Source organism: Thermobia domestica, chromosome 11, assembly GCF_964235325.1.
Source record: "Thermobia domestica chromosome 11, izTheDome1.hap1.1, whole genome shotgun sequence".
NCBI classification, from domain to species: domain Eukaryota; kingdom Metazoa; phylum Arthropoda; class Insecta; order Zygentoma; family Lepismatidae; genus Thermobia; species Thermobia domestica.
The window spans coordinates 3,902,712-4,029,623 of NC_137464.1; the positions used below are offsets into that span (position 1 = coordinate 3,902,712).

General features: G+C 36.6%; 2 protein-coding genes across 8 annotated transcripts; one reads left to right on the forward strand and one right to left on the reverse strand.

The window, feature by feature from the left end:
* Positions 1–29,998: 29,998 nt before the first annotated feature.
* LOC145663830 (neuron-specific calcium-binding protein hippocalcin-like) lies at positions 29,999–88,349 on the reverse strand. Of its 2 annotated transcripts, none has more exons than XM_081729932.1 (5): positions 88,083–88,349; positions 81,741–81,844; positions 73,432–73,550; positions 57,364–57,552; positions 29,999–30,323 (listed from the first exon to the last, which is right to left on the reverse strand). In XM_081729932.1, the coding sequence occupies exons 2-5, from the start codon at positions 81,808–81,810 to the stop codon at positions 30,129–30,131; spliced, it is 573 nt and encodes a 190-aa protein (XP_081586058.1). In that variant the 5' UTR covers positions 81,811–81,844; positions 88,083–88,349; the 3' UTR covers positions 29,999–30,128. The 2 variants fall into 2 exon arrangements, with proteins under 2 accessions (XP_081586058.1, XP_081586059.1); XM_081729933.1 differs by having other exon boundaries at positions 30,208–30,323; positions 57,368–57,552.
* LOC145663829 (neurocalcin homolog) lies at positions 88,195–118,420 on the forward strand. 6 transcript variants are annotated; one of them, XR_014127278.1, is made up of 7 exons: positions 88,195–88,328; positions 93,002–93,124; positions 96,644–96,762; positions 98,982–99,170; positions 103,233–103,440; positions 115,921–116,029; positions 117,975–118,420. XR_014127278.1 is itself a non-coding variant. In XM_081729926.1 (6 exons), the coding sequence occupies exons 2-5, from the start codon at positions 93,058–93,060 to the stop codon at positions 103,428–103,430; spliced, it is 573 nt and encodes a 190-aa protein (XP_081586052.1). In that variant the 5' UTR covers positions 88,195–88,328; positions 93,002–93,057; the 3' UTR covers positions 103,431–103,440; positions 117,975–118,420. The 6 variants fall into 6 exon arrangements, 5 of the variants coding, with proteins under 5 accessions (XP_081586052.1, XP_081586053.1, XP_081586054.1 ...); XM_081729926.1 differs by lacking the exon at positions 115,921–116,029; XM_081729927.1 differs by lacking the exon at positions 115,921–116,029 and having other exon boundaries at positions 88,204–88,333.
* The last annotated feature ends 8,492 nt before the right edge of the window (positions 118,421–126,912 follow it).

Consider the following 126,912-nt stretch of genomic DNA (forward strand, 5'->3'; position numbering starts at 1 on the left):
ATATGCAGTGTGCCCTTGCTCACGTTTCTGAGGACGCATTCAATAATCTTCACTGGGAGGCTTTGAAAATGTGTGCTTTTTTAGAAAATGGATGTGGCTATTTTTTGGTATAACTTGCATTGCATTGTTACCAATTGGTGGAAATTATTGAGGGGAATGTAGGGGTGAAAATTTACAAAAAAAAAAAAAAAATCCCTAACCGAACTTCAATTTTTTTTGTATCTAGCACCACTGCTGCCATATGGGTTCAAGTCACCTAAAAAAATTATTTGGTATGTTGACAAGACAGTGAAATCCTGAAGTCGCTGGCTTTCATTCAATAGGGAAAGAAAAAATCTCTATCATCATACACATGAAATTTTGACACTTTTTACGCCTGAGAAGCAAAAATCAACAGATATGCCGGGGCTACAGCTTCTCTTATTATCCTATTGAATTTATGGTACGTTCTGTAGGCCAAAGAGGAAGGTTTCAGGTAGTGGTACGTTCGTTTCAATGTAGCCAGCAAGAGGGTAATAATAGAGGGGAAAGGGAAATTTTCCGAAATTTTCACCTAAAGTCGGGAATTAATTTGTTTTGGCTGGAAACACTACCATCAGACAGACGAAAACTATCTGAAAATAAACCTTGGTACCCCAAGAATATATCCTACAAGTATCGTGGCGATATATAACAAAGTAAGCATGAAATTAAAAAAAAAAATCTCATTCTGCCTCAGAAATTCACCATTTTCTCACCATTTACAGAACATGGTTTATTATAAATCTCAACGGTACTTCCCCTAATTATTCTAGTGAAACTTTTTATGATGTGCTGTGTAGGCTAAGGACGAGGCTTTTAGAAACTTGTACGTTTGTTTGAATGTAGCCAACAAGAGGGAAATAATAGAAAGAAAAAAGGGATTTTTTAAATTTCCCCTAAAATCTGGAATTAAAATTTTCAGTGACTGGCAACACTACTATCAGACACACAAAATCTTAATATAAGCTTTGGTATCCCTCTAATATATCCTACACGTATTGTGACGGTATGTATTAAAGTAAACATGTAAATAAAAAATATCTCATTCTACCTAAAAAAAAAAAAAAATCACAGTTGTCTTTCTAATTACAGAACAAGGTCTACTGTAAACCTCAAGTGTACTTCCCCTAATTATCTTATTAAAACTTTCTATATTGTGTTGTGTAGAACAAAGACGAGACTTTCAGATACTGGTACGTTTGTTCCGACGTAGCCAACAAGAGGGAAATAATAGGGACAAAACAGGTAATTTTCCCAAATTTCTCCCTAAAATCTGGAATTAAAATTTTCTGTAGCTAGCAACAGTGTTACCAGACAGACGCAAACTATCTTAAATTAAACATTGGTACACCACTAATATATCCTACAAGTATCATGGCGATATTTAAGGAACAAAGCTTCTAATTACCAAAAATATATTACGGTAAACAGGAAAGTAGGGAAAAACTAGAAAAATGAAGAGTTAGAACCTAAATACGAATTTTTCGCACGCCCCCTAATTACCCCATTGTAACGATCTGTACCCGCGTTTGTTAAGTAAGGACAAATGTTCGACTGGCGTAAGTTGACTGGCACTCGGACTTATAGGTACGGATTTATAAACAAAAATTTCGAATTTTTTGCCCAAATTTAGGGAAATTTTAATTTCCCTAATTGGTAACACTGCGCGCAGGCCCGTCCAGTTGATGTCAACAATTAGGTATCCATCCGAGGTATAATATCTACCTGGCAAGTCTTAAGGAGGTCTCTCTCTACAACGAAGGAAGCTACAAGGAAAAATAAGTAAATTCGAAAATTCTCGAAGTTTTAGAAAAATACTATTAGGCAAATTAGTAATAGTTTTTACCTTTAGACAAGTTATTTGAATTTTATACTGTTCGTGAAATTATTTTCATACTTATTAAAGGCCTGCTTTCACGAAAAAACAAAATTTCATTTCTACTTTTATTTCTTAGTTTATACTAGCAGCGTTCACCCCGCTTCGCTGCGGTCACCCCGGAACGCAATAAACCTTGTTAATTAGATAATTTTTACTTTTTCGCTTTCAAGTGATATGATAAAAACCATAGTAGATTCCAGTAAATGTTAACATTATATCGCCTGTCATTTATGTTAACCCGCCGAGTCACATGGTCATGCGGGTTGCATATAAATACGTTTATTTTTACCTATGATGAACTAATAACAAAGGATTTGTACGTATGGACACTTGAATGGTCAATTATCTCAAGACACTGGTAATTAAAAATTAAAGTGATATGATAAAAACCATCTAGGGTCCAAATCCTAATAACCCCCCAAAAATGAAAGAAATTGGTTCAGCCGTATTAGCGTGATGAGTTCACAAAGGATTTGTGCGTTCTCTTTTATATATATAGATTGATGAAAACTGCTGAAACCCGAATTGTTAATAGGTATGGTATTCATGTAAATTGTAAAATATTTGTAGCGTATCAGTATCTAGCGTTTAATTTATATTGCATTTTACGATGATTACACGTATATAAAAATATTTCATACTTAAATAGATCTATTTAAGTCGACTTAAGATGCATTGCAAATGACTATTTGAAAAAAAAAAAAACGAAACAGAAAAAAAAACGAGAGGCAATTTTTTTTTCTAATAAAACGTACATTTCTTTTAAAATACGAACTTTTTTTCTATTTACGAAACTAATTATTACACTTCTAAGCGTGAGCAGAGGCATCCTATGACATCCATAATCTTCAAGAGTCCAAACAATTAAGAGGTCCTCTATTCAGTATGAGTCGAGTATCCATTGTCTTGTATTATAAGACATAATAATACTAAAACAAATCAATAAAATTTATTCCATACCTAAGTTGTCCAGCAAAACTTCTTTACATGGGTTTCCAAGCGAACATCGAAATACGACTCCTGGCTCATAACTCGAACTTAAGGTTGAGTTTCCTCGAGTTGCACTCACTTGAATCCTACAACAACAGAAATAAACAAGCATAAAACAACTTGCAATCAAATAAACAACTTACATTCTGTGAATGTTATTATCATTGTATTATTAGTACCCTTAATAATTTTAGTAAAAGCGTCATCCATTGGTTGCTACAGAGGTGGAGCATTACCTGTATATTTCAGTAAGAATTTCTACTCACGCGCCTGCTTCTTAAAATCAAACTTAAAGTTCAAGGAATTCTCCAACTCTTGAGCATATCAATGTTTGCTGCGTAGTGTGTTAAGTCCCAAAAGGGGCAAAATGAGTTATCACTGTAGTCAGATTGAAAATTCAAAGAGCTACATTAGGGTAAGCAGGCACATAGCCAAGGGGGGGGGTCGGGGGTCCGGACCCCCCCCTTCGAGACCAGAAATGAAAAAAAAATTAAGGAAGGGTGAAACAAAATGGAATTAGAAAAAGAGGGATCAGCGTTAAAAATAAACTACAGGAAGCTTTTGGTTACTCTTTATTATGAGAAGATTTGTATTACTTGTAATACATAGTGGCGAGGTGAGCAAGATAATCCTGGAAGAGTCAGGGAATTTCTAGAAAAGTTACGGAATTGTCAGAATTTCTGCTACTAGTCAGGGAGATTTCAAGCTTCCGAAAGCATAGTGCCGTAATGTAACTGCGTGGACATTTTTTAAAATTTTTCATCGCATCCATGCAGAATCAAACATGTTATTTCAAAAACAATTTTCTACTGCTCTTTTGACCTGTCATTTGGAACAAACAGTAGTTGACGGAATAATAAAAACAAAAATGTATGTGGAAAGAAAGCTCTGTTAACATTTGATTCAACAGAGAAAGGAACGCAGATATTGTAAAATACTTTACAAGACATTATAGAGTATGTACTGTTTATAATTGTGAATATGTACTTTTTTATAATAGTTGAGGTCATAATGAAAGAAAAATTGTTATATTTGAATAAACAGAGGAAGGACGTAAATAGTTTATCGTATAATCTTTTTCAAAACGTTTTTCTATTATTTTACTCGAGATTTCTTCATAGTTTGTTATTAAAATACTTAGCAACATATCCTCATTTTATTGTCCTAACAAACCAATATATGTTGATAGTAAAGTAGTTTAGATTGATCGAGCTCCTGGGCCTTCAGAATTTCATGTCACGCTCCCCTCCCTCCCCCCCCGTTACGAAATCCTTGCTAAACGAACCAGTATATGTTCCAGTAAAACAGATTAGAATGATCGAGCCGCTGGTGTGATGACCACAGTATTTCATATCACGGACGCCCCCCCCCCTTCACGAAATCCTGGCTACGTGCCTGGGTAAGTCACATTCCATAGCATTGGGTCCCCAGGTGTTGAGAAAATATAAGTTCTTAGTCTGTAGTGTAAAATGTGTTAAGTCCTTCATTGGTACTTATTCCGCTGTACATGAACTTCTTTGAATTCCAAGACGGCAGGGTAGAGTGTATTAAGATACATTTTTGTGATTTACAGGGGGTAAAAATGCGGGAGAACGTGGGGAGACGCCGTTTCCCACTTTAAAAATATTTGTGGCGTCCCCCACTTTCTATAAAGTTACTATGGACAAATATAGGCACGGGAGACGGCGAGACGTCATGCGTCCCCCTACCTTTTCAAACCCACTTTTACCCCTGTTGATAATTAATACTTTTTACCACAAAGATGGCAATTGTGTTTTTGTAAAGGTATTTTTAACTCTGATCCGTATTGTAATTTAAAGCCAAGACCATTACTTTCAAACAACACCGATCTTTTATTGTTCTTTTGAATAGAAACGGAAATGTTCCAAAATAAGTTTGAAGTAAGGTTTAGCTGTAACTCACATTATTATAGTCTGCAATATTTTTTATACGATTTCAACAGCACAGCACAGTTGCTCTAACATGTAAGTCGTCTGCACGAGCGATCTGCAGCACCACGAAGAATATTTAGATAGAATCCTCTCGTTTGGAAAGAAGTGAAGTGGGTTCAGTACAGGAAAGCAGAGCCTAGTTGATATACGTAAAACATCACTGCGTGAAGAGGAACCATTCAGAATTGTCAATTTTAAAATAAGAGGAAAGAATGGTGAATGTTTGTATCCACAATTAAGGTAGAAAGAACGTAATCCGATTTCAGCTAAGAAGATGGCTGATCTCCTAGATCTCCTTCAATTTCATCTCAGCTCTTTTTACCAATTCTATGAGAGTTTGGAAATGTCCCATTGTATATACCATGCGCGTACTTAATTTAAATTTTAATAATCAAATTAACTATCCAAAAGAACGCATATCAAAATGCAAATTATATATTGACTTTGACTTCGAGTTTAACGTCCCGTTCAGCAGGTGGCTATATGAGACGTGGACCTACTGATTGACGTGGTGACGTGGAACAATTTTTAAAATCCAATATTGTTCACGTCCCTATGACGTACCAATAAAGGTAAATTTGGACAAAAATTGGAAAATTTTTATGAAAAATATTTTTTGAGATTTTAGGTGCTGTAGAGTGGCCTCAAGTATGCGCCTCTAATACACATGAGAAACTATGTTGATAATACAGCTTAGGAGCTACGGTGTATTGGTAATGTTCCTATCAAATCGTTCTAATATATATATAATGTCGTCGTTAAAAAAAAAAAAAAGAAAAAAGAAATATTTCGCAATCGAAGAGTCTAGAAGAAAAACGATGAGGATCCATCTTTGGCAGCGTTTGGGAAAAGGCAAATAAACTTGTATGTATCCTATATTTACCATTGTAGACCTGTATCTTCTGTCGTGTTTATTGAAAATCTGTCATTGTTTTTGCCCTGTTAGTATATGATATAGCAAAAGTAAAAGGTTAAGCTACCACTTGGCATATCTAAAAAAAAAAAAAAAAAAAAAAAAAAAGTTGAACCCACATCGTTTTTCCTCTGAACATTTCGATTCTGTATAGAGTACATCATTTCACATTTTATAATGACTTTCTACTCATTAACGCTGACATCATTGACCACATTTTCGAAGTAGATCGCTCTATTCTGCCTTCTCCGTCAAAATGCTTCTCACATGGTTCACTTTTCAGATGAACGATGCTAGTAATCGTAAAATTGAAATTATCATCATCATCATAGGTATTCTGCCTTTATTGGCAGGTCACTTGCCGCAGCTGAGAAGCTTCCATGCTCCACGGTCCTCCGCTAACCTTTTCGTCTTCGCGTATGATCTTTCTGTTTTAATATCATCCATTAATTGTAGTCTCTTTCGCCCCCTCCCTCTCTTTCCCGCCACCATACCCTCTAGGACGTCCCTCATGATACAATCTCTTCTTAGGCAATGTCCCAACCAGTTTCTCTTCCTCTTCCTAATAATATCTAAAAGTGTTCTTTTCTCACCCACCATTTCTAACACTCTCTCATTCGTTTTCCGCTCGACCCAACTAACTCTTTCCATTCTTCTCCACACCCACATTTCGAAGGCTTCCAGTCGATTTTCGTCACCCTTACGCAATGTCCACGTTTCCGCCCCATACAGCACAACACTCCACACGAAGCATTTTATGAGTCTTTTTCTCAACTCTTTGTTCAAGGTCCCACAAAACAGACTTTTCTTTCTTTTAAAGGCTTCTTTCGCCATTCCTATCCTTGCTTTTATTTCACGTTCGCATTTCATGTCATTACTAAGAACACTACCCAGGTATCGAAAACTATTCACTTGTTCTATTTTCTCCCCTCCTATTTTTATATTTGACACAGACCCCTTCGTTCCAATCACCATGGCTTTTGTCTTCCTAACATTTATTTTCATCCCATATTCTTCAAAACCCCTTCTCATTTTTTCTAACATTTTATTGATTTTCTTTTCAGATTCTGCAACAAGGGCCATATCGTCTGCAAATCTTATGCATCTAACAAAATTGAAATAAATGTTTGTTAAAATGAAATAGAAAATTTATCTTCATTAAGAAAAAGCAATCAAAATGCCGCAAACACTGGTTTAAAAAATCATGTTGTTGTTGTTGTTGTTGTTGATTTTAGTTTAGCGTCCCTTTCAGCAGCGAGGCTATATGAGACGTGGACCTACTGATTAACGTGGAATCCGAACCACATGAGCTCCCGCCGGGAATCGAACCCGGGTCTCCCACGCCAAAGACGCGTATGCTAACCCCTTAGCCACGAAGGAGCTCTTAAAAAATCATATAAAGAACGATAAATACAAGTATGTCAATACAAGAAGGAACAGTAATCAAATAATTCAGTACATGAATGATCAATACAATGATTTTTCATTTTCTTCTTCGTTTGCAACAAGGCGGACAAGGACTGTCCTCTTCCAAATTTTCATGTGCTGTTTCGTTGCCTGCATCCAACCCCTCGTCCAGGGAAAGATCAAAAGTCAATCGGTCTTCGGTGTCGACATCCTCCTCGTAGGAATTGACGTCCAAATGGATATACTCGTCTTCAGATGAGGAATTGGTGCAAGTGTGTCTTTCGCACTCTGTGCAGATGACTGAGGATTTCGTCCCTGCTTTGCGGCAATAATAACTTTTCTGACAACCTTTTATATAAGTGCAAGAAATCTTATTCAGCAATTCTTGGGGTGCTGCTGGTTGGTCTCTCGTAATCGGAAGGAGACCATGTTTCATGTTTTCCAACCCCACTGTTCACAATTGAGGAAGTTGTTTCACCACACTTGCACCTGAAAATACACTTTTACAGAATGCTGTCGAGCAGCTGCCTTAGTTGGAGGCAAACATGTCAAATTGAAATCACTTTTTGATAATGTTTTATGGAAGAATTCAAGGCGGGTCTCATTTAGTGATTTGTTACTGCCACCAGTGTACACTGTCACAATAAACTTGGCTCCTGCCTCAGCAACTTGATCACGAATGGCGTTAGGATCCATGAACGCTGCAACTGTGTTTCTGTAGGCTGGTGTTTTTCTCAGACGTTTTGATGAATTTTATTTTTCCCTGTCTGAAAAATGCAGACGTGCTGTCGCAACCACTGAAGGCATGTAGGAATAAAACATTCTTCTTTGCTTCTTCAGACAACTTACAGTTACTAGGGTTATATATCACAGAGTCTTGGTGCCCTTTTCCAGGATTCAGTAAAAATATGTTGACGTAAAATTCTGGCTGCTCCTGAGCCGTCAGAAGAACCAATAGGTCAATATCCTACAAAACAATGAAAACAGTTCCACCCTGTTCAGCGAGATCAGTTGCGGTGCTGACAATCAATGGATCAGTATCTTCAATAGCTTGCCTAACATGCAAATGTTGAGCTGTCATTTTAACAATGAGCATTGATAACAAACGATTTTTATTCTGGTCATTTGATAGGAACTTTCCTTGAGACATCGTTACCGTCATAGTCTCTTCAAATATGACTGAAGCTGATGCCATCTTACAAGCTTTTCGCTTTCGTTCGGCTGATTTGATGCTTTTATGTGCCGGATCCTCAGGATAACCATCAAACATAATGGTAGCTTTGGATCCATAATTATTCTTTACGTAGTTCAGGTACTTGTGAATAATAGATGAAATTTACTCCTTAGTATGCCACAGAACTCGGTGTAAGAGGAATGCTCCATCAATTACGTAATCTACATTGCTTGTATCAGTCACGCTGATCGGAATGAACAATTATACAGAGCTGATTTAGGTGTTTTACGGATTCTACCGTCATCGAAAAGGGATAGTGGATAAGGAGCTAATTCAAATGCGAAATATGACATCAGCTGTTGTTGTGACTTGATATGGAAAGGAATTCTTCGGAAAATCATATCTGGATTTACTGAGATCTGTTCGTCGTGGATATTGACAGCATAGTTCATGCCTCGCAGTGGCATTACTCGGTTTTCTTTTGAACTTCAGTTCTTTGAAATTACTACCTGTAATGCTAATCATGTTAGATTTCCCAATTACGTAAGATTAGTGGCAGTTGATACTTTTATCCCCCAGCACTCCACTACTTATACACATAATAGTATTTAAATATATCCGAGAGGAAATAGATCATAAGCATGTAGCCAGTGAAAATTTCTGAACATTGGTGTCGTCTCTCACTCTTCTAGAACTTGTTGTATCACCTTGCTGATCTGTCGCGTTAAAAGCCACACCACAGAATTTCTCTATCTGATTTGATACATCTACAGCAGTTGGCATTGCTGAGATCTATCTTGCCAGAGTTCCGTCACTAATATTAGGATGTTCCAGTAAATTAGAAACATTTCCAGTTGTCCCCGAATTTTTCGAAACAAAAATCTTAATTTCACTGTTCTAAAATATTTTTCACAGAAATTTCCCGATTTTTATCCAAATTTCCCTTTATTGGTACGTCATAGGGACATGAACAATGTTGGATTTTAAAAATTGCATCATTCTAAAGAGAATAGCGTACTAACCATCAAATCTGTATGAATATTACTTGATCCAGAAATTTTAGATCCTCGTTATCTCTATAACTATTCTTATAGTTACTACTTTGAGAAAAAATTTGGAAATATTTTTCCCGGTTACTATATAAGATATTGGAGTGATATTTGGCAAAAAACATTACTAATATTTAAGAATATTTTTCAGACTATCTTAGGTTTTCATATTTTGATCCAGGGCCGGTCCAGAGGGCCCCAAACTTCGAAAAAGGGAAATTTGCAGAGAAATTTCCCATATTTTCTCCAATTTCTCTTTTTTACATGTGATACGGACCGACTCCATATTAGTTTTGAAAGCCTGCCTTATTCTGAAGAGAATGACGTACTAAAATGAAATTCGGACACATACTGTGGAAGCAGAAGTTATGTAAATAAAAATGCATATACTGAGCAGACAGCAACCCTCATGTTATCGCAGTTTCCCATTACCGTGTCGAACGCAGGTGGCCAAAGTGGCACACACGATTATCTCATTTCTTTAATCCGCACCTATGTGGACATTAATTAAGATACCGGGATATTTTTTGGACAAATATAGTTGGACCATAGTACATCATATTAGTTTCTTTTTCTTCTGGGTGTCGAATTTCCTTCTCAAATTTCAGCCCAAAATAAAAAAAACCGAGAATTTCCGAATTTCGTATTTTCTTTCTTCTCTGTAGCTTCCTTCATTGTGGAGAGATCTATATAAGACTTGTCAGGTAGATAGCTCTTGTGGATACCTAATTGTTCACATCAATTGGACCGGCCCGCGCGCAGTTTTGCCAATTAGGGAAATTAAAATTTCCCAACGTTTAGGCTAAAAATTCTAATTGTTTTTTGTTTATAAATCCGTACCTATAGGTCCGAGTTCAAGTAAGCTTACGCAAGTTGAACATTGGTAATTACTGAACGAAAGGGAGTACAGATCGTTACAATGGGGTAATTAGGGGGCACACGAAAAATTAGTATTTAGGTTCTAACCCTTAATTTTTCTACTTTTTCCCTACTTTTCTGTTTATCGTAATCTATGTTTTTTTTGTTTTTTTTTTGTAACTAGAAGCTTTGTTTCTTGCGATGTAGGATATATTAGCGGTGTACCAGTGTTTATTTTAAGATAGTTTTCGTCGGTCTGGTAGCAGTATTGCCAGCTACAAAATATTCTCGATTTTAGGGGGATTTTTTTTAAAATCCGCTTTTGTCTCTATTATTTTCCTCTAGTTGGCTACATTCGAACAAACGTACCAGTGTCCGAAAGCCTCGTCCTTAGCCTATACAACACACGATAAAAAGTTTCAGTAGGATAATTAGGGGAAGTACAGTTGAGGTTTATAATGAACCAATTTCTGTAAATGGTAAGAAAATGGTGATTTTCTGAGGTAGAATGAGTTTTTTTTTTTTAAATTTCATGCTTGCTTTGTTAGATATCGCCATAATACTTGTACGATATATTAGTGGGTACAAAGGATTATTTTCACATAGTTTGCGTCTGTCTGGTGGCAGTGTTTCCAGCCGTAAATTGATTCCCGATTTTAGTTGAAAAATTATGAATATTTCCGTTTTTTCCTCTATTATTTCTCTTTTGCGGGCTACATTGAAACAAACGTACCGCTATCTGAAAACCTCTTGCTAGGCCTACAGAACGCACCATAACAAGTTTCAATAGGATAATTAGGGAAGCTGTAGCCCCGGCATATCTGTTGATTTTTGCTTCTGAGGAGTAAAATGTGTCGAAGTTTCATGTGTATGATGGCAAATATTTTTTCTTTCATTCTATGGCAGCCAGCGACTTCAGGTTTTTACTGTAGCTTGTCAACACACCAAAACATTTTAAATGATTTGGACACACGTGGCAACAGTAGTGTCAGCTACAAACATTCTTGAAATTCGGTTAGGGATATTTGTAAATTTTCACCCCTACATTTCCTTCAATAATTTCCCTCTTGTTGGCAACACTGCAATATAACTTACACTACAATATAGCCACATCCATCTTCTAAAAATCAAGACCTTAACCATATCAATCGGGTAAATAGTTCTTGAGAAATAAGTCACTAACTGAAAATGTAGGAAAACGCCAAAAATGACCTGAATCTGAAAGGGATAATCAAGTTGGCCCTCGTATAAATGTGTGCTGTGCGATTCATTGTAATGTTCTGGTAAGCCCTGTGTTCCTATAGGGGAGATACACAGGTGAAATCGATCAAAATCTACTACAAGCAATACTGGAACCTTATTTGCACAACTTGCATCTCTCAAACCGCCAACATATTTACTCCCAACATGATGGTGCGCCACCACACTTCAGTGTCAATGTCGACCACGGTTGCATGCAGCAGTTTGTGGACATCGGATCGGGCTACAAGGTGTGGTGGAATAGGCACTGTTTTAACACTGCTTAATTTTTTTGTGTGGGGCCCCTTAAAAACCGTTCCTTACAGGTACCTCCCGCTGCTATACAACACAATGTTCGCGAGGCCAGTGCTGCTATTACCGCTGAGACTCTGCAACGGATTAGGGTCAGTTTGCGATATTCTATGGCAATTTGTGCACAACGAGGTGCATATCACTTCAAACATCTTCTAGGCCTAGCACAGTTGGAACATTGTTTTACCTGTTTCAGGATCCTCCAATAAGTAGATGACTTGAAGTGAGTGGGTTAGCTAAGGTGCGGTACTCCTTTTTTGAGTGTCATTCGTTTGTCAAAGGAAGAAGGATGATATGCCATTGTTGAACATCAGACGAATGCTTGGATGGTGTATCTCAAATAGCTGGCTTCTACATTTTTTAATCCCTTTAAAATGACATAAGTACAAATGCTCACGAGACCATTACATTCTCGTGTCTTGTTTCATTTCGAAAACTCATACACGACACAAGACAATCATTCAACGACATGAGATGAGTCAACAATTTTAACAGCCGAGAAGAGACCTGCAATGATGCTCACCAGCCGAAAAACTTTATTTATTTGTTCAAGGAAATGACACAAGGAGAGATTGAATCTGTACCACGAGGTCACATCGGCCTAAGGTACTGTCCGGCATGCACTCGGGGGAACTGACGAAAACCGGGAAAAACTTTCGTCAGGAGGGTTCGTGCCCACTTTTGGCATACCAAAATGCCGTGTGGCAGGCGGACACACTACGCCTAAACCAGCGACTGGGTACGAGATAATTAATCTGTCTCGTTTAAACTCGTCTGGAAACTGGCGCTTTTGTTTCTAGACGAGACAAGAATTGAATAATGAGGAAGGATCTAAGTGCCGGAATAAGTAGAATTGAATTGTATCGTTCAAAGTTGTGTTAGTACCAAGCAGAACACGTTTGTAAGGAGTTTATGGGTTACAAGTTGTTCCTTCTGTTTTAAAGCACTTACATGGTCGCAGTACCCGTTTAACTTGTATTGCGATAACTCATGTTTACCAACTTTTCTCTGGTTTTTGAGTTTTGGCACTTAGGCCCTTTCTAATTTTATTCAATTGTCCTCTTGTCTCATGTCCTTGACATTTCTAAACAAGTAATATCAGTTTGTCGTCAATAAATTCAGTTCAATTTGTTTTTGGTATCTGCCCCCTCCCCTTCTCATGGTGACGCCACTGAATTGGATTGACTTTGTGTGTCATCTTTCTTTATATCTTTCATTGTGGTCGTCCCTTCTACGTATTCTACTTTGCCCAGGATATTTCAAACCACACACACTTATCTTCATTTTTGTCCAACAAACGTGGCAACGTTGCATTTTTTTTTACCATTGGGCGCTATACCAATGTAGAGCCCAAACGGTTGGTCCAATTCCGAAAATTCCAACATTTTAGATTGAAAACACATACTTTCGAACAACATTGCTCTCTTATCGTTTTTTCATAGTTACCGAGATGGCGTATGTAAACGGACTTATTGAACAACCTGTATATATATATATATATATATATATATATATATATATATATATATATATATATATATATATATATATATATATATAGGGAGAGAGATAGAGAGAGAGAACTGGTTGTTTAGAAATTAGAATAGCACCTCTGTAAAGTACCATTCAACTTTGATAACTACTATCTTAGTGTTATTTTACTCGTGAAAGTTTAAAATACAGTGTTCTAAATGATTACGTAAGTTCACTCGATATTCTTTAAAATGCCCTACATCTGGTGCAAAGTAACCCTTAATAAGAATTAATATCATTATTTGTTCTACAAGCGCCAAGCACTGTGTGCCTGTCGCTATGCGTTTCTCTCGCTCTGTTCCTAGTGACGTAATATCACCAGCCGTTTAACGTCAAGTTTCCGGTGTGACGCAAACTTCCACAGACAGTTATCGTTTTGTTACAAATTACCTATTCGTAGATTCCCTTCAACTTGTGATTCTAACTTACGAATTAGAAGAAAAGGCACTGGCGTCTCTGGCATGTAAATTTTTGGGGGGCATAAAAAAAGCTATTTAAATGGTACTACCTAACACAAGCTATGTATTATCTTCGATTCCACTTGTTACTTTCACGGACCCCCTGAGAACTCTGAACTCTATTATAATTATTTCACAGCCTGAATATTATATTCCAAATACGGTCGTTAGTAAATAAATTAAATTGGAATAAAATATGGAATATTTTGTACTTCAAAATATTGGGGGGACGCGTCCCCCTCGTCCACCCCGCCAGAGACGTCCATGAGAAAAGGCAAAACGCCATGACGCACTGTCCCACCCACCACCAGCCTTGACCCACTCTGACCCACTACCCACCAAAAACCATCGTAATCAACTCTGACATATGATCCACGCCCTCGCCGTATTCTCCATTCACTAACGAGTTTACACTTGAAATAAAACTAGGTTGTGGAATTCTAACTAATCGGAGTTAGAGTTTCTACGGTCAATCACTTACAATACCGGTGCATATGACCTTTACAATATAAAATGGTAAAATGTTTATCATAAGCCATATTACGATTAATTTCAATTTAATTCTCATATATAATTACAGATTCCATTCAGTAGAAAGTAGAATGAAATTTGAAATCTCAAATCATGGTAGCCTAATGGAAAAAAAAATGTGTAAAATTTGATTGTGGCTTGAAAGCCAAGTAGTAAGTATTAGCTATTGCTATTGTTACAATTACAAATATCAATTTCCGAAAGTGTCTGAAGTTCTATTTTCACTTAAATATACTCATCTCAGCTAAGCAAATAGAAACAAATAAAAAGAAAGAAAAATAGAGGACTTGAAAGTAAAACGTACACAAATTCGCCAGTCTTTAGAAGATGGTGTCTACAATGCACTGAGCAGAAGGGATCAGTAGGTCCAAGTGAGTCGGTGGATGATTGTGGGTCATGCTGGATCGCAGTGGGTCACGTCCTGTTGACCCACGAGCCACTGGCTCACTTCATCTCTGAGATTTAGGTGTCGTAAGTGTAATAAGTCGCTTATAGGTACAATAAGTGGGCACATGCGACAAAAAATAGTAAAGATAAATAAATAAATAAATAAAATATAAAACAATAATTTGCATCCGCTATCTAATAGACTGAGGCACTTTGAATAAGTTTTTATTTTATTTATTTAATATTTTTTAGCTAACGCAAGTTATCTTGATAAAATATTGTTAATATTCAATAACAATATAAAATATTCATGCCAGGACCGTAACTTGTGAGGGCAAGGGGCAACTTCCCCAGTGAAGCTCCGCGCCGTTCGAGGGAGGCCCACTTTAAGACAAAATTTTCTTACTCCATATAGGATACAAACATGAAATTATAAATGAAGCATCAAACAAGTTTACTAGATTACATAAACAAAACAACACACAAAAGATAAATAAAACAAAAATGAGTCGTGGGCCCATTTCAGCAAAAAATGTGTACTATTAGGGACTTTAGAAATAATATTCATTCATATGGCTTTATGGCTTTGAGATTTGTCAATATTGTCCCCTTAATTAATTTGTCATGTAGCTATGGAACGGGGCCAGGGGCTTGAGGGAGAGCCCACAAAGAGTAAGAGAAAGATGGAAAGAAGGGGCCTATTTTCGAATTTTGCGGGATGGTCCAAAACAACTTTTTCTAGGGGCCCAAATATTAATGCTTGCCCCACCCCAGAAAAAATCTAAGTTATGGTGCTAGTTCATGCTCAATGAAAGTGTTATGCTTACGCCATTTTCTTGCGAATGCAGATGCTAACATGAAGTTTTGAATATGCTGCAGGTACAGAACATGCATATGCTATCTACAAACATTTCTCATAGAACATTTCGTCGGACCCTGGGCTGGGGGAGTTAGGGGTAAAGCGGTGAAACATTCTCAGTTTTCTCCCTGAGCGGGCTTTTGCAGCACTGATGTCTTCCATGACAAGTTCAACGTGTGTTTCTCTTTATTTATAGTGTTTTCAGTGTATTTTACGGACAAGATCTTTATATAGACCGACTGAACAAAGTGAAGTTACACGGGATTGTTCACAATTAATAAATGACAGAAGCTTCTAAGTCTTTCGGTTTTACACATTCCATGATTATACCGAACAGGCTAGAGGAGACAGTGATAATGACCAAAATGAATGAAACAGTGGAATGAAGAAAGTGGCAGGAAACGGGAGAACCCCAAGAAAACACACGCATACGGTGTTTGTCCACCACAAAGTTCACTTGGCGGGAGCTAGGATTGAACCAAGGACCCTATGGACCAGAAGTGAATGCTCTACCACTGAGCCACCGCAGTTAATATTTAGTTGATTGGAGTTTAGAATTTCTTTTCAGGTAAATCTGGCAAACGGTTGAACTCTGAGGAAAACCATGTCTATCACAAAGCTTATCTGGTGCGATCTGGGTTCGAACAGCGGACATCAGGTACCAGAGGTGAACGCTCTACCTCTGAGCCAGCGGGGCTCCGAAATGAAAGTAGAGATTTATATCACATCTAAAAGGTATCACGGTAAAAGGTATCACGGTATGTCGCGAAATTTTAGAATTCAAAAATCATGAAGAATGTAATAATAATTAGTTAAAGTCAACTTTAAAACAGGCTGTACCAGTCAACGTCTCCAGCGGTAGCAATAGTACACACTACTACGCTTAATGATTATATTATAAAAATTTATAGAGTTACACTATTATTATTATTATTATTATTATTATTATTATTATTATTATTATTATTATTATTATTATTATTATTATTATTATTATTATAAAAATATCAAACAAGGTGTCGTGATGTCCTACACGTTTAGTAAACTGTGTCGCCAGCCAAAAAAGGTTGCGAACCACTGGGTTAGATACAGTGCTCCCTTTCTCTGAAGAAGAGATGAGCATTTCTGATGGCACAGTCCATTCACAAATAAATATAACGCATTGAAGTATATTTTCCTTTGTGAGGTTTTAACTACTTCTTTACGAAGTCATTTCTATTTATTGACGTAATTTATGTTTTAAATTAATCTGCGTGTGGAAAGAAAAGTGTCATCAGGTATTCTTCAATCTTAGTTTTGTTTTAATAGGTTGCTTGCTTTTCATCATCAACTTTCAGGTTTACAAAATAATTCGTTTCTCTCGAAAACTACGCATGAGTTTTACACTGACGCAGATCATTTTGTTCTACTCACTGAGATCTATCGATTTGTATAAAGTTGATCCTGGAACATTTTTTTCGTTAAATGCTAATAGAATAACATTGTAGAGTTAATCTTGTAACGGTAATATGTATAAATATGTCAATGTTGTTATGGACAATGGTCCGGCACCGAAGATATCGTTTTCTTTTGTGGCCAGACCCGTACATTTACGTTGTTAAGTGTTATGGCCAGACAGACTTCTAGGCAGTTAAGATATAATATATGAGGAAGCCATTGTGAATGGATGTAGATGCAATTTATAAAGAAGAAATTTTGTAAAGTAAATGATAAAAAGTATTAGAAAATACTTGTAGGCCTACATAAGTTTAAATCTATTTTATTCTGTGAGTTATCATTGAACATTCATGGAGTAAATTATGTCATAAGCAGTTCATTAATCCTATTTTGACGAACTTAGGGCAAATATGTAACTAACCATCCAGAATAGTTGAAGTTAGTAATAAACTTATCAATGTTACAAACTCATATATACAACCACTAACTGTAAAAAACGCTTTTTCAGGCCAGCCACCGTGAATGAGGTTCTCCTGGGTTTTTCTGATTTATACCAGCAAATGACGGGGTGGTACCTAACTTACAGGTCCCAGGCCGCTTCCTTCCTTCCGTTTCCCCGGATAGTATGCTCGCCGAGGGACATCATCCCTCAAACGTGACGGGCTAAATGGCCTTAGATGCCGAGAGCCCAGAAGTTTGAAATCGTAAATCCTAAAGAATGTGTTTGATTTGATTTTAAGTTTAGCGTCCCGTTCAGGAGCGAGGCTATATGAAACGTGGATCTACAGTTTAACGTGGGATCCCAACCACATGAGCTGCCGCCGGAACAAACAAGAATGGCAAAGCAGCTTCTAATTTAAAGGTAACATCCCGGATTCGCTTCCTGCACTTAAGCGAGAACCTTGCAATAACTTGAGTCGAAAAGATCGGCCACTAGATTCAAACCCCACACGCGTGATTACGTAACAAGAACGCTCTGCACATACCTATGCCTGCTCGCCAAATAAATATATTAGTAATAATAATAATAATAATAATAATAATAATAATAATAATAATAATAATAATAATAATAATAATAATAATAATAATAATTTGTTTTGAAATTTAAATTTGTCACCCCAGCATAATTGCATTTGGACGTGCGTTGTTTTAGCCCAAATTAAAAAGCAGTAAAAAATTGATTATTGACTTACCATGGCAACGAGGATGAGGATCCTGCGTCAAGGATGACGCTGTATCCGAAGTAGCTGGGTCTTTGTTGCGTCTCTTTGAGGGGGTTTTCATAAATCACGGGGTGGTTGGTGTCAATGTTAAACCCCAAACATAAAGCAATGAAAAACCAATAGAAAACCAGTAACGAACACATCCTCCTCTTTCAATGACTTTGGCTCACACTACTTCTAGTCCAGAATGAAGAAGGAAATGGCTGCGGTTTTCACTTCCTTCCCTTCGTTGAAATTGGAAACACAAAATGTGGCAACGAATTACATACATAACTCACTTCCACTGGAAACAGGATAAAACATTTTGCTTTTGCAATCGGCAAGAGGTGTTGACATAGTAGTATTTCTTATAGGCCCCGAGTTCCAACTAAACTACAGTAACACTGGAACAGTGGCGGCTCTTGAGGAAATTCACATTGGTAAATAATGATAATTTAGTAGTTACAAGATAACGTACTAAAGCTCTCTAAACCTGTTACAAGCTTCCCTTAGCTTGTATCGGTATTAGGGATGGCCAAAATTTTTTCGAATTCCGGAACTTTTCCGAAATCCGGAAATTTTCCGAATTACGGATTTTTTCTGAATTCCGGAATTTATCCGAAATCCAGATTTTTTCCGAATTCCGGATTTTTTCCGAACTCCGGAATTTTCCGATTTTACTTTCCGGATTCCGAAAAGTAAAAATTCCGGAATTGACCATTCCTAATCGGTATATACATTGGAGTGTGACTTACCTGAAGACCCGTGATAGCAATTAAACAAACTTACATCTAAAAGAGAAGTCAGAATGTGTCTAGGTCAGAATGCCCAACTTTCTAAACGGTGTATCCATATTAAAGTACGATCAGAATGATCTTTAATTATTAATTCATATTTGTTAGTGCGTGTTGCTTCTAAACGTGAAAAATATGAAATAACGTGTAGTAAAGTAAACCGACTCAAGGGAAACTGGGAAACTCATACAAGCCCGCTTCGTTGTATGCGTTTGTGCTTACTAGCAGCGTTTACAAGCCCTCGGCTAACATCTGTCTTAAGCTCCTGCTTCAAGGGAACCTATGGTGTCGAACAGTGATGGCGTAAGGCAAACTGGGGTCCGGGACCAGTGAAGTAGATCGGGGCCCCTTCTCGAACAATCATGATTTATATACTGCTATTTTTGACATTCATTTCCATAATTATTGTTCCTGTTTACTCCTCCCCCCTTTCCCGTTGTTGTGTGTGATTAAACCATCTTAATCTGGGATATATTAAATAAATGGGGGTGACATTCAGCATCCCTGTCTATATATTTTAATGCTCAGAACCGCCTTCAGGCTGGTATCTAAAAATAAAACCACACCAGGGCTATCATTGCATATTTGTTTCTTGTTTATTCATTTTTAAACAAAGGACACGATGGAAAACGAATTAGGGATTAGGGAAACTACAACCCATGACAGAAATAACATAATCTTAAGAACAAACAAAACGTAATAACGAATCAAGAATTTATCCTACACCTACACTGCCCTGTTTAAACGCGACCTGTAATTAGATGGAATAGCGGAAATAATGCTCCTAACAGTCTGTCAAGAAAGTAAATGTACACCTGTTTTTTTTAGTCTGGCATTGCTGCGCTCCATCCATAGAGAATATGAGAATTAAATCAATCAAATGTGTACTGAGGGGCAAGAAGAAAATCTAATCTGAATAAGAGATGGCAGAGGGGCACAAACTGTGAATACGAATAGTGCATAGCGTAAATAAAGGACGACACTGAAAGAGAAAGCCAGAAACAGCTGTTAAACGCAGAAAAGAGAGCGAAAATTGTCGAAGTGGGAACATAAACTACAAATACAAGCAAATACGCCGACAACTAAACGTTTACCAAGCAATGATCTTGGTGAAGTGGTTAAGGTGCTGTCTTACAAATGTAAAGGACGTCAGTTCAAACCCCCTACAACGAGATTTTTATTTTTTTTGTTAATAATGCATACAGCTCATAAGAGATGGTAAAAGAGGTTTATTTAGTCTTTCGTAGCAATTATGGTAATGTTTAGTACTGATAATACTTTTTGTCTTTGTGTATTGCGTTTATTCTTGACTTCATTTCGAAAGAGAAGAATATCCGAACAAATGCCACCAAAATTCCTCTTATTTTGAATGTAAACGCCATTTGCAATTAGTAAAGGATAAAATTTGAACGTTCCGACGTAGCTACAAAAAGGAAAAAAATGGAAATTGAGGGTTCGAACCCATATTCATGGTCATTAAAAATACAATCACTACATGCATTAAACCTCTTGATTACGATTTCTACGTTGAGTACTGGGATATATATATATAACGCTTTTTGTATAACCATCGTAATTTTCAGCGGATTGAGGCCAAATTGGCACAAATATTAATTGTTGAAATATCTTGAATTAGTTCGTTAGTCAGAATAATCAGATGAAAATGTTCAAAATGGCGGCCCTTCAAACTCTTAAAAAGTTCCAAGGGAACCAAATTTCGCCCATAAATGGGTATCCACAATGTTTGAGTGACTTTTCCTCTTTTATTGAAATATTTGTGTGCAGGGACTTATCCTCTTTTATTGAAATATTGGACCCGATTAATCACCTACAAAAGGTTCACGCCCTTTCGCTACGGTCAGGCTTTTTTTTTTTTTGCAGGGGGAGGGTATTTTCGTATCGGAACAAGACGATTGTTAGTGATGATATGAAGTTACACATTCAAAGTGAAGTAACTTGTGAAACGTGTTATTTGAAAGAATAATATAATAAATGTGTTTTCCCCTAACACAGAGAACTATAAATCATGTATTTCGAGTTCAGGAGCGTGAATGGCGAGGAGTATTATTTGATTTTGATTTTTAGTAACACATTGCATTACAAATAGTGGTAGGCAACATTAGTGGTAAGTAATATATTATTATTATTATTATTATTATTATTATTATTATTATTACTATTATTATTATTATTATTATTATTATTATTATTATTATTATACCACAACAGTGATGTCATTTGTTGCAGTGCCCAGTAGTACCGGTAGTTGTTTCCCTTCATCTCCTCAGAACTTCAAACTGGAGGTCAAAGTGAGCATCATGGATCACCTGCAAATGAATCTAAGGAGATAGTGCAAAATCCTTCATATGATCAAATACCAGGGCCAAGTAGTCTTCCAGACAAACTTGACTTTTCTCCTGAACGTGAACGATCCTATCCACAAGCTGGAACTCGAAAACTGACAGCTCAAAAAAGGAGAAAAAAGAATCGCCTATAAACAGGCGGAAAGGTGCAATCATGAGCTAAGAAGAATTTATTCTCAAGTCGTTCAACAGAAGATTGTATCTGTTTGGTTTGTGAAGAACCGTACGAAGAACAGGATGCAGAAAACTGGGTACAGTGTTTGTGAGCGTGTTTCCTCCCTCACTCCCATTCCATTTGGTTAAATTTCCCGCTCAGCTTCATCTGAAGTAGAATTAGGCTCTCTGCACTATACGTTGACGCAAACCATATATTATGGTGCTGTCTTTTTCAACGTGTTGGCAATGCTATGCAGTGGTGACTTACATTACATGCTCAAGAAATAAAGAGGTGTGAAGTGGTTAAGTGAAACTCAATGTAATCGACGTTTATTTCTGCTGTTCTTGGTACTTTGATTTCATTATTTTAACGGCAAACAAGTATAAAACTCATTGGTGTGCATATTACCTATAAAAGAATATTTTCCATTAATATTTTAATATTTCTTCTTGTTATTGATAGGCGTAGGAAGACAGCCGCTTTGTACTGAACGCGCAAAGATTAGCATTTGGGCGCCATCATGGTTCATATAAGCAAGCGTGCATATTAATTCTGAAAGAAATCCGTGACAAAGTTTATAATCCTTCATGCTGTAACAAAATATATCGTATAAACAGTTTCTTCAGTAAGTGAAGATCCACGGAGTTAATTTTTTTAGTGAACGCCAACTTATATATATATATATATATATATATATATATATATATATATATATATATATATATATATATATATATATATATATATGAAATAATACAATTTAGTTTGAATCGACAAGAACATTCATTGTGAAATGAACGAACCAACTTAAAAATCGAGTGTGAACAATGTATGTGATTAAACAAAGAATCCTACACGGAATAGCAAAATTAATGATATAAATACCTCCTACATTCAATGCAGTTCACAATGTAATCGTGCTAGTAAAAATTAGAGAAGATTTGTGATAAAAGCACGACTCAGTTGTAACTCAGTGATTATGTACTAATCCGTTCAATTAACCAAACTAATCTTCATAGTAAATTGCCCCAATATTAATGAAAACATAGTAAAAGATTCGTAGAAATACAAATTTATTAGTGTTAATCTGAATTTATTGTATTTCAAGTAATTATACATTGAACTCTGCGAAAAGGAAGTGTGAAATAATGTAATCCAGAAGGAAGGTTAAATTGATCATCGTCGGAATAAGAAGATAAAGTTGCAAGGAATTCTTCTACATGGAATTACTCTAAGTTCCTCCCCTAAATCCCCTGCAATTCATTTGTAGTACAGTGATGTGTTTAGTGAACCAATGTGTGATAGGTGGTCGTGTATCACCAATCTTAACCTAAGCCGGCAATAATATTTCATACCATTTAAATTAATCCTTCGTCATTTTTTATTATATATCAAAATGGGCTAGAAGGTTTTGAAAATATATCGAAATAGATTTATCAATAGAAATATATTGATAAAAGATGCACGTAAGTAAATATAACATGTGAATTACCTTTTGATCAAATAAAAGTTATCCTATGTATTTGTTTTATTTTCAGTTATCTTTTCCGTGTTTCTTACATGAATCGCCACAGGAATTCTTAGTGTTATGTAAAGATATTTACGTATACTCTGCAAGCATAAAAGATTGACGCATCAAGGATGGTGGGTATGCGCGAATGCAACCTCAATGTCAGTTATTCTAGTATGTGATTTAATTAAGAGCCACGCATGATTTTATTCTAACCACTACCACCTGCAGAGTGAAGTACTTGTTCCTTCTAACCACTAAGTCCACTTTAAATACAAAAATCAGTAGCCCGAACATGGAAACTGAACCCGGCCGGTCATATGTTTATGTTGTGTAAGTGGTCTCATTGGTCGTGTGCCGAAAGAAATCCGTACTACATCTGTATAGATTGTAAAGACATTGACTGCTACAGCGAAAGTGAGTAAAACGATGTTGAAACTGTAGATTTGATAGCATTGACTGCCACAGTGATAGTGAGTTACACGATATTGAAACTGTCTGTTTGATGGCATTAAGTTTATAAACTAAGCCCGATTGTTGCAACTTACCCCAGATGATGTTGCAGTTTATCCCATGGGTGGGGCAAGTGTCTACAGTCGGACTTAGTTCAAAAAGTTATTGCTAGCAAATCTACCGTTCGATGTTTTGCACGTCTATTTTCTCGGTATGTAGCTAAGGCTTGTACCTTTCCGTCCACTCAATATAGTTTTTGTATCTATATTAGTTTCCGAGTAAAAAAAAAAATCAGACATGAGAAGTGTTACAACTAGCCCCCCCTTTCCCTACAGATCTGGGAATGTACGCATCAGGGCCACAATCAGAACATTCAATTAGCAAACTTTCATTTGGAATAAATCTCTCCTTAGTTCTCCCGTTTGCATAATCGAGAATATTAAAGCGTCTTAAACTGCTAAAAAGATCAACACGTTTTAGCTTCGATACTACATTTTCCTCCCAGACATTTTCTTTTTGATGGAAATTCGTTTCTCAACAAAGTCAACTTCAATGTAAATTTCTCTCTTGAGAAAAATGCATTAACATCTGCTTAAATATTACATTTTTTTGATATAATTTCTGAAAATCGTCCTCATTAGTATTTTCTTTAATTTACTTTAATAATGTGTACACAAAATCCTATACTTTTGTGTAGTCTATAGTTTTACTTTTGAGAAAAATGTTCGCAGAAGAAGTGCTTGAGAAGTGTTCTAGAATCATTGTAGCAATAAACAAAATATCAAATTTACGCAATTGCTCAATGAGAGAACGAAATTTACGAGGGATAGCCAGAAAATCATTCGCGTTTCAGGGTGATGCCGCTAGAGGTAAGGAGAGCGCTGCTATTTTGTGCAAGGATTTACGCTCGCTCAGGGTACATCGATGAAATTCGTGAAATTTGTGAATTTCGTGTTGTGTCTGCTTTGTTCATCTAATACATACTTAACATGAGAGCTCCGACTGAAAACTTACGTACTTGTCAAGTGAGGTCGGTCATACAACTTTTGTTGGCGAAAAACACTAAACTAATTAAGATCTATGGACAACTATGTGAACTTATGAAGATGTGACAGGTGAAAGTGGTGTGAGGCGTTGTTTAAACCCTTTCCGGATCCTGGCTTTTTGGGCTATTTTTTAGACTTTCAGTCAAGCAGCTACTGTATCGTCACTATTTATCCTAGGATCATGGTTCATACCTCATTCTCTTCAGAATAGAGTTGGCTTTCAAATGGTACTACTTGCATGCTCATACCATATACCAGAAGCGGGAAAAAATATCAAAGTGAAAGTTTCGGAGGGATTTTTTTCTCGAACTTTGGCCCCCCCGGACCCCCCTGTGTGAACGTAGCCATCTAAAAAAAATCTGAGAAATAGTACTTGGTATACTGAACGTGTGTGCCAAATTTCAAGTTTCTATCTTGAATGGTAAGGGAGCGAGAAATTTTATCAAAATTTCCCACAATGCCCCAAATTACCACAAAACACTATGATCTCAGAGAAAAAAATTCCTGAGACATCTCTAATTACCCTAGGGTCATGTGTCGCCCATATTCTCTTCTGAATAGAACTGCCTTTCAGGCGGTACCATTCACATGTCTCCATCATGTATCTAAGGCGGGAAATTGCAGAAAAAAGGGATTTTTGGTCTAAATATCCCTTTTTTCAAGTTTTAGCCCCTCTGGACCCCCCTGTTTTAACGCAGAAATCTGAGATCGGTCGGCAGAAATCTGAGATCGATACCACTCGGTGGACTGAATGTTTGTGCACAATTTCAATCTTCTAGGTGCAAAAATAGACCCGCCAGAAAAAAATCAGAAATTTCCCCATGTTACCATATATAGAAGTATATTTTGAAAAAAAAATCACTGAGACGTCCCTAATTACCCTAGAATAATTATTAGACCTTCATTCTCTTCAGAATGGAACTGCCTTTCAGACGGTATGACTCACGTGTCTCCATCATGTATGTGAGGCGGGAAAATCCTGAAAACGGGATTTTGGGGGTAAAAATATCACTTTTTTCACCCCTTTGCCCCTCTGGTTCCCCCTGTTTTAGCACTGACATCGGAACAAAAAATCTGGTAAATACTACTTGGTGAACTGAATGTTTGTGCAAAATTTCAATCTTCTACGTAGAAAAATAAGCCCGCCAAAAAATATTGAACATACGCTTAGAAAATGAGACAAGAAATTTTTGACTTATGACGTCATCACCTCCTATGTCTGGACGCAGGACGGTCTGAAACCATACGTAATGTCTTCTACAAGGCCTCTGGACTTGGATAACAAAAAAAAAACTCGGACGAAAAAGCTCAAATAGAAGAGAAATAACGCAATGTACCATGAAAAATGCGTATGGTACAAATTGTACCATAGGATCTGGAAGGGGTTAAAGATGGCTGCACAAATGTTCAAGATGAGGACCGAAGTGGGCGACGATTATAACACATGAACTTGTCGCAAAAAGTCAATGACAACGTTCGTGAAAACCGCCGTTTTGTGATAACAGAGGTCTCGTCTAAGTTTCCGCTAGTTTCACGTAGCTTATTGCATGAAGTTGATCCAAAAGTTAGTGCACGATGGGTTCCGAAAATTTTGACAGAGAAACACAAAACTCAGTGGATGGCAGACACCTTCAAATTCCTTGATGGATATAACAAAGATGACGACTCCTTTATTGATCGCATCGTTACTGGGAACGAAAGTTAGATTAAGCGGTCCTCACATTTAAGCCCCAACCACTTTTAATAATACAATACTAATTTTGTAAACTATGGCAAAAATTAGTGCTGACGATACCGCTTAGAAAGGAAATTAATGCTATGTGTTTTATGATAAAATATGAGGGATCGAATATTTTCTTTGATGATACCGCCATTAAAGATTTTCGAATATATTTGGCCGTCTGATAATAGCACTAATTTTATTTTTATGCAATATCGTTAGCACCAATTTAGCACTAACTTTGTGTACACAGGTTTCATTTCAATCGGTTGAGTAAGTAAAGCTAGCGTGAACGTAGCCCCACCCAGAATGTTTTCTTTTTCCTTTTTGGCTTTTGTGTAATAGCACTGGGCACTAATGTTTGGTATATGTTTTAAAATTAGTCCGGGTGTGGGTGGGGCCACGTTCACGGACATCTGATTTTGGCCAAAATTAGCAGAATGGTCGTTCATGCTTTTGTTAGGGCGTCTGCAAAATTTGAATCAGATTTTTAAAGACAATTGAGGGGAAAAGTTCGAAACCGATGCGATTTTATTTCTATCATTCGACCGATTTAGATCGAAAGTAGCCAAATATATCTGATATCGGTCAGTCTGTTAGCTGAATTTGGTCATGACCGAGGGTAAAAAAGTATTTCTGAACAATCTCGTGACTGATTTCTACCAAATGAAACCATGAACTTTTCTGGAGATCTGCTTACAGGGCTTGTGGAATTTAGTTGGAATTGATCAAAAGCCGGGACAAAAGACCGAAAATAAAGTGAGCATTTTGTTAGGAACAGACACAGATTTGGACCTAAGTTGTCTTCGAGGTCATTGATAGAATTACATTGGTTTGACCTTGAAGAAAAGTCCTGAAGGAGCTGCCCAGTGACTATATAGCATATTAAAGGCACCGCTTGCCTTGTCAAACCGAGAAAAACCGATGGAAAAATATTATTTCAGGAATAGAAGGGATCCAGTATTTCATCTACACTAACTCTCATTTCGAAATGTATTCGCCCATCCTTTCCATCTCTCTGAAGATCACCATTTTATTACTGTGTACCTCTTTGGCAAACTTTAGGTTACAGATTTAAAAGGTTTCTTATCTCTTCTTACAAATAACCAGTAAATTCTCTGCTCTTGGCATGTTTCCTGTCTCCTCTGTTTGTTAAGATGTGAACTGCTAGCAAAACAAGAACAAAGAATATGATTTCCTCATTCTCTGAACGAGGAAGTGTTTATCAAAAGTACTTGCAAGTACATTACACGTGGTTTCCTTTAATTGAGACATTACAAAGTTTGCAATAATGTGTTTTCTTAGATAAGACATTCTCAGCGTTAGAATAAACTTCATTGCTAATTCTTTGTTATCCTGGGTTATTAGTGAAAAGTGTTATGCGTAAGTCTCGGAAGTCCTATAGAAGACTAGAATCGTCCATCTTTCTGTCTATCTGTCGAGTGGCATCAGAACAAAAACAGATAGACATAGAAAGAAATGTATTTTTTTTTTAAATCTATTCAGCGTCTCAACAGAACATACCATTATCACTCCGGCAAAACGTTACCGAAACTGAAAATGTTTGAAATTTGCTAGTATTTCGGGATTCAATGCTTATTTCAATGGAACAAAAACGGAAAGAGATGTCGAAAAAAAATTTCTGCAATCCATCACTGTAGAACAACATCAACAGAAACTATAATAGATTGCGATAAGAACTGTTTTGGAATCAAATTAACATCTCATGAAAAAGTACCATGTCCACAAGTATTAATCAACTAAAACTGGAAGTATTAGTGATTTACTAGTACTTCCGTTTTCAATATTCATCTTCGAGCTAATCGGTAGGAGATGAGAAGAAACAGCTTTTGACGTTGATTCGGCGGCCTCAAGAATAAATTCTGTTTAGACCTTTATCTACTTGTTTCCATCAGTGATTGCTTAATGGATAAAATGAAAATAGATAGCGACAAGGAAGATATTTTAATATGGCTTTGGTGCCGCAACAATGTGTTTCATCTTTGATTTTGTTTCTCTTGTGCAATCGGATCATCTACAGTCATCAATTATCATTTCCAGCTCTTAACGTTATTCTCCATAGAGCAAATACAGTAAGCTTTTTGATATGGATTCAGTGTCCAAGGAACCAGTTCTATCTTTGATCTTATTCCTGTATTGCAACAATAGTTATAGGTGTACTACTTATCTCAAGAGTTATAGGTGTACTACAGTCTAGGAAGCCAACATTAACGGCGAGGGTAGCCGATGTGCTGGCAACACATCACTCCACAGGAATGGGTGGCATTAAGTGTGGGCGTGCTAAGAGCTGTTGCAACAGTAATTTAGTTATTATTATTATTATTATTATTATTATTATTATTATTATTATTATTATTATTATTATATTAATAAAAGAGCAAATTACTTGTTGAATAAAGTGTACGTATTTTATGCCTATTTTAAATGTTTATTCTTGTTTTGCGTATCTGCTTATTGGTTTGCAACACTCAGAAACAAGAATAGTTCGAGACTTCATTGTTTACCCTGGCGACAGGGAGAGTGGCTAAGGTTTTGTAATACCGGGAACATCCAACTGGTTGACAAACCGCACGTGGCCGCTAACAACCATTTGACAGTTTTACTGCTGATAAGAAAAGTTGGTTTAGCTTTGACAACAACTATAACTTATCAACTGTACTTTAGTTCTTTATGCTGCTAGATGCGTATGAAATTACGTTTTTCTATTCTAAAATATGAATATAGTTTAAGAAACGAAGAAAGTGAAGTAATATATCTTTAGAAAAATAAAGAAAGAAAGAAAATTTTCCATTATAGTCAATGTGAGTTTTAAGCATCCGTCTGAGACACGTAGGAGTCAAGAGCGGTTGAATCGTGCGAGAACATGATCTCTTGCCTTTGTCCGTCTTAACTTCAGTTATTTTGTTAGTAAATAAAGTTTGCATTGTGTGTTCTAGTTAGCTTTAGAAATATATTTTTAAAAATAATTAACAGAGTCTTCAGAATTCATTTTGTATCAGGCATTTGTGTTGAAACAAAGGGAGTTCTCAGGGAAGTCTCAGACAGTCTAATCCTGACATTGGGATGGAACAGAAAGATGTGCACAAACTCCGGGAGGTAATTCGTGACGTCACAACTAGTTAAATGTGGCCATGAACATAAGGAAAATGGTACATTAGCAGCTGTGCAGACGAAGATAATTTGTGCACACCTTTCTGTTCCGTTCCAATTCTCAGCATTCGATTGTCGATTCCAAGTTGGCACCCCGGTCACTAGTACATGACCCAGAATTCGACAACATGCAACAGGAATTTTTGTCGTCTTTCGATGTCACGAATTACCTCCCGGAGTTTGTACACATCTTTCAGGTTCACTCTCTATATAGCTACAAAAGTATTTATTATTTTATTAAATTATATTATCAATAATTAATCTAATCTCTACCAGTTTGAGATTCTCAAATGTAGCAGGTGATACGCAGTCAGTTGACAGTAACTTTAATGTCTTTTTATGACTATGTAGATGGATCAGAAGAACAGACCGCAGACAGTTCGACGACCACTTTTTATACATAGACCACGGTTTGAGAAACACTGGTTTAGAATATCTCTTTGAATTATATTATATGCCAATGAAGAAATGCAAGAACTAATCCACATTAGATCATAGAACTAGCTCCTACTAAAATACTATCAACTCGAAACTAACATCATCAATCGGCTTTTTTTCTTTGTATTATAATCGAGTTAAAAAATAAAATTAAAACCCAGCGTTTTTTAAATGTTCCATATTTTGATGTTTTCAAAATTTATTCCATCTTACTTTGTTTCAAATGTTTCGGAAACGTCATAACCCTGAAGCTATAATTATTTTGTGAGAAATTATTTCCGAGGCAGATTAAACTCCAAGAGCTCGAAGAGGTCAGGGTCCTCCTTGACTGAAGCAATGAATTCGTCGACGCCAATCAGTCCGTCCTCATTCTTCTGCATTCGATCGTAAAGGTTTTGTTGGAGTCGATCGACATTAATACCTCCAGGTTGATCCACAAGTTGGTAGCCGATGTGTTTCAACGTATTCTGCAATGAAAACAGCAAATGTACTTGTCAAATGAAGAAGATATTGTAATGTTTTTGGTAGAGTCAATAATGGTCCGAGATTTATCCCTTCACCAATTTTATTATAAAATTTGATAAATACAAAACGTCTTTGATTACAAAGAGAATAATGCTGTTTCCTCGTTAATGTCCAAGTAGAGGAGTATAGGTGTTTTGCACGGTGCCCCTTCTCTCAAAGCAGTCTCCAAGGCACCTGCCGGTTCGGTGAGTTTGGAAGGATAGCCCCCTCAGCTCAAGGCAGCTTCGCAAGGCTTTGTTGTTGATAGGATCCCTAGTCCAGTGCGACCTCGGGAAGGATGGGTGTCCCCTAGTCCAGTGCGACCTCAGGGCGGTGTAGGTGATTTGATCAGTTGGACGACTGATGCTGGGTCCCTCGGTGTCCCTCCTTTTATTTGTCCTCCTCGGGTCCTTTCGTGAGGTCCGTCTGCTTTCGGCGTTCCTCGGTGTCCTTCCGCGTTGGCTTGCTGTCTGCTATTTTGTTTGTAAATAATAACACGTGTTGAGTTGACACGTGCGTCTATTGTGATGTGGGGATCCTTGCACCCCCCACACTGGAAAAAAAATAATCTGGAAGATTATTTTGAGAAAGTACATAATTGTAATTAGTAAAAGGTAACTGCACCAACGCTGAAACCCTTGAGATATTGTTCATGCACAAGAAAACACTATAAACACTATAATACACCAATATCACTATGAAAAACTTGTTGTGAAATATACACATAATGGTAATAACACTGTAGTTCCTTCCCAACTAAGCAGGATCAAAACCAGTTTATAATTTCCCTCAAAGTGGGCAGAAGTGTCATCACTGTGATGAATAAATATATCAGTTTATTAAAGATCGGTCACATCCGGTATGGGTAGTCTATATTAGTGAAGTCTCTTTCGTAGTATTAGTGGAGTAGGCGCCAGTGAATTGAGTCTTCCTAATGGTGAAGGTATGTTTAGCCAATTGGTTAAGTTTTGTTTTGTAGCGGGGCTTACGAAAGGCGAGGCACAATTTAATTATTACTAGAACGAATGAAAAGAGAAGAATCAGTTTTGGAATTGGTAAACTTTTCTTTAAAAAAAAGAAAAATAGAGAATGTGAATTTCTGGTCACTCTGTATAATGTTGGGAAGAGCCTGATTTTATGAACATCCTGTATAAGGAGAAGAAGTGACGTAATAAGCATTCATGTACGTTTGTATTGAAGAAGAGATGTTGAAGACAAGAAGGTATTATATTTCGACCTTGCAAGGATTAATGACTTTTGAAACTAAAAAGAAAAAGAAAGAGAAAAAAATGTTGATCTTGCATTTTGCGAGAACGGAAACACAAATTGTAACGATGTTGAATAATAGAATGAGATATAGTTTATAGTTGAAATAAGGAAGTGCGAATTTATGTCAGTGCATCTCTCTCTCTTTTTTTTTTTTTTTTTTTTTTTTTTTGGTGTTAGTTCCTCTTCTTTTCCTGGTAAGTATTAGAAATTTTGTTAAATTCTTCTTCTTGGATTTGGGCCTTTTTCTTCTTAATCTTGTGTTCCCTCAGTTTGATCTTCGTAAAATGGTTTCAAACGGTCCACCGCAATTTCTTGAATTCTGTCCTTAAATTTAGATGGTAATTCTACTCTATACAAATTTGAATTAATCTTCTCCAGGACGCGTGCCGGGCCGTCATAGTGAACTGTGAAATGTTCGGGTAATCCTATTTTTCTTGTGGGATAATATACCAATACAAGGTCCCCTGGATTATAAGTTGTCTGTCTATGGCGCTTATCGTAAAACTGCTTTTGTTTATTATACGCCTCTTCCAGGTTGTCTCGTACTTTCTTCCTGATGGCCGCTAGTTTATTTCTGTCAATTTGTATGTGTTGTCTTGATTCGAGCGTACATTCTGGCGGGGTCCTGGGTTCATAACCAAACAACAAGAAACTTGCAGAATATTTGGTCCCTCCTTGTACGTACGTATTGATACCAAAAATAACGTGCGGTAACCATCTTTCCCAATCCGTGTGGTGTTCTTGCACGAAAAACTTTAGACAATTCTGTATGATTTTATTAGTTTGCTCTACTAACCCTATGGAAGCATGGTTATATGCGGGTGAGTACTTATAGACGAAATCGTACTTCTGCGCCAAATTTTGTAAACGAGTTGCTCCATGTACTGGATGTCGGTCCCAATATAATGTTGTAAAAGCTCCAAATTTGAGGATAATTTCATGTTCCAAAAATTTCTCTATGTTTTCCGCGTTTATGGCGTCTACTGTCTTTGCAATGACATATCGTGTGGCTAATTCCGTGGCTACTAGTATGTACTTATTTCTTCCTTCTCTGCTTGGTAGGGGTCCTAACTCGTCATATATCCATGTTGTTGCTATCTCGCCCACCGGGTGATGTAAGAGTTCGGCTTGTTTCTTCTGTGCTAGTTTCTTCAGATGTTGGCAATTAGTACACATGCGTATCTTATTAGCAAGATAGTTTTTCAGATATGGCATATAAAATTTCTTGATAGCGGTCTTGTATGATTTTGAAAATCCAAAATGCGGATTGGTCGCCTGGCGGTGGAAGGTTGTGAACCACAAATTAGCTAGGGACTTCGGTATGCATAAAAGATGTAATAATCCATAATCGGGGTGGTTTTGTTTTCGATATAAGATGCCGTTTTTAAGACAAAAAAATCTTGCTGATCTGACTGTGGAGATCTTTTCCGGTTCCCTTCCTTCTAAAACGGAAATGATGTCTTTGTAATTTTCATCCTTGCGCTGCTCTCTTGCGATATTCGGTAACGGCTCGTTATTTCCTGCTTCTACAGTGTTAACTTGAAGGCTATTTGATTTAAAAGCATAATAGTCTTCCCCTTTTTCTTCGTCATTTTCTTCTTTCTCACCTTCTTTCTTAATATCTTGGGCCTGTTCTAGCCTACTGATTATGTCTGCTGGGTGTTTGGATCCGGGCAAATATTGTATATCAAAATCATAATCAGCTAGAAACAACTTATATCTTGTGTACTTCCCGACTTTGTCCGGCTGGTTATTCATCGTCGCGATACACTTTGCGTCTACGTATAGGTTAAATTTTCTATTTAGTAGAAAATAGCGAAATTTGCGCAATGTGTATATAAGAGCGTACAACTCTTTTTGCCATGTGCTTGCTTTCTCTTCACTTTTCGTTAGCCTCCGGGAACAATAAGCAACCACCTTCTCAGTGTCAGTTTTTGGGTCATAGCAGGCGAGTAGTCCTCCTGCTTGAGTTTGACTGCAATCGCTATAGACGCGAATTTCTAGCGAGTCGTCAAAGTGAGCAAGTGATGGAGCGTTTAGTATGTCTTCTTTTAATTGTTCAAAGAGAACATCGTGATTCTCTGTCCATTTAAATTTAGATTTGGATGTTACTAATTGTTGGAAAGGCTCAATTTTTAACGTAAAGTCTTTAATGTGGGCCCTAAGATATGAGCATAGGCCTATAAAGCTTTTGAGAATCCGCTTTGTAGTAGGTCTCTTGAAATTTCGTATCTTTTTAGCTATTTTTGGAGATATTTTAATAGATTCTCCACTAACAAGGTGTCCTAATACATTAAGTTCCTGATAGCCAATATGGGTCTTCTTAGGTGATGCTCGAAAATCGTGTTTCCTAAGCTTCTGGAATAATAACTCCAAATCCTGCAAGTGCTGTGGAAAATTATACGAACTAGTAACAAGATCGTCAGCAAAATTTGTAATTCTATCTGGTAGTCCCTCCAAAATCATTCTCGTGGCAACACTAAGACTTTGGGAACTTGTTTTGGCCCCCATTGTGCATCTCAAAAATTCGTATGACTTTCTATTATGATTGAGCTCAAAAGTCATATATTTACGGCTCTTAGGATGCAACAAGATTTGGAAGTAGGAATTGGAAAGATCGGCAGTGCTTATGTAAGTTTTCCCCTTTATAGAGTTTAGAACGTCCTCTGTTGCTTGAAATGGTACCGACAGATACTTGGTATAAGTGTTACACTTTTGCAGGTTGAGAACTATTCGAAATTCCTTCGTATTAGGCTTCTTGAGCACAAGAAGTGGAGAAGAGAATTCATTATTGTCAGTTGGCCTGATTATGTTTGCTTTGATAAGGTCCTGAATTTGCTTATCTACTTGACTTCTAATATGTAATGGAATAGGTGGGGAGCGGTCGTGGAATACGGCAGACTTAGAAATTCTTATTTTATGAACATATCCCCTAAAATATCCAATATCATCAGGTGCATATGTAAAAACGTCTCTATATTTAAATAACAAATCATAAACTGCTTGCTTTTGTTTTCTGTCTAGGTCGGGGTTGACGTCAAAGAGCTCTTTATTGAAAAGTGTTTTTGTGTATTTTAAACGTTCTTCTGTTTCCTCTTTCGTTTTGAATTGATATGCCTTTTCAAAGAAATCTGGTTCTTTTAGGGCGTTAAAAGAAATTTCGTGCCCTTCCTCAAGAGCCGCCACTGGCGTGTTTCTCTTCATAGTTACGCTCTTGCCATTTGGATTAGAAATTAACATTACCATTTTGCTTGTTTCTATCTTTTGATCGAGGGCATTTAAGTTATATTTCTCGCGTAATCCAGGAAGCAATGATACATATAGGAATTCTCTGTCAGCTATTTTTTTCTTACCTGCTACTTGTACATATGTATGCGATCTTGGAGGCAAAGTTATTTGCTTAGTCAGATATAAACAATTGTGATCCGTCTGCGATATTATCTGAGTTGTTAAAGCTGACAATGTATTCTCTGTACTTTGAACTGGTAATTGCGGTTTCCTCGGTCGTTTAAAAAACGAGATTGTGTTCTTGTTTAAATCTATGGTGGAATGCGAACGTTGGAGAAAATCGATTCCTATGATTATTGGCATTGTCTTGTCAATTACTCTAAAGTAATGAGTGAATGTGGTCTGTCCTATTTTAAATTTTATTAATGCTATTTGGTTCAAATGAATGTTATTGCCTGAAATTCCTTTTATTATTGTCTGAAATGGAATTATATCTGTTCCAGGGGGAACGATTTGGGTGGGCCATAGGGAAACAGTACTTCCTGTATCAATTATCGCATTTTGAAGGCCTAATTTAGTTTTAATTGTTAAATGCGACCTGTTATTTTCGTCCTCTAATGCAATATTTTCCCGTCTTTCTGCCAATTGTTCTGATTGTTCGTTTATTACAGGAATTTCGTAATTTGTGTCGGTTTCTTTTGGGTCTCCTCGTTCCGTGTGATGGTAACTATCGGCCCCCTTGTCAAGGGGCTGCCTTATGCGTTTTTTTGACGCTTGTAGCAATTAGATGCCCCATGCCCCCGCTTCCGGCATATTGCACACACCAAAATTTGGTCTTCCGTATTCTGCTGATTGTTCTTCCCGTTGTTATTGTTATTTCTCCTCCTGTTTCCCTGTTTCCTATTCCTCGGATGGCTTCTATAATTCGTCTGGGCTATCACTAGCGACAATTCTGCCATTTTATTGGCCAAGGTAGACAGGTCACTTTGTGGAGGATTTTGCTCTTGGTGGGGAACGGTCTTAGGTTCCTGGCTTGAGGTTTGAATTTCTTGATGGTTGGGTTGAGAAATTGCCATGGAAGGATTATTTTGTTGTTGATATCCAGGTATATAGGTGTTCATTGGTTGTGTAACTGGTTGCATCTGCACAGGATAGGTATGATGGTATAACTGTTGTCCAGGATATATTGATTTTGGTTCGGTTGATAGGCCATAGGATGTATTATGCAGGTTAGGTATATTATTCTGGCCGTATAACATATGTAATTTTTGTGATAGCTCTGCGTGTTCTCTTTTCCTTAAAAGGTCATTAGCTGCTTCCAGTGTGTTTAATTTATTCTGTAGCGCTTCTACCGTTGCAAACCTTTCTAATGCTATCTTATTAAGGAAATCCCTCTGCAAACCCAAAGATAAATGGTGAATCTTTTGTTCTTCAGTCGCTTCCGGTAATAACTGCCTTATTGCTCGGAGTTTACGTAAAAAGTACGAGTCTATTGGCTCGTCCATTCCTTGCTGTACCTCGAATAATTCCTGCTCTGCTTTGTACGATGGGACTTTTGGCCTACATAAAGCTACTAACTTAGATTTTAGATTGTCATATGTCATTGTGTCAAATTGATTTTGATTTTTAAGCTGTAATACGAGATCTAGTGCCGTGTCTTGTAAATATATTGGTAGAATTTCCTTCTTCTTAGCCGGTGACCATGCCTGCATTGCTGCCATATGGTCGAATATCATAAAAAACCTGTCCGGATCCTCGTGCATGTGTCCCGCATACTTCGTTAAATGTGGCATATTAAAGGATAAATTGGATGCACCCTCTGTCATATTTGTGTTATTCTCTCCTGATCTATATGTCTGTTTACCCGATCTAGTTTCCGGCATAAATCGCACTTAAGGAAAGGAAGAGAGAAATATTTGATAATTAAATTTAGAATTTTGATAGTAAAACCTAGATAAAATAGATTCTGATACTGACCTTGTGCCTGTTAAAAAAGTTAATAAAAAGAGCGCCCCGTACAAAACTCCGGTGCCTATCACCATGTAATGTTTTTGGTAGAGTCAATAATGGTCCGAGATTTATCCCTTCACCAATTTTATTATAAAATTTGATAAATACAAAACGTCTTTGATTACAAAGAGAATAATGCTGTTTCCTCGTTAATGTCCAAGTAGAGGAGTATAGGTGTTTTGCACGGTGCCCCTTCTCTCAAAGCAGTCTCCAAGGCACCTGCCGGTTCGGTGAGTTTGGAAGGATAGCCCCCTCAGCTCAAGGCAGCTTCGCAAGGCTTTGTTGTTGATAGGATCCCTAGTCCAGTGCGACCTCGGGAAGGATGGGTGTCCCCTAGTCCAGTGCGACCTCAGGGCGGTGTAGGTGATTTGATCAGTTGGACGACTGATGCTGGGTCCCTCGGTGTCCCTCCTTTTATTTGTCCTCCTCGGGTCCTTTCGTGAGGTCCGTCTGCTTTCGGCGTTCCTCGGTGTCCTTCCGCGTTGGCTTGCTGTCTGCTATTTTGTTTGTAAATAATAACACGTGTTGAGTTGACACGTGCGTCTATTGTGATGTGGGGATCCTTGCAATATATTGAGCAGGCCCGCATTTAGGTAAGTGCTATTCTGTGCTCGAGCATAGGGCGGCAAAATTTCGGATTTTTTTTAAAGATTCATAATAAGTAATATTTAAAACTATTAATCCGCAGAGTTCCACGCAAGTGCGAGAAAATATGTGAATATGTTTAATTCACTCTAATTACAGTAGTTACTAATTAGCTGACTTATCTGATTATTATTAAAAGTCATCCTGTCCCACCCCCATCCCCACCCCAAGAGGTGAGGATAAACTTGAACATAATGAAAACTGATATCGTCAAACTCAGTGACCTTGAAAACTATGATTTGAAAACTAATATATTACGTCGTTTCTTCGTTTTAAAATCTCGCGCCCTCCATGGGAATGGAGTATGACCTTGAAGTTAATTTCGATTAAAATTATCACTATTCATCTCAGCGACCCGAAACAAACTATAAATTCAACTCTAATATTGATCGTTTTCGATTATTTTTAAAATGCCCCCATGTTATTCTTTATAGGGACTTTGCACCCCATGTGTCATCTCGGTTGTGACCTAGCTACTTGGAACAGGTCATTTGGATCATTTCTTTACAATGGGTTCACTACAATGGGTTCCTCTTGCCCAGGGACCTCCATAATTATCATCGAGAGAATTAGGCCATTTAAAATTACGTTGTAAATTTTGTAACTGGTAATACCTGAACTGCTACTCAACAAAAACTGGTGTTTGCAAAATCACGGCTTGTTTCCTTGTTTGAGACATACGTTTGTGCGGGGGAAAGGGGTGGCAAATTATTTAGAGCACACGAGCGCACAATATATAAATATGGGTCTGATTTTTAATAAAGAGTAAAAGTTAAAAGTATTCATTTGTACTTTATTTAGTATTAATAATACGAGGACTCGAAACATAATATTGGCAACACTGTGAATACATTGACAGGATTATGCTAATCTCAACATGGATAGTGAAAAGGCAGAGGTATTTTACTGCTCATGCAGGTGAAGATTCATGTGTGAAGCATCGGTGTGAAAGTGGACCGACCTAGAGCATAACCTTTGAAATTGCCGCAGCGTACATGGAAGATCGATCGCGCGAAGGAACGTTAGGAAGGTAACCATTTGGTGAATTACAACGTGATCATCATAGGTATTCTGCCCTTAGTGGCAATTGACAAATCACTTACCGCAACAGAAAAAGACTTCCATGCATCAAGGTCCTCAGCTAACCCTTTTGTCGTCAAATCAGATTTTTCTGTTTTGATCAATTGTAGGCTATTTCGTCCTCTCCCTCTCTTTCGTGCCACCATATGCTCTTACAGTTCGCTCATGATAACGGTTCTTTCCAAGTCAATGTCTTAACCTATTTCTTTTCCTCTTCTCAATTACGTCTAAAATCGTTCTTTCTCCCTCACTATTTCTAACCGTTGCATGAGAACCAGAGAAACGTAACTCCAAAAATGCTGTTTTCGTTTTCTTCATGTTTGGACATAATTTTGAAAGCCCCACTTGGTGTAAATGGAACGTAACGCCATCTGTTCTCCTTGTCGATCATTTGTTGTAATGTAGCTCAATTACCATCTTATTAAAATCACATCTTTCTAAGAAAATAATGTTTTTGTTTTCTCGCCTGTACCCGATGGTAGAACTTTCTTTGGCTTTCTGCGATTAGCTTTTGTAAGTGAAAAATTTTCTGCAGAAATTCTGCAAAAGAAACACTTGTGACAACCTAGCCACTCAGTGCCTAATTGGGGATGCAAATCGAGTGCTACTAGGCGCCTACCACTCACCATCTAGAATGAGTGGGACAAACTATAAAATTAACTTGCGAGAGGTTTCTTATTTGGGGATTAGACAAATAAAGATACGTCCACTTCATTTAAAATAAAACACTGTATTTCGATAATTTTATGGATGAACTGTAAGATCTATGAATGTTAGCTATAACGGATATTCGGATTCATTTGCCAGACAGGTACAGAACGATCAAGTATTGAGCTTTGAATTCTGACTCGGTGCCACACATACCTGGATTAAACTGGTGTATTCCCTCGTCGTTCTGGTGTTGAACTCTGCTCCTTAAGTAGAAATTCCTTGTTGGTGGACGACGAAAATGGGCATTGAGGAATGGCTCCTCTCAATGCAAATCTCTGCCTAAGTTCTGCGTCGTTAGACTATGTTGAAGTACAACGTACTGTCTTCTCTTATCATCTGGCTGATCTTCAAATGAAACTCGATTCTCCAAAATCGAACCCAAGAATGATCACGGTAAATTGATCATGAACTTCTAAGAATTATTCGCTGTCGTAACTCGGCAAACTCTCCAAGAACTCATCCAAGAACTGTTCGTGAACTGTCAAGAACTGATCCGTGAACTGTCCATGAACTCATCCCAAAACCTTCTCGTCCTCCGGTTTTGTTTGGCGGGGTCCAACTACCATCGTCTGCTTTTTCGTCTGCTGCGGCACGTGTAACACCGTTTTCACATGGAGAGACAAATTCCTTCCATGTGTCAAAACTCAAAATTGCAACCCTCGACACGCTCTGATTTCCCGGTTCTAAGCAATTCTCCGTACATCCGTAATCTCATGAAATTCATAAAATCCTACCGATTCAGTTTATACAATTTCTAGAATCTGGCTAATGTGAGGAAAGACACATTGTCAACATTTCCTTCCTACATTGCCAGACTCTTAACGATGACATTCTTATACACAAGTGTTTACAATAAATTGCTGACACAAACGTTAACAAGACTGTGCAGCTTGCATTTACTTCACATTTACAACATTAAATTCCCATAACCTTATTAACAATTCCGCGACATAAACATAAAATAAAATCAAAATATACAACTTATTATCCTCGAAAATCGAGTACTTCCACATGTCCCCCCTTAAAAATTGGTTGCTCCGCAAACCAAATTCGACATCGTAAGAGGGCGATTTTCTATAAACACCCTGTACAAGATATATACTAACACCATAGTAACGATAAATATAAACTTGAAATGGAATAAAATATGTATTATTATGCAAAATAAATTATATAAATAGTAATCGATATTCCTTCACCTAACATGTATTCATAATATATATATCTTTGAATTTTTTTTTTAATTTAATTTTCCTCTTACTTCCTAAAATTATAAAATACAATATTTGAAATGTGATGTAGCAAAGTATATCCTCGCGACATCTAGCGAGTTTTTGCTGAAATACTTGCACATCACGTTTTGTCAAGAGTGATTGTGCATGAATACATATATATTAGTTTGCAAGTACTCTTGAGTTATCTCCTCTTAGCGACAACGCTTTTACAGTGTCGTATTACCAAAAACTTCCATTACTCTGACTGTCCATACTTGCCAACCAATAAATTTATTGGCCGTATCAGTAATGTTTTAACTTCATTTATTTCCACCTCTCTGTGAATGGAAATCTAGAACAAAAACTTGTAACATAGTTTTTAGAACATAGTTAATTAACATATTCACAACCGCACTGTAAAACTTGAACATATTAATGTTTTATTTTCATGAAAATTTTATTCACTGAGATTTTAATCTGAACAGAAAGAAAATCCTAACGCAGGGCATTGGAAATCCTGAATGTACCTCCAGCATAGTTACTGCAAGCTCATCAGTTTTTCAATCAAGCTTTGTCAAGGTTAATTCAACTTCCTGCCTTCTATTCACGCGTCACCGTTGACTGGATAACATCGAGTGTTAATATTTCGTCGCACTTATTACATTATTAGTTTTAAAACACTTTATTTTACAAAACCACTATGTCACACGGACAAAAGAATTCACTTTTCATCTTTTTCGGGCACTCAGTTTTCCCGTGTTTGTCGGAATCATCGTTGAAAACGTCGGTTTTCGTGAATTTACAGTGTCCCATTGATGTATTAGTGTCTTTCTCATCTTCTGTGGTGATGTGGTGTAATTGTGTGTGTTTCCGTTCAGTTTCAGTGCTCTTACTAAAATCTACTATACTACCATCTGGCAAATTCTTAAAAATAGTGATTTCAGTGCTTTGTGGAATAGTTTTTAGTGTAGATTTGCTCTTATTAAAAATAGTGGCATAAATTGGTGATACGTGGGAAACTGCGTAAGTCTCAGACTCATCTCTACCATTTACTTCTACATCTATGCTTGATCTTATATTATTTCTACTATTTCTTACACTATTTTCGTATTTTCTCTCTATCCTATTTAATTTTAACAAAATATAACATGTTATAATTACTATTACTACTAATACACTTCCTAAAACTAACGCTGATATTAATAATAATATCGTATTGATGTCCATTTCCTTCGCTTTCGGATATTATCTGAAATAGACGAGAAATAGATAAAGTCGGGATAGGCCTACTTAAAATTTGTAGAAAAGTACATTTATTATAGTTAATTAACTTATTAAAACATCTATCTTGTGTCTGCCTTCACTTATTGCGTTCTAAAATCGCGTATTTTTGAAGCAGTCTTATTTTGTTCTTTCTGTGTCGAGCACCCTTGTTACTTTCCTAGTAATCTTTGTGCATGACCATTGAAACTTTAGCTATGTGTGAAGTCTGTCAAACCATAACTTGGAGACTATATTTCACACTTAAAAACTCATGTTTTTACTCTTTTCTATCATAAATATAGCATTAAATTATACTCGCTATATCTCTCTATATTTAAGCTTTTATTACTTATTTCGTACGTATTTATGTAGTTTAAACCTTATTTTAATCATTTCCGTGGTTAAATATGAATAATTTTATTAAATACTAATTTTTTCTTGAATTTCTAAAAGTATATTATATGATTTTACGCTTGAAGTAGGATGGAAATTGAAGCTGTGGGCGCTTCAACGGGACTGAACGAAGCGAATCCCGTTCGTGTCCACTCGAGTTCACTCGGAACCATTCGAGATTACCATGTGCTCGGGGCCTGGAGTGGAGATTAGCGTAGCCTCGCGCGGAGTTACTCTCTCGCGCAGGTCTCATTTCTCATTCTCTCCTCCAGCTGCTCAGAGTATTACTGTTGTTTAACGCAAACCCATACAAAATAAGATGTGAGCCTTGCTCATATCGTTTACCAATTACGTTCCACAATAAAATTAATGCTTTTAATGATTCTTTTCAATCAATATTGATTGATTATTACTAATTCTAATAAAATACATTATTTTCTTTTCTTTTCTTTTCTAACACTTACAAAAACTTTCGGACTTTAAAAATAATGAATAAATACGTTATTACTACATACACTAAACATTCTTTAACACTATTTGTGAATTATTTCTAGCTTTATCTATGCTTATTTGCTTCTTTTAACCTTTTAATTCACCATTTTCTTACAATATAAAATTCATTATTCACTATTTTCTAAAACTACTTGTAATATTTATACATATATACTATCTACTATTACTATAATAGTAACCTATTACTAGTTCGTCTATTCTTATCTATTTTTAACTATTTTTAGAGTTGTTATTACTAATATTATTACTTTCTACATTTATTTTCCTTATCCCTTCTTGAATGTTTGAATGTTTTTAGACTTTATCTATTGATGATTGATGTCACTATCCTAGATTCATCTAGGTAACCTATTTCTCATCTATTTCTATCCTTATTTCACAATTTTCTTCATTTTGTTCACACTTTATACGGAAATGGGACATCGTTTGGTACACCGTATTACAATACAACCTATCCGGTTTGGGTAGAATAACTAGTATGGACTATCATAGACTATAGACTTTGTTTACATAACTTTATACCTTCATATGGTGATGGTGTTTACTATTGGTGATGGCTGTTTGGTGAGTATGGAATGCATGAACTGAATACACTTTGACATATCTCCATGTTTGTTTACATTCAATTTCCTAGTTTTTTTTTTCAAAATTTCCAAAATTACCAATAATTAATTCCAACGTTTACGATCTGGTTTACAACTTTTTCTAGACTTTTTTTTTCCACAGTAGTTCATGGACTACAAACAATTTTATACAATATGATCCTAAATATTATTATTATTATTATTGTTATTATTATTATTATTATTATGATTATTATGGTTCACTATTTTCTACTTTATATTTTCTTATCGATTTATACAGTCTGCAATACAACGTTATTAATGCTATGACTGAAATAATTAATACAATTATAATTCCTGCTATTACGTACATTATGTAATTCGTCCTAATTATTAGTAGTGGTACAGTGGTATCCACTTTCAGTTTTAATAAATTTTCAGCTAGATTGTTGAGTTCCTCATGGTGTATACTAAAATTTAGTTGCTTTAGCGTCCAATTCCCTATCAAACTTAAATGCTTATTGTTTACACTTATTACTTTTCTAGTTCGAATCGCCAATTCTCCAAAAATCAGGTTATCAAATGAATCATATTCAATGAAGTATGAGCAATTGTTCCCATAATCCACCTTCGTCGATGTTACTTCATGATGTTTACCTAGCTTAGTAACATATCCTTTTACCAATGACGAATATAATACTCCAGCATGAGTATATCTGTACACTACCTTGCCTAGGTATTTCTCTGTTTGTTGTTCGCAACCACTTAACGACCCATTGAACACAATATTATTCAAGCATTTAGCAGCATCATCCAATGATATCTGCTCGCAAAAATACAAGAAACTCTTGAATTCACATTTCGATCGATCAAGTGTGTGATATATTCCATTGGCTAAGTATACCACTTCCGGTAACTTATAGTACGTTCTAAAGTTGTTAGTCAGATAACCCATAGAAATTACATTAAACATCTTCGAAACTGTATTTTCGTAAACAATTGGCGTTTTTAATAATAAGTCGATGTTGTTTCCATTATAGTCATATTTCATTAAATAAATCGACGATACTCGATAAAACATTCCTATATCAGAACGATAAATTGAATACTTCAAAATATCATGACTATTTATAAATTTATGTACATCTAAGTTTGACAAAATATGATAAGATAATTGGTTGCTAAGTATGTCGTTAAATATTTTAGTCACTCTTTCTCTAGCTAAATGAGAAAATAGATTAGTCAAAATTTTCCTTTGAGCTTGCTGCAAGTAGCAATACATCTCTTGCAGTTTACTCCTTACATTCTGAAGAACATGATGTACCTTAACTACCACACCATGCATTATTGAAATTTCTTCATTATGCGATAATTTTAATTTATGAATCTCCTCAGCCAATACATTTTCGTGTTCGGACAATTTTTGAATTGAGGTCGACAACTGTTGTGTGTGTATTAGGTTATAGGTTGACAATCCTATAGACCCAAATCCTAATAGCATAGACCAAATTGAACGTTTAGTCCTTGCTGATTCCATACATTTAGAACTACCATTTATGAATACGAACTGACATGGTATTGAATTTATTATATTAAGTCTAAATTGTCTTTCCCTTTCTGCGTATTCCTCTAGAATATCATATGATTCGCTACACACTTTGTGCATTGGCACAGCTTCGTGAAAGTTAACATGTAATCGAATTGTTGTATATACCATATTTGATGCATGAACTGCCAATGAATCTTGTGTTAGGGCTATCCCTACGTCCTTCATAGTTACTTGATGATGATCATCTGACTTCGCAACATGAACCATAACTATCAATTTTATATAGATCACCCACATTGTTGTTTCCATATTCTAATGTTTCCTTTTCAATCTTGAATAAAATTCTGGAATTAGTAAAACCTAATATTAATTTCCTGTTACTGATTATTTATTTATTTATTAGTATTTTAGCCTACTATCAACAATTTATTTATTCCTATGTATTTTATCTTTATTTTATTTTCTAGGTATCAACTGATTTTAATCAATACTTTTAATTTTACATTCCATACATTTATTATTTATTCACAATTCTAGTAACTATAATTCAAAAAGTGTCTATCGATTCGGGAAATTTCCTGATGGAGATTAGCATTTCCTCCAATCTCGGGATTAGGGTTTGGTTGAGAAAGTGCCCCCTTTCTGACACTTCATCGGTAGACCCAATTTGTACCATAGTTACATTAGACCCTATGTTAAACTCTTTTTTTTTTCACCAAATCGAAATTTTATTCATCGCCATCTGATGTTTGCTCTGTCTCACCATACCTTTCACCATTTTTACTTTCTACAAATAATTTTAAACGTCTTAAGTCTATAGTATCACTCTTCTTTTCACCATTTTTCGTTTCATACTGTACCTTGTATGAATTATTGTTTATTTTGTCCACTATTACCCCTTTAGTATTGTAACGGTTACCAAAACATGCGGGCAAACCTGCTCTCGGCATTTCCCTTATTAACACTTTCTGACCAATTTCAAAACTCGGTTGATCAAACTTTTTCTCTATTTGCTTCTTCTGAGATCTAAATCTTCTCTGCAAATTTTTGTACGCTAGCTGGCGTGCCTCTTTTATGCTCTGAAGTCTCACCTCATTGTCGACGTATTCGCAAGGAATGTCTAGGTCCTGCTCAAGAAACGTTCTTGGTTCGACTCCATGCAAAAGATAGTATGGTGAAAAACCAGTACCATCATGCACTTGCGTATTAATAGTAAATATCAAACTTGGCAAGATCTCGTCCCAGTTTGAAAAATCCTTGTCAATGTAATGCTTCATTACTTGTTGCAATGAGCCAATGGCCCTTTCCGCACTTCCTATAGAATAATGGGCGCTAGTATTCGCAAAATGCAATTGCATTCCAAATTTCTCAGCCATTTCTTCCACTATTCGGCTACGATGAGATGATAGCCTGTCCAGATGGAGCTGAGATGGAACTCCATGTTTCGTAATCAGATCTTCGAAAATTACCTGCGCAACGATCTCTGCCGTTACTGCGGGTACCGCTCTAGCGATAACAAATCTAGTTGCATTATCAACAAACACTAGAATGTACTTATTTCTATTGTTACGAGACAATTTAAAAGGTCCAACCTCATCCATCACAACTGACTGAAATGGAGCATAAGAGGGGTACGTCTGCGCATGAAATGGTACTCTTCCTGTCTTCCTTTTTTGTATCTGGCAACTTATGCATTCTCCTATCTTCTCCATGAAGAATTTCTTCATGTTTGGAAAGTATATTAATTTTAAAGCACGTCTATAGCATTTCGTGTACGAAAAATGTCCGCCACCGTATACTGAACAATGTAGATTCTTGAATACTTGTTCTCTTAACGCATAAGGAATACATAATAATAATTTTGTACCACCTGCCATTCTTTGTGTTCTATAAAGCCTATCGTCCTTTACTGTATACCATCGGGCCTGCTTCTCAGCTTTTACATCAGCATCCTCTGGGTGTTCTATTGCATGCATGATCGGTCCGAAAAATGAGTCTTTTCTCTGTAAGTCGCCAACGTCAATATCATTATCAAAAGTCAAATTAACTTGGAGATCTTCGGAATTCACCTTCAACGTTTCTAACTCAACATCATCTACCGTTGGTTCAAAGTCTGTGTTCCTGGACAAAATATCACTAGGATTCTTTTCTCCAGGACAATGCACCGGTGTGTACTTATATTGGGCTAAGTCCAAACTCCATCTTACTAATTTCGGAGCTAATTTAGGTGACGTTTGCAAATACTTCAATGCCTTACAATCGGTGTACAGCTCAAATTCTTTATTGAACAAGTAATAATTAAATGCTCTTAAAGAACTTATCACTGCTAATATCTCTAATTCCACTATGTGTCTGGTCTTCTCTTGTGGACGTAACACGCGACTGTAATACGCTACTGGCGTCCATTCACCATTAGCCTGTTTTTGCATTAATACTCCACCAATCGAACTAGTCGATGCGTCTGTGTACACTCTCGTGTCTAAGTCTTCCCTAAATGGAGCTAGTAATGGTGCATTCATTAGTGCAGATTTTAATTGATCGAACGCCTGCTGGTATGATTCATTCCATTCGAACTTATGACCCTTTTTCAAAATTGGTTGAAACGCTGATGTGATTTTGGCATAGTCCTTACAGAATTTTCGAACATAATTAGTTAAACCAAGAAAAGATTTTAACTGCTTTACATTATTCGGGGCCTTACATGCTTTTATCGCCTGGATTATCTTCGGGCTAACCTCGTATCCCGCATCACTTACAATATGTCCCAGAGCCATAATTTTCCTTTCTATGAATTGACATTTTTCAACAGATAGTTTGAGTCCATAATGTCTCAATCTTTTAAAAACAGACTGAAGTACATCTACCATTTTCTCCTGATTATTCGTATATAGAAATACGTCATCCATATAATAGGAAACTGACTCTGGATTTACATTTGCCAGGGTCATTGCCATTATCTTGGTATATATGGCGGGCGATTGTAAGTATCCCATAGGAAGAACACGATACTGATAAGCTCCTACGCCTGGTATATTGAATGAAGTATACTCCCGTGACTCCTCAGAAATAGGCACTTGATGATAAGCCGATTTTACGTCCAAAATACTAAAATATTTGTGTCCTCCCATACACGTTAAAATTTGATGGATCGGGGGCAGCGCAATGCTATGCAGTTTGACGCACTTGTTCAAAAACCGACAGTCCAAAACTGCACGAATACCCCCTGACGGTTTTTGTATAAACAACATCGGAGAGTTGTAAGCGCTTGAACTTTCTTCAATTATTCCTTGTCTCAACAAAATGTTAACTTGTTCCTTAACCTTATCTCTTAACGCTATGGGAATCGGATATTGGTGACGTCTAAATGGTACCTTTGTTTCTAACTCAATGTGATGCTCAAAATGTTTTACTTGGCCTAATTCGTCATCCTGCCATGCAAAAACATCCGCAAAATCATAGCACAAACTCTCAATTCTATCCCTAATTTCCGGTTTCGTTTCCTTCCCGAATTTCAATCTAGATTTATCAAAATTTCTACGAGATCTTAAAATGCTATCAATATCTTCGGTTGATAATCCTTCATTCTTCAATTGTTCTTCATCCACACATTCTTCAGCTTTTCCTAATGTTATATTCGGTCTCAATAAAATTGCTCTATTAGATGGATTAATAATCTCTATCTTGTTATTTTCAGCCGATAAAAGTGCACGCGGAATCAACACATTGTATTGGGCTTCTATCTTCCTATCTGGTTCCAACAAATATTCCCTGTTATTCCAGGAACTAACCAAATTCACTTCTACCGTAGTCTTAGACCTAGGTAACAACCGTACCTTATGACCTAATACCCATCTTGGTCGAATACAATGTTTTATTCCTAACGCCGCATTATCAGACACAGTTAGAGATTCCTGTTCTTCCCTTTTCCTTAATCTTGGCTTTCCAAATCTCTGCAATGTCAATTTATTCTGACCGTAATTTATTTGGCAATTTTGACTCTGTAGAAAATCATTCCCGATCAAAACTTGATACGGAAAATCCTTTACTACGCGTAATTCCAAATGAAATGTCTGTCCGGCCATTTTAAATCTAATCACAGCGATCTTGTTCACTACTAACACATTCTGTGTTATTCCACGAATCCTCGTTGGTCTAGGGATTACTTTCGCACTAGGTGGGACTAGTTTTTCATTTACAATGGATATCTGCGATCCTGTATCAATTAAAGCCTTATGATTTCTACCATCTACTTCTATCGGAACATAGAGCATATTATTATCAGTTAACGTAGAGGCTACTATTTCTCTAACTTTTAATTTACTACCTGTAAATGTGCCTCTGTCATTTACAGTTTGACCTAGTTTAAATTATTTGAAGTTGTAGCCTGGTAATAAGTTGTACCATTTATCTGGTTCGGTACTACCGGAACATACTGTACGGGACTATTTATTTGGCTATGATTTTGGCACCATGTTGGCCTATTAACACCATTCGCACAACAACTATTTCCTCTTTGTTGCCAAAAACTTGTCTTCCTTCCGCCTCTATTATTACGCCAATTATTTCGAAATCCTCTTCCATTATTATATCCGTTAGAACCTCTATTCCTAATATAATTATTATTACTATTCCTATTCCCATTCCTATTTCCATTATTCTTGTAAAAATTTCGTCCTCCATTCCGAAAACTTCTATTTCCTCTAAAATTATTACTATTGTTCCTGTATTGCTTCGAATCACCACCATTTTTATCTTCTCTACTATTTCGGTCTCGAAAATTCGCAGCTAATGTCAACTGTAAATTCTCTATTTTCTTTTCTAGCTCACTCAATTGAGTAATACTCGTTGGTTCCTGCTTAACTTTCACGTCTTCCTTACTTTTAATCTCTTTCTTTAACAACAACTTATCAATTTCTACATCGCTATCTTCCTCTTCTACTTGCTCTCTCATCTTCTTTAACAGGTCTTTAACAGTAACCTTTCCGTTTTCCCGTTTAACGCGCTTCTCTACTTTGCACTTATTCTTCTCTACTTTTTGAAGATCCTCTACAAATTTATCAATTGTCGAATATGAATTTGTACCTACACGTTCCATGAAATACGGTTGAAGACCACCTAAAATTATTCCTATTTTCTTTTTGTCATTCATGTTGGCGTCTAATCTTTCGCACAAAACAAGCATATCATACACATAATTTATTATAGGCTCATCCTCGAGATGCAACCTTTCTCTTATACGATCCTCTATATCTAATGTCACATTAGTACGTGTGAACTCTTCGATTATGCTTTTCTGTAGTTGCTTATAACTGGTTTCACTAACATTCCTTCTCTTTAAAAACACCTTCATCCACTGTCTACCATTACCTTTGAATACACTAGGTAATAGCTCTTTTCTCTTTTCCTCACTCACGCCTGCCATTTGACACGCGTCGTCAAACTCATCAAAGAAACCTATTATATCGCTATCTGTCTTCAAGTCAAACTTGGGAAGTTTGTTTATATCGGAATAAAATGTTACTCCTGTCGCCATTTTATCTTCTTTTGTACTACTCGACTGCTTATTACTAATTACGTTACTTTCAAATGGAAAGATTGATGTAAACTCTTCCGTATACGATTTTGGTATAGGACTGGACGGAAAATTCTCGACGGGTCCTAATTTCAAATTTGGTTTCGGACTTTCTTGCTTTTTCTTACTTGAACTTGCAATATTAAACAAGCTACCGACCTGCACTCCTTTTGCCGCTTTTTGTGCTCTTGTACGAATACTTTCGTTACTCATTTACTTATAACTTATTTAAACTTATTTATTATTATAATACGTATATTCGAGCTACTTAATCCACTTGTCGGAAGAATCGGATAACTTTTTCTTTATTGCAAAACCTTAAATTCACTATATCAATTACACATTATAACTTAATACCTTAACCTAATTCGAGAAAATACGATCACAATACTTAAAATTACACTTCATCGTAGAGAGGGTGGGAAGGGTGGGTTTTCGTTACGTAATATAAAATCATTTAAACTTCTTTAAACTTCTTTAAATTTACTAAGATCGGATCTACTAAGATCTTTACAAATAACCTCCGCTAGGCATCGAACCTTAAGCATACTCCACCATGCTCTGAATAACTACTGGAATCGTACCTTTGATCTAAAAGATCTTAAGACCAGCATCTCACCACCATGACAACCTAGCCACTCAGTGCCTAATTGGGGATGCAAATCGAGTGCTACTAGGCGCCTACCACTCACCATCTAGAATGAGTGGGACAAACTATAAAATTAACTTGCGAGAGGTTTCTTATTTGGGGATTAGACAAATAAAGATACGTCCACTTCATTTAAAATAAAACACTGTATTTCGATAATCTTATGGATGAACTGTAAGATCTATGAATGTTAGCTATAACGGATATTCGGATTCATTTGCCAGACAGGTACAGAACGATCAAGTATTGAGCTTTGAATTCTGACTCGGTGCCACACATACCTGGATTAAACTGGTGTATTCCCTCGTCGTTCTGGTGTTGAACTCTGCTCCTTAAGTAGAAATTCCTTGTTGGTGGACGACGAAAATGGGCATTGAGGAATGGCTCCTCTCAATGCAAATCTCTGCCTAAGTTCTGCGTCGTTAGACTATGTTGAAGTACAACGTACTGTCTTCTCTTATCATCTGGCTGATCTTCAAATGAAACTCGATTCTCCAAAATCGAACCCAAGAATGATCACGGTAAATTGATCATGAACTTCTAAGAATTATTCGCTGTCGTAACTCGGCAAACTCTCCAAGAACTCATCCAAGAACTGTTCGTGAACTGTCAAGAACTGATCCGTGAACTGTCCATGAACTCATCCCAAAACCTTCTCGTCCTCCGGTTTTGTTTGGCGGGGTCCAACTACCATCGTCTGCTTTTTCGTCTGCTGCGGCACGTGTAACACCGTTTTCACATGGAGAGACAAATTCCTTCCATGTGTCAAAACTCAAAATTGCAACCCTCGACACGCTCTGATTTCCCGGTTCTAAGCAATTCTCCGTACATCCGTAATCTCATGAAATTCATAAAATCCTACCGATTCAGTTTATACAATTTCTAGAATCTGGCTAATGTGAGGAAAGACACATTGTCAACATTTCCTTCCTACATTGCCAGACTCTTAACGATGACATTCTTATACACAAGTGTTTACAATAAATTGCTGACACAAACGTTAACAAGACTGTGCAGCTTGCATTTACTTCACATTTACAACATTAAATTCCCATAACCTTATTAACAATTCCGCGACATAAACATAAAATAAAATCAAAATATACAACTTATTATCCTCGAAAATCGAGTACTTCCACACTTGTGATTGTTAAAAGTACGCTTTAGGCGACGTAAAAAACAGTTCAAACTATATTTATGCGAGTCGTCCTGCATTTAAGATATCTACACATAGTAGGCATGTTTTTACACTTTTCTGTTGTCTATATAGATTCCTCTGGCAATTTTTCTGCACAGGCGCGGCAAGTTTTCTGCGATTATGTCGCAGATCGCGGCATGTTCTGCTATGGGGGGCCTGTAAACCTACAAAAATGGAGTTACGTCCATCTGGTTCTCATGCAATGTAACAATCTTTCGTTCGCTTTCATTCAACCAAGCTAATTCGCTCCATTCTTCTCAACAGCCACGATTCCAAAAGCTTCCAGTCCTTTTCATTGCTTTCGGCTAATGTTCATGTTTCTCATGCATATAATACAATACTCCACACGAAGTATTTTATCAGTGTTTCTCTCCGGCATTTATGGCCTTAAGTCCGTTACTTATGAGAAATTACATCCCTTGGCGAGCACACTCTCAGGGTAAAAGAACAGGAAGAAAGGAAAGAGGTCGTGGCCTAAGATCTGTATGTTAAGTACCAGCCCAGCATTTGCCTAATGCGAGTTATGAAAACACAGGAAACTTTTTATTGAGTGACCCTCAAAAATAACTTATCTTCCTACTAAATGCTTCTTCCAACCTTTCTATCCTTGGTTTTATTTCACGCTCGCTCTTCATATCATCACTAGTAATAATATCTACGTATCTAAAACTAGTCAGCCATTTTCTCCTATTCTAATTCTATGTTTCACACCAATCACTTTATTCCAATCGGCATAGTTTTTGTCTTTTCAACGTTTATCTTCATCGGATATTCTTCAGGCTAAAGGAGACGGTGATGAGAAATTAATGAAATGTTGCAGTGAAGAAATTGGGAGGAAACCAGGAGAATCTCGTGAAAACCCACGCACACGGTGTTTGTCCACCACAAAGCTCACTTGGTGCGAGCTGGTATCGAACCATATATTAGAGTGAGTTCTTAGAATATTATCCTGCTTTGTGGAAGAAATGGTGGCAATTTGGGCCATGTTCACCCATTAAACTGCTTGGTAAGGCCTGTATTCACATTATACTCTTTTAGGCGACTTACTGTAGTCCAACGGCGTTGGATATCCCCAGATATGAACATATGTAAATTTGCTCTTTTGTTCCAACTAAAGAATAACGAGAGCTTTTTAACACATTTATCATAAGCAACCGAAAGCAGTAATAGTTGCATGAAGACTGACGTCCTTTCGTCATAATTCATTTTTAGTAAGTTCAAAACAATAATATTACGTTAGGAACTTAAAATGATTGTGCTCTGTGTTGGTCTACAAACATTATAATGAAAGAAAGAAACGTAGTTAGAGTTGCTCACGAGAGGAGGTACTTCCCGTCTTCTCTGGAAAATGAGACGAGAAATATTATAATTTCAAATTCGATAACTCGTCTCGGATTCGACACGAGACTAGAAAGTTCTTGAGTCTTGTGGGCAACACTGTTTCTCCGAAGCCTTAGATCTCCAACACTGTTTTAGTATTACATGATTTATATAAGAACTAAAAATTGATAAAGTGATTATGCGAATACAACGAATAGTTTGAGTTTGAGTTTGAGTTTAGCGTCGCTTTTAGCAGCAAAGCTATACGATACGAGGACCTACAGCTTAACCGCACCAAATGAGCTCCCGCCGGAAATCGACCCCGGGGCTCCTACGCCAAAGACGTGTACGCTGACTGCTTAGCCACGAGAAAGCCCGAACACAATGAAGAACACATATTATCGTTTAAAGATATCTTACACAAAAATGTTGTTATAGCACAGCCTTCGTAGATTTCTCGTGACACAAAGCGATTCTCATCAAATTAAGGACCAGCCAATCAGATTACATCAAGGATAATTTTCACTAATGACCTTAGACTATGAGTAGCAACTAAAATTCAAGCTGTGAGATTGTTATTGCTAAATATTAATCGGTTTTAATAATTCAGTATCACATATCAAGTTATAGTTTATTCGTTAATGAGCTTCGATATCAGTCGTAACTACAATCCTAGGATTCAGAAATTTTAAACACTTTTACAACAATGGTCGAAAAAGTTTCCAAACTATAAATTTTAAACTAAAATTTTCAAACCCTTTTGTAACGCACATATATAATTAAATATTGCGGTCCCAGTTCTATTAAAATTACTTTAATAATCACCAAAACTTTTCACGACAGTCATTTCAATAAATTAAACAATTTATATTCCTTTTTTAACTTTGTATTTCCTTAATACTTATCATTCATTTTGCAGAAATTAGAAGTTCACTTCAATCAACTACAGTGTGACTTCTTTACTTATTATATCTTTAACTAGTTTAAACAAATCTGAACACGAGATTTGTTATCATAAGGTACAGGACTATTGTCCAAGTTGCCCTAAAACTAAATATACATAAACGTTATGGTTGCACTTACCAAAATTGTAAACAAAGATTTGAAAGTAATAAACCAATCACATTCCATCAAGATAACTTTCAACCAATGACATTTGACTGACTTGTAAGTACAATATTACGATGTCAAAAATTTTTATATTTTTATTTTTTTAAATTTCATACCATGATAATATATTTTCAAAGCAAACATTTAAACAAAGCTTTCATAAAACTGTTGAAAAATTAAAAAAGATGATTTGAAAGTGATCAGCCAATCAGATTGCATCCAATCCAATAACTTAATACCAATGATCTTAGTCTATGAGTTTGAAAGTGTGAAATTATTGTTTCATATCAGTCGGTTTCAATAATTGCACATCAGGTTTCCAGCCCCAAACCATCCCACCAATGGGTTTAGACTGAATCGTCACTTCAATCCAAAAGTTCAAAAAGTGTGAAATTGAAGACCTCGTTGCAAGAAGATGACAGCTTCAATTTAACAATATCTTCAATACTTTTTTCAAAAAATGTTAAAAATATTTTTAAATTTTAGCCGAAACATTTTGTAAAATTAATCTTATTTCATAGTGAAAGGTCCTTCACGAAAAGTTTGGAGGGTAAAGTGAAAACAAAAAGATTGCAAATGGTTTTCTTTCAACCCTGAAAATATTGTAAAATTGGAGCTGTTCCCTTCTTGCACCTAGGTCTTCAATTGTTAATGTATATCAATGGATTACAATAATTCTCTATCAGCTATCAAGACCAAAATTTTGACTTAAAGGCAGAGATGAATGGATCAGATTACATCAACGACCAACGATTTCTAATTTTCTAGTAAAAATATTTTTTCACCAAGAACCTTATATTATGCCCTTTAGATGAGATCAAAAACATCTCACATTTGAATTTTCGGTCATTTTTACCCAAGCAACAGATCAACGTGAACCATTCAAATTTATAGAACTATGTTTCCAAGTTCTAGAGAATAATTATAATTTTTTGACAATTCCTTATTCAAAGGACGGGGAAAATGCATCTTCTCTAAAATTTAAGAATATCTTAGAGTACTCGTGCGCAATGAATCAATATGAGACCTTGTATTCATGCATACAATGATATGTTGCAATAAAACTACATTTTATACGATAAATTAGGTCAAAAAGAACCTAATTACTGTTCAAATTTACGGAAATATATATCTAAATTCTAGCGACAATATATCAATTTTTACTTTTGACAATTTTCAAAATTTAAGGGCATCTTCCTTAATTTTAATGGCGAAACATGGTACCCATGTCCTTTTCAGAAAAGAAACCAATGTATTCGTCGATTTGGTAATATCCTAGAGTAAAACTTCACCTTAGTGGATTTTGAGGCACTACCTTCAAAATCCTGCTTCATACTACTTCAAATTTCCCACAAAAATTTCTGCCATAATATAAAGTGTTTCTTGTGTACACTTATGATATTTATTTTCATCATGAAAGGATAGTAGGAAAACCATTCAAATTTACAGATATATATATTTAAGTCTAAGAGAACACTTATCAATTTTTAATTTTTTGAAAATTCTTAAATGTAAGGGGTGGGTTCAGAGATAACTCCCAAATTTTGAGATGGGTGTATCGAAGTACCCATTTCCTATTAAAGAGAATACATTCCTGTATTCAACCACATAAATTGGTCAAGCCTAATGAAAGAAGATGATTTAGGTCAATAACCGACCACGTGGTGAGCAGTTTTTACCCATAGAAGATTGTACGCAGAACCACCCAAATTCGCAGTTACATATTCAAGTTCCAGAGAGCAGTTATCAAGTTTGCTTCTTAATTCCTAAATTGTGGCATGGGCCAACGTACTTCTTTCAAAATTTAAGAGGAGTGCGTCATTAAAGAGGATAAATTAGATAAAAAAAAACCTTCGGCGTTTGAACTTTTGGCATTTTTACCCATAAAACAAAACGAGATGGATCAACCAAATTATGGAGATACACACCCCTGTCCTATGCTCTCCTATCAAATTTTTAGTTTTGACAATCTCTAAAATTTAAGGGATTGGGTACTCATTCAAAATTTAGGAGGTCAGCCAAATTAACCCTACTAAATTTAAAGGATAGTAGTATGTGCACCTAGCTCATTGACTCTGGATCAGAAACAATGAGTCCTGACCCGAGTTCTTTTTTTTTTTTCTGACAGCTAGAAATATATGCGGACCAGTACTACTTCGATTGATTCGTCGGTATTTTCAAATATCAAAATATTGTAACTAAAGGAAGTCCTGTATTGCTTAGAAGATTCTATCGGGCGCGAGAAACAAGTTTATCCTCGGAATTGATTTGAACTCTGTTGGGCTGTGGTCAAACTGTGGAATTCGGTAGCTGTTACTTGCACTGGGGCGAAGCGAGCTTGCCTTATAACATTCGGACGCCATACCTGTAGAGCTAGGTGTTCTCAGACTCAGTAACAGATTGAACTCGACCAGTAGGTTGAACTGATTTACAACCATTGCGGTTCGGTTATGCAAGAGATATATCTAATCTCCTAGAGACGAGGTTGTGGGTGCACCATCCACACAGGAACATTGTATCCAATATAGAGGAAACGTGGGTCAGCTGCCCATAAACATAGGTCAGCAGGATGAATAGTATCAGTACTTTTCTGTTTTTCAGAAAAGCATCAATAAAGAACAATAATGAACGAAGCTCCTTAGTAAAACCGTGTATCTGTCGGTAACACATACTAAATGCATTGATAGCTGTTATGGAATGAAAAGTTAAAACTAACTGACAGCATGGTTCTCATCTCCTCTTCAGCGAGCAGCCCATCTCCGTCTTCGTCGTACATAAGGAAAATCCAGTAAATCTTATCCTCTAGTGTCCCACTGATCGTAGCAGCTATGCCTGTGAGGAACTCCCGGAAGTCGATCGTACCAGATTTATCCAGATCAAAGTTCTCAAACACATGCTCTGAAAACTACGAACAAAATATGTTATTGTGAAAGTACATATGCTTTGTGTGATTTTATATTAGATAAAGATTACATTTTAGTATTTTATTAGTTGAAAATCGAATCTTCAGCAGTGAAACATGGCCATGCGTTATTTTCCAATTGTAGCTCCTACGGTATATTGTACAGGTATATTCAATATTTAAGAGAGGGGTTCCGACGGATTCTCCTTACTTTAATAAATTATAAGGAACGGATTAAAAACAAATATTTCCTCAATTAAAATTTGTTTAGTGTGGACCTGATAAGATCTTTGATGGAAAAATATAGTACATTGAAACTGATATTCTTGTCTCAAAGACTGTAGATTTTGTGGTTGATTTCAAGCTCTATTCTTTTAATCATAACAAATACATCTCACTACAGGGGTTTGGATAATGTTTAATGTTCCAATGTTTATTTTCACAAAACAGAATCTTTTGGAGGCTCATGACGAAGTGCTACAAGTTAAGGGAAGAAAACTCATATTATGCACTAATTCTTGTGAACTGTTTTCTCAACCTGTACGAAGCTTTCTTCCTTCACCTCGACACGATACGACTTTCCTTAAAGCCGTCACCGTAACATGATATCTCCTTAAACACATGTAAGAAATCGATTAAAACCTTTCGTGACTATTGTACGATATTTTAATATTCACGTAGCTCATTCTTCGATATAAAATGTTGTAATAACAAGCTTTCTTCAACTCATTAGCAGCTACAGCTTTTCAAAATAGGAAATGTTTAACGGATCTGCTAGTAAATACGTTCTAAGTAGTCTGCGCAATCCTATCCTGCTTTACAATTGGGAAGCATTCTTTGTGATTTCTCATTTTCATTAAATGTTTAATTTTAAATGAAAACAGCAATTACGAAAACAATAACTTCTCAGGAAAAATAGGAATGTCATTCAAACAATTTGGGCTGTTTCCAAAGAGCTGAATGGATAGAGTAGCACGCCAGCGTTTGGTGTGCTTGACGACTGGTGCGATTCTATGATATAGTAATCGGTCAACCATGTAATCGTATGGCTTGTGCCATCGATAGCATTTTTCATGATTTGGTAATGTTTTTAAACGCCTTGACTGCCACCATATATGGTGGCCTTTATCATCTATGCGCCACCAGCAACAGTTCGCTGGTATATTTTCTTTTAGGCATATATATATATATATCTATATCTATATCTATATCTATATCTATATATATATATATATATATATATATATATATATATATGTGTGTGTGTGTGTGTGTGTGTGTTTCCGTGTATGATTTTATATACACGCGGCGCTGAACGGAAAAGGTGTGTGTATGAGATTCCCCCCAAATTTAATTGTCAGAAGGTAACAGTCGGAGTTTCAGCACTCAAAACTTTACAAAAACACAATACAAAGTACTTGATCATGATATTATCCAATTCCCATTAGTGCACAGGATTTAATCTCCTTTCAAGTTACGATGACCTATTTTAAAAGAAGGTCCGTTTGTCAATAGGTAAGTAGAGTGTGATTTTTCGTAATTTTGAGCATGCACTCTTGCCATCCTTGCAACCTACATAGGAGTCATTTAGTATAGCATCGGCAGCTGGTGAGATCGAGCGGCACACTATCTTACAAGGGAAAGCAGATTTTGGTAAATGAACTTCGGAGCCATCTTTCGCGAGTAGTAGCGCACATTTAAAGTGTTAAGATTACAATATGATGGCTGGGAGAGCTCAATAACCAGAAATAGCGCAGAAAAAGCGTCTTAAAGTTTCCGACTCCCCACATATATGATACAATGCGTTAAATTATCAACTTACGGCGTGGCAGAGTTAAGAGCATCTACTTCTCACGTTCAAACGGTCTCGGGTTCGATTTCTGCTCGAGTATTTTTTGTTTTTGTTTTAAGCAGTAAAGTAACCAATTAATACTTTGTAACTACAAGTAAAATATTAATTCACCTATGTTTATAATGCATAAAACAATAGAAATGATCAAATTAGTTGTAAAAGCTGTCAATGTTCCATGTTAACTAACAACAAAATGTAACCTATTCCGTAAGTATAGTTATATCACGAGTTATATTGTGGTTACCACAGTCATTGTGTAAAAAAATGTTCTGGACGCTTCTTGTCTATATCTGTGGACAGTGCGCAAATTACAAGGGGGATGAGGGGAAGCCATCCTTGGTAATACTGGATGTATGCTATAACCATGGGCGTAATTTCGGACGACAAAAGCATGGGAAACTGAAAGTTGTCGCCATGAGCATTTTTGAGGGTAGCAAGAGGGGGCATTTGCTCCGCAAACATTTGAGAAATATATATTCTAATAATCGATTGTCTACTATATACTAGTACATAAAGTGAAAGTCTTATATCGTTGGTGCTCTAGCCCCCGTCAAGCGAAGTCTTAAATGACGTCTCTGGTTTAAGAATACATCCAGTATTACCAAAGAAATTTCACTCTCATCCCCCTTGTAATCCGCACATGTTCACAGATATAGACATGAGGCGTCAAGAACAATTTTTACACAACGACTGTGGCAACCACAATGTAACTCGTGATATCAATATGTTTACCGAATAGGTTATATTTGTTGCTAGTTGTTAACATGGAACATTGCAAGGTTTTACAACTGATTTGAACATTTCTATTGTTTTATGTATTATAAACATATGGTGAATTATTATTTTACTTCTAGTTACAAATGGCTACTTTATTGGTTAAAGCGAAGTAAAAAAAATACTCAAGCGGTAATCGAAAATGAAAATGAAATGAAATGAAATCTTTGAGTTTTACGTCCCACGGTTATGCCGGTTAGGCTAAAGGAGACGGTGATTATGAGAAATGAATGAAATGGTGGAATGAAGAAAGTGGGAGGAAACGGGAGAACCCCGAGAAAACCCACGCACACGGTGTTTGTCCACCACAAAGTTCACTTGGTTGGAGCAGGGTTTGAACCCGGGACCCCATGCACCAGAGGTGAACGCTCTGTGACAGTTGCATCATTACCATTTTTATTTAATTTTTAAATAAATCTTTTAAACCCAATTTTGCGTATAATTATGAACATTAGTGCATATAATTTTCATTTTCATTTTTGTTTGTTTAAAAAGCCAAAGAACATTCTCTTTATTTTCCCTTACTATCCGAGAAGTAACATGTTTTATTTTTTTCTGTATACCTGTCCGTGCGGCGAGGACAGTTGAAAGACCCTTCCATTGTCTCTAAATACCACTGCCTAAGCCACATACGTAGACCACACACAGCAGATTGCCCGGCGTGAACCCAAGAAAGAAGAACAAAACAGCTTTTAGCATCTTTTTGTGAAATGGAGAAAAATAATAAAGTCTGAACACGTTGAATAGAATCCAAGTGGAAATATAATCTCTGCGAATTTGTCAAAATCACAGTATAGACCATATGTCGCCACGCAGAACCAAGATAAAATTTTAACATAGAACTGTGAAATGGTCCAAAACCACGCACGAGACGACTAGGTGCCAAATCAACTCTCATAAAAATTTTCGATATAACATGTGAAATTTGAAGAAAACACGTACGTTGGAGAAGCGACGCCCGAACACCGTAACTAGGCGGAGACCAAGAGAATCAAAATTTAGGACACCAAAATAACTCAACGAATAAGAGAGCAGAGACGAAATCGAAGACACCGTTAGAGGCGTATCCAAAAAGTTCGGCAGGTTAAAAAAATTCAAAACTCCAAGTCAGTCGTAAAATAATTCTTCACCGGGAAACAGCGTACCACCGCAACACAAAAACATACCCGGAACTTACACACACACTACATTCATAATCAAAAGTTAAGTTCACAATAACAATGTGCGGCTAAACTCACCGAAGCCGAGTGTACGAAATTACAATCTTTCCTTAGCATAGTAACCTACACATTGATCTTCTTCAAAATATATTTATATATATAAACATATATATATAAACTTTGTAACGCTGCTAATATATATATATATATATATATAGATCGCGAAACGCCTACAAACATTGTTTTTGAGTGACAGAGTTTCGTACTTATAAACATAATCACGAGCTATTACAGACAATTAGAATAACCTACATACGCACCGAAAGCACTTGAACTAGTTTTTAATCATACATAATCAGTTTTGAAGTATTATACACAATGCTTAAAAACAATAAACACTGTTTATCCGTGTAACACTACACTTTTAACACCGAGAGTGATGTTGGTGCAGTGTGACGTCTGAAAGTACTTTCAGTGAGAGTGCATCCTATCAGAAATGGACCAACAGAAGCCCCACCTTGATGGATCAGGAGAAGCCCAAGAGCGACGCCCCTTCCAGGTTGAGAGGAGGACGCAGCGGGAATCGAAGAGAGGAACTCCGAATCCAGGACACTTCTCACGAAAGAAGGAAGCCAGTAAACGCAGGGACATCTGTATGTGTGTTGTGAGCTTGGTGGTGAGAGCAGTGTGTACGACGAAAGGTAGGACCCATCCAAATTATTTTTTGTTGATTCCAAAAGGGAAATTTTCGTCATTGAACAAAATGCAAGACGTTCGCGATATAAAGTCGGAACTATTTGAAAACTGTTAATGTGTTTACACCGCGTTTAGAAAAGATTTTCCAACTCGAACTGTAATTGCTAAACAATTAGAACTCTTTTTTTTTTCTTTTTGAGCAAGGCTTATTAAAAATAGAGATACTTTTTAAAATGATACTTCTATATATATATATTCTGTGACTTTAGTGAATATGTCGTTGTTTTTATTAAGGAGATAGTAGTTTAGGTCATTTCTCTATTTGTCGCTTAGAGTTTTTTGATAACATATAAAGAAAGTTAATTTAAAAGTAGATCGAATGACGGGTTGTAGACCTTTAACGATGAAAGAAGTATTTACTTTAACATATGGAAATTTGTATGAAATAAAAATGCATCATCTGCGCTATGTACATGTAATATGAGAACTTTAAGATAATTTTGAACAAGACATAATAGATATTCCTAGAAAATATATTCAAGACATTGCTTTAATTGTCCAGAGATTATAGTGTTTGTAAAGTAATTTTGCATAGAAGTGAACGTACTAAATTAGTCTATTTCGATCTATATACTAGTAAAACTCTAATAAATAATATTGTAATGAGTCATCAAATGTATGTTACGTAAGAGAGCTAAAGGATTAATTAGTAACTATGATGTATATGCGACTAGTCTCGCAATTAATCATTTTCTTGGTTGGAGATACGTAATCCATAAATAAAGCGGAACCGACATTAGTACAGTCAGGTAGAATACGGATGAAAAATACGAAGTAGGCTAATTAAAGCCGCAATTATTACGTCAGTCTGATCCTCTAACAATCGAGCGATCAGACGTTTATGCGCATAAACTAGACGAACAAACATAGAGGAATACATGAAAATGTCCGGCCGTATACCAATCCTATTAATGATAAAGAGAAAAATCACGAAAAACTCAATATATTCAGATTAAAAATCTCGAGAGACGTCTTGACATTTATTATTAATATTCATATGTTACTTGATTTTTATGTATGTATGCATGTATTTACTTATGATTTTATATATATATATATATCTATATATGTTTGTGTCCATTAATTTTCTACTTGTGTTAATATGAGTATATATATGTAGCCTTTATGCATAACGAAATGGTAATGCTACGCTCATTGATTTTATGTATTTGATAGTGTATGCTTGTTAGGTAAATCTCAAAGTGCATATTTAGTGCACTTATTCTCATTCTCAGTTATTAATTTAAATAATTAGAAATGGTTAGCAGTCAGGCAGTAGGTTTATTTAACTCCTTTGGATCATTCTATGTTTCTTTCATACTTCCCACAAATCTCAAATCAAAGTCATGACTTGTTTCTCAATTTATTTTATTTTAGTTCAAGTTACTTCAACTCATTTCCACTTACTTCAACTAGTTTAACTCATTTTAAATCATTTCAATACTTAGTTTTCACCCGAATAAAATATAGGTTGTTATATTCAAAATTCCGTCTAGCTATGTAATATCTTAATCTCGTAAATATTAAAAAGGTTATAGTCAAAACAAATCAGCTAATCAACGTAAACTATATACTTAGCATGCGATGTCAAATAATTAGGTATTTTTCAAATGCAAAATTGTAATTTAACCAGTTTGGTATGATATCTATGTAAATCAGGAAAGCCATATATATATAAAATGTAAACAATGTAAGATTGCATCTAGCATTGGTTATAAACATCAATTCCACAGTTTGTTTATTTGTGTCAGGTTAATGATAACAATTCATTCACTACATAGTTCAAGAAAGAAAGCCCAGATGTAATTTACTTAAATTGATTTCTTTTTGTTTAAGGCCTTATGCCTTATTCTGAACATTTGTGGTCAGAAAACTCAAAAGTCAATGTTAACTTTTGGCCTGCTTAATTTTTTTTTAAACATATTCTTGTTGTTGTTTTCGTTTGCTCATTAAAACTTTTATTACATTGTTAACCTCAAATTCGTAAGCTTTTTCTTTCATAAACAAGTTGTATCCCTAACCTTAAGCATAACATTGGTTTCCAAAGGATCTGTTAGGCAAATTAGGCAATATAAGCATTTCTCGATTCTAGTGGGGATTAGACTGATTTTCAGAATTTTCAACTAAATTCTAAATTCTAGATATTCGTTTATTTTCTGGTTTTATTCTTATTACTACCATTATTATTCAGTCCACTTGGAAAGTGAAAGTCAGTCTAGTTCGTCCACTCAAACCAAACATTAGAGCAAAATTCTCTTTCAGCGTTGCAGCATGTGAATTCAGGATACGTATGCGAATAATATCAAGTTTCATTTGCTTACACGGTTTTAGAGGGATCTTGTTTCCCTAAAGCCCTGGGACACCGCGGGGAGATAGGATTTCCTAACCGTGAGATCAATCCTTATCGAGTCACAAACCATTTTAGTTCGAGGAACGGAGACTTTAACGGTGGTGCACAGGGAATAAATAGGGACAGACGGAATATGAACCCAAAACCCGCCATCTCAATTTTTTTTCTTTTTATTATTACAAAACCTGGCGCTACAAGCGATCACCACCGGGATCTTTCTCTTTTCAATTTTCAAATTTTACAAATATGGCGCCCGAACAGGGACTCGATAGTTAATTTTTTGACTCGATAGTTAATATTTTTAAACTCGATAGTTAATTTTTTTAGACTCGATAATTAATTTTCGAACTCGACAATTTATTTTCAGACACGATAATAAATTTTCGAACTCGATAATTTACGCTCAGACCCGATAATTAATTTTTAAACCCGATAATTAACTTTCAGATTCGATAATTTATTTTTAGATGCGATAATTAATCGTCAGACACGATAATTACTCGATAATTACTTTACAGTCTCGACGAATACGCTTCAAAGAACTCCATTATTTTTAAGAACTCGATTACAAAAAAAAAAAAGTAACTACTTGCTAAGATTATTATCAGCTACACAATGAGCCTTGGAATCGAACTAAACTCAACAGAAGTTGAACAGTACTTCCCGGAACGATCAACGTTCTTTTCTCCTCCAATTTCATTTCTTTTTCAGCCAGAAGAATGTAAGTTATGTTTACGTTGAGCTAGCAATAGAGAATATTCAGTTTGCAGAATTTCTTTGTATTGAAAATGGGTGATTGAACAAGGAAAAGAAGAAAAAGAAGAAAAATAAGGTAACCAGGTGAGGAAAATAGAGAAAGGATAATAACTACAAGTCGCTAAAATCAATTCGAACCTGCTACCATTCATGTATTTGTAAGATATCCATTCATATATTTATATAGGAATAACTTTTCTTTTATTAGTTTATATTTAAAGTGTGCATATATTCGCTTATCATTTGAATTTTCAGTATGTATAGGATTAAGCTAGAAATGTATCAACACCAATGTAGGTTAAGTATAGCATTTAGTAAACTTTAAGATAAGATGATTTAAGGTGTGAATTACTATGCTGTGGAATTATTGCAAAAGATCGTACACTCAGGCTTATTTCATGAATAAATAAATAAATAACGTAAAACGTGTTGTGTGTGTGAACAATTATAAACGACGAAACTTAACATTTCACTAGTATACCTCAAGAATACTGTTTTTAAAAATTAATTTATTAAGCAGTAAATACTTTTTATTCTTTAATGTGTGTGCAAAAATAATTTGGCACCAAAGCCGTATATTTTTAGTTGCAGATGCAGAAACTTTTTGCATAGACGCCAGAGATAAGGAGCAAAATGGCGACTGAAAAACAGACGGACGCTCCCAATAGAAGCCCTACAAATAATGATATATTCGCCATGCTCCAGACAATGAGAGAAGAAATAAGAAAACTTAACAAGAAGATTGACGAGAACACCAGAAAGATTGACGAGAACATACAAGAAATGAAAGGAGCACGCGAAGAGAGAGAAAAGCTTAAAGAGAAACAGTATGAGACAGATGAGATTCGAGAAGAACCCCTTCAAGAGGAAAATCTGCAAGACGCTGAGGTCATTTCGGAACGAGAACAGCACAGTCAAATAGTAGAAAGGAGCGAACCGGAAGAAGTGGTACTGGAGGAACCCCCATCAGAAGAAATTGTGCAAGATACACACCAGGAGGCCAAACAGACTGACCCACCTGCAGAGATAAGCACAAGCGTTTCCAACGCTTTGAACACTCCGAAATTTAAGATTAAACGCAAACTGCGTGGAAGAATGGTCCCTGGGAAGACAAGAATACAGCCAACACGGCACAAGGATGCAAGATTGAAATGTTTCCACAACAAACGTCCAGGATGGCAACGCAGCCGTAACTATTACAGGAGGAATAATCACCAGAAGCCATGGAGAAAATGGGCAGATGACTCCAGAAATGTAGAAGGAAAAGGAATACTTGAGGTCGAAGACCAAGATTCATGGATAAATTACAACGGCCAGAGAAGCCCATGTGACCGACAAGAGATTCACAGTCAACTCAGACCAAATGAAACACAAGAGATGAGCGATGATTACTGGGAGAACGAAGCAAATCCGCAATGTATTACCGTTCAGGATGAAGGTACCAGGAGAGGAGAACACAAGTTAGACGCACGATGTAAAGATGGCCGAGACGATACAATGATTGCCCCTATCAAGGTGGTGAGAACTCAAGAAGAGAGTAATGACAATTGGAGGTACCCAGATGATAGAGAGGAAAACCCCGAAAATGAGAAGAATGGTATCGGCATTGTCACCATTCACCCGGCTATGACATTTGTTTACTAAAAGTTGACTTGCAACGGTCCAGGTTCGAGTCAAGGTCACGTGACAGCTTGCTAGAAAACAACCTCAAATACACAATGGCATGAAAACAAATAGAAGCACAGTAATAGAATGATTGCATGCAAGAAGTAAAGAAGAAGAATTGCAAGAAGATAATGCAAAAAAAAAAAGAAGAAGAATTGAAAACTGAAACATCAGCGCGGAGGAGAAAATTTAGCAAGAGAACTAATGAAAGAAATATAAGTGAATTTTGTATATGGCACAGCTCATTTGAATGTAACTACATCTCTTATCCAAGTGGCTAACCCTAGAAGATAAACATAAAGAATAAGAAGATGAACTATATGGATGCATAATGCCCAGAAGTGAAATTGTTTACCAGCGTATTTACTTTAACTTTATTTCAGGTACCGGATGTGAGGCAACCGAAAATTACAGAGGAAGATTGGAAAAAGATATTCGCCAATGTGCGCAACCCAGCATTGAAACCGGCCCAGGAGATATAATTTTTGTCATGCACGAAGAAGTGCCTATATACAGAGCAATCGGTAGAGAAGGATTCCCGATTTGAGCTCTCTGAAGTGGAGTTTTGCGTTTAGAGCAGAGACTCAACGCACTCCTTTCCCTTGGTGATGATACCTGCGAAAACGCGCCGAGCCAAAGAATAGTGAGCTACGAGCTGCGAGCAGATGACAATTCCACCAAGATGTTTGCAAGTTCCCACAATTGGATGTTCGCGACATGGAACTTTGCCTTAATTATTTTACTCTCCTTATATTTTAAAGTTGTGTTACTGAAGAAGAATCATGGCCGAAGGATAAAAGCAGAAGTGCGAGCAGTGGCTTTGCCCTCGCACATGGAGGAATTGAAGCTCCATGCCACCCTCTGTAACCAATGCTCTCTTTCCCGATGATCCCAGACGCTGAAGATGATATAATATTATTGTTTTGTTGTTTTGTTACCTAGGGCAGCCAGCACTTTGGAAGAAAAGTAAGAAGTCGTATCCCGCGCAGATAAAATAACGAAGAGTTCCAATTATTACACCTGCGATGATGCAGACCAGAAGGAAGAAAATTAAAGAAGAACTCCAAGAGACAATTAAGATAAAAGTCATATTATTTAAAACATGCCTCATAAGCTTGTGTCCAGCAGCTTGAACTGACCACGAACTCGATACCTGAGACCTCTCATACGGATAGAAGATCAGAGCACACGAAGTAAAATCAATCAGGGTTCGGATTTTTATGTACTTCAACTTTTCTATGAACTTCAAAATTAGGGATAGGATTTTCATGTACTTCAGAATATTTTTGTGAACTTTGAAATTTCTGATTAGAGTTCGGATTTTTATGTAATGTTCAATTTGCACTTAAAATTCATGATGCAATGTCAATCACAAAGTTTCTCTTAGGATGGAGATCTGCTTCAACTAAGTTGCATCATCTGCTCCATCTTAGGAGGGGGATAACTGTGACAGTTGCATCATTACCATTTTTATTTAATTTTTAAATAAATCTTTTAAACCCAATTTTGCGTATAATTATGAACATTAGTGCATATAATTTTCATTTTCATTTTTGTTTGTTTAAAAAGCCAAAGAACATTCTCTTTATTTTCCCTTACTATCCGAGAAGTAACATGTTTTATTTTTTTCTGTATACCTGTCCGTGCGGCGAGGACAGTTGAAAGACCCTTCCATTGTCTCTAAATACCACTGCCTAAGCCACATACGTAGACCACACACAGCAGATTGCCCGGCGTGAACCCAAGAAAGAAGAACAAAACAGCTTTTAGCATCTTTTTGTGAAATGGAGAAAAATAATAAAGTCTGAACACGTTGAATAGAATCCAAGTGGAAATATAATCTCTGCGAATTTGTCAAAATCACAGTATAGACCATATGTCGCCACGCAGAACCAAGATAAAATTTTAACATAGAACTGTGAAATGGTCCAAAACCACGCACGAGACGACTAGGTGCCAAATCAACTCTCATAAAAATTTTCGATATAACATGTGAAATTTGAAGAAAACACGTACGTTGGAGAAGCGACGCCCGAACACCGTAACTAGGCGGAGACCAAGAGAATCAAAATTTAGGACACCAAAATAACTCAACGAATAAGAGAGCAGAGACGAAATCGAAGACACCGTTAGAGGCGTATCCAAAAAGTTCGGCAGGTTAAAAAAATTCAAAACTCCAAGTCAGTCGTAAAATAATTCTTCACCGGGAAACAGCGTACCACCGCAACACAAAAACATACCCGGAACTTACACACACACTACATTCATAATCAAAAGTTAAGTTCACAATAACAATGTGCGGCTAAACTCACCGAAGCCGAGTGTACGAAATTACAATCTTTCCTTAGCATAGTAACCTACACATTGATCTTCTTCAAAATATATTTATATATATAAACATATATATATAAACTTTGTAACGCTGCTAATATATATATATATATATAGATCGCGAAACGCCTACAAACATTGTTTTTGAGTGACAGAGTTTCGTACTTATAAACATAATCACGAGCTATTACAGACAATTAGAATAACCTACATACGCACCGAAAGCACTTGAACTAGTTTTTAATCATACATAATCAGTTTTGAAGTATTATACACAATGCTTAAAAACAATAAACACTGTTTATCCGTGTAACACTACACTTTTAACACCGAGAGTGATGTTGGTGCAGTGTGACGTCTGAAAGTACTTTCAGTGAGAGTGCATCCTATCAGAAATGGACCAACAGAAGCCCCACCTTGATGGATCAGGAGAAGCCCAAGAGCGACGCCCCTTCCAGGTTGAGAGGAGGACGCAGCGGGAATCGAAGAGAGGAACTCCGAATCCAGGACACTTCTCACGAAAGAAGGAAGCCAGTAAACGCAGGGACATCTGTATGTGTGTTGTGAGCTTGGTGGTGAGAGCAGTGTGTACGACGAAAGGTAGGACCCATCCAAATTATTTTTTGTTGATTCCAAAAGGGAAATTTTCGTCATTGAACAAAATGCAAGACGTTCGCGATATAAAGTCGGAACTATTTGAAAACTGTTAATGTGTTTACACCGCGTTTAGAAAAGATTTTCCAACTCGAACTGTAATTGCTAAACAATTAGAACTCTTTTTTTTTCTTTTTGAGCAAGGCTTATTAAAAATAGAGATACTTTTTAAAATGATACTTCTATATATATATATATTCTGTGACTTTAGTGAATATGTCGTTGTTTTTATTAAGGAGATAGTAGTTTAGGTCATTTCTCTATTTGTCGCTTAGAGTTTTTTGATAACATATAAAGAAAGTTAATTTAAAAGTAGATCGAATGACGGGTTGTAGACCTTTAACGATGAAAGAAGTATTTACTTTAACATATGGAAATTTGTATGAAATAAAAATGCATCATCTGCGCTATGTACATGTAATATGAGAACTTTAAGATAATTTTGAACAAGACATAATAGATATTCCTAGAAAATATATTCAAGACATTGCTTTAATTGTCCAGAGATTATAGTGTTTGTAAAGTAATTTTGCATAGAAGTGAACGTACTAAATTAGTCTATTTCGATCTATATACTAGTAAAACTCTAATAAATAATATTGTAATGAGTCATCAAATGTATGTTACGTAAGAGAGCTAAAGGATTAATTAGTAACTATGATGTATATGCGACTAGTCTCGCAATTAATCATTTTCTTGGTTGGAGATACGTAATCCATAAATAAAGCGGAACCGACATTAGTACAGTCAGGTAGAATACGGATGAAAAATACGAAGTAGGCTAATTAAAGCCGCAATTATTACGTCAGTCTGATCCTCTAACAATCGAGCGATCAGACGTTTATGCGCATAAACTAGACGAACAAACATAGAGGAATACATGAAAATGTCCGGCCGTATACCAATCCTATTAATGATAAAGAGAAAAATCACGAAAAACTCAATATATTCAGATTAAAAATCTCGAGAGACGTCTTGACATTTATTATTAATATTCATATGTTACTTGATTTTTATGTATGTATGCATGAATTTACTTATGATTTTATATATATATATATATATCTATATATGTTTGTGTCTATTAATTTTCTACTTGTGTTAATATGAGTATATATATGTAGCCTTTATGCATAACGAAATGGTAATGCTACGCTCATTGATTTTATGTATTTGATAGTGTATGCTTGTTAGGTAAATCTCAAAGTGCATATTTAGTGCACTTATTCTCATTCTCAGTTATTAATTTAAATAATTAGAAATGGTTAGCAGTCAGGCAGTAGGTTTATTTAACTCCTTTGGATCATTCTATGTTTCTTTCATACTTCCCACAAATCTCAAATCAAAGTCATGACTTGTTTCTCAATTTATTTTATTTTAGTTCAAGTTACTTCAACTCATTTCCACTTACTTCAACTAGTTTAACTCATTTTAAATCATTTCAATACTTAGTTTTCACCCGAATAAAATATAGGTTGTTATATTCAAAATTCCGTCTAGCTATGTAATATCTTAATCTCGTAAATATTAAAAAGGTTATAGTCAAAACAAATCAGCTAATCAACGTAAACTATATACTTAGCATGCGATGTCAAATAATTAGGTATTTTTCAAATGCAAAATTGTAATTTAACCAGTTTGGTATGATATCTATGTAAATCAGGAAAGCCATATATATATAAAATGTAAACAATGTAAGATTGCATCTAGCATTGGTTATAAACATCAATTCCACAGTTTGTTTATTTGTGTCAGGTTAATGATAACAATTCATTCACTACATAGTTCAAGAAAGAAAGCCCAGATGTAATTTACTTAAATTGATTTCTTTTTGTTTAAGGCCTTATGCCTTATTCTGAACATTTGTGGTCAGAAAACTCAAAAGTCAATGTTAACTTTTGGCCTGCTTAAATTTTTTTTAAACATATTCTTGTTGTTGTTTTCGTTTGCTCATTAAAACTTTTATTACATTGTTAACCTCAAATTCGTAAGCTTTTTCTTTCATAAACAAGTTGTATCCCTAACCTTAAGCATAACATTGGTTTCCAAAGGATCTGTTAGGCAAATTAGGCAATATAAGCATTTCTCGATTCTAGTGGGGATTAGACTGATTTTCAGAATTTTCAACTAAATTCTAAATTCTAGATATTCGTTTATTTTCTGGTTTTATTCTTATTACTACCATTATTATTCAGTCCACTTGGAAAGTGAAAGTCAGTCTAGTTCGTCCACTCAAACCAAACATTAGAGCAAAATTCTCTTTCAGCGTTGCAGCATGTGAATTCAGGATACGTATGCGAATAATATCAAGTTTCATTTGCTTACACGGTTTTAGAGGGATCTTGTTTCCCTAAAGCCCTGGGACACCGCGGGGAGATAGGATTTCCTAACCGTGAGATCAATCCTTATCGAGTCACAAACCATTTTAGTTCGAGGAACGGAGACTTTAACGGTGGTGCACAGGGAATAAATAGGGACAGACGGAATATGAACCCAAAACCCGCCATCTCAATTTTTTTTTCTTTTTATTATTACAAAACCTGGCGCTACAAGCGATCACCACCGGGATCTTTCTCTTTTCAATTTTCAAATTTTACAGCTCTACCACTGATCAAGCGGTAATCGAACCCGAGACCTTTTGCACATGAGGTGTAGATGCTTTTCACTCTGTCACTCCGTCACTCGATTACTTAACACGTCGTATCATATATGTGCCGAGTCGGAAATTTTAAGATGCTTTTTCTCCGCTATTTCTGGCTATTGTGTTCTCCCAGTTTGTACTGTTAACACTTCAACTATACACTACTACTTTGCGGAAGATTGCTCCGAAGTTCATTTACCAAAGTCTGCTTTCCCCTTGTTAGAAATAAGATCCGTATTTCGATTCCCGACTGCGAGAAATGTAATACCGATAGAAATTCATAGCCAAATCTGTGATAATTACGGTTGAAACGCCATTGAGTAATAGGGAAGTTCGTAAGTGTGTTACACTGTTTAATAAAGAGCGAGAGGGTGTTTATGATGAACGACTATCGGGCCAACTCCTTGTAACTAGTAATGATCTTGTGCTTAAGTTAGAGATACGGAGTAGTGAAAACAGACAATCCATCATTTTCACGCTATGTTTCATGTGTTCTCTACAAAATTGTGTGGCAAGAATCGTCTCCTTACACGAAAAACTTTTATGTCATGAATATGCTAAACTTGTCTCAAAATACGATGAATGTTTCAACATCAACGGAAATTATGTTGAAACAATTGAAGGTATGTAGGATTTCGTAAAGACTCTATACAATATACTTGAAATGTTTAGTAGATCTTTATTATCGCAGCGAAGCTCGTCTTTACTCAACTTAGGCGTTCGGTTATCCAGATACTCCTTTGAGATGTTTGAACCGTTTTCAACTATATTTGAGAGCGCACTCTGTCACTATAGGTTGCATGCCAATGAGGAATAATCACCGAAAGACTGGAATAATCACTAAAGGTCGATCGCTTCACTATAAATTTGCAATAATTGTATACCTAGTTACTAGTATGAGACAGACTTCACTTTTAAAACGTCCATAATAATTCTTCCTTACCCTATCGACGCCTCCTTTTGGGAACACCGTCTTAAACGCTTCCTTAAATTCAGGTTTTGTGAGAACGCCTGACGGGTACTTCGCTTTAAACGCTTTATGCATCTCTTCAATTTCTTTCACTAAGGAAAATATAATAAAAACAATAGTTAAATGTTATGCTGAAATTAATACAAAGTACATTGCTGAGCAAACATTAAGGACGAGATAGATAAAGTAACATGAAATGTAATGCAGTCGCTGGAAATGAATGAAAGCGCAGTAGCACAATGGCAGATACCTTCTACACGTAAACACAAAGGAAGGCGTTAGATGGGTGGCGTCAGCGTCACCGTATCCCTAAATGGAGCCTCTCCTCAACAGAAAGCAGTTAATCGAAATGGTGTGTGTCAATCAGAGAGCTGTTAAGGTGGTGGTACTCACAACAATAGACATCCTTTATGTCATTTCATACGGGGAGGAATCATCGAGAAACTGGAAGAAGGGTGAAGTATGACGAATGTGTATGATATTGCCCACAGCATTGAGCGTTCCGAACCTCAGGCAATGCTGTGCGAAAGAGCTGGTAGTCGAGCACGGTCAACGCTGCAGAAAATGACCGCTACGTTGTGAATTAGGTTGGAAGAGATCGACGTCAAACGGCGTATCAAATCCCATCCAGTCTAAAGGTTTACAGCGGCACGTGATTGCATGGCGTGGTCTTTTTTCCTGATGGTTATTACGTCTCGCTCCCTTGACACTGGTACATCCGTCACACCGTTTGCAGTGGGGCAATTAATGTGAGGATCGGTCTGAGGAGAATAAGGTCGTATTCTGAGGCTGAGTGCAGATTCAGCCTGAGAAGTACACTCATGTGTAAAGAGGTAGTAACACGCAATGTACCGAGGAGCATTGCTTTGTGTGGAGAAGCGTAATGTTGGATGGGCATGCCGACCTCCCAATTTTTGAACGCTGAACTCTTTCCTGACTTGCGTCCAGGGACGTGTAGTGCGTATTACCGCTGTTACCGGCGGTAACGGTAAAAATATTACAGTTTTTCGTTGTTTCCATATATCTTCAAATTTCATTATCGACATGGGAAGATGTTTACATTTTCCTTTTTCTTTTCTTTGTTTCTTTCTTTCTTTCTTTTTTTTTAAAAAAAAAAGTTTGGATGGCCTATGCTTCATTTACATTGTGAACGAATGCAACATGCCAACACCAAATAGGAGCATACTGTTGTTGATACCGCAAGATTTCAGAGGTAACGCGAACCCCGATAGCGGTCATTCACTCCAGAAGTACCTTTCAATGTGGCAGCGAGAAGCACCCTGTGGACTCGTATTTGGACTTTCGGAATGGCCCTTATGTTACCGTTCGGCTGAGTGGAACAGGAAAAAATAGGAACGTTCCCTGTCAAAACAAGGAGAATCTAGAATATCATCAGCATGTATATTCTACTCACTGCTCGCTTAGGAGTCTATTCGCTCTCCTCTTGCTGTAGAGGATCGAGCGGGCGGTAACTCTACTATACTGTTTCGTTTGCTTCCCCATTCTAAGGATAGAAACTTGGCTGTAATTTTAGTATTCATAAGGTTATTTCATTGTCTTATCAGCATACAATTTCGGACAAATATAAGTAGCAGGTTTTTCATACTAATAGCATTTAACACGTGCTACTGTGAGACTGATGTTCTAGTGCATTATTTATATGCTAATCTATCATTTTTACACGACTTTTGTATGTTAATACGTTATCTTTAAATTTGAATAATACAGCAACAGTGAACAAGAAGAAGAATATATTCCATAGGATATTCTAACAAAAATTTAATATAGGTTTACTTTGATTCAAAATAAAGTTTCTCATTGAATGTTAATTTGAGCTTACGGGCATTATTTTTTTTAAATTGAAATTTTATTTCTGTTTAAACAGCATATAAATTTAGATGGTTGTCTCATGCCTGAAGGAGCAAAGATATTGTCAGTCCCTGAAGTGTCATTAAACATACAGAAATGCCTATTGATGAAACACATTGTGCTATATGGGAACTGTTTCAAGAGCGAGAGGGAATAGTAATGATAATTAGAGCAAGGCAGAGGTGTTTCCCGCGCTCCTTCCAATTCGAGTAATTGTTATTATTTAGGATTTATGCTAATTAAGTTGAAAATATTTTGTTTTTAATTTAGTATAGAAAACTTTCGATGCAATAAATTTCCAACTCTAACCGCTAACCTACTAGTTGAATTTGGACTTCGATGCAGTTTGATGTGTTGAAAAAGAACTGTGTAATCGTCTTCATCGTGCCGCAGTTTGACTGTCTAACTAATTTTCAATACGGAAAACTTGCTCAAACATACGATGAAACTCCAGTTATGGTTGGTGAGATAGGGAACTGCAGCCTCTTGTTAATTATATTTTCATTCTTATGCCCATAGACTTAATTTAGTTTTAGAAAAGTCCGTTGATTATACAAAAGGGCATAGGCGTAGCACCCCCGCAACCCTCGCGGCGGGGGGCATACGAGCTCCAGGGGCGCAAAATCTATAGAAACTAGGGCGCATAACTAAAGGTTGCGGGGGTACTGAAGCTTCAAGTTACGCTACTGAAAAAGGGTATGTTTTTTTTTTTTTTTTTTTTTTTAATGTGTTGGGACTTGCTTCTTCTTCCTCGAAGTCTTCAAAAAGAACAAATGCTCTAGATTATGTAGTCAACAAAACTATCCCAATAGTCTCAAACACAAGGTATGGAACTATAGGAGTAGGATAAATGATGTGCTGTATAGCTTTAAATATGAACTGTTAGGAGTCTTTAAATCCATGATGGATAAAACCGACGAATAGGGTTCACAAACCAGAGTTTCTGTAGCACAATTCTATCAAACCTTTCAAAGTTTTGACTTCAATTTTTTACTTGAACTGTTTTTTGTTATAACATCAAGATGAGAAATCTTGTTCAATATCTTACAAAAGAAAGTTCATGATATAGGTTACTGCAGAAAGAAAATAAATGACTTTGAAGAATATCTAAGATCATTGAGAGATAGTTTCAATTATATTTAGTAAAAAATGAAAGAACATGAAGAGTCACATTGTTCTAAAAGGTCAAGAGTAAATGAAGTGGAATTTGACCACTTCACCAATGCCTATAGTTTGAAATGGTTGATACGCTGAAAGGAAAAGTGAGTACTAGATTTTCTTGTATTGAGAAACAAGAGTTACTTGTAGTATCACCAACCGGTAACAATCGTCAAATTGTCACGCCACGTCACTGCTTGCGTCTCTTCAGAGATGTAATCAACTCAACTTGTTTTTCATGGCTGATCAAGCGTGAACGCATTGAATTTCACAGCTAGTGGTGAACAGCCTGGCCTGTTTGTTCGTCCCACTTATATACCATCAACACATGTGAGGTGCTATGGACAGGGTATTGCATCACGTCTTGATGCACCAGTGACCAGTTATCAACAGTCTGCTGGATACCACAACTCTATACCACACCAACTCATTATCAGCTTTCGGAGCAGCTTCAGAGCACGTTGTAGAGCATTAATCGCTATCCGTAGCAAACATTCACCTTTTTAAAGAGCACTTCAGTCCTCCTTAATGAGTTGCAGGGCTTTCAGTATTTCTGTACAAAAGTGCAATTTTTGTTCTTCGAATGATGCATTTCTTTCTATTTTTTCCTGTATCATACTGTATACGTGGTTAAAGTTTCATCGAACTATACCAATTTGGAGCAACGTAGAATGAAAAAGTTATTTTCGTCCTTAAGTTTGCCAGATCAGTCTAATTACTTAGGTCTACTTTTAAAAGCTTAAACCTTTGAACAGAAACGAATCAATGAATGGAAGGTAGTACATAAAATAGTGTAATCATTCTCGCTCACCGCTTGTGACGTAGACGAGTGTCTGATGCGTTAGGTGATGGAGTGCTCTTGAAGACCATGGAAACAACTGTTCCGCTCGGCGCGAATTTACATAATAATAATAATATGTAGATACCTCGCACAGCTTTGTTGCGTGGAATCTCGAGTTCGATTCCCTGTGGAAGATTATTGAAATTTGAACTAGTTACAATTATTCGGATTCCATCTTAAACTATGGTCCATGTCTTTAGGCCCCATGTGGGGTCCAGGGCAGAGGAAATTGAAGCATGGTATGCGGGAAAAAGTGGCTATCCATGATAGAGAAGTTAAAGAATCACGTTTTTCCTAGATCAATGGTTATCAGTTTTACTCATTTTTAGTTTTATTTTGTATCCTAAAGACACAATATAATGTTTTGTCTTAAGTAAACTTTTTGTATCATTTTTGCTTACAAGTAATTGAGCACGTACGAATAAATAGGGAGAAGCAAAATACCTAAATACGGGACTGCACGGCTCATATAGCGGTGCTGCGAAAGGAAAACTGAACTTGAACGAACAACAGAAATTGAATGAATGACACTTTTGAGACAATTTCCAAACAAATTTCGTTAACTATAAAAGTGAAAGTTTGGTCACCTGGATAATGTTTGAAAAAACTGCTATATTTCGATGGCTTTATTTTTGTCAACATGTTGTTGCTATGGAATTATTTCTTGAACTGCTTCCACAACTAACTCTTATAGTCTGAAGAACTTGGAAGTTCACAAAAGCTCTTCATTGACTTCTGTTCTTAGCCAACCGGCTCCAATTTTGCTCACCGGTGCTCATGGGTTCTCTCGGAGTTCTCCCGTTTCCTGCTACTTTCGTCATTCCACCATTTCATTCATTTCTCATCATCACCGTTTCCTTTGGCCTAACCGGCATCACCATGGGATGTAAAACTTAAGATTTCATTTGATTTCATTTCATTCCAAAGTCAGTGAACACTTACTCGCTGTAAACACTGACTTGAAAATGTAGATCAAACGAAATGTCAACAGTCTCCTACATTTTGACTTTCCTCGCTTTCTGCTGATAGCGGCATTCTTCCCCAGTGCTGCTGTGGATGTAATAAGACACTGTTACAACTAGAGGAAAGAAACGAGATTGAGAGTCTTCACTGGACTAACCATTCATCCTGCTTCATTTTACTTCACAACAACAAATTTCCAGTTGAATTTGTGAACAAAACACCTCCTAGAGTATGACGTCATACTTAATACTTTGACCCCTTTCTGCTCAAAAACACAAAACGCGCTTTGTTGTGTGTTATGGTATTTTAAAGGACTAACTATTCCCAAAATTTCAGATTTTTTCATCCATGCCCATTGGAGATATGGGACAGTGAAACATGCCAAATTGGTATAATTCCCCAACTTTACGATTTTTTTTCAGGTCTTTGGGTCTGTAAATTTTTGTGTATTAATTTATGACCCCGGACTACACGCAGCCACAAATTCAGACCTCTACGTCAGTTGTTTCCTTTTCCCAAACATGTTTACAATGCCCAAAATATTGCTACTGTATGCCCTGTTTTCATCCCCTTCAAATAGCTTTAGGCAAAATTATTAAGAGATGAAAGTTTTAGCTCTACACGAGTTAGAGAAGTCCAGCAATTTCCAATTTGGTAGGACAAATACATGCTGAGATATTCAAAACAACGTAAACGCCTAAAATCGAAAAAATGCAAAATGGCGGCAGCTACTGTGTCGCCATGGGATGTTGTAAAAAAAATAATTAATTGTTGTTTTGAACTACCCTGATATAAGATAAACATTCATGAAATAATTAGATTTTTGGAGATGGTCGAGCGGCAGATGCTTTATCACTTAAAATGGATTGACTCATCAACGAGAATGCATAAATCGAAGTGCACATTTTGTTCAAATTTGAAGGAAAAGTGCCCTTTTATAAAAGCAATGAAGTTGAACTATGAAGTTGACTGCAAAACAGTGGCGGATCTAGCCCGGGGCGGGAGTCCTAGACCCCCAAGTGTTTTGAGTCACAAAAATAATTTAAGATATTATTTATACATTTTTGAAAGTTTATTGTAAACTTATGATATACCTATCATAGTCTGGGTTCTAGCTGCCCCCTCCCCCAGTTTTTACCTTTTAGATCCGCCTCTGCTGCAAAATTTGAAATGCTACTTTTTCCATTGCAAATGATGGAAATTCCTACATTGTTCAACACCAAAATTCAAGCAAACATAAGATGGCTATGAGTGCTTCTACATCTACAAGCATAGGGGAGATGACTTCTTCTCCAGCAAGACATCAGGTAAGTTAACAGAAATTATGTACAATAAGCATTTTGAGGGAGTAGGAACGCAGAATTGTGCTTTGGTCTAGGGTTTAGAAATATGTAAATCCAACCCTTACGATCACACACGACACAATGAGTGAAACGTAGTTTTGGCAAATACTACCATGTAAATAAATATTGCAGGTGATGCGACCCAGTATTTTTTAAACAGGCTGTATGTATAAATTCTTGAGTGCCCTGGTTATGAGTAAATACCAAAAGTAGTTTATAAATGCTATTTATTATGATCATTGTCCACGCTTGCTTTTAAGGCTTGTTCACTTTTCTACCGAAAATACAGGTCGCAATGTTCGCCATTATCATGGAACGCAGATCAACAGTAACGTATTAAATCATTGATGAAGCACGACTTCCTGTAAACAATCAGCTATACAGTAGACGTGACAATTAAATTCTGATGAACTTCTTGTCTTAGTCTTCTTTAGCTTTGATTGTCATCATGCTTATGACAGGGCTTTCGGAGGAAGATAAAATGATCAATTTTATGAAGTAAAGTTTGGAACAGACGTTCAACATGAAACAAATATTTTTTCTTTCTTTACGATGTTTTCGGTCGTGGTATTCCTGTTTCCTTTCCTGTTGGATCAAAAGCTACAATATATTTCAATCATTTTTTTCTTGTAAGCCTTATATCTGGAGAATTACATATAGTGTAGCCAAACTCAAACTATCACTTAACTCACAGTCAGTATGATGTGCTTATTCTGTAGAAAATACGAAAACTCGATTTAGTGGCCGTTCAGAACTTTTCTGGCCCCTGATCCGAAAACTAATTATTTTAATCCATTTTTTTTGATCATTCCTAAAATTCTTGTGATATTAATATTTCTATGATTTGGGCAGTGGTGGGTCTAGAAGGTAAAAACTGGGGGGAGCAGCTAGAACGCAGATTATGGTAGGCATATCATGAGTTCACTATAAACTTTCAAGAATATATAAATATAAGCTTCAATTATTTTTGTCAGTGAAAGAACTGGGGGCTTGGGCTAGATCCGCACTGGACTTGGACTTCTTTTGTTTCTTTTAATGGATGTTGGTTATTTTTAAACTCATACCGTACATATTAATAAGTGCTCTACCATGCTCAGCGCGGAGTAACACATTTCATATAAGCTTTTACCTCTTAGTAAGTAGTGACATTAAAATGCAATCAATCAAAATAAAAAAATATTTCAAGATCATACACATAAATGTATTAACTGTTTCTCCATAAATAACCATTTTTAAAAATTTATTTTACCATTTTGCTTGTCATTTTCTACAACTGCGAATTTTTCGTCATAAGATTAGCTGCGATGTTTGAAGGTAAATGCGTAAAACGAACGAACTTTAGCTCCAATGATCACAAATCAGGTACACAAACAGGAACAAGTTCTGCTAACTTTCCTCTGCTTCGTGAGAATTATGGCTTTCAATGATTCAAGAGACTTCTATCAAGCTTTCCTTAATATTTCCGATGGCTGGAGGCTGGTTGCAGACATGTTTTGATTAACAATTACTCCAATATGTAATGTGTTTCTAATGAGCCGGTTCTGTGTGTCACGCAGTGCTCGTAGCTTTCCTAGTGAAAATTTCCCTCGACTGAAACAAAATTTTCCCTTTCCTTATGAATTTTTCCCTAGTTTGGTGCCGCAATTCCTACGGCAGAAGTTATGTGATAAGAATATTCTTTTCTGTATTAAAAGAAATGCCAACCACATTTGCTTTTTGCTTCTATAGTTCTACTTTTCCTACATTTTTCTTAAATACACCCAACCAACAATGGTTGCAAATTATGCTCCTTCGAACGCACACAAATTACTCTTATTGTATTGGTTTATTTCTGAAGAACAAAGAAAACTTTAAGCATTTATATTGGTCAATCTATCACTGCGAGAATTTCCTTGGTTTTTCAAGTTTTATCGAAAAATTCTCTTCTTCCCATTCTGCTAAATTTGCCTACGAAATTTCCGTAGATTAGGGAAATTTCCCTCAAACTACTAATACTGGTGTCACGTCACCAAAGAAAAAGAATTTCTCTGGAAATTTAATCTAGTTATTAAAATTATGTAGGAGTTATATCTTATGTTTCCATTAGTCTACTTACGAAAGAAAGTTACCTGAAAATTCTTTACAGTTTTGGAAATCAGCCAAAAGGGTGGGATCCACCTTCGAAGTGTTTGTCCCCATTCTTATCAGGATCTTCTGCAATTATACTTCTGAGCTGAAATGAATAATCAAAACTACGATTAAAAGATTTCGTTTGTAAGATGGGTAGCAACCACTTCTAGTACGCAAGATGCCTGATTCGATCTATAATGTGTGGAGCGTTTGAAAAATAACTACACACCTGCCGTGCACTCGAGAAATGTTTCGTGCAATGCTAATCCTGCGTTGTGTGCACTTAGCATTCGAAAGCTACTCAGACTGGTGACTATGAGACGAAGAAATATGGCAAGTTCTAAGTTTTTAATTGCCTTTGAACGATTGAGATCATGTACGCTGAGAATAGTGTTAACTTTAGAACAGTGACTGTTTTTCGTGAAAAACATCTTCCGGGAACATGGTGAATACAGACAGACAGTAAAGGACTAGTTTCAACTAGATTTTCAAGTACATCTATTAAAATCAGCACAATTTAAGTGCACTAAACGACAAAATTATGAAAATTGAATCGATAACGGATAGTGGCGGAGTAAAGGGGGCGAGGGGTGCCCCGTCCTAGGCCCCCCGGACCATAGATAAAAAATAATTACTAAAGAACCTTGTTAGCATGAGCCATACAAGGACCGTCAAGGTTTATAATCCACACCTTCCCTAAGAGCAAACGAAATTAATTACCAATCGATACACCAAATAAGGGATGAAATAACAGAAATATAAGTCCAAAAAATAAAATAAAATAAAATAATTCGTGCCGGATTTCCGTATAAGTTAAACAAGTTATAGCTTAGTGCCTCACTCTCTTACGGAAACGCAAAGAAATTTAAAGGAAAAAAGAGCTGAATGTAGATTAAAAATAAATAAAAGGAAAGTTTCATTTTCTTGGGGGGGGGGGGCAAAGAAATTTAAAGGAAAAATGTATGTGAATTAAAATATGAATAAAATGAAAGTTCCACTTTGTTCAATAATCTCAGAGAAATGTAAAGGAAAAATCTGAGTGTAGATTAAAATATAATAAAAGGCAAATCGAAGTATATAGTGTTGTTCACATTTTAAAGTCGTATGATGCAAGTAATGGGGCCTCGTCTGCTAGCCTGCTTCCTAAGGTATCACTGTTTATTTATTTATTTATTTATCAGTTCAAAGGAAAGGCACAAAGAAGGGATCAACGTACATAATGTTTATTAGCGTACTAGAATTCTGGTGCTAAGTAGAAGCTCTTTGGTGCAGACGCTATATTTAAATAGTTTGCTGATTCTTTGTTTTCCTTCTCTTTTTAATTTTGTCTTTTACAAGTCGAAGTTTCAGAGAGCAAAACTCTTTTCCTTAGCTGGTTTCCCCTTTTTTGATCTTGCTTTTCGGCGTATAAATTTACACTTCAGCCCACTAATTTAGAGTGAAAAAATGTTCAATAAGAAATCAAGTATTCAAATATTCAAAGAAAAAATAATTTACGTGAATTATATTGATTCCTTCTATATTTAGATGGAAATAAAACGGAACTACTTTTTACGGAGCGTAATTCGTGTGGATACGTTTTATTTGTTCTTAAGATTATGTTATTTCTGTTGTGGGTTGTAGTTTCCCTAATCCCTAATTCGTTTTCCATCGTGTCCTTTGTTTAAAAATGAATAAAAAAGAAACAAATATGCTATGATAGCCCTGGTGCGGTTTTATTTTTAGATACCAGCCTGAAGGCGGTTCTGAGCGTTAAAAAATATAGACAGGGATGCTGAATGTCACCCCCATTTATTTAATATATCCCAGATTTAATCACACACAGCAACGGGAAAGGGGGGAGGAATTAACGGGAACAATAATTATACAAATGAATGTCAAAAATAGCAGCGTATAAATCATGATTGTTCGAGAAGGGGCCCCAATCTACTTCACTGGCCCCGGGCACCAGTTTGCCTTACGCCGCCAGTGATAAGGGACTAAGCCTAGTTTCAGACGGAAGCATTTATCGTAGCAAAAATCGTATAATCGATATCCTACCGTAGCTTATAAAGTAGCAAATGCTATAGCATTTCCCATGCCATGGCATATCCTATGGCATTTATTGTCGATAGCACCTGTTCTGTTTCGTAGCATTTTCCCGAGCACTTCTGGTCCGATTACAGCGCCGTGCTGTGTTAAAGGGAAGCGAAAGATTTTGTGTCAAATATCCATGCTCTTTGTTTTGTGTTGGAAATTGAATTGTAGTAAAGAAAAGTGAGCTGGAGTATGGATGCTATTATTATGCTGATTGAAAAATATGAGGAGCGTCCTTTTTTGTACAAAGTTAAAAGTCCTTTGTATCATAATAAGCATATGCAACAAAGAGCCTTAGAAGAAATAGCTTCTGATATCTCTGTTTGTAGTTTCGGAGCCACAATTTCCCTCCTCTCCAGTGATTTGTTTGCTACGTCACGGCAAGATACCTATCAAAATGCTACCGTGTAAGAGCACCACATACTTTTGATTCCATAGAATATGATACGAGTTTTTTTTTGGCAGAAATGCTCGATAAATGCTTCCGTCTAAAACTTGCCTAAGGAAGAAGTCGAAGAACGAAAGTACTCTATGAAGAAAAAGTGCTGCAGAGGCACCCTAAATTAGGAACGCTTTGTCCATGTACTCTTGCATTATCTCAAGACACTTCATTGCTGTTCCGCCCTTCTCCGAAGAAAAACTTTCTGGTTACAGCTGAACGTACGTTACTGCTAGTGCTGTCGAAATCGGTTTTTGAAAAAAAAAACAAAAACCGGTTTTTGAAAAAGTGAAATTTCATAAAACCGATATGTCGGTTTTGAAAATCGCATTTGCGGTTTCGGTTTTCAGAAAACTGGTTTCCTCAAAAACCTAAAACCGCAAATGTCACAAAAATTCGGCAGCACTAGTTACTGCAAACCTCAATACTCGTCTTTTTCTATTTTGCATGTGTTATAGGTGAAAGTTGAAAAAAATCAATTCCAAAATTATCTTCAGGTTCCCACAATACAGAAGGGAAGATTTTACCATTGTAGCAATATTACCAAGTACAGCATGTTTTGATAAGCTATTCGCTTTACTTACAAACATTCAGTTTATTTAGGTAGTAAAAAACGTAGCCTAAAGAAAAATCAGAGATTATAATATTTAAAAAAGTCTTGAAAATAAATTAAAATTTAATTTTATTCTGCATTAACTTAAAAATCTCTGGGGAAGAGTTCTAAACCTCCCATTCCCCTTGGTACGGCCTCGAAAAGCCGTAATTTTGTTTGTTCCATTAGTCTATTTTCATTACGAGAAATTGAGATAAAAAGAAATGTAGATAACTGATTGAAAGAATAAGGTATAAAATACTACTATACAGGGTGTCCGAGAAGTCCTTCCCTGATTACAGAAATTGATAACTCAGGCTAGAAATAAGATAGAAATATGAAACTGGTGATGAATTGTTTACAAACTATAAAAGTTTTGGTCACATCAGTACACTTCCACATGAGTATCCTCAGCGAAGAAGAATGGCCCGATAATTCGATCGTGCAATAACGCGCACCAAACATTCACCTTTGGACTGCCTCTGGTGAACTCCTTGACCTCCCTGGGGGGTTCTGAACCCCAAATGCGTACATTATGGCGATTCACTACTCCACTGACAAAGAATGTCGCTTCGTCGGAAAAGGCTATTCGTCTGAGATAACCATTATCGTCCTCAATACGTGATAGCATTTCGACCGCAAAGTCATATCGACGTGTACCGTCGTCGGGCAACAAGGCCTGAGCGAGTTGCACTTTGTAAGCACGAAACAATAAACGTTTGTGTAAAATGTCATGGATAGAGCTTTTTGGCATCTGTAATTCACGTGAGGCCCTGCGCACCGATTTCTTAGGACTTCTCAGAAAAGACTGCCGCACAGCCTCCACCGTGTCTGCTGAGGTTCTTGGTCGACCAGACCTCGGAAGGTCAGCAACCGACCCTGTGTTCTTGAACTTCTCATACCAGGCTTTAATGCTCTTGACATCAGGTGGAGTCCTCCCAAATGTTGTCTGGAACTGTCTCTGCACCGTGGTTGGTGATCGTGTCTCATGGTACCACAGGACACACTGTGCCTTCTCCTGGTTGGTTGGCATGGCTTCTTACTTACGTACTACAAACCTAGAACAAAAAAAATTGAGACTTGGTAAAACAGAACAAACCTAACACAGACAAAAACTTTTATAGTTTGTAAACAATTCAACACCAGTTTCATATTTCTATTTTATTTCTAGCCTGAGTTATCAACTTCTGTAATCAGGGAAGGACTTCTCGGACACCCTGTATTCTTCTATAAATTTTAATTTGCAGTTCATTGTTTGATTTTGTTTAAAGCGCCACTTTTAGCTCGTGGAAATTAGTCAACAATAGTGCTGTCAACGCTGCTCGGGCAAATCTTGATTTGAACGTCAGGAGACCGCAGTTCCTCCCCTCTGCTGCCCGCGTTTCCCTTGCGTACTACACACAGAGCAGTCTATCACGCTCGCTGCTCTGTTGTGAACGTGGTGTGATGATGAAATGCATATACGCAAGGGGTAAAGCAAGCGAAGAAAAGAAATGAAACGACAATAAAATAATATTCTAAATATTAATAAATATCTTAAGAAGCAACAAATAGCCCAGGATACTTGGAGGTTCATGTACTCTTGCGAACTGCACAAGGCGACGCCACTAACTATATACCAAAAGTTATTTCATTTGGCTTTGTCATTTAGCCGTGATGATCACGCACACAGAGTTACATTCAATTTTTTATATAACAATTTATATATTACAGGTGATTCAAAAATATGTTTTTCCAGTCTGTCGAAAGTCAAGTGGATATAGTCCTATTGCTTTTATTTCAATTACAAATATCAATATCCAAAAGTGCCTGAAGTTCTTTTTTCACTTAGATTTACTCATCTCAGATAAGTAAATAGAAACATGAAAAAATACGAAAAATAGAGGCCTTGAAAATAGAGCGTAAACAAATTCACCAGTGTTCAGAAGATGCTGTTTGCAATACACAGAACAGAGTGGGTCGTATTTGTTGGTGGGTCAAAGTGGGTCGGGTGTGTGGTTGGTCACAAACTTCTCCTTCCAAAACCAACAATTTTGCGGTGGGAGAAAAAGCTCTTTGCAACTGATTGCATAAAAGATTAGCCCAGCACAGATGTCCACCAACACTATTGGAAACATGTGTGGAGGCTGCAGCGTCTGTCGAACGTTCGCCAAAAAAAAAAAAAAAAAAAAAAAATCCATTCGTAAGCGGTCTCAGGCATTTGGTGTTCCGTACTCGACATTACAAAAACAATATGAAGAAGGATTTGCAGTTAAAGGCATTTAAACATTTGTTTGTAAACAAATTGAGTGATAGTGATGTGCAAAAATGTCAGCAGGCTTATGGGCGAATGCTTGATGTCATTACACCTTTTTCTTGACGGGAAAAATGTTTTTCTTGGACGAGTCTGCAATATATCGCAGTGCAAAAGACATAAATGTTTATATCTGGAGTAAAGAAACCCCATATTTTTTTTTATGAGGAACTTGAACACAATTCACCACATGTCATGGCCTGGGATGCAATGTCTTCACCCACTTTTGGTAGGTCCATATTTCTTTGGCGGCATTTTGAACCACTTCGCGTATCTCACCATGTTACGTGATTGGTTTATTCCATATCTGCAAGATCGAGAACTGTTCGGTTATATATGGCTCCAACAGGATGGAGTATTAGCCCATTATGCTATTGCCGGTACAGACTATCTCAATGAGGATTTCCTGATAAATTGATTGGTCGTGGTTCTGTCCATTTCTCTGTATCTTTAGAGTGGCCTCTCCGAAGTTCTGATCTGCTATATTGTGGCAATGCATTATGGCGTTCATTAAACAAAAGATTGCTGCCACACGTAAGAAACAGTTGAAGAACTTAAGAATGCTGTTCGACGTACATTTACTGCCATCACACGAGCATTGTTGAGAATTTCACATCATACATGGAGAAGAATCATACTCTATGAGAACGATGGTATACATACAGACACGCTGGAATAAATAGTAAAGAATAGTCACACTACCTCAAAGTCACTCTACCATGATCCCACAATAATACAATGTGAGCATCTGTGAATACGTGGACACAGGGCTTTATGAACACTCTGTACTCTACTGTAATTATACATTCCTCTTTTGAAATCAGGATAATATTCCTTCCTGAAATTTTACGAGAGTATGCGCTCATTAAAATGATACCATCAGAAGTTCTTATACTACAAATAAAATTATTTTCAAAACTTAAAATGTAAATAAAGTTTACCTTTACTCAACTCAAGGAGATAGCTTTCCGTTGATTTATCTATCCCAGCAATAAGCCCATTGTAGTTAACCTCGAAGGTTAAAATATTGTCAACTCCTTAAACTTTCTACATATTTTATTTACAGATAATTGTTTATTGTTCAGATTTTCATAGTGGAATTTTAGAATTGTTAAATGGCTGCTTCTGAAAGTTAACGGAGTTTTTCATGTTTCGTTAACATAGAATTAATCTGGTAGAAAATAATAGTTAAGTAATTATATAAATTGTTATATGGTATTCCTACCATTATTAGAATTAACAATTAAGGGAATTATGTATATTTAAGTTCGATTATCTTATTCAACCTCAGAATAATAGATACTATTAATTAGAAGATTAGGCTATACATGATTACCATATTTATTTTCAATCTACTTTAAGAGAATTTGGAACATCTTCATAAAATATGTTGGTGCAGCTGTACAATTTGACTGCCACCACATAATGAGAAACAAGTTTGTAATTTCATTGGAGAAATTAACTCCCATTAGTACTTTGAAAATGCTTGTTTTATTAGTAACTTTTCGTTTTATTATAACTTCCTCTTTGCTATCACAGGTAAAGAAATGTGGCTTGTGTATAGCCCGCTCCCCCCAGTTCTTTGTCACCGGAACTGGAAAAGTCACTACTACTACTTATATCGAGAACAGAACCCAACCAACCCCTGCGGGGCTTCTAACCCGTTCCTACTACTACTACTACTATTGCTACTAACTACCACTACTACTACTACTACTATTGCTACTACTACTACTGCTACTGCTACTGCTACTACCGCTACTACTACTACTACTACTTATACTAAAACTTCCTTACCACAAGATTTACATCTTAAATCTTTATAACATGCGATTCCGATTCATTATGAACTAGTATGAATCGTTAGAATCACTATGATTCGTTAAAAATCACTGGGGGGAGCGGGCTATACTCAATCCAAGAATGTGAATTCCTTCATATAATGACTGCTGCCTGTTTACACAGTCTCCAGAAACTGTTTCTATATCGATATACTACTTTTATTAGATTTGCTTGTTTGAGGTGAATAGACAATCGCTGCAATAGGAGACAAACGAATAACAGTGGATTAGGAAGTCTAAAGTTGAGTGGTATTTGATATTATTGTCACTTGAAATACCGTGTATAAGATGTTGGACTGTGTATGCTTTATGCAATGCTTCCATTATGAACGAATACATAGTAGTGAGGTTTATATTAGGTTAGTGTGAATGAAATGCCTAATTTCACGTCTGGTAGAAAACACTTTAGCAACACCATACAGAAATAGAATAAGGTCACCCTTGTAACCATAAGCGTAGTACACATTCAGCAAATAGGCTGAGGCATCTAGACCAAGGTGACCAGACGTCCCGCTTTAGCCGGGACAGTCCCTTATTTTCAACCGTTGTCCCGTTTCTTTCTGATTCTCAAACGGGACGCCTAAATGTCCCGTTTTTAAGCAAACGTGATCTACGTGTCCCGTGATTATTATTCAAAATATAAATGGTCAATGCTAATTCTACATTCTTCCGTACCAACACTCATTGGGAAGGTTCAGCCGTGCCTAGAACTTCTGAATATTCAAATGAGAATTGAGTGTTCTGTGGTTCAAGTGGGAATTGAGTGGTAATTCTGAGTGTTGAAGTAGTTAAAAGTATTTTTGGGTAGTACTTAAGTTAGAAACGCTGTGTTATCATTCTTACTTGAGTATTTTATAAATTGAAAACACTGCTGAGTCCCAAAATGCAATGTGGAAGTCCCCCACCCCCGTCGCCGAGTCTTACGCGTCCCGTTTTTAAAAGTAAAAGTTCTGGTCACCTTGATCTAGACAGAAGGTAATGCCTTGTCGAACAGGGTTATATGAAAGTCTGCTATTGAGAACATACAATTGTGTGCGATTTTTCTTTACGAATAAAACTTCTTCATAGCAAGAAGCATTGGGGTCATTTGAGTCAAGAATAGCGAGTGATCTCACTATTCGGTGGTGCTGGTTTGTCACATTATGTTTCAGTGACAGCAATGTAAAATGAGCTCCGTGAGCACCGACCAATGTCATGTTCGAATAAAGTTCTCAGAAACACATGCAAGAGGTAAGGTGAAAATGTTGAATTGATGGGTGCCAGCCAACGAAAATCACAACTGAAGATTTGTAGTTCTCCTTGGTAGGAATAACTGGAAAGGTTTACTGCATCGTATTGTTACTTCAGATGAAAAATAAGACATATATTCCGACGTTGGTCGTTCGCCTGGTTTTCTACAAAGAGTGTAATAACAGCTACGAAAATTTGAAAATCATCCATTTTTAGGACCATCAGTAGGGTAGGGAAGGGTCGAGTCGGGGTAATTTAGGGTTAGGGAAGTTTGGACTCATTTCGTTGAAAATAATAGTGTAATTTCTCGTCTCTGCATAAGGATACCAAATGAAGCGTTTCTGTACACCTGCAGCCAAGTTCAAAATATAAATGCTTGTTACATTCTCACTTTAACTATATAGAACCTTGGGCGAAGTAGTTCTTTCCGCTTTCCAAATGTTTTATAACCGCCTGTAAAAAAATAAAGATAATTTCCGCTCTCCTTGCATTTTATCAAGCATACAAACGAGTAAATTATCCACTTCTTCCCGGCAAATTTTCAAAATTTTCCTAGAAACGGACAACGAACTTTGGAACTTATTCCAAAAATAAGAATCTGCTATGATAATGTAAATGGTCTGGACAATGGTTGGGTCGTAATCAATGCCCACAGAATGTGTTGTAGCTGCCACATGTAGGTCAAAGCAAGGTGCGGACCCTTCCTTCCCCACCATATTCAACTCTCTGTAACTATCACCTTTGCTTCAATCCATCCTGACTGCCCTGAATACGTTGTATCGCAAACTCTATACTTCTTTCGCCACGGAATTCTATCATTGGTTGAGTGATGAGAAAGCGTTTGTTCCCAAATAACAACTATTTTAATTAATCAAGTATTAAAATTTTCCTTTCATTTTTGACTTTTGGAAATGACGCACCTGGGGTGAACATTTTATTTACGTTATTTTATTTTGTGATTTCAAATGTCATCTGTAGAAATCAGTTTCTTAGAAATTAGCATTTCTTTCTGAAGTAAAATATTTTGTCCATATTTAAATTTAAAACCTTTGACCTCTAATTCTTCAGCTTCATAAACATATGTTTTATTTGTTATTTAAATGGGACTTATCTACCACCCGTGGCCGCTCTACGGATTTCCGTGAACAAGCTGGATAATGCAAATAATTTAATATACACAATGAAACTGGAACAACATAAATTAAACAAATTAAGTGAAAGGAATTTATTTACAGTTGGACTTGTTAATATTGTTTATAGTTACAAGTTACAACTTAGAGTTGATAACGTTCTGTAATATGCTTAGTTTTGCAGGTACTAGTCCCACCTGTAAAGAAAGAACCAAATGATTAATAAAAATATACTATACAAACATTCCTTATTGACTTATGACAAACACATATTGAAAAGTTACAATTAAATGTATTAATAACAGAGCTAAATCAAATATTTCTACTAAGTATAACAACACGACATATATAATCTGTACGTGCAGCAGAGCTCTATGCATAATAAAAATGTTGGCTGGAGCCGCGATCGAACCCATGACTCCAAGTGCAAAAGGAACTTCATGTACCAATGAGTCACCACGGATCACAATGAGAGAAGGAAAGAAGCAAGTAGTTAAGGGTTAACGATGTATATGTCGAAATATAGAATAAGTAACGCTGTCTAAGGGAATTCAGTGCTGTAGCAAGTATTGGAGATGTCGGTAATATTTATCCTAGAAATATATAGTCTAAATAGTCACTAGACAACAGGCAAACACCAAATGAAGACTGGCATACCAAGGCCAATCTCACAATCACAGCTGTAAGATGACTGTTTCCCGTGCTGGCAACAGCAAGATGAGCTACTGACGTCCACGACATTGCACTGCTACCAATATGGATGGGTTATGTCTAATATGGATGGGTTATGTCTAATATGGATGGGTTATGTTTAATATGGATGGGTTATGTCCAATATGGATGGGTTATGTCCAATATGGATGGGTTATGTCTAATATGTATGGGTTTTGTCCAATATGAATGGGTTATGTCTAATATGGATGGCTTATGTCTAATATGGATGGGTTATGTCTAATATGGATGGGTTATGTCCAATATGGATGGGTTATGTCCAATATGGATGGGTTATGTCCAATATGAATGGGTTATGTCTAATATGGATGGGTTATGTCTAATATGAATGGCTTATGTCTAATATGGATGGGTTATGTCTAATATGGATGGGTTATGTCCAATATGGGTGGGTTATGTCTAATATGGATGTTGCCTACGCTTTTCCTGGTCATGCTTTCACCTGCTGTTCATACGTCAGTATCAACCGCATTCTAGCAACTGCTTGCATATTCTGCAGAGGTATGATGTGGATTGGTGTTGGATATGAAATATTGTGTTTTAAGTCGGAATCTTACGATATCTGAATAGACCAGTTCTCTCTAACCAGTCAGAACTAAATTTCTTTGTGACTGCAGAATTCGCAAACAATAACGCAAACCATCCGCTCGGTCAGAGAGCAAAAATATTTCCAAACGATTTGAAAGAAAGCAAATCAATATATGCGAGATCCCTCTACATAAAATGATTGGTTAAGTATAATTTCCTACGATATGCTATTGATTTTATAGTAGTTCACTAATTATCAATTGACTTCATTGTTCACTTTCTCATGCACCTCCATACTCCATAAGGAAATATGTTGTTGTATTCATCATTGTAGAGTTTAGTTTCTAATTCGTTCAATTTTTCTAATCTCAATCTGATGGAATTAATTCCCTTTCCTAGAAAAGACGCTGACCAACTAAGAACATTCTTAGAATTTCCAGAAGATTTGTCTGCTTATGAGAATGGGGGCCGGGAAGTCAAAGATTAATGTAAGGGACATTTCACATGAACTAGGAATTCCAGGTGAGACTGCTTAAATTTAAGTACATGTATTATTGCTTTTCGTGGATGGTCGTTTCTTCATCTTGTATATTATGTAGTTTATATACATTTTTGTAGTTATACTGAATACACTTTTCTTTCAGTTTTGGGTCCTGGATTTAACGGATTTCAGAAACAACGAACAAACTCTGAAGCAGCCGATTCAGTTTCAATGTCTTGATTTTAAACTTTAAAAATATTGATTTTCTTGTATTATAGAGTATATGTACAGCGTGACCGGCATTTTACACTGTCGGATTGGACAGCGTACTTGATTGAAAACTGTGTTGTGGTGTTTCTCTCCCATTCGTAATGCAACTTTGAATATTAGCCACTGCAGAGGTAGTGTCGGAACTTGGTTAAAACGATCAATGACTGTTACTAGTTTGCGTGTTTACTTTCTATATTAATTTATGTAGTTATTTTAGTTAATTATTTTATGTATTTGTATTCAGCAAACATAGAAAAATGCTCTGTTATGTGCTTGAGTTCATCTAAATTTTAAACAAATGTAAAAGGTCGATCTCTGTAAGGGAAAACGATCGACCAGTGACAGAGAGCTCACGTTTGCTGCGCGTGATTCTTGGCTTGATTGAGCTTGATGTAAACTTGTGGACTATATTGTGTACATCACTTCCATCAGGATTCTCCAATTTCTACTTGTATTTAACATCTACCTCCTTTAGCCTAGAGAAGTAAACTAAGAATTCTCATTTTATTTTGAAGCCTTGACCGCAAAAAATGTTGCCAGCAGTGTCAACTCTCAAAATGTCTACAACTAAAATATAAACAAAGACAATTATTGACAACAAAAACTGTTAGCGTTCAAAATTGACAACAACAAAAGTGGCAACATTACATCCACACATGCACAATATTTTAAAAATGTTAATAGCTTGAAGTGCGAAGTGCAAATATATATTTAGGGTGTAACGGGAGGTAATACAAATATTGCGATAGGTGATTGTATTGTATGTGACTAGTACATGAAAAAAGGTCATATGAACATATACCGCGAAACGCCTGGTAAATTCGAGTAAATTGGGCAAAAGGAGGAACAACGAAAAACACCATGTACGTATTCCCTGATTTGTTACTAGTAGTACCATTAATGCATACAGTGGACAAATGCATAGTAAAGGCTTTTGCCCATTGAGCCTAGATCCTATGCTCCGCGCCAAATGGCGAGATCCTGATTCCAGACCCATGTAATGTACATCAGTTGTGTGAGTGTGTGTGGACAGGTCAGTGTCGAATATCACAGTTGCAGTTCGGGGAGTTGAATGAGCCAACATGCCCACCGTGTTCACAAATGCAGAATACACAGACATAATATTCGTCTATGGGTTCTGCAGTAACAATACTCATCTGGCAGTAAACGAGTACCGGTGTTGATTTCCAAATCGCAGAACACCAAATATTCGTGTATTCGCCAACTCCAGTCCATCAGGGACTATAGCACAGTGTCAACTTTTACACATGCTGAGAGGGAAAGAAGGCTGCCTCGTACGGCATGTCGGCGTATACTGCAATCAGAGGAACGCAGCCTCACAATAAATACCAGACGCATAGCATGTCAGCTCGAGATCGGGTTCGCATTCCTAGAGCTCCTCCACTCTATGTAAACATGTACTATCATTAATTAGGACCACACACCCATCGTAAAATTTCTGCAGGATATTTTCAGGATGTATTTATGCAGGATAACTTTTCGATAGATTTCTTGTCACAGTACCTTCCAAGAAAATACTCAGGGATGTGTGTGCACCTAACATGATGTCACTCTAGGCCATAACCCCGATACTATCATAACGATCCTCAAAATTGACATATCCCTAGTCCGCAGATGTACAGATGTAAAGAATCATTCTCTAGATTGAACAGGGGCTCATCACTGAAGAGTACTTCACCTCGCTGTTCTTGCATCCACTTAGTATGGATAGACGGAGTATTAAGCGGTCGCTACTGTAATGTGGTGTGAGTGAACGCCTCTAGTAGATTGCTCTTCATAAAGAGAAACATAGTGTAGCTATCGACACAATTCGTCTTTTTCCGTCTTTATACTGAAAACGTAGGGATATATTTCGACTCTGTGGAATATTTGAAATTCGTTGGATGGTTTTTTGGTCTAATAGAATCACACATTACTGATCATTGTTTTTTTTTTTTTTTTTTTTTTACATTCAGCAGTTTAGGTGCCATAAATAGCAGACCGTTAATGTCAAGTTTTATTGCCTTGAGTCTTTTAAAGGGGATGTTCCCCACAATAGTCTTTAATATAGCGCGAGGGCAGTGGATACTCCATCATGACAGTGTGTTGATTTCTCTGTTCTGAGGTAAAAAAAAATGAAGGTTACACTGAATAAGCACCTTGAGAATGTCTTGGTGTTTGGAAACCGATCTTCCCATGTTGAATATGTTTCGTTTGTATCAAGTAGCAGGTTAGATCCAGTTTTGAAAATAGTACTACTAGTACAGTCAATAAATTCGTGGACTGCTACCCAAAATATAGGCAACCAGTAGAACCCATGGTTGCTGTGCTCGATGTGAACGTCCACACACACACATAGATACAATTACACAGATCCAAACTGACCTTCAAAACAGTTCAAGCATGATTTTCTCTTTTGACCTGTCTTGTATTAGGTTTTGGGTTTTGGAAATGATGGTGATTTCCAGGTGGATGCTTGTCTCCTTAGTTGTGGATCATAGAGAAGACATCATGTTTTGTCTCCTGTTATTATCCGGTTCAGGATCATTCCGTCAGCGTCAGCACTTCTGATCGTTGGGCTTGTGTCAGAATGCGTGGGTCATGGTGCTGGTTGACACGGGACATGTTCAAGTCATCCGTCAGAATGTTGTGACATGTACCATGGCTGATACGTACTGCTGCTACGATGTCATCTACCCACTGGGAACTGTTAGCGCGTACGACCATTGCAACCTCTTCGATTTTGGTTCTGTTTGGACTGTAGTTGGCCGATCTACTGGTTCATAATTCTCTAAACTGTTTCTCTCCTCCGTAAACCGTTGGTGTCACTTAAACACTGCGCTGCGGCCCAGGGCTTTGTCACTCTGCACTTGCCTGATCATCTGCAACGTTTCTGTAGCTGATTTGCTTAGTTTTTAACAGGACTTGATATTTTCCCATTGCTCAAACTGCGACATTCTCCAAGTCCGCCGCGGCGCAATCAACTCCTTTTATAACAGAAACAGTACGTATGTTTACACTCTATGCTCAGATCTGCCTCTTGCTGAGCCGAGAGATGAACTACCACTGCTTACTCCAGGGTATAACTTATCTGCTGTAATATGCCAGTTGCGCTACAGTGCGTCGAGTCCACGAACTTATTGACTGAAGTAGTATTTACTAGGTTATTACAGATGCAGGAGGAACAATTTGCTGAACATTCTATGGTAAATGAGCATTTAATTAGTTTTATCTTAATACATTGCTTTAATTCAATAACTAATTGCATTTTATGTTATCTTACTTTCAAGTGAAGCAAGTCCGTATTTTCTACAAAGATTTTATAAAGAGATACCCAATGGGCTTCGTCAATAGACCAGATTTCCAGGAGGTGTTCAAAGTGCTTTTTCCCAGAGGAGATGCTTCAGTCGTAAGTACAAATTCGCTTTTCATTGATGTTGTAAACAGTGATGGAACAAATTATGGGTCAAGGACTCACTTGAAGCATGACCTCTGTCTAGGTCATCCGGGTATGGGTGTCGCTCCTCAGACCCAGACAGACCCTGTGACTCAGACAGGTACGGTTACCGGGTCACTCCGACCCATAGGTCTCACTGCCTGTTGGTTTTCCATCACTGATTGTAAGAAGTGAATGTTAGTTTATTCAGCTGAAAATGATAGTAATGACAGAGCTTCATAACAAGATAACACACGTCTTTGCTTTCGCCATATATCCGTCATTTGCAAGTGGCTGCTACTCTGCTTCTGAGCAAGCTGCTCAGGTAGCAAACATAGCGTTGATAGAAGCCAGTGGTGACAGACAAGAAAAAGTTAGTCGGTGGTATTGAAGATACACTAGGGCTACTCGTAAACTCATGAGCAATCGAATACTGGCAACCGTTTCTTATTCCATTCCAGCTACCTCGTTGACAACCCTTTGTTGCTTAGTCTGTCTGTTCTATCAATATCCAAGGCAAGAGTTTTTTTTTTTTTTTTGTCATACCTGTCTACAGACGAACGGACGGACACAGACGTTCTATGAGATTTCCTACACTTATGCGTAGCATAGTTTGAAAGTATAATAATAATAATAATAATAATAATAATAATAATAATAATAATAATAATAATAATAATAATAATAATATACTTCAATTGCAGACATTTTAGTCTAAAGTAAAAGATTGTCTTCTTTCGTGTAATGTATTTCAGCTAGTCCTTCCGGTATCACTTCCTTCCGATGTTTCAAATCCATCAGCTATATTTCGAATTCATAATGGTTAGGTTTCTTATTGACCAATTAGTAGGGCCTACTACAATGAAAGAGAGATTTTAACATTTCCGTTTAAATTTCTTAAAAAATGTGATTTAAAAAGCGAATCCATTACAGATAAGAAAGGTAAGGAAGGATACCCAAAAGGGAATAAAGTGAAGAACCCACTGATCTATGCAGTTTACTTAGCAGACGTGTTTTTTAGGAACGATAATGTAAGTTTTGCAACCTTGCACTTAGATTGGTAGCGGAAGTAACGAAACTACTCCATTCTTCACTTGCAATTCTCATACGTCATAAGATGCTTAACCCTGCAACTAAACGCTGGGGTTTTATGACCCCCGACCATTCTTTTAATTTTATACATTCGGTTAATCTTACCACTCATGAATAAGATTTAATATTAATTCAAATTTCAGACTCAGTTTCAGGAGACATTATTCATGGTTATCCTGTGTGTTAGTATGCTGCAATGTGGTGAACGATGTGTTTCATTTACACTCGATAAAGATATTATATGCAAACAATTAAAACAATTAAATGCAAGTCAGTCATGCACAGTCAGAGTTGCTGAGTCTGTTGACTACAAAGACATAGGCTACTGAGCGAAGTCCTAATTGTGAGGAATAATTTTTTATTGGTTATCTAAGTGCTACTTAGCGCATCTTCTAAAAAAAAAAACAAAAAAAAAACAGATGGTTATTTAGGATCGAGGAATGGTACTCTTGCCCATGAGACAAGACGAGAAATAAGGTTTTCTGATTCTTTTCTTAATTCCATTTAGAAGTTATCAAATTCCTTCCACGTCACGAAACATCCACAAAACTGTGGATCTAACTACATTTGGTTGGAGTATAAAGTGTAATGATTTGTGCATTTTTAAAATTTGGTATATGTTCTTACAATCAGTTTATTAATTTATTATTTTTACAGTATGAATGATGAAACACTAAAATAGTGTTTGAGACGTAAAATTTGGATGAACAAGTATTCATTAGACTCGAAAAATTTATTCTCTCGAAAATGAGACGAGAATTATTCTATTCATTGCCTCGTCTCGAATTTGAAACTATGCTTCTCGTCCCTTGAGCAACATTAAGCAGCATACAAAACTTACAAATCAAGTCTCTAGAAAAGAGACCTTCGGGTATGCAAATAAGAAAGTGGGTAGAATAACCTTATGGGTAGACCGAAGTATATGCATTACCTTTGTTCTAGTTGTGTCTATAACTTCTAGGAAGTAGGTAAAGAATTCCCTTGATAGCGAATAGACTATAAAGAACCTATTTAAATCAAGTTTAGCCACTTTGCTCCGACTTTTTATTTCAAATCCAAGTTATCATTCTTATTATTGTTATCTTCTTGGTATTCCTTAGTTTTCTGATCGAATGTTTGATTGTTTCGACTTTGATAACAATGGAGTAATAGACTTCGAGGAGTTTATGACTGGCGTTATCTCCGCTCTTAGAGGAGGCGTCGAGGAGAGGTTGGTGTGGATCTTTCACATGTACGATGCTAACCAAAGCAACTCTTTAGACAGGAGAGAGCTTCTATCAATGCTTCTGGTGAGTTATTTCTTTCTTTCATGCTGCTCAGATATTGATATCTTAAGTTTGATTTTACTTTTTTTTTTACTTTTTTTAATGATCATACTTTCTTTTCTCGTATCATCGCTCGAAAGTAGTTAAAAAAATGTAATTCTGGTCCATAGTTCCCTTTTATTAATAGAAAGAAAGAAACCAGTCAGAGAATCCTAAATTAAAATAAATAACAGTTATTATTTCTTTCTTTGTTGTAGATGAGATTCAATTCCAAGGATGTTATAAAATAGAGGATCTACCCATATGTATCTTCATTCTAATAACTCAACAAAGCCAGAAAATAAACGAGCATCTGTCAGAGCATCGAGTCTGATTGGCTACTCTCGTTTCCGCCGTGAATGTCGGCTCAAAACATTGTGATCTTATTGGGGAGATGGCGAAACTGTGACGTATGGCTTCACGATTTTGTTGTATAGACAGATCCTGTATTTTATAGCATTCTTGCTCAATTCTGCCAGGTCAAAATAAAATACGACAGATACAACAAAGTTTGATTTAAGCATCCATAGTAATAGTTAATCATACAAGAGCGTTTCACTTACAGAGATCAAATCAAAAGACGAGTAATGAAAGGGCCCTCATTCCGTTAACAACTTTCAATACAAAATTTGTGTTTTAATTTGAGCACTTATAATTCCTTCTTTCGTTTACGTTACTCCGAAAATTTAGCGGAAACTGATGTGTACTCGTATGATGTGGGACTTTTTATTGGGTGTATTTGTTAATTCGTTACAATCATGCAAGTTGTAAACTAATGAATGAAAAACACTGAAAGTTTGTACAAATGGTCTGATATAGGCCTACTCGTACATTAACAGCGTTGCGAATCTAGGATAAGGCTATATTTTCGCAACAGTTATTACATATTCGACATCTACATGTTAAACGAAAACTTCCAGTACCTTATTTGTTACTCAGTGTTGCAAACTAACGACTCTGAAGTATCACAAAATTCTAAAATTTCCAAGTATTTACTTGACTAACAGCACAACTGAGACGGACCACATCTTGATATCATATATTTTGAATAAATGGCAGTGAAGTTATAAGAGCTACACAATTTTAGTCTTTTCGAAATATTCTATTTGGAAAACAAATGCTTTGGTAAGTATGAAAGCTAAGTGTTTATATGGTTTCCAATTGACAAATAAATCATTTAACCATTTAACACAATTTGATATCTTAAAACGTTTCGGAGATAATATAAACATTTATAAAGTTTGTAACACTGCTTAAAATTATGTAATTGGAACAACTTGTAATTACAATCATCAAAATCCATTGCTCTAATTTTATAAAAGAACAAACACGAAAAAAGTAAAAAAAAAAAAATAATAATAATAAGGAGGAAAAGAATCATAAAACAATTTCCAGAAATACGCATACGTTATTTTAAGCAGTGTTGCAAACTTCGCCAATGTTTATCATATCTCAGAAACAGGTTGAGATATCTAATTGCTGTTAAGTGGCAAAATCATACGTTCATCTATTCGAAACCATATGAGTATTAGATATAGTACTTATCTAAGTATTTCTTTTTCAAACAAATCCTTTTGAAAGAAATCAAATTTTCAACCCTTTATAACTTTGGATCTGCAGTTCCTTTGTGGCTAAGCGGTTAGCATACGTGCCTTTGGCGTGGGAGACCCGAATTTGATTACCGGCGGTAGTTCATGTGATTCGGATTGCACGCTTATCAGTAGATACACGTTTCATATAGCTTCGCTGTTGAAAGAGATGCCAAACTTAAAATCAACTCACTTGGATATGCATTCCCCTGTCCATTTCAGTTTTATTGTTACCGTGATAGAGGCTTCCAAAATTTAAATATGTGAGATACTGTTTTCCTCAATGTCCAATACTAAATAATAAATGTGATATTATAATGTTTTATTTAATGTGTTCATTTGAAATCTGCAATAATGTGACGTGTGCCATTAGAAGAAAATATAACTTTATGCTGGGTTGGCAGTGCTGTTCATTTGTTACACTAAAGAGCATCTAAAATGACATTTTTTTAAAGTCAATGTGTATTCTCAATTATGAAATGAAATGTAATCTTTTAAGTTTTACGTTCTACGGATATGCCCGCGAAGCTAATGGAATGAAGAAATTGGGAGGAAACGGGAGAACCCCGAGTAAACCTACGCACACGGTGTTTGTTCACCACAATGGGGTGTATTCTCAATTAGCTTAGAAGTTACACGGTTATGCCAAGTTAAAGAACCCTGTCTATATGTAATTTATAGAACGTAAGCTAATGTATGCATTAGAGGTGCTTTTATTGTTATCTGCAGTAATTTTTTATTCAAAATACGTTTAACTGTTGTTGCAAGTTGACTCTTTATCTACGCTAATCATTTTTGAGTGGAACCGAGGACACCAACAAAGAGTACTTTTACTATACATGATGGCTTTTGCTGTCATTCATTCTACGCCAGGTACAATAATTTCAATAAAACCTTCTTTTCATACAGATCACCTCTTAACCCTTCGTGTTTCTGTCTTACGCTTCAGTTGAGAACATTTGGCTAATATTATCATTCTCATTTTGATTCTATGAAACAGAAATAATCTTTGATTATTAAAAAAATCAGGTAGTAAAGGGTTTAAATATTACAAAAGCATTTTCAGCAACCTTCGTCATTCATAATAGTCTATTATTGGGCTGTCGAAAAAGTTACGATGCACATTTGCAACGAATGACGTTAGTTATTTTTTGTGACTACTGGAGTCATTTGCATGTATGCCATTGTTATGTAACTTGACAGACAACAATTTTGTAACGTCATTCATTAAAAAAAGGAAATAAATCGAGCGATTTGGTTAAATTTTGAAGTCTTTTACAACAAGTTTAGAATGCAAGATCAAATTGTGAATTCTCCGTTCATTTTACAGTTTTGGTTCCATAAAGTGAATAAGACTTATGAAGTCTCTGAAAAGCTGCGTCCCATACAAAAACATCAATGCCAACACGAAATTTCTTGCTGCTGAGTTTGATTTCAACGACGCTTCTCAGTCGGGATGGCTTGCCAAGATTGAGGACAAAAAATACAGGTCACGTTGTAGGACAAGAGAGTCTTCAGAAATATAGAACATCAATTATTCAAGCGTTACGACCGCCTTAAGAAGCTATGATAACGTCAGCGAGCTTTCCTGACGTTTGGGTCCCTCGTGAACTCAAACAAATTTATATGACGTCCAGTATAAGGGCCCTGGCCGTGATATGGAGAAAACTATCCATTTTTGAAGCGACTATAAGAATGAGGTGCGCGTAATCGATGATTCATGTCAAACGACATCAAAAAGAGACATTCATTAGACAAAGGTTATGCTCTCAATGTGGTAGGTTTCTAAAGGGTGTTTTTCGACCTCACACTACGAAATCAAACCATTAATTCAAATGTGTATTGTTAGAAATTGGACAGTGTGGGCGACTTCATCATCCAAAATCATTGTGATAATCATGAAAAACTTGTGTTAAATCATGACAACCCAAAACCACACCCAAGTTTGACAACTGGTCAAAAGTTATTAGACTTTGAATGGGATTTGTTGATACATCTACCATAACCTAATGATCTTGCACGGTCAGGGAGTCACTTGTTCCTTTCTCTTCAGAAGTCCCTGCCTGACAGGGTCGTACAACACCTCCTACGAGCAAGGAGTTACAAAGCTCACTGACAGATGTCCAAAAGTTAGCGATCGCTCTTTATACGTACGAGAACAAATCGTCTTTGATAAACTAGGAAAAAAACGTCATTTTTTTCCGACAACCGAACATAATGCCATGCAAGTTGCTACAGTGGTTGGTTAATGTTTTATATTTTTTCTCTGACAGGTTGCTAACAACTCTCTCCTTCAGGAATAACACCTTATTTTCGACATAAATAGACTGGAATTTATATATATTTCTCGTCGAATTAGGAAAAGCATCTGGAATAATAGAACTGATGCAGACTGTGTTAAATGTTGTTATTATTATTATTATTATACCAGATTGTCAAAAGTGTATCGTTGTTGCAGGCAACCCACAGGATGTCTAGTTTCGCCATCACAAGCAGTCTGCCAGGAGACATCAACTTGGAAAGGCTTCGCAATAGGCTTATGGCCAAAATGGACAAAGATAAGGATGGTCTGATATCACCTGAAGAGTTTGTCTCAACTGCGAGAGATGACCCCGAGATGCTGGCCATTCTCCAGTACAACCTCACTCCCCATTGACTCCACCAAGGTACGTTGACTAACTTCAATCCTTCATGTAGAAGGTGTACTTTATTTGAATTTTAAAAGCGGAATTTCTGATGATGAAACACAGAAATTGCTGAAAACGCATTTGTTATTCAGTAGGAATCACCAAATCTGATTCTTTTTTATTTTTCGGGTTAAAAAAATGGAAAATTTCGAATTCGGATAAAATTCGTATTTCATAGAAATCCGAGTATCGGGATAATTGGATTTAGATACGAATCTGGAATTTAGAAAAATTGGCTTATAAAAATTCTGGGTCCTGAATTATAATAGCGACCCAATAATAATGAATCAGATGAGATACCTATATTGATTGAACAATATCCGTAGTATCTTCTAGTACAGAAATCATAGATATATAAATCTTTTGAGTAGATTTTGAGATTTTTAAAGTCAAGTCGGTCAACCTTTTACGTATGACAATTTCTATTACAGAAGACCGAAATCTGATTTCTAAAGTATATCTACTTAGCTTTAAATGAAACTATGTCTACTCCTAAACTGACGAAGGAATACTCTCCTCTAAGCATTTATAATGTTGAGTACTTTAAAATTAGTAATTTTGGATGATTAGTTTACCATTTTTGTTAGTAACGCTGGAAGCATGTGGAGATAATACTATCCAATAGTCATTTCTAAGTTTTACGACTCACGATAATGAAATGGTGAATCGAAGAAAGTTGGAGGAAACGGGAGAGACCCGAGAAAACTCTTTCATACGGTGTTTGTCCACCACAAAGTACTTAGCGCAAGTTGGGATCGACCTAAAGACCTCATGCGCCAGAACGCTGTACCAATGAGCCGCTGCGGCCCACGTACCATGGATTGGATCGGAAGTTTCAGTTACACGACTATGTAGTAAAAAGTAAATTACATCGGGCATGGCTGTAAGATGCGATTCCAAAAGGGTAATTCTTTTAAAACAAATAGTACGCCTATACAAATTAATCTATGTTTGACGTTAGATTCTAGTGTGGCGTGATATGGAGATGGAAGGCATTGTTGAGATTTGCAGGAAACTACTTTCGTTTTTACTTTATAGCAATCAACGTTAAACCGTTAAGTGGCTGATTTTTGGCGAGTCTAGTTTCAACCGTGTTATTGTTCCAAATGAATTGCTAAGCACAAGACTGAACTATAAACTTCCCGTACATTTTAAATGGTATTTGATCTCTCGCTCATTTTATAGCAGAAAATGGTAATTTGTTTGGGAACAATAATTCTAGGAAAGATATTTAGGGAAATCTATTTCTGGAATTTAGATACTTCCTTGATAACCATTGTTGGAACCAGCTACACTGTTGCAAAACTGGCCTAATTAGCTCAAAGTTAGACTTACTTTATAATAAAAGAAAATACTTCCAACATTTTCAGAACGACCAATTCACAAGTTTCGAAAGCCTTTCTTCACACTAAATAAACTTTGTACCTATTACTAGAAAGCTATTGTTGTAAATGAGTTGGAAAACGCAAGACTGAATTACAAATTTACAATTTAAACGGGATTCGATATCTCGCCAATTTAATTGTAGCAAGCGGCAGTTGTTTTTAGTACTGTTTAAGAAATGTATCTAGAGCAAGGGCGCCGATCCTGGGGGGCCGAGGGGGCCCGGGCCACCACCAAAGCTCATGTGGGCCCCTATTGTAGAATATATTTGAATATACAATATTTGGCATAATTTCAGTGCAATTTGTCTTAAAATCTTCACATATATACCTTCTGCATCTGAATGCCCCCCCCCAAAAAAACTACACAGAAATCGGCGCCCTTGATCTAGAGAACTGTTTTTGTTGAATTTCGTTATATTCCTTGCAACTATTGTTGGAAGCAGGTACATTGTTGCGGAACGTGATTTAACTATATCTAACATGTAAGTTAGTTTATAATAAAATAAGAAATTCTACCATTTTCAGAACGTCTAAATCACGAGTTCCCATCGAAAATCCATTGTTGCCAATGAATTGCAAAATACAAAATTGAACTACAAATTTACGTTTTAAACGAAACAGTATTTCTCTCCCATTTTATCGCAGAAACTAGTATTTTTCCATAAGCCTTATTGGATCAAAGAACCAAAAGCAAAATACCCCATTGGAAAGACAATACCTTATAAAATTTGGGTATCTTCTAAAGATGAGTGGAATTTAAATTCTTCTCTTTCAGTAATTTCAAACTTCAACATTAGAAATAAATCTTAAAAAAAAAAAAAAAAAAAACATTGTAGTATATAAAATCGGAGAACTTTTACAAAATTTTTGCAGAACACACACGTATAGATAATATATTTAATTGAAATTGGCCTTTGGAGTGGGAGGCCCGGGTTCAATTCCAGGCGGGAGCTCATGTGGTTCGGTTTCCACGTTAATCAGTAGGTCCACCTCTCATATAGCCTCGCTGCTGAAAGGGACACTTAACTAAAATCAACTCAACTCATTAATTGAAATTGTAAGTATGGTTCTAAATTCACTCTCTTATTTGCAGATTTCAATTGCAACCAGGAAAGATGATTGTGGAGCTCAGAAAAGAATATGCCATACTATAAGTGTACAAAAATAAAGTTTTTTGTATTAAAGCTATTGGGAAACATTTTTTGACTGATTTAATCCCAAACTATGGGGATCATGGGAAAATCTCAAAGAACATAACACCATATCTGTTAAAATCGAGAGAGTCGCAGTGGATCAGTGGGAGGGCGGATATATCTGATGTGAGGAGTCCCTAACTCGATTCCAGCCTGCGGTTGGTACGGAAGTTGTATTGGCATATATTAAGACATTCCTCATTTTGAGGTTTAAAAATAATAATATAGAAGTACACAGTTAACGGATCAACTCTAAGTTTCTAGAACAATATAGCAGAGTGAAAACATTTTTAAATAGAACTAACAGCACGTTTGTAGGTAACGCGGACGAATTTAGAAAAGTGAAAACAAAAACAATTCCAGTTCCGTGAAATGAAAGTATTATAAAAACCGTAGACAATTCAGTCTAGGGGTGCAGAAGAATCTATCAACCTCCTAGTTACCACTCTTGCTTCGTAGAAAAGTGACATTGGGAAGGAGTAGTTCTGTTACTGATGGCAATGGACGTAAAGGCATTGTAAGTACGCTCGCATAGAGCTCTGTTAGTGACTCTGGTGAAAAATACACATAGACAGTCCTGACATGTAAGACGAGAATGTGAACCCTTCAATTATCTTGTAAATATCATTCATTTAATAAGCTCTTTTGGTAATGGTTTATCTTATATACACTTGGTTATATATTGTTGTAATAAATTAGTTTTCTTCATGTAAAGCCTATAAAAGTGAATTTCTAATTCTATACTACCTCTCTCAATCTTAGTCAATCAATCAATCATATTATTTTTTTAAGATTTGTTATGGCTCCCCCCGAGGAATTTAAGCTCTCGTTGTTAAGACTGTCTTGTGTACATTTCACATACTTGTAAGGCAAGACTTTTATTTTCATATTTCATTATACTTATATTTTCTGTTATGATATGCCTATAACTCGTAGACAAGCATCTTTCATACCTCTCACCATGAATTCCACTTCAGACAACAATATCAATAATACTTCTGGAACAGTTTCTATCATTCCCGACATATATGATCCAAGTACGCACCCATCCGCGGAATTATTCTTAAAGAATTTTCTCAAAATCGCATTAGTGAATAATTGGTCAGACTCAAAATGTGTGCAGATTTTTGAGAAATCCTTAGTTGGACCCGCTCATTTCTGGTTTTCCACCCAGAACCTCTCATCCCAACCTTGGGCAACCATCCAATCAAAATTCTTACGTCAGTTTGGTCAAGATCAGGTCCCCCGTTCCCGTATTCACCAATACCGCTCACGCGTTCAGCTCCACAACGAACCTCTCTCTCATTATGTCTTTTCCAAAAAGCATTTAGCAGACCAAGCTTATACCCAGCTAGACTTTCAGGAATTTTTGTTAGAATGTGTTTCTAATATGTTGCCTGAATATATTCGTTGGTTCGGGACACGCTCAATTCCTGACTATTCTACCCTCCTAGATGAAGTAACCTTACTGGAACGGACCAACCACCTTGTTCACAAACGGGAAAACGAAACAAAGACACATTCCACAACCGCGACCGATACTACAGCGCAGGCTATTTCCGAACTAACAGATCAAATATCTCAACTCCGTCTCCATGTTAATACTCTTTCAAATTCCCAATCCGCTTCTGTCCATTTTGCTCCCTCCCGTTCCCGTTCTCCAAGTCCTCATAACCGCTTCTACTCCTCCAAACCATCCCGACCTTCTTCGCCGAACCCAACTCACTCACCTTCCTCTTCCTTCCTCCCACATTCCCATTCCACCAATTCTCTCACAACCTATCAACACCATTCTTCGCCGACTCCTCCACCTTTTCATTCCGCTGCTTCCACCTCTACCTCATGTGCACCTTGCACTACGCACTCCGCTCCCCTCCCACATTCCCATCCCACCAATTCTCTCACAACCTCCTATCAACACTGCTCTTCACCGACTCCTCCACATTTTCATTCCACTGCTTCCACCCCTACCTCATGTGCAGCTTGCGCTATGCACTCCATTTCCCTCCCACATTCCCATACCACCAATCCTAGTACACCCTCCTGCACTAACTGTATCACACAGCAACATCAATGTTGCCAACACGTTTCTTCAACCCCTTCCCATCCTTCTCATAACTCCACAAACGAACCTTCATCTACAAACAATACCAAACGAAAGAACTCCAAGAAACAGTGGCGTTCCAGTCAGAACAAACAACCTCCATCCCAGAATGTTTTTTCCACACAATCTACCCAAATACCTATTCCTCCCTACCCGTTTTATCATCCTTTTTTCCAGTATCCCCCACCTCCGTTCCCTCCTTCTGCCCCTGGGACCACACTAAACACACCTAAGAATTCAAAAAACGGCCAAAATTAGCGCGGGAGTCACCTCACCGCGCATTAACCACCCAATCTTCGCTCCTCCCTTCCTCTTCATCTCCCACAGCGACTAGCCAGGACTACCATACCCTTCCCTTGCAATTTAAAGGAAATTCTCCGTATATACAGGGCACGTACGCAAACAAAGAATTACTTTTCTGCCTCGATAGTGGTGCAGACGTAGGATTATTTCCATTTGAATTATTGGAACCGAATGCGCATACTTTCCATCTTCCGTCCCTTCTTCACGGTTTGTCAGACAAACCCGTCCAATTAAATCGCGCTACCATTCTCAAAATTAACTTTAATGGTCGTAATTACTCCATTCTTTTTCGGTTAGTTCCCTTCAAAAATTTCCCACCCCTTCTTTCATCACGTTTTTTGCAAGATCACCAATCAATTTTGGATTACTCACAAGGCACTTTGTCCTTGAAACATTTTGGAAAAATGCCACATACTGTAAAGGATAAAAACCCAGTTAGTATTAACATCTCGCATTTCTTTCAAAAACACTCCAAACCTCAGGTTGTATTTTTTGCGCGGCGCACTACCGTTATTCCCCCTCATTCTGTTAGATTCATACCACTGGCTACTAATGGTTATTTCCCTGATGCACAGTTTCGCCTACATACACCGCTTTCTCGGAATTTAAGTAAATGTTATATGGCACATACTGTAGTTTCCACACAAAACCTTGTTCTCCCGTTAGCTAATCTCACAAACAAAAAGCAAACTATTCAGGCTCATAATCCGGTAGTTATAGGTTCTCTCTTTTCCCAACAAGACAATGACCACAATATCCTGACTGTTAGGCAAATATATTTTCCTACAGACGAAGATGCGGCACGCAACAAAGAAAAGCGTCTTAAAGAAATTGGTCATCTCATAGATATTAGTAAGTTTAAGCTGTCTCCAGACATGAATGAGGAACAACAAGCTCAAATGCGGGAATTACTCTCCGAATATGCCTTTTTATTTCAGTGGTCAAGTGACCATTTCACCAAGATAGATTCTTTTGTGGCAACATTAGATTTAGAAGACAAAACTCCATTTCAGTGTAACTCTTTTGTCATTCCGCACAAGTTACGCCCCAAAGCGAGAGAGTTAGTTATACAACTTTTGAACCAAGGGATTTTTGAAAAATCGGATTCCCCCTATAAAAACAACATCCTATTTGTTTTAAAACCGAATTCTGAATCTCTTAGAGCCGTATTTGATTTGAGGGTTCTAAATGGGAAATGCCGGACTTTAGCTTCTCCATTAGAGGACATACAGGACGTTATAGATTCGCTTAGTGATTCCACTTTTTTTTCGAGTTTCGATCTCCATTCCTCTTTTCATCAGTTATCCCTTCATCCTGATGATCGCCCTGCAACAGCCTTTAGTTTAAAGGGCCTCTCTTTGCCCTTCAATCATATGCAACTCACTTCAATTCCACAGGGTTTCAAAAATTCATCTATTTTATTACAACAGGTACTGCAAACTATCTTTCGGGATTTATATACCAATAACATCACTTCGTTCGTAGATGACATGTATATTCATGCTGATTCTTTTGATCACATGATGACAGTTTTACGCGCATTTTTTCATACAGCTGCAAAACATTCTTTGCTGTTCAATATCAACAAATCAGTATTTGGCGCTAGACGGATTAAATGCTTAGGTCATATTGTGGAAAATCATACAGTCAAACCTGATCCCGAGAAAACCGCTGCCCTCGCCAATGCACCCAAACCAACCACCATCAAAGGGTTAAAAAGTTGGTTGGCTTCGGCTAATTACTTTAGGAAATTTTTCCATCACATTTCTCTCATATTAGCCCCACTTTATGAAGCTATTTCGAATGGAAATCGCAAATTGATATGGACACCTGAAAGAGACCGTGCCTTCGACCAGATGAAGCACCTCCTCACTTCCCCACCAGTGCTTGCTTTGTACTCAACAAAGAACACAGAACATATTTTAATGTGCGATTCCTCAGCCCTAGGCGTTGGCGCCGTATTGTTACAAAAAGACCTTAGCTCTAATGTCATTCAGCCCGTCTGTTATGTTTCTTCCAGGCATCCAAAAACTGTCAACCCACTCCCGATTTTTCATCAGGAATTATATGCAATTTTCTTTTCGCTTAAGAAATTAGAAAAATACCTTCTGGGAAAACATTTTACTTTGATCACTGATAACATTTCCCTTCTCGCTATTAGGAAAACTGTTATCCCAAACGCAAAAATTCTCCGGTGGATCACTTATATCAACACTTTCACTTTTACAATCAAACACGTAAAAAGTCAGTCTAACGCAGTCGCCGACCTACTTAGCCGTTTTCCTCTGGACGTCTCACCAGACGCCATTGCCTTAGAACAGGATGACACTCCCGATGCCGTCCTCTTTTCCAACACGACTGATACTGACCAGACCCACCCATCCTTGGAGGACACTCCTCATACTGTTCTAACTACAATAGGTGACAACACTGACCTACCAAATCTCCAGCTTCAGGACCGTTTTTTTGGCAAAATTATTACGACTCTAAATACCAAAAATGAATCAGACCCGGCCTTTCAACGTCTCACGAAACAGTACGTTCTTAAGAACAACATCTTGTACAGAAAAATGTATCGTGCCTCGCAAACCCGTTTGCTTGTCTGTATTCCGGACGCGCTAAAACCTGCTTTATTTCAGGAATACCACGGTGAACTTACTCATGTAGGCTTTAACAAACTTTACTGGATGATACGTTATAAATATTACGTACCACGCTTGAAATCTTGGTTAGCGAGTGAACTCAAATCTTGCAAACAGTGTGCAATTTTCAAACGCAATTATTTGCCCAACAACCCCAACATACAACGTTTTCCCCAAGCTCCCCTATTTTCGGTTTATAGCTTGGACTTAGCAGGGAAATTCATAGCCAGTGACCCAGAGAAATACCAATATTTCTATGCCGCAACCGAACATTGCACAGGCTTTACCATTACACAACCCATCACTACCCCAAATACTGACAATTTCATTTCCTTCATTACTAATCAAATAATCATTCCCTTTGGTGTTCCTTCCTGTATTTATACTGACCGTCAGTCAAGCCACACTTCCACTTTATCCCTGAGCTTTCTCAAATCACTCAACATTACAGTTAAGTATGGATTACCATATCAGCATTTCACACTAGGAAAAGTTGAACAACGTTTGGGCACATTGCAAACTAGTCTTAAATTTCTGTGCCAATCTAACCAAAAACTCTGGCCAAAATATTTGCCTCACGCCACTTCCGCACTTAACAAGACTCCATTAACATCTTTAGGTGTCTCATCTCATGAATTGTTATATGGAGTACCTCCTCGCCTACCCATAGATAACTTGCTGCATGTTGAGAAAGAACATCTAGATTTACAGGACCGCCTTTTGGCACTAAAAGACATGAGGGATTTAGTTGAATATAGGAAGCACCAAGCATTTCTTGACTTCAAAAAAAAAGTCGAATCAAGCAAACCGCCCACAGAGTTCCTACCGGACTCTCAAGTTATGATTTTGGACACATCCTCTCGGCCTGGTACTTGTAAACCACTATCCAGAATTTATAAAGGACCTTATAGGCTCATATCAATTGTTTCTCCAAACGAAGTCCTCGTTGACATAGAGGGTAAACCCACCCTTATAGGAAAGACTCGTTTGAAACATTATGTACCACCAACAACACCTAATTCAGAGTTCGAAATGAAATATAAGCGTTTTTTGAAATCGTCTAATTAAAGTTTAAGCTGGCAAAACTTCCGACTTTGTCTCTCGTTCTGCCATGACTCATATTTCAAAGGGAACTTTATTTTCAAATTCCCTGTTAGGTAGGCAACACACTTCACACAAATCTTTCTCCCGTGCAATCATTTTCGGCCATACAATGCATTCATATCTCACCTCCCAAATCCTGATTTCATATTGAGGCATTGGTTCATTTCCCGATACACCTTAACCTCTTATCCCTTTTCCCCTTCCTTCCCTTCACGTACGTAACACGCCACTTAAACAATAGCGACACTGAATGTTCTCAACACACCTTTTCCTAAGCATGCAAGGAAAAGTACTTGTTTATATTCACGTATTTCCTTCCTGTATCTTAATCTTGAACAGCTGGTTCTGTTCAAAAACTTGAGCGCTCTAAGGATACATGAACGAAATCTGTTGAATACTTCATACAACTCACGCTCAATAGACATTGTTTATATCAGAATAGACACACCCACCCTTTACCATTTTCATAGCATCTTAATACAAAGCGACTAAAATCCGTTTCTTTCGATTCAAATATACGGTTACGTCGTGACCCACCCCCACGAAATACTACTCCGCCACTATGTCCTTTCCTTTCCTACGACCCCTTTGCCTTCGATACATCTGATCACTCACTAATTCAGCGTAACATACTGTTTATCTTTAAACTTAGGTGTTTACTTTATTTCCACAACAACAACAACAAAATAAATAAATAAAAATAAAAAGAGAATTTCTAGGTAATACGTACCAAATTTCTTCTTCCGGACGGTCATAATAACATCCTGTTTATGTCCTACTCACATACACATTAAACTTTCACCCTTGAACCTTCCTTCTACTCGCACAAAATTACGGTACAAATCACCAAGAAAACACTTTCGCACAGGTCATTTACCCTGAATTCTCTATGATGCAGTATGACCTACTTATGCTAGTGGACAAAACCGCCTCTCCATACAGTTACTCTTCTACCAAAATATTTTGTTTCTGTTGAGGACCACAACAAAAGAACTACACCAGATTATAGGGACTACCATAATAATAATAATAATAATAATAATAATAATAATAATAATAATAATAATAATAATAATTCACTCCTACTTCCATCCCTTTTCCTCCTTGCAGTTTATTGTGTTGTCCCTCGTTCCACAAATTCCTGCCTTCGACTCCCGATTAGCTCCAATACTTGCAATAATTATTGCCTCCTACAAACATCTTGCACTATTTTCTGTCTGTCGCCGATTACATTTTTTTTTCACCCGTGACCTTTGTCAACAGTAATTTTGTGGTGCATACATGGTATCAGACATGTCTTCTCATTATTTTTCTTTTCACCTTTCTTTCCATTTTTTTTCTTCTTTTCATATACTGAAATTTGATTATAAACAGCCTTGCCTACAACCTAACAGAGATACTCGTACACAGGCGTACTTTCATTTTTTTGATCCACGTCCTTTTTTTGAGTTCCTTTCATTCACGTCCTATTTCCTGGACCCGTGCTCCACCCGCCCTGGGACAGCCATTTCCAGAACCCAGAGGGATGCAGCCAGCAATGTCTCCAGAGATTTCCTGTTCCTGAGAGATGCAAACAGCCCTGTTCCTGAGAAATGCAGCCAGCAATGTCTCCAGAGATTTCCTGTTCCTGAAGAGATGCAAACAGCCCTGTTCCTGAGAAAATGCAGCCAGAAATGTCTCCAGAGATTTCCTGTTCCTGAGAGATGCAAACAGCCCTGTTCCTAAGAAATGCAGCCAGAAATGTCTCCAGAGATTTCCTGTTCCTGGGTATGCAAACAGCTCTGTTCTTGAGAAATGCAGCCAGCATGCCTCCAGAGAATACCTGTTCCTGAGAGATGCAAACAGTCTTGTTCCTGAGAAATGAAGCTAGCAATGTCTCCAGAGATTTCCTGTTCCTGAGAGATCCAAACAGCCCTGTCTCCAGAGACTTCTAGCTTCAGAGCGACGCAGCCAGCCCTGCTCCTAGTGCTCCGGTACGATATGCAACCAGCACTTCTCCACGGCATTCCAGTTTGCAGCCTTCTGCATTTTCACATGGACCTTCTTCGCATGTCAGTGTTTTTTTTTTTCATCCCATGTGTTCACACCCTTTAGTGTTTTATTTTGAGGTTTAAAAGTCACTAGTTCATAAGAACAGATGACAGACATTTTTTTGAGCCGAGGATTAAGACATTCCTCATTTTGAGGTTTAAAAATAATAATATAGAAGTACACAGTTAACGGATCAACTCTAAGTTTCTAGAACAATATAGCAGAGTGAAAACATTTTTAAATAGAACTAACAGCACGTTTGTAGGTAACGCGGACGAATTTAGAAAAGTGAAAACAAAAACAATTCCAGTTCCGTGAAATGAAAGTATTATAAAAACCGTAGACAATTCAGTCTAGGGGTGCAGAAGAATCTATCAACCTCCTAGTTACCACTCTTGCTTCGTAGAAAAGTGACATTGGGAAGGAGTAGTTCTGTTACTGATGGCAATGGACGTAAAGGCATTGTAAGTACGCTCGCATAGAGCTCTGTTAGTGACTCTGGTGAAAAATACACATAGACAGTCCTGACATGTAAGACGAGAATGTGAACCCTTCAATTATCTTGTAAATATCATTCATTTAATAAGCTCTTTTGGTAATGGTTTATCTTATATACACTTGGTTATATATTGTTGTAATAAATTAGTTTTCTTCATGTAAAGCCTATAAAAGTGAATTTCTAATTCTATACTACCTCTCTCAATCTTAGTCAATCAATCAATCATATTATTTTTTAAGATTTGTTAATATAGACCCTATATTAGATAGGGGAAGTAAATTCACTTCTCAGTAGGGGGAAATTAAGTGCTCACCCTTGACTAGTTTCAAAACCAATTAGCGGAGATTCTGGAAAAGACTAAAGTAAAATATTCATCTCATTGTATCAAAATTGTATAACATTTACAAAAGCATATCGCGAGATTCATTAAAATCGAATAATTTTTTATGAGTTATTGAATAATTTTTATGAGATTATGAGTTAACAGGCCCACACACAACTGTCGGTCGAATCGATTTGTAGAAGCCCACATCACTAAATGTGTTGGTTAAGGTAACAAAATACACTCTTTTTAAATGAGTATCGTTTAAAATCACCATTTCTTTTGGCGATTCAATTATTCTACACTTTTTTCTTGACCAAATCGTTGCTTGTTCTGAACTATTCTCTGTTATTGTTTTAAGTTCTTTCTCTCTGATTTAACATGCTCTCTACTTATGAAGATATATAGTTTCCATTTGCTGTTGATTTGCTTCATAGTGATGTTTTCGATCAAAATATTTCTGATCACCTTAGCGTTGATTTTTACACTGAAACTGATATATGTTTAGGAATAGTAAATTCTAGAGACATGTCTTGTCAAGGGCGTCCTTGCATTTATGGCTAGTTCTGAACAGCCGTAGTTAAAAAGTCACTGAATTCTGCCACCCTTCAAAGGATTCCATCTGTGAGGATCAGGGCCGGATTTACATATAAGCTAAACAAGCTATAGCTTAGGGCCCCACTTTCTTAGGGACCCCCAAAAATACAGAAGAAAGTAGATGTAGAGTCCCAAACTATAGGATAAAAAAGACAAATTATAAAGTTTACATGCATCAACAGTATTTTGTGTTGTGTATTCTACTATAAAGTAAGTAATGGAGCCCCTGCTGCTAGTCTGATCCCAAAAAGTCATTGGTTTGCTCATTTCATTATATAGGGTGCTCATGTTCTCTATGGACTGCCAACATGTAGCATACAGATAATTTGTCATTGGCAATGGACAACTGGACATATAGAGGGCCTCATTAAATCTAAATCCGTCTCTGGTGAGGATAGACTCTAACTGTAGAAAAGAAAAGTATGAAAAATTCTTTCCTTAGCTGCCTGTTGTAGTCAACATTATTATTGTTGAGCTTAGTGAAATAAATCCAAGTAGCTTCTTTGTTCCTACTTTTACCCAAAATACTCTCAATTCTTTTAAGAATGGATAACAAGAATCAAGTAACAGTAAGTTACTATTTCTTCCAGTAGAGAGAAATTTGAATACTTGTCTTTGTCTTTGACGTCAATCGGCAGACTTCAAATGGTATTGAACTATACAGATTATAATAGACTTTTCGAATAATTCTTGCATTTAATAATAATATGTATAATTTTAGTTAGGGATGGGCACGAGTCGAGCTAAAACTCGACACGACTCGAGTTTTGGGGTCGAGTCAAAGGTAACTTTCACGTGTCGAGTTCCAAGTCGAGTCACTGTTTTAGGTCGAGTTTCGAGTCGAGTTTGATAAATGGCTCGCTCGTTCAGCTCGTTTTAACTCGTTTTGAAACCGTGGCCTGATTAAACTGGAAAGTGAAAACCATGAGAAATGTAAGCAGCAATGTGGAATACTTTTAGTATTGCTCACGACAGGGTGAATCTCGTCTCGTACTTTTAGTGAATCTTGTGGGGTACTTTTAGTGTGTCTCGTGTCGTCCCGATAACGAGACGACAATAGTTTTTTTTTTTTATGACGAAACAGCCTCAAATGTCGTGAGCACCAATCAAGATTGAGAACTGAACGGTCAAATTTTTGAGCCCAAGAAGAAGCCCAACAAGGGTAGTGAGGTCAACCTACTCGGCTCGGATCAACTGAGCGAAATACTCGAGCCGGCTCGATTGGGATGAGCCATCGACTCGGTTGGGACAAGCCATCGACTCGGATCAATTGATCCAATGGCTCGAGCCGGATCGGTTGGAGTGAGGCACCCACTCGGCTCATGTGAGCCATTGGCTGGAGCCAGCTCCGTTGAAACGAGTCCATCGGTTTGGTTTGACTCAGGTCAACTGAATCGATGGCTCGAAATTACTCGGTTGGGTGAGCAATCAGCTCAGTTCGGTTCGGTTCGAGCCAGCACAGTCCGATGACCTATTGGCTCTGGTTACTTCTCAGTTCGACTCGATAGTGAATGAGCTGTGAACCGAGCTGCTCGATCCGTTGACAACCCTAAACCCAAGCCGAGCAGTTTTGAACATGTTTGGCAGGCGCCCTATAACTTTAAATAATTTTTGGCTCGAGCCCAAGTACTTGCTCCTCCGGATCTCAAACTCAAAATATCGTGACCGTGTCCTTGCCTCCTGAAGACTTCTCGACGACCGAGATCGACAATCAAATAGTTTTCATTATTCAGATACAACCCGCCTACCTTTCATGGTTGTTGTTATAATAATAATAATAATAATAATAATAATAATAATAATAATAATAATAATAATAATAATAATAATAATAATATCATTAATAATTATATGGTTTATATAGGATACTTGAAGAGACTACTTGGAACTACACATAGGGTTTACCTCGAATTGGCTCGACTCGACTCGACCATAAATTGAGTCGAGTTGGAGGAAGTTTTTCGAGCCGAGTTCCCGAGTCGAGCTAAAAGATGTTTGTTTCGAGTCGAGTCGAGTTTCACAGAAAACTCACTCGGGCCCATCCTTAATCTTAGTGCATCTCAAATTTATCTCATACTACTCATTCTAGCTTTGGAACTTCTTGTATAAAATCAAAGGTAAATTCTGACCAAATCATATATTAAATAATAGCGTTACAGCTTCATTAAATAATGTGTCTGATGAAGGCAAAGTTAATTTGCCGAAACTGTAACGCTATTATTTATTATTTAACATATGCTTTGGTGAGAATTTGTCTTTTATCTCATATTTATCAAATATTCGATATTTAATTATATGAATACAAACCTATCTTTGATTTCTTTTGGTTACAGGTATTAACCTCATTACGCTTTGCTTTCTTTACCAAGAGAGAGTACTTTCCCAACATTCGATCGGGTCCATTCAGAAAAATGTCTTGGTAAGCCGTGTCCATTAGATAAAGATGAAATGTATGATAATGGTTAAGTATACATTTTATTGATGATAAAATAAAAACAGGAAGTATTAAGTTTAGTGTGTCGCTGTGATGAGTGAATATGTAAGCAGAAAATGAAGTTTGACGTTTCTCAAGTTGTGTTTAATATAGTAATCAAACAATTTACCTTGTTGAAATAAGCATATAAATTGTCAATTGTTTCAGATTTTGGCGAGTTTGTAAGTTATGCTCAGACGATGTCTTTCAGCTTCCATGTTGTGTTTCTCTACTATACAAGTTTCCACATTATAAAACAATAATATAAATATTTTCTGGATGTTCTTGTGTATAATAAATTGATAAAATGCTTATTGTATTTTATTCTGCGTAGATATTCTTTCTTGTATTGTCAAATCCAAAATCACTGACAGACAAAACAAGGTGAATAAAGTAAAGGAAAATTTCCCATCCCCATCCGCAGTTAAAGTTCACAGTAATATTTCATGAAACCCATAACTTTATAAATGAACAATATAACGGTTTTTGTTTCCATCAACCATTTCTATGATGTTCTGATAAATTTCCAATCTAAAACTGGCTGACAATATATCAAACATGCAACGAATTTCTTGTTATGTAACGTTTTATTTCCTTTTACGTACTTCTTTCGTTACATTTATAGCCCACAGTTCGAATACTAAATATCAATCACCACTAAAAACTATTGATTGCACAAACATGAAATTAAAATCATTACATGCACATCACAATTACCTTTTTATTTTTCAAAATGTCTATTAATTAATTTTTCAGTTGTCATAGCAACTCGAAACAAACAGCTATTCGTAATTACTTCCCCTACGATTACTCCTTAATTATATAAAATCAACAACATATTATCTATTTTTCTTCTTCTTAACAACAGATTGTACACTATTAAACACCTTTGCCCAGAATAGCTACAAGACAAATGGAAGTAATTCACATGTAAATAATGCACAGATATACAACATCGTTGTAAACACTTGTTTAATACTACTATCTGCTATTATTAGAAAAAAGAGCAATGTTTCAATTTTACATGACACGGTTTTGCTCTGGATGCTAAAAGAGATGAATGATTAGTGAAAGTAAGTAATAACGAAAGTATTAGTAGAACCCTCAGAAAATGAAAATAGACTGGTTATTTGGTTGTAGGGGAACTTCAGAACAGTACTGTTGTCCTTCTTTGTTATTTTCAAATGAAAAAGGCACTTGGAATCATGGTTTGATGATATGAACAATTTATTGAAATGCATGCAGCGTCATCAGCAATCACAAAATCATATTCGATTGCAAATCTGTATCTCAAGTTTCGGTTCTGTACCAATAGACTTTCAGCTGGACCAGCAACTTAAGCAAAAAAAAAAAAAAGACTGTTAGGTATAACAAGCAAGTGAAAAATAACCTGGAAGTTGTATGACGAGTGATTGATTTAGTTATCTTCTTGGTTTATCAAAAACTATTTCAGAGGATACTAGAAAGACAAGGGCGGTTAATAAGGGAAACTACAATTAATTGCTACAATTATTAAGAAAATATCTTGGTATGATAAAGCTCTGGACAACAATTTTCAAACAGCGACAAATGATCTGATTTATAACATTGCCACTGTTAATAAACGAATTGAAAAGGAAACAATCAATTAACCCTCCATTTCTATTATATTATACGAAACGAGTGATATATAATCATATTTAAAACTGTCAACGGTTGTAAAATACATTCTTCCTCATGCAGAAGTTGCTGAATGATTACGATGTCAGTGCAAACAGCGACGCAAATATGCTAGTTGTCGCCCGTAGCAAGAACTCGCCTTAGCGGCCCCGTGACCAACCAAACCAAAACGCTCCCCCAAATATTTGCCCAATTTGGCGCCCTCCCAATCCGCACCCGGGGCATAAGCCCCGTTTGTCTCCCCTAGTTGCATCACTGAGTTCAAATCATAATGCAGATACTCTAGCAGAACACTTTTTCCAAATACTTGAGTGTTATTTTGTATCATAGTAGTTCCAAACTAGTCGCTCACTGTTATGATAGTGCTGCAATTGTGTCCAGAGACAACATTGTTGTGTAATGTTCTTCAAAAGAAAATTAGGAATAAACATCCTGATACATTATCTATCCCTTGCTTAGCAAATCGGCTTAATTTAGTACTCTGTCAGCTATCAAGGAATGTATTTCCTTCGTGATACTCAGTAATTCTTCAGACTTCCTCAGAGGCAGCCCACAAGGAAGTAGCACCAATAAAAATTAACATGGTATCGCTTCAATCTAAGAGGAAAAATATTATGTAATAAACTAATAGTTGTGTGCAACAATTTGTACTTTAGAAAAGTTTTCTTCTTTTAGTGCGAAGTGAAAAACACTAACTTTTATCGATGCTACTTTCCTCACGAGCCGCCTCCAGATTTTTTAAAAATATGTCCCACAGGTGGAATCATAATGCAAGGCTTGTTGAAACAATAGTAGAGCACAAGAATAGCTTGATTAATCTGCTATATACTATCTTTGATTACCCACAACCATCGGCGCAAATCTGTCTTCAACATTGGGGGGGACGGGTAAGACCGTTCCCATATTATATATATATATATATATATATATATATATATATATATATATATATATATATATATATATATATATATATATATATATATATATATATATATAAGCCATGCTCAAAATATTTATGAAGTTGAAAAACAATGCTGCAGGATCAGGGGAGCAGAATCGTCTTCAGTGGCGTATTTAGGGGGCTATTGGGCTCAAGCTCTCCCGAAATAAATTTGTTAGTTTTTCGCATTCCACGTACAACAATAATCCTTCTTACCATTTTTACGAGTGTCATCGACTTTCCATTTTCTTATGCTTTTTGTTCAGAAATAATACTGTATTTGTCAAATTTAATTTCATGTAAGAACTACTTCCTTTTGTTCTTTCTTTCGTCCTTTCTACTTTTCTGTTTCTTTTTCTTGACGTTACTTTCTTTGGTTTCGTGTATCGTACTTTATCGACCGTTGTCAGTTGTGATTCAAGTCGGCCATCATCAGTAACACCAAAACTAAGAGGAGTTGATAAGCGAAACTGGTGATATCCACACAAACTTGCGCCGATATCAACATGACGGGACTTTAGTTATTATAACAAAGGAAAAATTATATCGTTTAGTTATTTTTAAAAGAAGGAAATGTTTGAATTAAAGAAAATCAAAACGGGGGAATAATTAGGCCGGGAAATTAGGTAGGCCAAGATCATGCTTCCTGTTTCTTGTATGAATAGAATAAAGAGTTAGATTCACTCCTAAATTTTTGTATCATATCATATAGGATTTATCGGTCTGCAATTCTTACCATTATAACTTCAATTTATGCATAAATTAAAATATATTTAATTCTCAAACTCATGTGGGCAATTGCCCACTTCCTTTCCTGTGTTGGGCATAGCCCCTCGAAACAAAATCCTAAATACGCCATTGGTTTTCTTCAACATTGGGATTCGAGCAGATTTGAGGCTTATTCTAGGGAAGGGAGATGAAACTCACATTACGGTAGATGCATCTGATTTCTGAGGTGAACCTGTTCTAGAGTGTATTATATATTAGGCAATGTAGATGAAGTAGTAGTACATATCAGTATTACAAATCACTGCCGTGAACACATTCTGAAATCTGAATACATGCATATTTATAATTGGTATGTTTCTAATTAGGCATCCACAAAGATCCACGTTAAAATTGTTTTATAATAATATAAATAATGACTTATCCAAAACTATGAAGAAAGAATATCAATTATGTATGCCTATGACACAACAATACTCTTATTTTAGCAAAATGATGATAATCTCAATAGCATTACAGGAGTCGTTATAGAAATCTGACGCATGTCATATACTCTTTAGGTAACAGATGTAACCTTAAGATTATGGAGAAAAATATTCCAGCAATTAAATTCTTTTCTTTGCTTACGAAGCACCCTCTCTCAAAAGAAAAATTGAAACACGCGGAAATACGTAGGAACAAACCATGGTTCGACCAGGAATGCATTAAACTAACAAGAGAAGAGAAAACAGGCAAAATTACGTTGGCTAGAAAATCCTAATGAAATAACTACACAAAATATCGTAGACATCAAGCGGGAAACTTCCAAAATTGTTAAAACAAAGAAACGCAATTTTTTTAAAGCTAAAATTAAGGAACTTGAAGATAAAAATAAAAACATTCGGGACATGTATAAAGGAATCAACGAATTTAAGAAAGGCTACCAAACTCGTGCTTCTATTAAAGAAAACTGACGGAACAGCTCTCACTGATACAGATAGCATTTTAAATAGATGAAAAGATTTCTTTGACGATTTGCTTAACACGCAGCCAAAAAGTAATGTACATGGAGAAAGTTAGATACACACCGCAGAACCGTATATTCCAGAACCCAAACGAATAGAAGTAGAAATCGCTATAAAGAAATAATTAAAGAAACCCAAATCTCCGGGTGTAGACGAAATTCCGGCTGAGCTAATTTTAGCTGGAGGGGGAAAATTGTTGGAATAAGATACACAAACTCATCCTCCTTATCAGGAACAAGGAAGAATTGCCACAAGAGTGGAAAGAATCAATCGTTGCTCCAATCCACAAGCAAGGCGGCAAAACTAACTGTATTAATTATCGACGCATCTCTCTTCTGTCAACATAACATAAAATCCTTTAATCATTCTATTAGCAAGATTGACCCCATACTCAGATGAAATGGGGATTATCAGAACGGATTTAGACGAAATCGATCAACTATCGACCAAATATTTACAATTCGCCAAGTACTCGAAAAGAAGTGGGAATAAAATACCCCGGTACATCAACTATTTATTGATTTTAGAAAGGCTTACGACTCGGTTAGGAGAGAAACATTATACAGCGTTCTTAAAGAATTTTGGAATATCGTAAAAGCTAATTAGATTAATTAAGGCATGTTTAAATGAATCCCAAAGTAAAGTCCGAGCAGGAAAAGTCCACGAGCTTTCACGCCGAGAATGGCCTGAAACAAAGAGATGCGTTGTCGCCATTATTATTCAACTTTGTCCTGGAATCAATGTCCTGGAATATATTATTCAACTATAAGGAAAATCAAAGATAACAACCAGGGCCTACAGTTGAACGGTGTTCACCAGGTTATGTCGTACGCTGATGGTGTAAATTTAATAGGGGATGATAGGAGAACAATAGAAAGAAATGCAGAAGTCTTATTAAACGCTTGTAGGGAAATGGATTTAGAAGTAAATGCAGAGAAACTAAATACATGGAAGTGCGTCGGGACCCTAATACGGCAAATTATGGACGGGTTAAAATATTAAATAATACTTTTGATAAAGTGGATACTTTCAAATATCTAGGATCAATATTAACAAACGAAAATCATATTCAAGAAGAAATTAAATGTCGACTAAAAACAGGAAATTCCTGTTACTATTCAGTTCAAAATCTCTTGTCGTCGCTAATTCTGTCGAGGAATTTGAAGCTTAAAATATATAAAACGATAATCATGCCTGTTATTCTGTATGGTTACGAAACATGGTTGCTTACTCTGAGGGAAGAACATAGACTGAAAGTATTTGCGAACAAAATCCTGAGACGAATATTCGGACCCAAGAGGAACGGGAATGGGGAATGGCGGAAACTTCACGACGAACAACATAATTTACACGGATTACCAAACATTGTTAAGGTCATCAATTCTAGGAGCCTTAGGTAGGCAGGTCATGTAGCTAGGATGGAAGAAAGTCTGGATTGGAAGATTGTTTCAAAGTCTGGACTGGAAGACCAATCGAAAAACGACCATTAGGAAGACCAAGGAGCAGATGGGAGGACAATATTAAGATGGATCTCAGAGAAAAAGGAATTCAAAGTAGAAACTGGATCCAGTTAGCTAAAGATAGAAGCCAATGGAGAGCTTTTGTGGACGCGGCATCGAACCTCCGGATTCCATAGGCCATAGAGTTTAGGGATGCGTTCGAGTCGAGTCGAGACAGAATTTTCCTGGCAAAATTCGAGTCGAGACACAGCTCTTCCAATAGAAAAATATATATTTTTCGAGTCGAGACATCACTTTTACAGCACATTTTCGAGTCGAGACAGTCTCAAATCTTGTCTCGTGCGCATCCCTAATAGAGTTAGTTAGCTTACGAAGCATGAGTAGATACCTAGGCTGATACTACAAATAGATTAAATGCGCATTTACTGAAAAGATGGGTTCTACTGACATGGGTAGTTTATATACTCTTCATATGCTAGGGCCTAGGGGAGAGGAGGAGATAAGATTTCACATGAGGTTACGTCACGCATACTCGCATACCTTTATTTTCATTAAAAATGGAAAAGCCAAGAGAAACCAACTTTATCTCACTTTCCTTTGTGGCAGTCGGACACAAATCATCACATTGATCAGCAAAAATCACTTTCAAATCGGATTATTTGGATAGCCTCCAGTTCCAAAGTTGGGGGGTGGGGGACATGTCCCTTCATTTCCGCGGAATTTGTGCCTGTACCTACAGCTGACACAACTTTCCAGCATGAGGAGAGGAGCATATCCTCCTCGGTAATTTTTTGCAATGTGTGCCCAAGTAGCAGAAGTGGAGTTAATACATATTGATGAGACTACTAAACGCACTACAGCGCGAAGTTCAGTTTGAAAGATGGAAAAGCCAAGAGAAATCAATTTAATCTTATATTCTTTTGTGGCAGTCGAACACAAATCATCACACTTATCCCAAAATGCACTTTTCACGTCAGATTATTGGGGGGGACAGTCCCCCCCAGCTCCAAGATTGGGGGACATGTCTCCCTCGTCCCCCCTGGGATTTGCGCCAGTGCCCACAACAGTAGGATAAAAACATTTATCCTGAGACCTGGGAATTTGATTCACAGCTTTTTGACTTTAACCCTTTCCTTGTATTACGTACTGCAGACCAAGTCACTTGATGTAAATTACTGCATTAGAAGAGTAATAGAAACAGTAAACTCTGAAAAACAAAAACAATTTTGATTCAGTATAGGGAATCGTGAAACAAAGATAGGTCCTTCCAAGAAGAGACATTGCGCAAATGAAGTACTTACATGAAAACATATTATCATTGTTTATATTGTGAAATGCGGCTAGGTTCAACTTAGATTCAGTATTTTGAGGAATTTCACATTTCTTCAGCTACTTGATGAAAAAACATAGAGCAACCATTCCCAAATGCAGAATTTTCTTCAGTGAAAGAAAGTAATGCTCAAAACTTCGATTTCGGCTGGCTTGGAAGCAAACTCTGCGATGCATATTCTTCAGGTGATTACCTACCAATGGCTGTTCCTAAACTTCTCATCTACTTAAATAGAAGTGCATTATCATCGTCTGCTTTCAAAAAATTCTGTAAGTTTTTAAATCGGGTTACTACCATTGCAGTTACTAGTTCTATTGCCAAACGCTCTTTCTCAGCAATTTGATGAATTCACACATTCTGCAGAAACACTCAAGTCAAGAAAGGATACTGATCTACCTTTGATATACATTAAAAAAAAAAAAAAAAAAAAAAAAAAAGCTCGTGAAATCGCAAGTTGAAAATGATTATGAATTTTATAATCATGTGATTGAAAAATTTGGTAAGAAATAAAGGAGAATAGAGTAGAAATTTAAGTGAGATGAGTGAATTTTGCTTTTAAAAACAGATTGACAAAGAAAGGCGACATGATAAATATAAGTTGTTTTTAATATTTGGTATCCTAACTCGTAACTATTGGTTCCAACGTTCCATGAGTCACCGACCGCCACTGGTTGATATACGTTTCGTAAATATAGCAAACTGCTATCTTTAATCTAAAATCATTAAACTTTCTTTCACCGCGGTCTCTTGATTTTCAGTTTATTGTATAGTTTTAAACTACACTGAGAAAATTCCGTTATCCGGACAGCGGTATATTGTGCAAATATACAGCATCCTTATGTTTAGTGCAGAAATCGGTACAGATCATATAATCTCTGTCGAGACAAAGGGCGTATCTCATTTTATCAACTTTTCCAAGAGACAAGTTTAAAGATGTTATCATAAGTTTATTTTATCATGTTTTGTCAAAATTTAATTTGATCTCGTAAGTTACATACCTGATACGAAGAATATCAAACTAAATTTTAAAAGAAAGCGATAAAATAAATAATGAGAAAACGTTTAAGCTTGTCTCTGGAAAAGTTAAGAAAATGAGATACGCCTTTTTGTCTCAAGAGGGACCATATACCGGTATTATTCATATACTACGTACAGTACGTACTGCCCTTTTCCCCGCTTAGATGTTATATAATGCCGTTGCAGGATGTCTGACATCTAACAGTCTTCCTATATTACGTACGTATACGTATGTTACATACGTCAGCTATGTGTTACATGCGTCCATCTGTACGTAATATCCTGACTAGTGCTGTCGAAATCGGTTTTTGAAAAAAGTGAAATTTCATAAAACCGAAATGTCGGTTTTGAAAACCGCATTTGCGGTTTCGGTTTTGAAAACCGCATTTGCGGTTTCGGTTTTGAAAACCGCATTTGCGGTTTCGGTTTCGAAAACCGCATTTGCGGTTTCGGTTTTGAAAACCGCATTTGCGGTTTCGGTTTTGAAAACCGCATTTGCGGTTTCGGTTTTGAAAACCGCTTTTGCGGTTTCGGTTTCGAAAACCGCATTTGCGGTTTCGGTTTTGAAAACCGCTTTTGCGGTTTTGGTTTTGAAAACCGCAAATGTCACAAAAAATCTACAGCACTAATATCAAGTAACGACGAGAAAACAGCAAAGA

Coding starts and splice junctions, on each gene's coding strand:
- LOC145663829 (XM_081729926.1), top strand. CDS start 93,058: ATGAGAATGGGGGCCGGGAAGTCAAAGATTAATGTAAGGGACATTTCA. Junction 96,763..98,981: donor CCAGAGGAGATGCTTCAGTC/GTAAGTACAAAT, acceptor GGTATTCCTTAG/TTTTCTGATCGAATGTTTGA. Junction 99,171..103,232: donor AGCTTCTATCAATGCTTCTG/GTGAGTTATTTC, acceptor TCGTTGTTGCAG/GCAACCCACAGGATGTCTAG.
- LOC145663830 (XM_081729932.1), bottom strand. CDS start 81,810: ATGGGGACAAACACTTCGAAGGTGGATCCCACCCTTTTGGCTGATTTC. Junction 73,551..81,740: donor AAACTGTAAAGAATTTTCAG/GTAACTTTCTTT, acceptor TATTTTCCTTAG/TGAAAGAAATTGAAGAGATG. Junction 57,553..73,431: donor CAAAAGGAGGCGTCGATAGG/GTAAGGAAGAAT, acceptor TTTTGTTCGTAG/TTTTCAGAGCATGTGTTTGA.